This window comes from Malaclemys terrapin, chromosome 8 (assembly GCF_027887155.1).
Source record: "Malaclemys terrapin pileata isolate rMalTer1 chromosome 8, rMalTer1.hap1, whole genome shotgun sequence".
NCBI classification, from domain to species: Eukaryota; Metazoa; Chordata; order Testudines; family Emydidae; genus Malaclemys; species Malaclemys terrapin.
In genome coordinates this window covers 10,912,447-11,034,342 of record NC_071512.1, presented here as the reverse complement: position 1 = coordinate 11,034,342, position 121,896 = coordinate 10,912,447, and the positions used below count along the sequence as shown (strand labels likewise).

The 121,896-nt window shown below is 41.6% G+C and overlaps 6 protein-coding genes and 1 pseudogene across 10 annotated transcripts; 1 reads left to right on the top strand and 6 right to left on the bottom strand.

The window, feature by feature from the left end:
* Nucleotides 1–423: 423 nt before the first annotated feature.
* Nucleotides 424–25,022, top strand: LOC128841667 (F-box/LRR-repeat protein 21-like). 5 transcript variants are annotated; one of them, XM_054036924.1, is made up of 7 exons: nucleotides 424–586; nucleotides 7,555–7,650; nucleotides 8,500–8,679; nucleotides 11,694–12,152; nucleotides 14,484–14,606; nucleotides 18,699–18,870; nucleotides 21,875–25,022. In XM_054036924.1, the coding sequence occupies exons 4-7, from the start codon at nucleotides 11,781–11,783 to the stop codon at nucleotides 22,516–22,518; spliced, it is 1,311 nt and encodes a 436-aa protein (XP_053892899.1). In that variant the 5' UTR covers nucleotides 424–586; nucleotides 7,555–7,650; nucleotides 8,500–8,679; nucleotides 11,694–11,780; the 3' UTR covers nucleotides 22,519–25,022. The 5 variants fall into 5 exon arrangements, with proteins under 5 accessions (XP_053892899.1, XP_053892897.1, XP_053892896.1 ...); XM_054036922.1 differs by having other exon boundaries at nucleotides 7,551–7,650; nucleotides 8,602–8,679; XM_054036921.1 differs by having other exon boundaries at nucleotides 7,551–7,650; nucleotides 8,540–8,679.
* Nucleotides 25,023–31,956: 6,934 nt separating this feature from the next.
* On the bottom strand, nucleotides 31,957–36,866 carry LOC128842227 (myeloid protein 1-like). The gene is made up of 4 exons (XM_054038058.1): nucleotides 36,739–36,866; nucleotides 35,281–35,377; nucleotides 33,732–33,883; nucleotides 31,957–32,168 (listed from the first exon to the last, which is right to left on the bottom strand). The coding sequence occupies exons 1-4, from the start codon at nucleotides 36,782–36,784 to the stop codon at nucleotides 32,002–32,004; spliced, it is 462 nt and encodes a 153-aa protein (XP_053894033.1). The 5' UTR covers nucleotides 36,785–36,866; the 3' UTR covers nucleotides 31,957–32,001.
* Nucleotides 36,867–44,973: 8,107 nt separating this feature from the next.
* LOC128842228 (leukocyte cell-derived chemotaxin-2-like) lies at nucleotides 44,974–48,932 on the bottom strand. Its single transcript, XM_054038060.1, has 4 exons — nucleotides 48,887–48,932; nucleotides 46,469–46,565; nucleotides 45,784–45,929; nucleotides 44,974–45,140 (listed from the first exon to the last, which is right to left on the bottom strand). The coding sequence occupies exons 1-4, from the start codon at nucleotides 48,930–48,932 to the stop codon at nucleotides 44,974–44,976; spliced, it is 456 nt and encodes a 151-aa protein (XP_053894035.1).
* A 2,605-nt stretch (nucleotides 48,933–51,537) lies between these two features.
* Nucleotides 51,538–56,874, bottom strand: LOC128842191 (leukocyte cell-derived chemotaxin-2-like). The gene is made up of 4 exons (XM_054037995.1): nucleotides 56,795–56,874; nucleotides 53,890–53,986; nucleotides 52,500–52,648; nucleotides 51,538–51,855 (listed from the first exon to the last, which is right to left on the bottom strand). The coding sequence occupies exons 1-4, from the start codon at nucleotides 56,838–56,840 to the stop codon at nucleotides 51,689–51,691; spliced, it is 459 nt and encodes a 152-aa protein (XP_053893970.1). The 5' UTR covers nucleotides 56,841–56,874; the 3' UTR covers nucleotides 51,538–51,688.
* Nucleotides 56,875–68,049: 11,175 nt separating this feature from the next.
* Nucleotides 68,050–72,834, bottom strand: LOC128842190 (leukocyte cell-derived chemotaxin-2-like). The gene is made up of 4 exons (XM_054037994.1): nucleotides 72,749–72,834; nucleotides 70,604–70,709; nucleotides 69,101–69,252; nucleotides 68,050–68,468 (listed from the first exon to the last, which is right to left on the bottom strand). The coding sequence occupies exons 1-4, from the start codon at nucleotides 72,792–72,794 to the stop codon at nucleotides 68,302–68,304; spliced, it is 471 nt and encodes a 156-aa protein (XP_053893969.1). The 5' UTR covers nucleotides 72,795–72,834; the 3' UTR covers nucleotides 68,050–68,301.
* A 7,051-nt stretch (nucleotides 72,835–79,885) lies between these two features.
* On the bottom strand, nucleotides 79,886–87,290 carry LOC128841884 (leukocyte cell-derived chemotaxin-2-like; annotated as a pseudogene).
* A 6,656-nt stretch (nucleotides 87,291–93,946) lies between these two features.
* LOC128842338 (leukocyte cell-derived chemotaxin-2-like) lies at nucleotides 93,947–99,427 on the bottom strand. The gene is made up of 4 exons (XM_054038268.1): nucleotides 99,421–99,427; nucleotides 96,122–96,218; nucleotides 94,736–94,887; nucleotides 93,947–94,113 (listed from the first exon to the last, which is right to left on the bottom strand). Exons 1-4 carry the CDS (start codon nucleotides 99,425–99,427, stop codon nucleotides 93,947–93,949), a joined length of 423 nt encoding a protein of 140 aa, XP_053894243.1.
* Nucleotides 99,428–121,896: the final 22,469 nt, after the last annotated feature.

The following is a 121,896-nucleotide window of genomic DNA, read 5'->3' as shown; positions in this document are numbered from 1 at the left end:
TTCGTGCATCAAGGGGGGAAACAGAGACAATTTCTTCTCCCCCTTGTTTATGTGACTACAGCATCCAGTGGTGGGCTGGCCTGGGAGGGCGGGTCCTCAACACTGGGCGTGGGGGGCAGCACCGCGATGCCTGCCTGCCACTGAATGGCTGGGCTGCTGGGGCTGGCGCTGAGGAGAAAGTGGGTCTCAGCCTTAGGCGGAGGGAGGTGGGGGTGGGGGTGGGCCCGGCCCGGGGTTGCTGTGCAGGGCCTGGCAGGGAGAAGAGGGAGCCCCCTCAGCACAACTTGACGTGCTCCGCAAGCGTCCGCCTCGTTGTGGCGCAGGAGCGGCAGGTGACTCTAAAACGGACTTTTCCCGCCACCTAGCGGTGGATGACCAGAAGCGCGCAGACGACGCATGCGCCAGGTCACAGAGGCCCGGGAGCGGCCAGCGCATGCGCTGCAGAGAGTGCGCTTGGCGGGGGAGTCTGTGAAGGAGCTCCGCCCTCCTGAGGCACGGCGGCAGCTCTGCTGGCTCCCTGTTGGTTCTGACCCCCCCCCGGACCCCTCCACCCAGTCAGCAGGTGGGGGGCATCGCGGCCGCAGCGGTGAGTGCGAGGGGAGGAGGGGGGGTTGCCGGCGGGCGGGCGGGCGCGCGCGCCGGGGGGAATTAGCTCCTGCGCAATATGGCGGGGCTGAGGAGAAGGGGGCGGAGCAGCCCTGGGAGCGGGGGACAGGCGCTGTCGCCGTGCTTCGGGCTGGAGCAGGGCGCTGCTTGGGGGCAGCGGACGGGGGGCGCACTGGGGAGAGGCGGGGCGGTGTTGGGGCCGAGGAGGAGCCGTGAATGTGGGTAGGGCGGGGCTGGGAGTGAAGGGGGCGGGGCTGGGAGATAGGGGGCGGGGCTGAGAGGTGGGGGGTGGAGAGAGGGTGATGCAGGCTGTGTATTGGGAAGGGGGGGGGCGGGGTGATAAAGCCCTAACTTGTACAGTCAGGAACTGCAGCAGTAAATGGTCATTGGCCTCTGAGACCTTAATTCACTCTGAGCCCCAAAGCTGCTTCTGCTCCTGACGTCTGTCCTGGCGTGTGCGTGTCCCCGGTGGTTGTTTATAAACCGCGGCCCAGCTGCTGGGGTTATTACAGTCTCCTCCCCCGTTCGGTCTTTCAGACTGGTGCCCTCCCAGTGAGAGGAGAGCAAAATGAAATATCCCTGACCTCTCCAGGGCTATTAAGCAAAATCTTCCATCAGACACTAAACTCCGTGTGTAATAGTTAAACATCTCTTCTCAGGTGAGAGACTTGGCAGATCTAGTGGGCGAGAGGTAATATTGTCATTAGCTGAAAGGAGCAAGTGTTTCAGAGATACTCTGCATCTGATGAAGTGGGTTTTAGCTCACAAAAGCTTATGCTGATATAAGTTTGTTAGTCTCTAAGGTGCCACAAGTACTCCTCATTGTTTTTGCTGATATAGACTAACACGGCTACTTCTCTGAAATCTGTTAGGCTTGGCTGGGTTGATGTCACCTTTCAGTTTGTAGATGAAGCTAAACTGGGGGCTCACTCCGGAGACTTCTCATAGTTGTTGGTCTCTGCAGATTAAAAACAAAAAAAAAACAAAAAAAAAGGAGAGGGTCAGGTTAAAAAGGTAGGATTTTCCTAATTTGGAGTGCACCAGACTACTACTTAAAATTAGGGTGAAATGCTGCAGGAAACACTGTAGGGAGCATCTTGATTTCTATTATTCCATAAAGAATAGGTAGCGTTGATAGGTAAAACTACTGTAGGGGGGCTTTTAAAGTGTTTCATTGGAGCACTGAATAATTTATGTAATAAGGGGATTTTAAAAAAGCAGCTTTATAATAAAACTGGAAAAGGGGATTGCTTTTCAAACAGAAGTTTAACAGGATTTCTGAGTAATTGCAGTTTACTACTTGGAAAAACAAAAATTTTAAAGTCATGGGTAAAAGTAGCCAACATTCTGTAACTTATTTTTTTACGTTACTTGGGCTAACAAATTAGAACCTTTTTGAAAGTCTGGCACCCACCTTCATATTTAAAGTAACCGTTATCACACAAAAAGAACAGAAGTACTTGTGGCACCTTAGAGACTAACAAATTTATTAGAGCATAAGCTTTCGTGGGCTACAACCCACTTCTTCGGATGCATACATTCTGACATACATACATACATACATTAAAGGAGGGAGGAATGGTTGTTATTGTTATGAAGAGAGCTTATCTTTTTACAGTCAAATAGTATTCTGAAGCAAGTGTATTCCAGTTGTCAGTACTTGTAGGACAAAGTTGCACAAAATGAAACATCCGTCTCCTGACCAGGATGGTATTTATCTTACAAAAATGTCAAGCTGTGTCTTTCCTCTGAAATAGCAGTAGTCCCATCTTAACTGGTAATTGAGTATAATCAGTCTCCTATTACTGACTTCACTCTTATTTCTTTAAGCTTTGACTTTCCCTTTATTTAGGACCTGATGCTGCTCTCAGTGAAGCCAATGGGAGCAGACACTAAGCCATTAAACTCCATTAAAAGCCTAGAGCAGGGGTTCGCACAACAACATTTTTGGTGACCTCAATGCGGCCGCCAACTCTTGCTGGTGGCTGCTCTGACAAATTTTCCTAAAATACTTTAGGAAAAATAAATGAATATGCACATTTGTTTCCAAATCATTGGAATTGATTTATGGAGGTTTTTGGTTTTTTGCAGACTCAATAACAAAAAATAATGTACAGTTGTATTTTGGTGCCTCTGACCTCTGCTGCCTCCACTTGCCACCCAACCTTCCCCCTCGCCCCCAACTGTCTCTAGCTCTTCCTGCCTCCCTCAGCCCCCACGGATCCCCCAGGCCTCGTAGTCTCCCATTGGCTCACCCCCTCCCCCCCGGGCCCTGCTGTTCCCTCCCCCCAATGCTTCCACAGCCATGCACCCTATGCTTACCCTACTCCTTGCCTCTTGACCGCAGTGCCTTGGAAGACCGGCCCTAGCGCCCAATCCAGAGCCCCATGGCTTGAACCGGGGTGGGAGTTGGGTGGGGCTGAAGCCCAGAGCCCCGCTACCCAAGAGGGGCTAAAGCCTGGAGCCCCGTGGGTGGGGGTGTGGCTGAACCATGGAGCCTGCTGCCAGAGCCCCAAGATGATGGGGATTGGGGGCGGGGAGTTAAGCCTGCCCCCTGCAGCTGAAGCCATCTCTGCTCAGGAGGGTGTCATGGCCACAGGAAAAACCCCTGGTGGCTGTATTTGATAAATGTTGGCCTAGAGTCTGTTCCCATTGGATTCAGTGTCTGGTGGCAAGAGCACAAGACAAAATAGTAGGAGACCTGTGTTTTGTTCGATGCTGACACAGACATTCTGTTACCTTGGACAAATCACTTAAGTACCTGTGCCTCAGTTTATACCTGGAAAAAAAAAATTATCTTTGCAAAGTGCTTTGAGAGCCGTATGTTGAAGGTGTTATGTTAAGTACAGAGTATCAAAATGACTTAAAATTATAGTTTTATTTGTAATAGTATTCAAAGCAAATACTGCTTTCTTTGGAATGTACGATCTTGGTTAAAGTGGATTCGGGGGGCGTGAGGTATTTTTTCTTACAGGTAACATTTTAGGTTCCTGTAAATTAACACATTTTTAAAATTGAAGTTTCACCTATTATTCTGTCTTTGCATTCTTTCTGTGCTAATTAGACTTGTCAGTCTTGCTTGTTTTAATGTCTAATGACTTCTCTCTGATTTTTGTTCACAAGCACAAAACCGCTCTGTTTGCATTGCACACACCACAGGGTAATGTATTAGTTTAAAAACTAACTTTCTATTGGAATCTTGAGCCTGGGGATTGTGAGAGATTATAAAAACACACATTAAATAGATTTAATCAACTCTCTCTCCCAAGTTTCTCATAGTTCTCTAGACTCTAGCTAAAGTACAGATTGCTGAGTTATTTGAAATTTGTTTCTTTTGCTTTAAATTCTATTTTGCATAATAGGAATTATGGAAAACCAAATAAGAATGATTAGTTAGTATTTACAGTGTTTAAAAGAATGACACCAGCATATGATGTTAACAATATGGGATGTTAAAACTTGTCAGGAGATAAATATACATTAATTCAAGGTCTCTCACAGTCTTATGTAGGCAAACTTTCTTAATTCTTTACTGTTCTAGACAGGTGATTTTGGTTCCAGCTATGCATTTGAACTATGCATTCTTAAATACAGAATTTTGTCAGTGTGTCAGTTAAATTATGGACTGCCTGTGGCAGTTCATCCAAACACTAACATTAGAATTTTAAAAATTTAAACCAATTATTTAATTACTAAGAATGTCCACTCATTTACCTTGCCAACGTGATACTTGCAGCCAGGCTCTTCCAGTTTTTCTCTCCCATCACTCCAAAATCCAAATACAATATGCACATAATGATTTGAAAACTATTCTAATTTCTATGGAATTTCACCACTACTATATATTCTAAATGTCACTTCAATCAAATGTTCAAATAAGGGAAAAAAATCTTTAACTTACAAATCAGGTCAAAGCTTTTTCATCTTTCTCTGGAAAATTGTCAGCTTCTTTTTATCACAAAACTCCTGATTTCTAGATTGATCTCTGAAACATTCAGGGCTTCTCTCAGTTATCTTTTAGTAGGGTTAAGCAGTATCTCATTACACTAACGTGGCCCAGCATTTTTAATTTTTTGCAGCTTCAAAACTCTAAATAGCTTATTAATCTTAGTTGTCTAGAAAACATGCTAAATCAAAGTTGTTGGTGAAACACAAGTGCTCATCATACATATTTAGTTATTTACAGTTATTTTAACTTAAGTATGTACTTTCTAAGAAGCATTTAGCTTAATAGCCAAATTGTCAGTTGAGCAAAATACATGTTTTTTTGTCAGGGTGTTCTGTCTTGCTTTCAACTCCTATTCTGGTTCGATGTTTCAAATCTTTGTCATTTTTTGACCTGCCCACATAACTTCGCCAAGAAGAGGAACCAGCCCTCAACACCGATCAGAAACTGTATAAAACTAGCCTTGTTTTGTTCAGCAATTCTCTCCTTCAGAATAAAAAAATCCTGACAAAGAACATGAATTTTGCCCAAGTGACAACTTGCATTTTTGTTTCTCGACTTTTTACCATTCAGTCCTGGGATCAAGAACTGCAAGAAAAGTTTATGAATCTTTAGGTGCAGGTGTCTTATGCCATCAAGTTTGTGTAAGACCTGTGAGGCTTTACCAGATTTGCAAAACGTCTTGGGACATAATGGATTGCAAGAGACATTTTATCAAGGCAATCATTGAACATCTGCCCGTTATTTTAGTTCCAGTCAACAACATTCTTCCCCAGACCGCTTCCCTGAGGCCTCTCTTGTGGTGTACCCCTTGGCCAACCTTACATGGCTCTTTGTTCTTTCCCAATTTGTGGTTTCTGTCACCACTCCTAGATGCCTAAAGAAATGTCTGTTTTGAAGCTAGAGTATCTTTACGTAAAGTCTCTTCACATTCCTTGTTTTCTGTATTTGTTTAGTAGTTCATCATGCAGCAATATAAAGTTATTTACTTGATCTAACACCAATAGGATATAAGTTTAAACAATAAGGCAAAACACCTGTCTATACTCCATACAAATACTTGGTTATTCCCTACAGTTTAGTGACAAGGTTGGTAGGATCACTTCTTATGTTAAGCTTTGTGTGCAGTTGCCAGTTATAGTCAGTCAGTCAGACCTTACGGTTATTTAGCTCTTAGAACATTTGGTTAAGGTTACCTTAAACTTCACATTGGCTTCTCTGCATAAGTGGATTACCTTTTTAATAAGAAACAAACACCTTTAATTATTAGTCATATTTATTATCACATTTCTTTTTAAACTATCAGAGGGGTAGCCGTGTTAGTCTGAATCTGTAAAAAGCAACAGAGGGTCCTGTGGCACCTTTGAGACTAACAGAAGTATTGGGAGCATAAGCTTTCGTGGGTAAGAACCTCACTTCTTCAGATGCAAGTTGTGCATCTGAAGAAGTGAGGTTCTTACCCACGAAAGCTTATGCTCCCAATACTTCTGTTAGTCTCAAAGGTGCCACGGGGACCCTCTGTTGCTTTTTAAGCTAGATAGCATTGTCTGCACTATATGCAATACTTTTTATTGTTTTAGTTTTCCTTAAGGAAATTTCTTTAGACTGCGGGAGTCTGCTTCTTTTCTGAAAACCTTAGGTAACTTTACATTTTCTGTCCAGCTTCTAAAACTTTAATCAATACTCTTTCTCATATACAAACACAAACCATTATTGGATTAAATGTAATTGCTTTATTTACTGTATAAATCTACATTGTGAACTTCTAATATTTCAATAAAAGGAAAAGCTAAGAGAAATCTACTTCATTATAACTTGCAGTTTGTGGTTAGTTTAAGTCTCTAACTGTTGCATAGTTACCCAATCTAATTCTCTGTGAAACATAGAAGGATCTGTTTGATTTACTGTATAAATCCATATTGGGAACCTCTATGCATATTCAGTATAAGAAAAATAAGAGGAATTTATTTAACCATGAATTGTAAATTATGATGAGCTTAAATAACTAGCTGTTGTAGTTACCCCAACTTAAATCTTAATGAAACACAGAAGCATCTCCTGCTTTTTGGCATGTTGTGATTCATAAATGCGCTACTGGTCAAAGTTGTAATAAGCAAACCACCAAAGATGATATTGGAAAGCTTTCTTAATATGCAAAACTGAGTGGCATTTGAGATAATGAAGTAGAAGGTGACTGCAAATAGCATTCTTGCCTTAGACTATAGTTTCTCAAATTGAACAATGATGGGAGGAATACCAAAGTGCTGAAAATAGGACAGATGGGATGAGTGAGCCTTTTGTTAGTATTTTTCAGAAATACAAAAAAGTACTGAACTAGCATATTTATATCTACTCTATGCTCTCACAAAAATAATCTTACTGATCTGATTATAGGAAAGAGATTCTTAATGCTGTTTTAAAACAGATGAAATTGATCCAGAAAGCTCTTTATATAGTAGCATAACGTGATAAAGGAAATAAATCTTTGACACAGGAAAAACAAGGAAAAGCCTACATGGTTGCTCTTTAATATACTTAGTGTTTTCTGTGACTGTAGATGACATTAATATTTAATTCAGGTAGTGGGTTGGTTTTTTTTTTTTTTTTGTTAAGGTCAGTGCTCATGGCAACAAATGACTGGTAGCATTGGATCAGTAGAGCAAATGTTTAAACAACTCCTTATAATTTGACCGATACAGGTTAAGAGTAAGTGTATAACTCATCTTTCAATTTCATGCTTCTCTTCAGCAGAGACTACCAATTCTATCTGTAGTATTTGCAATATGGAAAAATACCCACGTGCCATTGGGCTAACACAACCAAACTTGTTTTTGCTATGCTGAGGGATGCTAAATTTCTCTGTATGAATGTCAGTAGGGAAGGCAAAGGCTAATGAGGTGACTGTAGTTCCTTATTAACTGACTCATTCTTATACTGGATGGAATCTCAGCATTAGTTCTTAAACTTAACTTAAAGTTTTTTTGGCATTTTTATCTAGACAGGAAGTGAAAGCGGACAGATGCTGGTGAATGCCCCATGGCCGCGACTACAACAGTTCATTCGTCCACTACCCACCATAACTTGGAAGCTTTCTTTAGGTAAGGAAATTGCCTCAGACTGTCCTATACAACTTATAAAATTGGGCTTTTATATCTAATTATGTTGGTTCTATACCTTCATAGTTGTAAAATATCTGTGCATGTTGTATGTCACAGTTGCTTTGTTTTCAATTGTGATCTTATGCATAGTATATTTCTGTAATTACTAATTATAAAGTATTTACTGTCAAAGTTTTCTTGTATACTGTAATAATTAATAACATTCTTGCAGAAAGGTAGTACATGTGTAGAACGACCAAAAGTGATCAAAAGGATACAGTCAACTTAGAAGAAAGATTTTTGTTGTTTGTTTGTTTTGTTTGTTTTTGGGTTTTTTTTTGTTAGGAACAGTAGGATGTACAAGTAATACAAGATTACTGTAACTGAGAGACATTGAAGTTAAAAAACATTCTCTGGATGCTATCCACAGATTCCGTCCTGTGTTTTGGTTGTTTAACATCAGACGAGTACAGCTCCCCAGCTCTTAGATTCTCTTACTTGTGTGAGCAACACCTTCTTTTCCTGCCCACGCATGGAAAACTTATGTATCCCTTTGCAGACTTGCTTGGTTGAGGGTAATGGTACACAATCAATACCATATTATTAAACCAACACCATAAGTGTAACTTCAGTCCCTATAATTGTACAACTAATGATAACTGGGTGCATTCTGAAGGCATAAAGTGGCCCAAGATTAGAGCCATACACCTTGCAGTTCCCTGCTCTGTTACAAAACTCTTTGCTGAGCGAACATGATGAGACTAGCTGCTTCAGTAGTGCTCTTGGTTTAATTAAAATACTTTAAGAATTCTTTAAGAATTCTAATAAAGTCCCGCATGGGTTTCCCAGACTTTGCAGGTCAGTTTGTCTTTGGTCGATGACTTCACAGGTCAATTCATCTTCTGGGACCCCTCCCTGCCTTCTGGTTAAGGAATCCTTTCATACATGCAGGATGACTCAGCAATGGGATGGATGTTCAAATACCTGAAAGGTGCTGATGTTAGACAGGAACTTCCACATTCTTTGGAGGTATGTGTGCATGTGCACCTCTGATTCAAGGCTACCTTGATTATATCACCGGAAAATTAGACTAGTTAACTTCAGTTGTAGAAAATATATTGTAAGCTATTTTTAAGAAATAGCTGTATATGTGACATACATCTTATTTTAGATTTTAGTTAATGCCAGAATGGAACAGAAGGTTCTGTGAATACTTATGTATAAAAGAAAAATTTGAAAAAAAGAGAGATCTACATTTATGGTGATCGTCCATGATCTATAAGCAATAAACTTTTTTTTTTCTTTCCAGTTTGTGGTTCTAAATTTGGTACTGCACAACATTGTGATGCAACTATGCAAGAGTTTTAAAATATTATAGAAGTATATAGAATACCAAAACTATATGAGACTCAAAAATAGCTAAACTAAAATAGTATGATAGTTAATGTAATAATTACCATATTTTGTTGTTGCTGACAACCTGCAGTCTGCTTTCATGTACCATATATATTAGCATTTACAAGGTACTACTTATTCCACTCTTTGGCCCCACCCTAGCATATGGGGTGTGGTCACAATCTTGCATTCTCATGAGTCTCAACTGCCCAAACAATCCTTGGGGACCAATGGCAGCAGCCGCAGTTTCAGCAAGCCTCTGCACACTACCTCCTCATCTATACTGGATGCCAAATGTCTGCTTCTGAGCAACTCACCCTTTATGTTTAGAGAAAGGGCATGCACAGTTTTCATAGTTGTATCATTTAGATGATGTAGAGTCATAGGAGTAGAATTAAAATTTTAACAGTGTGTAGTAGTTTGTGAAATTTTGAAGTTAATAATATGTTGCATGCAAAAAATATAAATATTGCAAAGGCAAGCACTCAAAATTTGGAAATGCTAGGATTAAGGTTGCCAGGGTAGCCTTGATTCGGCCCCCTTATGTGATCATTGTAATGCATATGCACAACATTTTTTTTCCATATGTGCTGATGGCAGAGGAATGGCGAGACTCTCTGGAGAGGAATCTCTTGGGCACAGACTCTTCTTCCCATTTTCCCCCAACCATGACCCCTTCTGTGCTGTCTCTTCCCCACTCTTGGTTGCTAGGCCAATTCTCCTTACCTAGCAAGCCCCAGTTTCCACTCCTGAGGCTTCTTATCCCAGTCTTTGTACAGCTAGGCCTAGTCTCACCCCCCTGAACTTCCAGTCCCAGGTCCTCCTAGCCTCCATTCATCACCCACCACCTATGTTCCCTATCCCCATGGTCTCTTCCCCAAGGCTCCTCATCTAGTATGTGTCATGTCTCCCTTCTCCAGGCTCCTTACCCAGCCAGTCATTGTCTCTCCAATGCTCTTTCAGATTTTGGTCTCCCCGCCCACTGGCGCTCATCCAGTTACAATCTACCACACCAAATTTTGCTGTTGTCCCTCTGCATTCAAATTGAGATCTCCTCTTCCATCCTGCCTGGGCCCAATGATGTCCTTGAGAGTTGGTCTCCTGTGCTATCAGTTCTGGTGTCCAGCCTGACCTGCAGCAATCTTGTGCAACAATTTCAAGGAAAGTCCTGCTCAGCTCCAAGCTGGAGCATGTGATCAAAATCATAAGGGAGTTTAGCTGTGACGCTCTGGCAAGTCTCTGCTGAGCATGTGTAAGTGCAGTTTGTCAAAGGTTTATAACTTGGCCAAACTTGGGCACATTTTCACAGAAATAAGACACATCCTTGAAACAAAAGACTCCCCCTGCCAAATGAAAGTCCCTCATGCAAAGCATGTGGTTGCTTATCAAAGATGATGATGCCGGAAATTAACATGGGGAAGCATGTTTTCCCTATACCTTATTATTAGAAATAGCTGAGCTATTTTGGCTGACGGATTTTTTTTTTTCAAAAAATTCAGCCGGAGGAAGAAATCTGGCATGGAAAACTTCATCCCAGGCAGTTTAAAGTTGTCAAAGTTACAAGGAACCAAAAACGGGATCTTATAATGGGACGCTACCAACTCTGCCTGTAATATCAAAATACTAACTTTAACGTTATACTGCAGATACATTTAGTGATTCTCTGGACAGTTGTTAAATTGATCAGTTAGATGACTGTCTGACAAAATGGTCTGAATAGTGAAGCAACACATTAAGTGTATATTAACAAGAGCTAGTGTGCTGCTCTTCTTTAAATTAGTAAAAATCAAATTCTTGATTAGATTTGAAACACTCTTTTCTGTTAGATCAGAAAAACTTATTATTTAGTCATTTAAAAAGACAAAACTTCAGTTGTTATATCTCCCGATTTATTGTGACTTTAATCACAATTTCTTTTTTTAACATGGTTTTCCTCTCCCTATTGCTGTGTGAAGACTACACAACAGGAAACTTAAGTACAGTGAAACTGACAATACAAAGAGCAGAATACTTTTCTCATCTTTCAGTTATAGTAATCTAGGTGGTCAATTTCAAAAAACAAAAACAAAACTTGGTCAATAATAAACTAGCTTCTTTGTGAAGTTACAGCATGCTGAAGTAGGATCCTTACACTGTAGGGGCAAGTGTCGGATAAATGTCTGTAGCCTAAATAAACATCAATGTGTAAAATAAACAAAAGATCGGTTTGGGAAAAAATAGGCATTGACAGTGTACCTTAAACTATAACACAGACAAATATAGAAATTACTAATGGACTCGCTAGTTTGAGCCTTCTTACTTAAACCTAGTAGCAAATCCCATAGGTTTATTTTCAGTGGAAATTTATGCGTATGATTAATTATTATTATTATTATTATTTTTTTTTTGGAGAAGGCAGTTGGTGGTATACTTGCATGAAATACTGTCAAAGGAAACTGCCCTTGGGTAGCTCATCTGGACGTAGGAAACTTGGTTTCATTAATTGTGTTACAGAGCATAACATATATATATAATATATGGAAATGAGACTCTTACTACTGTATGTACATTGTATGTAGTGCAGAGACATTTTGTATGGTAGTCAGATATACTTAGGCTTTGCTAACATATCTGTTTTTGTTTTTGTGATCTGTACTTTTTTTTTTTAGAGATCTATTGTACTTGAAAACATACAGAAAGCTTTGTACCTTCATTACGTCACACCACTCTAGTAACTGAAATTGTTTGCTCTCAAAATGAAGAGAATCAGGCGGACTGTTAAAACTGAGAATCCAATTCTCCAAGCACCACAAAGATCAAAAAAACAGAAAACTTTTTTCTATGGATCAGCATTTGGCAAGTCTCACCTGCAAACCTTGATGGACTGGGGAACGCTGCCACTCCATGTAGTTTTACATATTTTTCAGTTCCTGCCTTTAGTAGATCGAGCACGGGCATCTTCTGTTTGCCGAAGGTGGAATGAAGTTTTTCATATTCCTGACCTGTGGAGGAAGTTTGAATTTGAGCTTAACCAACCAGCTACTTCTTATTTAAAGTCTACTCACCCTGATCTCATTCAGCAAATTATCAAGAGACATGCTGATGATCTGCAGTATGTCAGCTTCAAGGTAAAGATAGGGGTGGAGGCTTGTTTTGTCACTTTACAGGACAGCTGTGTTTGTATTGCATCTCCATCCAAAAACCTTTCTTTTTTTTTCTTAAGAATAAATTGGTATGACTATTTTATTGAATGCATGGAAAGTTATATTCAAAGATGTTTGCAGCAATTTTTTTTCAGAAGGAAGCAGTTGCTAAAATTATGTACTTCCTATACATGCACAGTATCTACTTCACATGATTTTCATAGCCTGTTGTATTTAATTTAGTGTATTATTTGAAAAAATTAATTTTGCACAACATCGTCATAATTTTGACATTAAATAGTAGCTATTTACCTTTTGTGTTTAAAAATTACAAGACCAGTATTGTTGTTGGAAGTATTCTGTGTGGATAGGATGTCAATCCTAGTCTTAGAGTTTTTGTTATAGTGGTACTAAATCAGAAGTGGGCAAACTTTTTGGCCCAAGGGCCACATCTCGGTATAGAAATTGTATGGTGGGCCATGAATGCTCTCGAAATTGGGGTTGGGGTGTGGGAGGGGGTGAGGGCTCTGGCTGGGGGTGCGGGATCTGGGGTGGGGCTGGGGATGAGGGGTTTGGAGTGTAGGATGGTGCTCTGGGCTGGGACTGAGGGGTTCGGAGGGCAGGAGGTGGCTCAAGGCTGTGGCAGCAGGATGTGGCACCGGGGGGAGGGGCGTGTCTCAGAGGTGCAGGCCAGCACTTACCTCAAGCAGCTCCCAGAAGCAGCGGCATGTCCCCCCTTCGGCTCCTACGCAGAGGCACAGCCAGGCCACTCGCCCGGCCAATGGGAGCTGCGGGGGCAGCATGCGGAGCAGAGCCCCCTGGCTGCCCCTATGCATAGGAGCCGGAGGAGGGACATCCGCTACTTCCGAGTGCCATGCGGAGCATTTCCCAATGCGGCCTGTAATTTGCCCACCCCTGCACTAAGTGCTCTACAGACTAATTCTCAGCTTCTGGGAGGGAAGAAGGGAAGTAGTATTTTCTACCTCTTAAACATGTAGAAATTAAAGCAGAGATGTAAAGGTCCCATCCAATTGCAAAGAAAATGTAATCAAAATAGTATATCTAACTACATATGTGAAAGGATATCACACAACTTTTTATATGCTGCACATGAATATTGAGGTGATTGAGAAATGTTAATGTCCAAGAAACAGCATGGTAATGTACACACACACACACGTACACACACACACACGTACACACACACTTCATGTTCGGAGTACTACCTTAACGTAGTTCTCCCTTTATTCGGGTGTTGGACCATTCAGATGATAACATTAATGTAGCTTGTCTTGGAGATATACTACTCAAAGTATAGCAATTACGTAGATAGAATCTACACTGGAAGACCATCTTAATTACATTTGGGGATTATAATGTTGTAACCAGGTCCCCTTACATGGGTGAATTTATAGTGTAAAATAGCCCTAAGTTTGTGAACACCACAGAGGTGGAGTTAATGTCAGTCAGGATTAAACTCAAGTTCCTTTCTCCTAACACTGTCATTAGTAATTTCCGTTTTTAGTTGCCTTCAGAGTTCTTGTAATGCAGTTCTGTAGCAGTCCATGGTTAATATTTTAATCAGTTACTTTAAGTACATGTAGCTACTTTACATAGTACAACTGATTTGCCTCTTAATATGTCATCTGAATAGTGATCCAGATAGCAATATGTAGCTCATATCTTAAAAGCTCTTGACAAAGGAGTTGGGTATCACCCCCATTTTACAGATGTGGAAACTGAAGTACAGATGTAAAGAGGCTTGCCCCAAGGTCTTCCAGCAGGTCAGTGGCAGAGCCATGAATAGAACCCAGGTCTCACTAGGCTACACGGTGTGTAATGTGGACCACTTTGCTGCATTACTTTTATTTATCCTGTTTTTAGACCAGAATAAACCCCAAAAGTCTGACAGGTGATAATTATGAAGGAAGAGGCATCAGCTATGGAATTATAGTATACATTAACCTGCAATTCAGTACTAGTCATGCATGCAAATTGGGATGTTGATAAAGAAATGCAGAGATAGATGAATAGCCTTAAGATGTCTGGTGTTCTCAGGACTGTCAGAAAATCACAGTGTAATAAGTATTGTAGGCAAGTACTTTTCATGACTTTTTGCTGCCTTCAAATTATTAACCACGTAATAAGCTTCACATTCCTTTCTTGGAGCAAATAAAAGTTGGTATAATGCAATCTACTAGTTTAAAAAAAAAAACTGGTCCTACTCTATTTTGGATATTAAATATATTTTATCATGCTGTTGACTTTCTAGGAAGCAATACAAAATGACTTCAATGTTTTAAAATTGTCTTTTAGGTTGATAGTAGTACTGAGTCTGCAGAAGCTGCCTGTGACATCCTTTCTCAATTGGTGAATTGTTCTATCAAGACATTAGGTTTGATTTCAACAGCAAAACCAAGTTTTATGAATGTCTCCAAGGTAATGTCCTATGGATTCTCAAATTTTACCTTGCTAGATAGTGTAATAAACCATTTAATATCTAAGCATGTTAAACTATGTAGATATTATTGAATTAAAAAGAAAAGTAATTTTTACAAACCCAACACTTTAATTTTAAAGTACACAAATGCACAAAGTTCTGTTTCTTACCATATATTTCTCTAAACGCTCATTTTCATGTTTGTATTTTAAAGTATGACATACATTTGACAACATTCCATTCTTAGAACTTTTTGCCCAGCTGATACTGGCTTCTATAAAACTAGTATCTATATATCCAGGACTCTGGGTCATGTGACCTTGATTATGGCCCTAGTTGGGAATGTATCTAAGCATTTGCTTATGTCCTAATGACTTCAATGAGTCTTAAGCCTGTGCTGAAGCATGGTGCTTAATCCAGATTTGGAACATTTGGGAAGCAAATGCATGGCTCAAGACTAGGGCTGTCGATAAATCGCACTTAACTCATGCAATTAACTTAAAAAAAATTAATGGTGATTTAAAAAAATTAATCGTGATTAATCACAGTTAACAATAGAATACCAATTTAAATTTATTAAATATGTTTGTTTTTCTACATTTTCAAATATCGATTTCAATTACAACACAGAATAAAAAGTGTACAGTGCTCACTTTATACTTTTTATTACAAATATTTGCACTGTAAAAAATGATAAACAATAGTATTTTTCAGTTCACCTCATACAAGTACTGTAGTGCAATCTCTTTATCATGAAAGTGCTCCTTACATATGTTTTAGTTGTTTGTTTTGTTTCTGAGTGAAGTTACATAACAAAACAATGTAACATTTTAGAGCCTACAAGTCCACTAGGTCCTACTTCTTGTTCAGCCAATCATGAAGAGAATCAAGTTTGTTTACATTTACGGGAGATAATGCTGCCTCCTTAAGTACAATGTCACCTGAAAGTGAGAACAGGCGTTCACATGGCACTGTTGTAACTGGCGTCACAAGATATTTACGTGTCAGATGCGCTAAAGATTCCTATGCCTCTTCATACTTCAGCCATTGTTCCAGAGGACATGCTTCCATGCTGATAACACTTGTTAATAAAAAAAAAAAAGTGTTAATTAAATTTGACTTAACTCCTTGGGAGAGAATTGTATGTCTCCTGCTCTGTTTTACCTGCATTCTGCCATATATTTTGTGTTATGACAGTCTCGGATGATGACCCAGCACATGTTGTTCGTTTTAAGAACACTCACTGGAAATCTGACAAAATGCAAAGAAGATACCAATGTGAAATTTCTAAAGATAGCTACAGCACTCGATCCAGGATTTAAGAATCTAAAATGCCTTCCAAAATCTGAGAGGGGTGAGATGTAGAGCATGCTTTCAGAAGTCTTAAAAGAGCAATAATCTGAGGCAGAAACTACAGAACCCAAACCACCAAAAAAGAAAATCAACCTTCTGCTGGTGGCATCTGACTCAGATGATGAAAATGAACATGTCAGTCCACACTGCTTCGGATCGTTATCAGCAGAACCTGTCATCAGCATCGACGCATGTCCTCTGGAATGGTGGTTGAAGCATCAAGGGGCATATGCATAGGCGGTGGGTGGAGCCCCACTCCGGGGAGGCTAGCCCCCAGCTCTGCCCCTTCCACCCACTGCCAGAGCCATGAGACCCCCTGTACCCTTCCCCTTGGCTAGAGGAGCCCCAGGTCAGCTGCAGCCCAGAGCTCCCCCTTATCTCTCCCCCACACACACACCCAGAGGAGCCTGGGCTGGGCTGGCTGAAGCCCCAAGCCAAGCCTCCCCACACCTGGAGGAGCTCGGAGGTGACCGCATTCATACCTCACCTTCCCTCCCTGGACCCAACCCACCCATGGCCCAGGGGAAAAGCATCTATAGAAGACACTTTTTGAAATGCCTCATGCGGATTCCGGGGTGGCTGCTGAGGTGGTATGTGCCTCCTCTGCCACCCTGGAACCTGCATAGGGCATAATAAAGCAAAAACTTCACCGCCAAAGCGTGCAGCCAGGGGTCCAGTGGCTGTGGCTGTACTGGGGGAGGCAGAGCTTCCCATGGCCTATTATACCCGCCGCCCATGGACATATGAATCTTTGTCACATCTGGCATGTAAATACCTTGTGACACCAGCTACAACAGTGCCATGCAAACGCCTGTTCTCACTTTCAGGTGACATTAGAAACAAGAAGCAGCATTATCTTCTGCAAATGTAAATAAACTTGTTTGTCTGAGTGATTGGCTGAACAAGGAATAGGACTAATTGGACTTGTAGGCCCTAAAGTTTTACATTTTATTTTTGAATGCAGGTCTTTTTGTATATAATTATCATGAAAGTTGAATTACAAATGTAGAAAGAGATTGCACTACAGTACTTGTATTAGTATTTTTCAATTCACCTATTTCTTTTTTACAGTGAAAATATTTGTAATAAAGAATAAATAAGTGAACACTGTCGACTTTGTATTCTGTTATAATTGAAATCAAAATATTTAAAAACGTAGAAAACATCAAAAAATATTTTAAAAAATTATGATTAATTAATCATGCTGTTAAATGGTATTCTATTGTTTATGTAATCGCTTGACAGCCCTATTCAGGACTCCAAAATTGAAGTGGTATAAATCAGATCTCCAGAAGTGAGGGGCTACAATACTTAATTTTGCATACATATGTAAGTATATCCTTTCCTTTTTTCCTCTCAATGGGCTCAATTATCGCTCCATCAAAGGTTAGTCCTGAGAGGTCTCAGTTCAGTTTCTTGATGAAATTTTTTTTTCTTAATTTGGTATTTTTACTTACTGGTATTCTGTAGCTACTTCAAGCTCTTCATTATATGCACTTTTTTCTTTGAAAAGAGGGGAAATGGGGAAGAGGGCAGAACTGCTTGTGTTCACTGTAAGCATTAAAATAACCCCTAGTTTGAGAGTAAATACTATATTATTTATTACATAACTTAGGGGATTGATTAAATAAGAATTTATAATTACACTAATTATTTTACCCCTTCGGCCCATGTAAGACAAAACTAATGGTTCTACCTTGAGGCAAAAGTTCAATCAACTATGCCAGGGGTCGGCAACCTATGGCACGCGTGCCAAACACGGCACACGAGCCGATTTTGAGTGGCACGCAGCTCCCCTGATGTGGTCCCAGCCCTCAGCCCCTCCACCCACCGCTCTCCCCTGCGGGCAGGAGGCAGAAGCTTGGTTCTGCAGCAGCCAAGCTTCCCCTCCTCCTCCTCTTCTTCCCCCAGCGTGGTGCCTTCTTTCCCTGCGCCAATCAGCTGATGGCCCTAGCGACAGGGAGGGGGAAGAGCGGCAGCATGCACAGAGCTCACTAGAGGAGGCAGAGAGAGTTAGGGACGGAGCCTGGGGGAAGCGGGTGGAACAGGGCATATCCCTTCCAGCCCCCTGCCTTGAGCCACTCAGGGCAGGGGGCTGGGAGCACTCCCACGAGCCGAGCACCCCAGCCCTCTGACCTGACCCTCCCACACACACTCAGCCTTCTGCCCTGCACCCCCCACAGCCCCAGCCCTCTCCCCTGACCCTCGAACCCCCCCTTACACCCAGCCTTCTGCCCTGCACCCCCCCACACCTCCAGCCCTTTGCCCTGAACACCCCCACACACACACCCTAGCCTTTTGCCCTGAACCTCCTCCCCCAGCCCTCTGCCCTGACCCCTGAAACACCCACACCCAGGTCTGGGGTCCCGGCCGCAGGCTCTACTCAGCCCACTGCCGGCCTAGGTGAACAGAACCCCAGGCTGGCAGCGAGTTGAGCAGGCTTGTGGCATAAGATCAGCATTTTAATTTAATTTTAAATGACGCTTCTTAAACATTTTGAAAACCTTGTGTACTTTACATACAATAGTTTAGTTATATAATATAGACTTATAGAAAGAGACCTTCTAAAAACGTTAAAATGAATTACCGGTACGTGAAACCTTAAATTAGAGTGAATAAATGAAGACTCGGCACACCACTTTTGAAAGGCTGCCTACCCCTGAACTATGCTATGGATATAATAACATTAAATGTCCACTGAAGGATAACTTCCACCCCCCCTCACTTTCTCTGAACAGGCTCATTTTGCATCAGCACTGACAGTAGTTTTTGTAAACTCCAAGTCATTATCATCCATCAAAATTGATGACACACCAGTTGATGATCCATCTTTGAAGGTTCTTGTTGCTAACAATAGCGATACTCTAAAACTGCTAAAAATGAGCAGCTGTCCTCATGTGTCACCTGCTGGTGAGTAGTAAATCTGTTTAAAAAAGGAAGTAGTAATGCAGTAGTTACTGTTGAGGATGCATTTCTGTTAATCTGTTTTCAGGTACTTAACATTTGGAATAAATTATTTTTCCACTTAAAATCTTTCATGCAAATTCTCAGTTCAAAGGTGGTACATAAACCTTCCACTTGACTATTCTCAGTTGTCTAGACCGTGGGAAAATGTCGTCTTTATGTCAAGCATTTTTGGAGTAATCCAAGTGAAAGGAAAGCATAAGAATAGTATTTATATACCTTTCGTATTACTTTAAATTTTTCTGGTGGTGTTCCTGTTTTTGGGATTCGTCCATGCTATTTTAGTCATTCTAATGCTTTGTTTTACTTCTGTAAAGAATTAAATTTTAGATAAAAAAAAAAAAAAAAAATTTAAACCTGTGCACTTAGCCCGACATGAAAGCAAGTACTTGTTTATATATAGCACTATCTCTTTCTGTAATATAAGTATAAAGGGCATGACTCTTGCTGTGTGAAGAAATTTTGCTTGAAATAATGAAGTTGTAAGTATTAAAATTCATGAACTGCTCATAGCGTGCACAGTATTTTCTAAACTAATCAACTTCCGTTCCATAATATACTCAAGATAACACGAGCATTTACGGTACCTGTACCTCTGTTCATTGAAAAAACATAACTTTATGTGGCTTCGTTGTCAAAATCAAGTAATGCAGTGCAAAAGAAGCTTGAATACAAATTTGTGGTGGGAATTTCCTGAATTATGTTAGGTATTTACTCACATACTTTAAGGTCAGAAGGGAGGGACCATTATGATCTTCTAGTCTGACCTCCTGCACAACGCAGGCCACAGAATCTCACCCACCCACTCCTGTAACAAACCCCTGACCTATGTCTGAGCTATTGAAGTCCTCAACTTGTGGTTTAAAGACTTCAATGTGCAGAGAATCCTGCAGCAAGTGACCTGTGCCTCACGCTGCAGAGGAAGGCAAAAAACCCTCAGGGCCTCTGCCAATCTGCCCTGGAGGAAAATTCCTTCCCGATCCCAAATATGGCTATCAGCTAAACCCTGAGCTTACCCAGGAAAGAATTCTCTGCAGTAACTCAGATCCCATCCTATCTAGTGTCCCATCACAGGCCATTGGGCATATTTACCACTAATAGTCAAAGATCAAATGGTCTGAGGTAAACAGGATGAAGTTTAACAAAGACAAATGCAAAGTGCTCCACTTAGGAAGGATAAATCAGTTTCACACATACAGAATGGGAAGAGACTGTCTAGGAAGGAGTACGGCAGAAAGGGATCTAGGGGTTATAGTGGATCACAAGCTAAATATGAATCAACAGTGTGATGCTGTTGCAAAAAAAAAAAGCAAACCTGTTTCTGGGATGCATAAACAGGTGTGTTGTGAGCAAGACACGAGAAGTCATTCTTCTGCTCTCTACTCTGCTCTGGTTAGGCCTCAACTGGAGTATTGTGTCCAGTTCTGGGCACTACATTTCAAGAAAGATGTGGAGAAATTGGAGAGGGTCCAGAAAAGAGCAACAAGAATGATTAAAGGTCTTGAGAACATGACCTATGAAGGAAGGCTGAAAGAATTGGGTTTATTTAGTTTGGAAAAGAGAAGACTGAGAGGGGACATGATAGTGGTTTTCAGGTATCTAAAAGGGTGACAGGAGGAGGGAGAAAACTTGTTCACCTTAGCCTCTAAGGATAGAACAAGAAGCAATGGGCTTAAACTGCTGCAAGGGAGGTTTAGGTTGGACATTAGGAAAAAGTTCCTAACTGTCAGGGTGGTTAAACACTGGAATAAATTGCCTAGGGAGGTTGTGGAATCTCCATCTCTGGAGATATTTAAGAGTAGGTTAGATAAATGTCTATCAGGGATGGTCTAGTCAGTATTTGGTCCTGCCATGAGGGCAGGGGACTGGACTTGATGACCTCTCAAGATCCCTTCCAGTCCTAGAATCTATGAATCAATTAATTGCCAAAATTAGGCTATCTCATCATACCATCCCTTCCATAAACTTATCTGGCTTCAAGACTAAGCTTGATAGGTCTTTTGCCTCCACTGCTCCCCTTGGAAGGCTATTCCAGAACTTCACTCCTCTGGTGGTTAGAAGCCTTCATCTAATTTCAAGTCTAAATGTTATTCATTTATATGTGGTCATTATAACTTTATCAATGACAAACTCTGCATATTCTGAGTCTAAAAACATCTTAAAGTGACTGAAAGAAGTTTGTGAGTCTCTGTTTTTCTCAACATAAATATTAAACTAGTTCAGTTGTGTACTGAGGCTTTTGAATGCCAGCTCAGTTGCAGTTTGCACAACTAAAAATCAAACTGCATTCTTAAATATCCTTACTAGTTAAAGCTTCTGTGGACCAAATTGTTCCCTTAGTAACAGATGTACAACTCGTCTTCATATTATGCCTCAGTAATACTTGTCCCTATTCATTGCATTCAGAGGCTTTTTACAAGTATGACTGAATGAAATTTAGTAAGCAGTTCTTTTGGTATACAAATAGGCTAAAATTCAGTTCACTCTCTTACAGATGTAGGCATATTCTAGGACTAACAGGAGTAAAAAGCAGTAGGGGGAAAATAATCACTAAAATAACCAGATATGAACGAACAAAAGAAGCAGAACTGTGAAGTAGGAAGATTCCATATTTATCTAGCCATTTTTCACAGAGCTTCATTTTATATTTTACACTAACTTTTTAAATAAAGAGATTTGTTTGACAGCATTTAGGGGTGCCATCAAATATGAACTATTGTAAAGCTGACCGCTTTAAACTTCCTCAAAACCTACAAAAACAACCCTTTCTATTATCATTGCTTTTCTGGAGATATTAGACATTGTTCTGGGATATGGGTATGCTAAACAGAATAACACACAGTTTAGTGGTTTGAATAAAATGTTTTAATTTAAACTAAGTATACAAATATATATTGTACTTTATAAAAGAAATATATGCAATTTATGTATTTCAATTTTTTTGTCTTAGGAATTCTTTGTGTTGCTGACCAGTGTCATGGCCTTAGGGAACTGGCTTTGAATTATTACATACTAAGTGATGAACTGCTGCTGGCTCTTTCAAGTGAGAAACATGTTAACCTTGAACATCTTCGCATAGATGTTGTGAGTGAAAATCCTGGACAAATTGAATTTCATACTATTAAAAAGCAAAGTTGGGATGCACTTGTTAAGCACTCCCCCAAAGTCAATATTGTGATGTACTTCTTTTTATATGAAGAGGAATTTGATGCATTTTTCAGAGAAGAAACTCCTGTTACGCACCTTTACTTTGGTCGTGCAGTAAGCAAAGCCATGTTAGGTCGTATTGGAATGAACTGCCCCAGGTTGGTTGAATTGGTGGTGTGTGCTAATGGACTTCAGCCACTGGATGATGAACTCATTTGCATTGCTGAACGCTGTAAGAACCTAACGGCGATGGGCCTTGGTGAATGTGAGGTTACCTGCAGAGGTTTTATTGAGTTTGTAAAGATGTGTGGAGGGAGGCTCACCCAGCTTTCTATTATGGAGGAGGTACTAATTCCAGATAATGATTACAACCTGGATCAAATTCATTCAGAAGTCTCCAAACACCTTGGAAGAATGTGGTTCCCTGATATGATGCCTACCTGGTAAACCTAGCTATAGAAAGTATTACTATATGGTCAAAACTGGTTAGATCAAGATGTTGCTTGCTATGCAAATAAGAAATTATAAAATAAAGCATCGAAACTTAATTTTAAATTTCTCAAGTTTAATAAACTGCATATAGGCTAAAGCGAAGTGCTTGAGTGACGATGTTAGATTAAATTAGAAAGTAGAATCTCATATACTTAACAATAGATACATTGAAAGGATGTCTGGGTTAGAGATGTTTCATCCTCCAATTAAATTAAGCACATTCATTTGGCCTCTGTTAAATTAAATTGTTCCATTAAACACAGTTAGTACAAAGTTTTTAAGGTGTTCTATGATGTTAGTCTTTCTGATGTGGTTAAAGGGAGTCTGAAGCTAGATTGCTTGATAGGGAGTTAAATGGAACTTTCAGGTAAACTATTACTTGCAGTGTTTATCCACTTGTTCACTAATAATTTTTTGTTGAACATGTAGAACAAATACTTGGTATCATAATAGCAATCTGAAATAGTGTAGCTAATTAAATCTGTTTTTAATGTGCTTGTATACATGTGTTTGAATATTGTGGCATACGTCCTTAATTTGCCACAATAAAGAAAAAGCTTTTGATTTTAACTTGCTCTCTGTACTCAATTTTCACTTTATCAGTAAGTTGTACCATAAAGATAATGTATAATTCATTGTTTCTCTTCCTATGTACTGACTTACCTGTACAGGAAAAAAACAAACCTTGTTAAAATTGATGTACCTAATAATTCATGGTGTTTCAGTTGTTGGCTAAGCAGTGAAGCACTTTGGTAACTGTATGTAGGAAATAGTAGCGCTTTCATTTGAGAAGGTGTATGCTTTTATCTTTAAGACCAGTTTTTTTAATCTTAAACACTAAACTGTCAGGATTCTGGCCCATGCTCCCTTCACAAACGATCTATTAAGATGTCCCAAAAGGGTCACAGTTGTATTCCTCTTCCTGGTGTAGGGATGGCTATGATATCTCAGCGACACTAGCACAGAAGTATGCTGGTAGGGCAGAGGGTGTGATTGGGGTGTACCACCTGGATCCAGTTATTTTCCCCACCTGACATAAAATTAAAAGCTTAGAGCAACCCAAGGCTTTCCTAATGCCCCATTAAACCCTGGGAATTGGGGAGCCTCAGCTGTGCCTCACAGAACTCTGCCCTAACCACTAAATCCTCCTATAGTGAGTGTCCGGGGATGATCCTGTTTTCATTAAGTAAGCAAGACTTGCAACCTAAATGAGTGTCCTGCCTGTGTAAGGACTGTAGGATTGACTTATTGCATATCCGCACTAAAGAATCCTGTGCTGAAGGCAATCTTTCTTTTACTTGAAATGGGGTAAAGGTCATTAGTACGAAGTAGAACATGTGTGTTTGTTTTTTGTGATCCACTTTTATACACTAATGTAAATTGTGGTGGATTGTACCATAGTTTGTCTATCTACCTGCTTGTAGCAGCAAATCAGAGATGTGTGCATTTGGTTGATCTGTATTAGGTTTGTCACATCAAAGTAAAATCCAAGTAGAGTCGCTTCTTTCGTTAATCTAATTTCTCTGCTGTACAAATAATTTTGGGTTAGGTGTTGGCTATCTCCACCATTCCCTCAAACAAAATGGTTTGAAAAGTTATACACAACATAAAATAAGAGATAATTTGGGTAAAACACACTGAATGTATTTGAATTGATCAATAGTGAGTTTTTAAAAACTACACAAGACAAATATTGTAGAAGAGACTGTGTAATATCACTTGTTAACCAAGCGGTTCATAAGTGGTAAATTTATATAATCTAAATTAGTTCCAAATATTATTTTGATGAGTATTTTTGTAATTTTAGTTTAAACTGTAAATTTAATAAACTGATCTAACCTGCCCACTGATTTTGAAAAATTTTATATTGGTTTTAATGAAAGTAGTTAAAGGGCAACATTTTAGAATAAGTGACAGGTGAAGGTAAACATACATAGGAGTACAAATGGAAGGGAATCCGATTGTTTGTTTTTTTTAATTGGGGGGCGGGAGGTTAATAGTAGGGGAAGACTGTTTCTTTGTTAGTTGATATAACTGCATTATTATCTCAAATGTCAGCCTGGATACATTCTCATCATTAAAATTAACGACTTTATTTTCCTCATCTGTCATAGCTCGGGGACTGGAAAGAGCTGACTTTCTCTCACTGTGGGGTTTTAGTCACCCTGTGCTTCCTCCTTTACTTACAGTACAGCATGTATATTAAAATGGAACTTGCTCAAAATTGAACCTTTGTTAACAATGTTATTTTATGCAGCATAGAAACACTTATGATAGCAGTAAAAATTAATGCAAGTGTCTTAGTTACTTGTATATTTATAAGTATTTTCATAACCCTCCTCTACTACCCCTCCACTAAAAAAGTAACTAAAATACCTCAAGCCTTTGCTTTTCCCTAAAACTAAACATGAAACCTTGTTTCAACTATAGGCTGCTCTAATAAAGGATTTGTAATTATTGCTGTTTTGAACTCTGATTTCAAGGGTGTGTAACATGACTGCTTTTAACCCCCCTGGCCTCAATCTGTCAGTTGGTTAGTTCACGCATTTTTAATTAAAGATTAACAGAACTGGTTAAACAGATTTGCCTCCCCAAAAGAGCTGGTTTATGTACCTACATCTTTTTTAACAAGGCATTTTTATCTCTTGAATTTCCCAGCAATCCAGTGAAATAATAGCCCTGTATGTTTTTAAAAAAAAAACTGCCCATGCTTGATTACATCATAAGGAAGCAGGCATACTCCTGTGGATATTGGAATAGTATGGTGGACCTGAGTTCTGTCTCTGGTGAACTCACTGATTTGCTGTCACCTTGAACTAATGACTACCATTCCAGGGGGATGTCTGCACAGCAAAGAAAAGCCCCCGGCTGGCTCATTGCAAACCCATTTTAAATGTAAAAGGAGGGGCTGCGGTTCCCGGGTTAACATGCAGCACAAACCCAACTACCCCCCCCCCCAATTTTCTGGGATGATCACTTCACCCCTCCCCCCCACTACGTGGCTAACAGCGGGGAACATTTCTGTTCAGCTGAGCAGGAACGGGCACCTCTGAATGTCTCCTTAATAAAATCACCCCATTTCAACCAGGTGACCCTGAATGATCTCACTCTCCTGAGGATAACAGAGCGATAAGGAATGGATGTTGTCTGCATGCCAGCAAACAGCGGGACCATACGCTGCCATGCTTTGTTATGTAATGATTCCAGACTACGTGCTACTGGCCTGGCGTGGTAAAGCGTCCTACCATGGCGGACGGGATAAGGCAGCCCTCCCCAGAAACCTTTTGCAAAGGCTTTGGGAGTACATGAAGGAGAGCTTTCTGGAGATGTCCCTGGAGGATTTCCGCTCCATCCCCATACACGTTAACAGACTTTTCCAGTAGCTATACTGGCCGCGGTTGCCAGGGCAAATTAATCATTAATAATTAAACACGCTTGCTTTTAAACCATGTGTAATATTTACAAAGGTACACTCACCAGAGGTCCCCTGTATGCCCTCAGGGTCTGGGAGCACACCTTGGGTGAGTTCGGGGGTTACTGGCTCCAGGTCCAGGGTGATAAACATATCCTGGCTGTTGGGGAAACTGGTTTCTCTGCTTCCTTGCTGCTGTGAGCTATCTACATTATCTTCATCCTCCTCTTCCTCGTACCCCGAACCCTCTTCCCTGTGTGTTTCTCCAGTGACGGAGTCATAGCACACGGTTGGGGTAGTGGTGGCTGCACCCCCTAGCGTGGCATGCAGCTCCGCGTAGAAGCAGCATGTTTGCGGCTCTGCCCCGGACCTTCCATTTGCCTCTCTGGCTTTGTGGTAGGCTTGCCTTAGCTCCTTAATTTTCACGCAGCACTGCTGTGCGTCCCTGTTATGGTCTCTGTCCTTCATGGCCTTGGAGACCTTTTCTAATATTTTGCCATTTCGTTTACTGCTATGGAGTTCAACTAGCACTGATTCATCTCCCCATATGGCGAGCAGATCCCGTACCTCCCGTTCGGTCCATGCTGGAGCTCTTTTGCGATCCTGGGACTCCATCACGGTTACCTGTGCTGATGAGCTCTGCGTGGTCACCTGTGCTCTCCACGCTGGGCAAACAGGAAATGAAATTCAAACGTTCGCGGGGCTTTTCCTGTCTACCTGGTCAGTGCATCTGAGTTGAGAGTGCTGTCCAGAGCGGTCACAATGAAGCACTGGGGGATAGCTCCCGGAGGCCAATAACGTCGAATTCCGTCCACACTACCCCAATTCTGACCCGCTAAGGCTGATTTTTATCGCTAATCCCCTTGTCGGAGGTGGAGTAAAGAAACCGGTTTAAAGGGCCCCTTAAGTCGAAAGAAAGGGCTTTGTCATGTGAACATGTCCAGGCTTAATTTGATTTAACGCTGCTAAAGTCGACCTAAACTCGTAGTGTAGACTAGGCCTTAGAGACTGTCCCCACAGCAAAAAGGGAGATACTGATCCTGATTTCTACTATTTGAGTTGCTTTTGGAGTTTAGAGACACACACACACACACACACCTATTTTTTTATGAAGACTATTTTGAACTAAAAAATGCTGATTCTGAAATATGAATTAGTTTCCTATTTTAGGCCAAGATGGTGCTATACTTGCTTTCAACAATTAAAAAAAAATAATAAAATAAAATGTCATACTATATTTTTTTTTAGTTAAAGATGATCATATCTTCCATAAGGAAAGAGTGTGCAGTTCCTGGTGGATTTATAGAAGGAGAGAAAGTTGGGCACCAATAAGATGGGAAGTCCCAGGGAGTCTAGTGGGAGGACAAAGGATATGCCATCTAGAAGTAACACATGATAGGCTACTGCAAAACAACAGGTAGGGTGTTAGGGGTTGCCAGACAGAGCCTGTTCTAAGGAATGTTATAGGAGAGCTAGGGATATGGTAGATGTAGCCGAGTTCAGAGTTTGGACAAGCATTAGAGCTTTTGAATATTTATCTACACTGAACTTCAGATCTTTTATCTTTCCCCTCTTCCGCCAAGAATCAAGTTTTTACAGTGCTAGTATTGGTTTTGAAAGGGCTCCTACATACTTGCATGCTTTGTATTTCTACATTTTGGCTTTAGTAGGTATATTTAATTCTCTGCATAATTAAAAAAAATATTAATTTCACTTAGAATTATAAGTGAACACAAAAAAACTTTGAATACTGCTTTTAAATAAAAGCACACTACCCTCCCTTCATACCTGTATTCTTTTAGACCTGGAAATATCCAAAACTAGCCTGTTTTTCCCATGTATAATTTGAAAGTTGTTCTCTGATCCAAAAGAAACATTGAACTTGTAAAGTTCATTAAATAAAAATGTGGCTGGTAAAATTTTGCTAACTTATTAATGCAAAGTTTTAAATTTTGTAGATCCAAAGTAAATGTTGAAACACAGGTTGGTCAATTTATGGCATCAGCAGTAGTTCTGCTGTTCCTGAAAAAGCAGGGTATTGTTGGATTGATGAATGTTGAGGTGTGATTGTGGACTATGAAAAGCCTCTTGGCAGCTGTGTGAGCCCCATCCTTCCTACAGGTCCTTTGGTGCTGCCTTTTTCTTTTTTTGGGGGGGAGGGGGGGGCGGAGGAAGAGATACAAGGCCTTTGCCTGCTCACAGCCAGCATCTACTTGGTCACAGTATGTAGCTCTGTGGGATCTGTTTTCTTGCAAGGAAATGATTTGTCAGTTTTTCCCCCAGCATAACATTCAGATCCTATGAGGTTTGGGTGAAATAAAGTGTACTTTTTAAGGCACAGGGAAGAACCACTGGAACACACTGGATTTCTGTCCCATCTGACTTAGATTATATGTAAGAGACTTTATGGGCTATTCTGTACACTTCAGTTTAAAAGCAATATTATCATTCCTGATCCATTACTGATGAGCTATTCCCTTAGACTCAACTATTCTCTCTGCCTCTCAGAGGTGGCTCAGTAGAAACATCTGTCATCTACTTCAAGTCTGGCCCCTCCTATAAGCTCAATTCCCTCGAGTATTCAAGACAAAAAATCACCATTTCCCATTTCTTGAGTCACTCTACCTATTAATTTCACTAAAATGCATCATCTTGGTTAGACAGCTGGTTTCCTTAGGGTGTTACCTCAATTTACTTAAACACTGGTTGTTAAATCATGGTCACTGCAAATAGCATCTTGGTTTGACTTTTGTATGTTTCAGCCAATTAATCACCCTGCAATTTCATCTTTTCCCTTAATGTCTTCTAATTGAATAGAGATTCTCCTGTAGCTGTTATTACTGGGACTCGTTTAGCAACGAAAACAGAGAGGTAACACTTTTCCTGTTTAAAAGTTCATATTGAGGTCGTCTATGCACGTAGTGAAGAGAACAGTTCCTATTTTATGTATTAGACTAAGATCAAATAAAAACAAGTATTGATACCAAAAAGGTTGTAACTGGGCAAAGTAGTACTTCTGATATAGCTCATTGCTAAGCCTGAGATTACGATGTCTTAGGCAAATAATCATTGGTATGCTAAACTTATGGGTGACACACGGCTACTGTGCATATTGTGATGCTGGTAAGCAGGTGCCAGCTCACGCCAATGTCCCCGGGTCTCAGTTGAACACTGGCAAATACTTAGCTGGAATCAGGCTGGCTTACTTGTGTGTTAGTATTGTTGACAAAGGCATTAGAATTATAAGAATGTGGTTAGACTTTATTGAATGCTTGTGAGTTGCTGCCTGCATTAATCTCAATCAAATCCTATTGTGACGTTCCCTTCTGGTGTTTTCCGCACTGGTGATCTGCTTGGTCACTCCAATCGTTGACTCTGGGAGTCAGCCTTACCCTGCTCTGCTGTGAGAACCCCCACTGCTGGGCTGTTCACGCACAGCCTCTGGCATGTGAGCTGCTCCTTGGATTGTGCAACCGAATGACACTAGCCAATAGCTCCGGTCCAAGACACAACCCTAAGAACCTCCACCCTGCAGTGTTCAGTTATGCCCGCTGGACGCTGCAAGCTCATATGAGTTTGTCAATATAACAAAGACATTGATATGCACCAGGCTTGTTATCCCAAGGGGAGTCTCTGACACGCTTCAAACCAAAGCACTGCTTCAGGTAGAATAAACACAGATTTATTAACTACAACGATAGATTTTAAGTGATTATAAGTCAAAGCATAATAAGTCTGATTTGGTCAAATGGAATAAAAGCAGAATGCATTCTAAGCTGCTCTTAACACTTTCAATGCCCTTACAGACTTAGATGTTTCTCACTACAGGCTGGCTGGTTGCCCTTCAGCCAGGCTCTTCCCTTTGATCAGCGCTTCAGTCGCTTGGTGGTGATGTCTGTAGATGGAGGTGGAAGAGAGAGGAACAGCATGGCAAACGTCTCTCCCTTTTATCATGTTCTTTCTTCCCTCTTGGCTTTGCGCCCTTCTCTCCCTCTCCCTTTCAGAGTCAGGTGAGCATTACCTCAGCATAGTCCCTGTCTGACCAAGGGAAAGGGGGTGACTCACTCGGGAGTCCAACAGATCCTTTGTTGCTTCCTAGGCCAGTGTCCTTTGTTCCTGTGAGGCTGGGCTGGGTTTGTCTCATACATGCCCTGATGATGTGTGAACTGCCCCTCTGCTCTTGGAGAGTTTTTCCCTGTGCTTATTTTAAGCCATGAAGACACATTTTCAGCCTCATAACTATATACATGAAATTACAACCTATAACATCACTATAACAACAATGCTCAGTGCATCATGAGCCTTCCAAAGAGACCGGACATGACAAACTTTGCATTAGATACCACACAATCATTTTATAAGGATGAACATGGGGGTGTAGGGTGTTCCCACGAGGTGCAGAATGTCACACCTATATTTATTTGAGAGGTTATATTGTGAGCCTCAGAGTATGTAAATCACCAGATAGGAGAGGGACATTAATTAAAGTGAAGTACTGATCTGCAACAGAAGGTGTTATGTCCTGCCCAACAGGAAAGGTTCATTGATACCAGATGTATTTATTGTGGGGCATTAAAGAGGACAAATTATGGGTGTTCTACCCTCCCCCATGAAGACCAGTCACATGAGTGGATTCCTCCTATCGGGAGTTTGCAGCTCAGGGCATGTGGCAGGAGAGAGAAAAAAACCCTAACATGAAGAAACTGATTTTATCTCTATGCTTGGACTCAGAGGAAGCAGGGATGGGGATTTTCTAGGCATAAGCAAGAGATCCCAGTTGCTTAGCCTGAGGCTAGGTCTACACTAGCGGGGGGGTCGCCCTAAGATACGAGACTTCAGCTACGCGAATAGTGTAGCTGAAGTTGGTGTATCTTAGGTCGACTTACCTGGCTGTGAGGACAGCGGCAAGTTGACCGCTGCCGCTCCCCACATCGACTCCACTTCCACCTCTCGACGCGGTGGAGTTCCGGAGTCGACGGCAGAGCGATCGGGGATCAATTTTATCGCGTCTACATTAGACGAGATAAATTGATCCCTGATAGATCGATCACTATCCGGCGGGTAGTGTAGACATACCCTGATTTAGCCCCTAAAGGACATACAGAGCTTGCTGAATATAGAGGCTTCTATTGCATTTTGAAACTTAAATTGTAACTTGTGTACATGTTTACTTGCTTTAACCTTGTAAATAACACTCTAATTTCCTTTTCCTAGTTAATGAATCTTTATATTCATCGTCTTTGATGTGAGATCTAAGGTGCAATTGACCTGGGGTAAGTGACTGGTCCTTTGGAGCTAGGAATAACCTGAATATTGCTGTGATTCTTGGTGTTAGTGGCCATGTATCACAAAAATATGCTCCCCTGAATAGTGAGATAGATTGGCGTACACAAGTGGACTGTCTGTGACTCCATGGTTAGGCTGTTACAGTGCCTGAAGTGTTTCCACTTGATAATTGGTTGGTGAAATCTAAGGTGATGTCTACACTACCACGGTAAGTCGACCTAAGTTATGCAGCTCCAGCTACGTGTATAACATAGCTGGAGTCCACATAACTTAGGTTGACTTACTGTGGTGTCTTCCCCTCGCTAGGTCAATGGGAGACACTTTCCCGTCGACTTACCTTACTCTTCTCATTCCGGGTGGAGTATCGGGGTCGACCAGAGAGTGCTCTGCCATCGATTTAGTGGGTCTTCACTAGACCTTCTAAATAAACCCCCAGTGCATCGATTGTCAGAGCGTTGATCCAGCGGTAGTGTAAACATAGCCTAAGTATAGAATTCGCAATCAATTTGGGGTATGTGCCCTGTTTCTTAAGTCTGCCCTGAGGATGGTACATTCTTTGAGTTGCTACAGCCCGTGTTACACACGCTATGTACACGTTTACTCTGCTGTCTGCGCTAATGTCTTTTTTCCTTCCCATGGTCTAAATTTTTAGGTGGGAGATTGGGAAAAAAAAACCTCACTTTTGGTTGCTCAGATTTTATTTGCGGTTTTGTACACTTCCATTTCATGTAAGTTTCCATTTATAAGTTGCCAGTAGGATTTGAGTAGTCACAGTTCTGGATGCGAACATGAGATATCGTACCAGGATACACGCTCTGCATTGGCATCATTATTCCAATTTTAGATCCCTTCCTGATCCAGCCTCTGCTTCTCAAAGGCCTGATAAAGGCCAGTTTTATGCAAGAACCTTTAGGGGAGGATAAAGGAGAGAGATTAAAGGAAGATATCAAAGTTCTGATAGGCATCAGATCCCCTTGGCTATCTCTACTCTGGCAGTTTTCAAGAAAATGCACTAGCACTGGTGCAGTCCAGACAGCAGCAAACATAAAATTAAGATTTTCAGGGTTGGTATTTTTGAGTGATGGGGAAAAGATTTTTTTTCTCTTTAAACTAACCGTGGCATACTTCAAGCTCCTTGTTCTCATACTTCTTTCCCCTTTCTACAAGGTTGTCCTTACTTTAGGTCCTCATTTTGTTCCACCATCTAAGTGTGTGGAGAGCTATAGGGGGAAAAGGGTGTATTCTGGTCCTGTTGATGGAGACGTTGGACTGTTTTAAGAGTGAATGAGTTGTACTTGGATATGAATACAGGAACAGACAGTTCTTATTCATAGATTCATAGATTCTAGGACTGGAAGGGACCTCGAGAGGTCATCGAGTCCAGTCCCCTGCCCGCATGGCAGGACCAAATACTGCCTAGACCATCCCTAATAGACATTTATCTAACCTACTCTTAAATATCTCCAGAGACGGAGATTCCACAACCTCCCTAGGCAATTTGTTCCAGTGTTTAACCACCCTGACAGTTAGGAACTTTTTCCTAATGTCCAATCTAGACCTCCCTTGCTGCAGTTTAAACCCATTGTTTCTGGTTCTATCCTTAGAGGCTAAGGTGAACAAGTTCTCTCCCTCCTCCTTATGACACCCTTTTATATACCTGAAAACTGCTATCATGTCCCCTCTCAGTCTTCTCTTTTCCAAACTAAACAAACCCAATTCTTTCAGCCTTCCTTCATAGGTCATGTTCTCAAGACCTTTAATCATTCTTGTTGCTCTTCTTTGGACCCTTTCCAGTTTCTCCACATCTTTTTTAAAATGCGGCGCCCAGAACTGGACACAATACTCCAGCTGAGGCCTAACCAGAGCAGAGTAGAGCGGAAGAATGACTTCTCGTGTCTTGCTCACAACACACCTGTTAATACATCCCAGAATCATGTTTGCTTTTTTTGCAACAGCATCACACTGTTGACTCATATTTAGCTTGTGGTCCACTATAACCCCTAGATCCCTTTCTGCCGTACTCCTTCCTAGACAGTCTTTTCCCATTCTGTATGTGTGAAATTGATTTTTCCTTCCTAAGTGGAGCACTTTGCATTTGTCTTTGTTAAACTTCATCCTGTTTAACTCAGACCATTTCTCCAATTTGTCCAGATCATTTTGAATTATGACCCTGTCCTCCAAAGCAGTTGCAATCCCTCCCAGTTTGGTATCATCCGCAAACTTAATAAGCGTACTTTCTATGCCAATATCTAAGTCGTTGATGAAGATATTGAACAGAGCCGGTCCCAAAACAGACCCCTGCGGTACCCCTGAGTGAAACATGGGCCTTGGCCTACTCTATAGTTACGCTTTGCTTAACTTTTAACTTTTGTGTAGATTGTTCTTCTTCCATAGGGCTACAATTGCCTAGGAAGGTAAAATTATTTAATGACCAGTATTTAAAGACTTTTATCTATGGTAGCTCAGTTACCTGATTTTACTTCACGGAGTAAGATTCCATCATCAATGGCATTATTATTTCCAAAGGGTTTAATGCGTCTCACAATCAGGCCACTAAAAGGAGCATACACTCCTGATCCGTCCTGGCATATAACGTCCACTGCTAGGTGCTTTCCGCCATTTCTGAAAATATGGACATATGTAAGTAATGACACTACCTTTTGACATAGACTCATAGACTTTAAGGTCAGAAGGGACCATTATGATCATCTAGTCTGACCTCCCGCATGATGCAGGCCACAAAGCCGTCCCAACCCTTTCCCTTGACTCTGCTGTTGAAGTCCCCAAATCCAGTGGTTTAGAGACTTCAATTAGCAGAGAATCCTCCAGCTAGCGATCCCTGCCCCATGCTTTGCAGACATGTTCTCCAGCCCTAAAGACTGTTACCATGTACCATGTAGATTCTTTAAAGCAAAATGGACTATCCTTAGCTTATTTGCACTTAAAATTTGTATTTCTGCGATGAAAGTAGAAAAGTTTTAGGTTTCAATCTAGATTGAATTACTGCAAAACTCTCAACTGCTAAGCAGAACTGGTCAAAAATGGATTTGATTATGTTTTTTTTTTTTTTTTTTATGTTCACTTAATTTTTGTGCGTGGAATTTTCCCAGGTTGCTAAACAAAAAAACAAACTCCTGAACTGAAATATTTTCCTCTGTCAAAACTGGAAAAAAACGAAACAAAACAAAACAAAAAAAATCACACTTTGGAGATTTTGTTTCTCAGTGAAAATCCAGGGGGGAAAAAAAAGTCTATGAACAAAATGGAAATTTTCTTTTGCTAGTGTTGGGGGTGGGGCAAAGACGTCTTTCATTAAAACAAACAAAAATATTTTATGGAAAGTTGACCATCTCTGCTGTTAGCACCATGAAATTAGAGATATTAGCTGTCTGTCCACTTGCATATGAGGCTAAAAAGAACACTTGAAGTGAGACCTCTCACTGGTGTAAATCCAATGAGGAACTTCATTGAAACTATCCTGATTTACACTGTCTGAGCATCTCACCCATGAGCTGGGAGATTGAGGTGACTCAGCTGGTTGGACGTGAGATTACAGACCATATCATTTTTTACTAATTGGTTCAGTTCTGCCCCAGATCTACAGCAACAGTCAACAGAAAAGTGAAATCATCTGGTCGTTCCAGACCAGATCCTACTGGGCAAGTATCCTGTCTCTATCACAAAAATAAACTAAAGTAGCACTAAAGTACGGTACTTTGGGACAATTGTTTGACAGCCTCATCAATGAAAGCCAATGAATGAATGAGCCTGGAGACAACTTCTACTCCCATTCTATCACATGAGGACTACTGCACATTGGAAGGACGTTCACACTGTTCTTGTTTAGTCAATTGCTTTGCAGTGTTATTCTGACACACTTCGCAAGCCTTAAATGCTTGGAAAAGATGGCTAAGCTCACTAGTCTATTTTCTTCTTTATTAGCATTCTTATTATTTAAGCAACAACAAACAACCCCAAAAAAAGCCATTACCAAAAACCCTGTGTCCAAATTATACTACCTTGGGGCTCCATAATATCCACAGCCATACTTATCACAGCCCCTTATGCTGTTCCAAGTATTCCCATCACAGATTTGTGCCCATCGTCCTGCAGCAACTTAAGAAGAAATAGAAAATACAAAAGTAAGCACATTTTTTATTTTTGTACAGGACAGAATGTTGCATACTAAATGTTTTCTGTGCAAATAATTGATTAAAAATAAGAAATTGAAATTAATTAGTGATCTGTTAGTGTCACTTTCCAATACACATTGTGTGTCTTGCACAAAACAGTGGCTCTTTCTTTAACTTAGTGGAAGCAGAGTGATGTATTTTGTCTTAAGTGAAATACATAGTTCAGAAGACAAGACTTTGATTTTTTAGGTAGAAGAATAACTAATGACACCAACAAGTTTCTTTACAGACTCCTAAAAAGATTACCATGCTTCGCTGTTGCCTCCCTAACTAACTTTTTGTTTTGTACAGCACTGGTACAATGGGATCCTGGTCCATTACTAGGGCTACTAGCTGCTACCTCAATACAAATAATTAACTTAGGCTAAGGGTCAGATGCCTTCAGTGGAAATGTATTGATGTTAATCAAGGATATAAGGACCTGATTTAGCTCTGCAATACAAGAGTATATAATGGGGGACGCTATAGATGTTGGGTTTTCATCATGCTGACCTTCAGAGAAGTGCTTCACAAAACATTTTATGTCTCTGTTTGCTCCCAACCCTAGTTTTTACAATGAGGCTTTATCTGTGCTAGATTTTTCTTAAAATTTCCTACAGTTACTACCACTAGTGGCAACAGCAAAACAGCTAGTGTAGACTGATCACTGGTGTTCTAACCATCCTGTTATCTAACTTTGCCCTGGGCAGATATAGCCAACAAGTAGCACCCCCCTGATTCTACTACTGGAATTTCTCATGGGTTCACCAGTAAAATCAACGGTAAGAAATTTACAGAAAGACCTTGTGTGGACTAGGCTAGAGATTTTGGGGCTGATTCTGATCTCATTCTGGTTATAAATCAATTAAGTTAAACTGCAGTGAGATCAGAACTGGGTCATTTCTCTAAATCTCAAGAGGTTCTCAGTGTGATTATCTGTAACAGAGTAGCTATGATGTTACAAAGATACATTAAAGATAATGGTAAAACCCTCTAGAAACAAAGCAAAGCTAATAACTTGGATGGTTGTATATACCTGTATTCTTATGTCTCAAAAACTAATTTAAATTCTTTAAACCACTTAGTGTGTCAAATCACTAACTCCATATCACTGACACACATTTTTCTCAGAGAATAGATTTTTAAAACATTGTATTTTACATTAACTCTTCATAAAATAAATACTTCAGGATAGATTTTCCTGCAAGAATATTTAGTTAATAGTAAACCTGATGCACTTCTATAAAAAGGCTGTTTTGAAATAAAAGCATCAAGAAAATATATGACATAGTCATCTTAACTTACCAATGGAAACCAAACCAGCAAAAACAATCAGTTTGAGTGTGAGCATTTTGCACCTGTTTCACCAGAGTTCTCTATCAAATCAAAGTTATAATGTATAGTCTCTCTGCGTGTCCTAGAAAGGCTGTTTGCCTTCCCACCCAATCAGACTTGAGTAGAGTATTGAAACAATGTAAGGCAGAGATTAGGCAATTAAGATGTTAACAGAAAATACAACTGTTGAAAGTCAAGTGCAATAATTACCTACTTGCCACATAAAATCAGACAAATGAAACAGCCTGAGAAATTGCACAGCTTTTGATGAGGTGCTGTAATTGTGCCAAGAGAGATGGGAGAAAGGGGAGTGGAACTCAGAAAATAGTGCCTATGCACTGAGGGTCCATGAGAAATAGAACAGATGAGCCAAACCCAATTAATTACTTTGGGTCTTTCATGCATATCCAATATCTTTACTGCTCCTATACCTACTATTGGCTTTGCTTGAAATGTGTGTTCACTATAATCCTTTGAATAGGGTCACAAATAATATAGAAGAAAAAGTTAATGATGGGTGAGTTAGTATCAACTGATACTTAAAAACTCCATAAAAATGTTGCCGCTTCAGAGGGAGACATGCCAGTTGTAGTGGCAGCAGCTTCTTATCCCACTCAGCCAGCTGCTCATGTTTTCTAGCATGTAAACTGTGTGGAGCAGGTAGTGGTGACTGCATGGTGATATGGGATAGTTACCTTTCCCCTCCATGTTCCCAGCCATTGTGCATTCTGTACCATGCAGTATGTGCAACAAGTCCGCAAGTTACAATGAACACAAGCTATCAGTCTTGTAGTGAGAAAGTATATCTGTGCCTGAAGAAGCAATGGACCAGAAGTCATGGGCCTTCCATGGAAAAGGCATTATTAGTTAGGATTGCACTTCAGGAATATTGGTGATTTCCTACCCCGCTGTTCTTGGTGTCTGTAGGGATGTAGGTCAATAGGTATTCCCTCAGCTATACTGGGGCTGAGTTATTTAAGCCTTTCATTGTGCTGCATACTTTTGCTGTTAACATTCATGAAATTAGAGAGATCCAGTGCAGGGCTTGGAGCATAGGGATCACCAACATTTGGTTTTTGGACAGCAGGGCTCAAACTGTTGTCTTACCTTATTTTATGGCAGCTGTAATCTGCTGGTTGCTTTCAGAAGTAGCCCAAAATGGTATTTTACAGTTTGTCACTTTGTAGTTAGCTTCTCTGATAAACTGACATTCTTTGATTCCCTACTGCCAAGGATGATGTGAAAGAGAATTAATACATTGTGCTTTGAACTTGGTATAGTTATGAGAGAAAGAAATGTACTGCATTTACTTGCAGCATTGTATCCATTTAGCAGTCATCTTTTGAGACCAACTGTAATTAGTAGCTGATGGAAAATTAAAAAGTCTTGTATTTATATAATATACAGGAGCTCAAAAAATTCTCCACCAGTCTGAAACAAAACTTATACAATGGCAGTCTAGTCACACTGAATGGACTAGCTTGACTTCATTGGCAATGAAGTCCACAATATGATCTTCAATATTTAATCTTAGAGACAACCAAAGAGAAATGGGGTAGTGAGCTGGGTGCAGATCCTTAAAGTATTTAGGCCCTTAGCTGCCGTAGATTTCAGTGGGAATTAGGTGCCTAAATACATACCCATAGTGCAATGAAGGCAAATACAGTTGCTCAGCTTGCATAACAGAAGCATGTGGAAAGCGTATGGATACAGACCCTGAATGCTGTGCTCAGTTGCCTTACTGATTTAGGATGCTGAATCTCATTTTCAAAAGTGATTTAGGCAGTTAGGAGCCAAAATCCCATCGACAGTCTACTGGGATGCTCATGAAAATGGATAGTGTGAAGGCAGCTACTATCTTTAGTATTTACTTAGTAGGAACCAAGTTGTTTAGTGAGTCATTGTATAGAAGGGTATGCATCCCCTTTGCACAGAGAGCATAATGTAGTTGTCAGTTCTGTGACTGTACCTGAAAAGTGTGTTGGCTAACCATAGAACAAGTAACTAGAGCTCAGTGTGCAATTGTGTATGACCACTAGAATAAGTCCGCGGTTTCTGTTTTATGTATTAGGATGTACTAGAATGAAAATACAGAAAGAGAAATAATAACGAATTAAGAATAAAGTAGATGTATTTAACTAAAATACAGAACTTAATAAGCTTTGTCTGAAAAACGTGTATCGCTTTCCTAACAATTTCTTGTATTCTCACTACAAACCAGCAGGCTGTGCTAGCTGATAGATTTGGTGGCAAGTCACCTTTGGCAGTTCTGTAGCATGTATCTTCAAACTATTTGGTTTTATAGTAACCTCACTGTTATCACTCATGGATAAGCAGAAGACAAGGTCCTGTTCCGTTTCCCAATACTGATTTAAAATGGCTTCATTTGGAACTTCGTTAACCTCTTTAGATTATACTTTCAGGGACTGAGCCCAAATATCCCTCCCAGTACACAGACGCCCCCCTCCCCCCCCCGAGTTATCCTCTAGATGCAAAGCTAATGACTTGGTTGGCTATATATACTCTAGTTTTCAGACCTATTAAGAGTAATTTAAAACAACCTTAACTTTGCAATTCTCATGGCATTTCTTTAAACCACATGAGTTATATTAGTCATGCCAAATAGTTGATCAAATATATGCACATGGATGCTTTATATTTTGTCAGTTAATAGGTCTTTTAAAATATTGTATTTTCCATTAACTCTTCATAAACTAAATACATCAGGATGGATTTTGCTGCAAGAATATTTAGCTGATATTTAAGCTTCTGCTAAAAAGTCTGTTAAACCCTCATGAAAATACATTAAATAGTCAACTTACCAATGGGAACCTAGCCAAAACACAGTCAGTATGTGTGTGAACATTTTGCAGCTGTTTTAGCAGAATTCTCTCATAAAATCAGCATTATAATGTACTGTGTGTCTTTTGCTATTTGTGTTCTAGAAAGGTTAAATCTGTCTGCCTACCCATTCACACATGAGTAGAGCTTTGAAACTATGTAAAGCAATTCTCAAATTAAGAAACTGGGATGTTAAGAGAAAATACAACTGTTGATATGTCCAGTTGTGAAAGGAACATGCAATAAGCCCCTTGCAACATAAAATCAGATAGAACTGGAACAACGGCCTGAAAGATTGCACAGCTCTTGAGCACCTGCAATTGTGACATGTCCTCCCAGCTACAATGGATTAGGATCAAGAGAGGTGCAGAAAAGGGAAGGGTACCAAGAATATAGTGCCTAAGGCCTGAGGATCTGCAAGAAGTAGATCAGATGAGTCAAACCCAATAACATATCCTGGGTCTTTTATGCACAACCAATATGTCTTTCTTGCTTTGCTGCTTCTATACCCACTATTGCCTTCCCTTGATGTGTGTGCTCATTATAACCCTTCCAATGGGATCACCATGCATATAGCAGGCAAAGTTAAATGCTGGGTGGATTAGTATAAACTTGCACTTTAAAAGTCCACAGATATTCTGCTGCTTTCAGAGGGAAAATGCCATTATCCCGGCCTGCCAGGTATTCTTCCTTTTTCAGTGTTGCAGTGGCACTGACAAGTATACTGTGTGGAGCAGCGGGTGGTGGCTGCATGGTGGTATCAGGTAATTAATTATATTTCCTCTTTCCAATGCAGTGCTTGGAGCCTAGGGATCACCTATATGTGTTTGTTGGAAGAGCCACTGTGACGGGTTAGATCACAGAAACCCCCTTGGGAGCTGCCACCCAATGTGCAAAGACTACCCCTGCTTCTGTTTTCCCTGCCAGCTCAGGACTCCAGCACCCTGTCTTGCTGAGCCAGACACTCCCGTCTGGCTCCAGACACAGACCCAGGGTCTGAATCACTTGTCCCAAAGCTGCAAGTTTACCTGAAAACAGCTCGCAGTAGCGTGCTTGTCTTTAGCACTCAGATGCCCAACTCCCAATGGGATCTAAACCCAGATAAATCAGTTTTGCCCTGCATAAAGCTTATGCAGGGCAAATTCATAAATTGTTCGCCCTCTATAACACTGATAGAGAGATATGCACAGTTGTTTGCTCCCCCAGGTATTAATACATACTCTGAGTAAATTACTAAATAAAAAGTGATTTTATTAAATACAGACAGTAGGATTTAAGTGGTTCAAAGTAGTAACAGACAGAACAAAGTAAGTCACCAAGCAAAATAAAATAAAATGCGCAAATCTATGCCTAATCAAACTAAATACAGATAATCTCACCCTCAGAGAGGCTTCAGTAAGTTTTTCTCAGACTGGACACCTTCCAGGCCTGGGCACAATCCTTTCCCCTGGTACAGCTCTTGTTGCAGCTCAGGTGGTAGCTAGGGGATTCTTCATGATGGCTCCTCTCCCTCCCTGTTCTCTTCCCCCCTTTATATATCTTTTGCATAAGGCGGGAACTCTTTGTCTCTCTGGGTTTCCACCCCACCTCACTGGAAAAGCACCAGCTTAAAGATGGATTCCAGTTCAGGTGACATGATCACATGTCACTGCAAGACTTCATTACTCACTTGCCAGCACACACATATACAGGAAGACTCACAGGTAAATACAGCCATCTGCAGACAATGGGAGTCATCAAGATTCCAAACCATCATTAATGGTCCACACTTTACCCAATTACAATAGGCCCTCAGAGTTACATTTTATATTTCTAGTTTTAGATACAAGAGTGGTACATTTATACAAATCAGATGATCACACTCAGTAGATTATAAGCTTTGTAATGATACCTTACAAGAGACCTTTTGCATGAGGCATATCCCAGTTACTTACATTCACTTATTACCGTATTTTCTCTAAAACTATCTCAGTTACATTATATTGACTTATTATCAAGTTTTTATAAAACCATATAGACTGCACAACGTCACACCGGGCTCAAGCTATTGTTCTACGTTGTTCCATGGCAGCAACCATCTGCTAGTGGTTTTCAAAAAGTAGCCCCAACTGATTTTTTTTCAGCCTGTCACTTTGTTAGCTTCTCTTTTTCATTTTCATTCTTGTTACTAGGGCAATAAAATAGATGGTTACTGGGCTTTTGTAGTTGTGGTATTCAGAAAGAAATGTGCTGTATTCATTTGCGGTGTTGTCTCTTTGTTTTCTTTTCAGAGACCAATTGTAATTAATAGCTGAGGGAAAATTACATATACTTGAAGCCACAACATTTTTAAAGAAAGACCTAATAAAAAATATCCTGCCTGTGTAACACTGACAGACCCAGTCGTCCGAGGGCAGGATTGAAGCTGGGACCTCTGGTGCTTAGTGCATGAGCTTCTGCTACATGCACTAAAAGTCATATGCCTCTTAGCTAGGGTGACCAGACAGCAAGTGTGAAAAATCGGGACAGGGGGTGGGGGGGTAATAGGAGCCTATTTAAGAAAAAGACCCATAAATCGGGACTGTCCCTATAAAATCGGGACATCTGGTCACCCTACTCTTAGCTAAGGCTGTAGCGCAGACTCATTAATCTCTCTCTAAGTGGTCTCGATGCCACTAGATGGGAGAGACCACCACACCCAGGAGGTGTGGGGGTTATCTGCATGAAACAAAACTGGCAGGATAGCAATGTAGTTTCACTAAATAGTCTAGCTTGACTTCATTGGCAATGAAGTGCAAAATATGGTCTGTGCTATTTTATCTTAGAGACCATCAAAGAGGGCAGTGAGATGGTGTAATGACATTTGCTAATCATAAATAAAAGGAGTAGATGAGGTGCGTGTAAGGGGTGCACACTGACTGGCACAGTTTTATTAGTTATAGGCTAGACATTCAGCTGGTCTATATTAGCATAGCTCATCAGAGTCACACCAGCCAATCTACACTACATAATGTGACTAGAATGCCATCCTGCTGGTTTGATTTCAGCCCAGAGGGGAATTTTTTTGAGATCCTTCTTTACATATGTGGATAGTCAGTAGATCAACTCCAATTTACAGCACCTGAGGATCTGGCCAATGAGGTTCTTCTTCACAGCCATTCATAAGAGTTTACCTAATTCTCTACTAGATGCAACATAACTTCCCAAGACCTACCATCCACTTCACTGAAGGTATTTGATTTGATTTCCTAATAACAAGCCTCTAGTGTTTGTGACGTTATTTAACAAATTACATCTTCTGTGGAGATTTAAACATTTTGAAGTGTGTATTGATTTTTACCTCATGATAGTAAGTCAAATGTGTTTAGTGTGGCACAGAAACTGATTCTGAGCACTACTTTTCTTCTGAGCTGTATTCAATGCTTTCCTAACCTGGTTTAAGAATTTAAAAAGCTGATTCCCATAAAAAGGGATATTGTGAAGGCTTCTGTCTTTAGTAATTACTCAGTAGGATCCTTATTATCTTTAGCAATAGATTTTATAGAAGGATTAAGTGCACCCCCGCACAGATAGCACAGTGTAAATTTTCAGTTCTGTACCTTAAATGTGAATTGGTTTCATTTAAAAAAAAAAAAAAAAATTAGGGCTCAATTTCTAACCATGTTTATAACTACTAGAACAAGAGTTAGTGAATTCTGTTTCATATATTAGGATTTATTAGAATGATAAAATACAGAAGGAGAAACAATAAGAAAAAATAAAACTCAAAACCCAACAAAAATAAAACGAAACTAAATGAAATTTGCAACAAAGAGTCCTGTGGCACCTTAAAGACCAACAGATGTATTGGAGCATAAGCTTTCGTGGGTGAATGCCCACTGGTCTGACGAAGCGGGCATTCACCCACAAAAGCTTATGCTCTAATACGTCTGTTGGTCTTTAAGGTGCCACAGGACTCTTAGTCTGGATCTGTAAAAAGCAACAAACACGGCTACCCTTCTGATAAATGAAATTTAATTCCAATATAGGACTAAATAAGCTGTATCCAAAAAGCTTGGATAGTTACACCAATTGCTTGTATTGTGGTTTTCACTAAGAACCAGTAGGCTTCCCTAGTTGATCAATTTTCCAGCCTCTAGATTTGGTCACAAGTCACTTTGAAGCTATAATTCGTTTTGGAATTGTAAGTATTTGGCTTTATCATTGTTCTCAGGGAAGTATAATCAGAAGGCAAAGGCCTATTCCGATGCAAATATTGATTGTAAACTGCTCCAACTGTTAGCTTGGGAAAATCACTTCCCCATTCTAGGCTGCATGTTCCCTGTCTGTGAAATGGAGATAATGAAAGCACGAAGAAGGGTCAGGTGCTTTGAGATTGATGAATGACAAGTAGAAAAGCACATGTGAGAGCACGTTCTCTAACCTTCCCTGAGCTAGTCAATGCAAGAGGTGGTTGTTGCTTCTCTAGAGCAGAAGAAATGAAAGAAACACATGGCAGTTTGACAGAAGCTGCTTGTAGCCTGGGAAAGAAGTCAGAGAACCTGTTGTTGATGTGGTATTGGTGTGTGTTGGCGGGAGGTTACTTAGGAAGGGGTCAGCTAAAGGGAAAGGGAGGGGGCTGAGTGGGACAGGGCAGGAGAGGAGAGGTGGGATGACCAGGTGTGGAGTGAAGCTAAGGTGAGGAGAGTGTGAGTGTAATTGCAGCACGTGTAGACATACCTAATCTAGTCTTGATCTAATTAGGTGAAGGAAAATGCATCCTTTTAAAGCACAGGGGAGAACCACTAGAACACACAGGATATAAATCCTGTCTGCCTGGCTTGGGGTGTAAGTGATTTTTATGGGCTACTCTATAAACTTCAGTTACAATGAAAAGATAATAGAAATATTACCCCTCTGTTCCCATTATGGATAAGCAGTCCCCTTAGACTCTACAAATCTCTCTGCCTTTCAGCTGAATAAAGAGGTTGTCCTGCTTCTCTTATTACCTGGACTCATTTAGAAATGCAAAAAGAGAAAGCACTTCTCTTCTTAAAGAGTTCACACCAAGAGTCCCTGCATGTAATGAAGAAATCGTAGTTTAGGTATTAGACAAAGATACAACATTAAAACGAGTATTCGTATCAAAAAAGGTTGCAATGGACAAGTTGGTATTTCTGGCATAGTTTATTGCAGAGCATGAGATTATAGTATCATAAGCACCAGCACGCCAAGTTGATAGACACATGGCTACTGTGACTGACATATACATTTCTCTTTTGCTGTATGTCTAAAACATCTTTTTGTTTCCCATGCACTATACTTTTGTAATGTAGCCTGTCTGGGGAAGTGGGACAGTAATTTTACTTGGGACTTTGTACATTTCCATTTAATGTACATTTCCGATTATAAATTGCGAGTGGGATTTGAGCGGTCACAGTTCTGGACGTGAACATGAGATGTTATACCAGGATATATGCTTTGCATTTGCAGCATTACTCCAATTTTTTGCCCCTTCTTGATCTGACCTCTGTATGTAACCGGCCTGATGTAGAACATATGTATGCAGAAACCTTGAGGAGAGGAGAGGAAAAACGAAAAGATTTAGGGAGGGCAAAGAAAACATCAAAGTTGATCATCATCTGATCTCCTTGACTGGTTGTACTATGGCAATTTTTGGATTATATTCCAATCTCGTACTGCCATTGGTGCTAGCAGTGCTGGCAGAACTTGTGCAGTCCAGCCAGCAGCATTCATGAAATTGGGATTACCAGGGCTTTTTGGGCATGGTGGGGGAGAAGAAGTGAAGATTTTTTTTTTCTAGTCCCAAGCTATGGTATATTTCAAGCTCCCTCTTTTAATACTCCCTCCTCCAATTTTTCCTCTTTCTTTTCCTCACTCCAGATCCTCATTTTTCTCCCATTATCTAAGTGGGTGGAGAGGTATAGGGCAAAGGAGTGTGCTGCTGGTCTGTTGATGGAGAATTTGGCCTGTTAGTTTTCAAAGAGTGAATGAATTGTACTTGGATTCAAATACAGGAACAGACCGTTCTGAGAGAAACACTGGCCTTGGCCTACTCTATACAGTTATGTTTTGCTTAACTTTGTTTAGGTTGTGCATCTTCCATAGCTCTCCAGTTGGTTAAGAATGGAAGGTGAACTTATTCAATGACTAAAATATTTGAAGTTTATCAGAGATTTATCGATGTTCAGTTACCTGATCCACGAAGTTGGATGCCATTATTAATGGCATTATTCCTTCTATAGGGGTTTACTCGTCTCTCAATAGTGCCACTAAAAGGAGCATACACTGTTGATCCGTCTTTGCATATTACGTCCACCCCTCGGTGCTTTCTGCCAATTCTAAAAATGTGCAAGTAATAAGACAATGCTGATTTACATATTCATCAGCATTAAAGCTTGATACTAGATACACCATGTAGATTGTTAGAACAACAAAGGAGCTATGGCTACCATTGTTAGCTTTGTTGTGTTTCCGATTTGTATTTCTGCAATGGCGGTAGAAATCATTGAGGTTTCATTCCAGTTGTAGTAATTGTAAATCTCTCAATTCTTAAACCGAGCTGGTTAAAAATTCATTTCATTTGTCAAGAAAATTACTGAAAAAAAATTCAAATCTTCTATACTTTTTAAGTTTTCTTGGAATATACCAGCATTTCAAATATACAAAAAGAAAATATTCGCCCTGCCCCTCCACCTCCCATGTAGAGCAACAGCAACCTGAGAAACGGAAATGTTTTCCTGCGTTGGAAATGGATACTATAAATGATGTCTGAACTCAGAATTTTTGTTTTTAGTGAACATTTCATTATTTTAGCAACAGCAATGAAAAAACCCAAAACACCCGTTCCACACACACAAAATTGTTCTCAGCATATTACAATGAACTTCCGTAATGTCCACAGCCAAATCTGTCACAGCCCCTTATTTTGTTTGAAGGATTTCCAGCACATATCATTCCCCATGGTCCTGCAGCACCTGAAAAAGAAATGGCATATACAGAAGTGAAGGAATTTTTTTTTAGCCTTAAACAGGACAGAAGCATTATTTATAAAATGTTTGCTGTGCAACTAATGGGGATAATATAGGCGGACATTAAATTTAATTGGTAATCTGTGTTAAATGTGTCACTTTTCAATACATAGTGCTTGTGAGTCCCAAAAAACTAATGGTTCTGCATGTAATTGTTTTAATGTAAGCAGATTGGTGGGTTTTTTGACCAATTCAGATGTCAGCTTAGTTCAATGCGGGAGTCAGAAAACAAAAGTATAGTTTTCTGTTGCTGCAAGTTGAGAAGCTGTCTGACGGCAGCAGGAGAACCCACATAAATAACTTTTCTGCTTTGCCAGCTTTCCTAGCCCTGACTTTCAACACAGTTGACCCGCGGAGCTGGGGATTTGCAGGTTGCAAGAGTTCCCTTAATGATAGGTCAGAAGTGAGCAGCTCCAAGTCCCTACTTCTATACAGCCTTCATCTAAACTTCCCTGGAGCCCATTCATGGACTTCAATAGACTCTTGATCAGGTACTATGCCAGGCTAAAAAGAAAAGTAAATTACTTGGGTGTATTGAGGAAAAGGGAACCTGTTGCCTCCTTTACTTGTTTTTGTGTGTTGATAAACGAAAATTACCAAAGAGTGGTGAAAAGAAGAACAGGAGTACTTGTGGCACCTTAGAGACTAACAAATTTATTAGAGCATAAGCTTTCGTGGACTACAGCCCACTTCTTCGGATGCGGAAATTTGACAGACATGTAGGAACAAAGGGCCCTGCTCCTAAAATCTCTTAATCTAGGAAAGATCTATATTCATCAGTAGATACTTACATCAATTGTATTGTTTGCATTGCTATTATATAGGCCTTACTCAGCTCTTCATTTAGAGACTGAAAACCCGGAACCCATAATTCAGAAGATTAGGGAGTGTCACTTGGAAACTGTAACACTGTCGCAGATGCATTCCCCAGAGTACTTTGCACTCCCTTTCTGTGTGTGAAAGAATTATATACATACAAGACAGTGCTTGAAGAGCCTGTGTGCTAGGTGGTGTCAGGTTCAGTCATCATGATGTTCCAAAGTGGGAAATTCTGAAAACTGGTGCAGCTCTAAAAGGTAACAGCAGCTTCAGAATTTCAACTTCAGTGGGACATAGGATGACCAGTTGAAAGACTGAAATCAATTCATGCTAAACTTGTAAGAGCGAGTCCAGCAAAGGTTTCTTTTCCATGTGTATTATGTTATTTTTTAGGAAGAAAGGGCTACTCTACCTGTTTTACTTTCAATTTAGCATATAAATCTAAGTGGAAACACGGTGGTTTTAAGACTTTCATGGCACCTGAATGTCAAACCATTGTAGAATTTGAAATATGTTCATTTCTAGCTAGAGGCAGAATTTTCTTTCACGGGAAATAAAATCCTTAAAACAAACCCTTGAGTGCTTCACAAAACCTCCTTTGACTCTGGTTTCTCCCAGCTCTATTTTTCACAACGAGGTATCATCTGTGCTAGATTTCTCTTTATATTTCCCATGGTTCTTTCCACTAGTGGCAGGAACAGTAAACCAGATAGTGTAGACCAGTTGCTGGTGCTTCTTCTAGCCTGTTATCTAACTCGTTCCTGGTGCATCCAGATGACAGGATGGTTAAAATTCCAATAGCAGCTGTTGTCTGGTTCGAACTCTCCTTCCTCTGAGCCCACCACTGATAGAGCTGCCCCAATAGAATCAACCCTAGGAAGTCTTAAGAAAAAGCCTACTACAGACAAGGCCAGAGACTCTGATCCTGATTCTGATCTCATTCTGGTTGTTATACACAAAGTTACACTGGTGTAAGAGAGGACAGAATTAGGTCATATCTCTCCAAATCTTGAAGGTTAAATGCTCAATGTGACTTTTTCCAGTACAATAGCAACGGTATTACAAAGGCACAGCAAATGGTAAGTTCCTCTAAATACCAAGCAAAGCTAATAACTTGGTTGGCTGTATATACTCTAGTTCTCAAATCTATTAAGAGTAATTTAAAACCACCTTAACTTTGCAATTCTCATGGCATTTCTTTAAACCACATAATGAGTTATATTAGTCATGCCCAATGGTTGATAAAATAGACGCGCATGGATGTTTTTTATATATTGTCAGTTAATAGTTCTTTTAAAATATTGTATGGTACATTAACTCTTCAGAAACTAAATACATCAGGATGGATTTTGATGCAAGAATATGTAGTTGATATTGAATCTTTTGCTAAAAAGTCTGTTTGAAAAAAGCCTCTCAAGACAAGGCATGAAACAGTAATCTTAACTTACCAATGGAAACCAAGGCAGCAAAAACAATCCGTTTGAGTGGGAACATGTTGCAGCTGTCGCACCAGAGTTCTCTGCTCAAGTCGAAGTTATAATGTACAGAGTCTGTGTGTTATTTATGTGTTCTGGAATAGCTTAGTCTGTGTGCCTGGCAAATCAGAGTTTAGAACTACGGAGGGCAGTATTCCCAGATTAGGCAACTGTGATGTTAAGAAAAAATATAACCGTTGATATGTCCAGTTGTGAAAGGCAAATGTAATAACTAGCCCCTTGCCACAAGGAACAACAGCCTGAAAACTTGCACAACTCTTGAGCAGCTAGAGTTATGACATGTCCTCCCGGCTACATGGGATGAGACCAAGAGAGGTGCAGAAAAGGGAAAGGTACCAAGAACACATGCCCTAGACCCAGTGGATCCACAGGAAGTAGAGCAGATGAGCCTAACTCAATAAAATATTCTGGGTCTTTTATGCACAGCCAGAATGTGTCTCCTACTTTGCTGCTCCTATACCCACTATTACCTTCCCTTGATGTGTGTGCTCTTTATGACCCTACCACTGGGATCACAGAGAATATAACAGGCAAAGTTAAATGCTGGGTGGATTAGTATAAACTAGCACTTAAGAAGTCCCTAGATATTCTGCCGCTTTCAGAGGGAAAATGCCATAATCCCAGCCCGTCAGCCGTTCATCCTTTCCAGTGATGCACTGGCATGTGAATTGTGTGGAGCCGCTCGTAGTAGTTGCATGGTGATATCAGGTAATTAATTAGCTTTCTCTTTTCCCAGTGTACTGCTTGAAGTATTGGGATCGCCATTTGTGATAGTTTGAAGAGCAGGCTGAAGCTATTTTCTATCGTGGTTCCTGGCAGCAGTTATCAGCTAATGGTTTTCAAAAAGTAGCTGTAAATAAATTTTATTTCACCGAGTCTGTGACTTTACTTTTAACTTTTGTCAAAGTCTAATTCATTTTTTTTTCCCATTTACATTCTTGTTACTAGGAACTAGGGCAATCAAATATAGATTGTTCTTGTGCTTTGTGTAGTTATGGGATTAAGAAAGAAATGTGCTGTATTGATTTGCAGTGTTCACTCTTTCTTTCTCTGTTTTCTTGTCCGAGACCAATTGTAATTAGCAGCTGAGGGACAATTACATATACTTGAAGCCAGAACACTTTTTTTTTTTTAAAGAAAGGCTATTAAAAAATCCTGCCTGCTTGAAACAAAACTGGCAGGATGATAATGGAGTTCCACTAAATGGTCTAGCTTGGCTTCACTGGCAATGAAGTGCAAAATATGGTCTGCTCGGTTTTATTTTAGAGACCACCAAAGAGGGCATTTGGGTAGTGAGATGGTGTAATGAAAGGAAAGACATTTGCACATCATGAATAAAAAGTAGAAGAGGAGCATATAAAGGGTGCACACTGACTGGCACAGTTTTATTAGTCATAGGCTAGACACTCAGCTGGTATAGATTAGCATAGCTCATCAACGTCAAAGATTTAACTTCTGTATAGGCTCTTAAATATTTTCATGCTTGCTTTTGTTCAATGTTTTAAATATTTTGGTTTTAGTAGGTGTTCTTTGAAAAAGGTGTTTTCTAATTAAAAATATAAATACCCCTTCTCACACCCATGCTCCGTTACACACTGAAATCTCCAAAACTACTTTGTTTTCTTCGTGTATAATTTGCCAGGTGATCTCTGGCCCAAAAGAAACATTTGAACCTGCAAAGTTTAATAAAAATGGGGCTAGTAAAATTTCACTAAATTTGGAGTTTTAAATGTGAGAAAGCAAAGGTAAACCTTGAAACACAAGTTAGTGCACTTCTGGCACTACCAATAGTACCAATAGTACTACCAATAGTTCGGCTGTTCCTTTAAAAGCAGGCCATTGTTGGACTGATGAATGTTGAGGTTTGACATAGTCTGAGAAACACCTTGGCAGCTCCCTGCTCCCCACTACCAACCCGTTCTTCAGTACTCGCTTCTTTGGAGAGATATCAGCCCTGTGCCTGCTTACAACCACTGCATACTTGGGCATGGTGTGGGCCATTATAGGATCTGCTTTCTTGTGAGACAACGTTCTCAAACGCCTGTAAGTTTCCCCCCCCACACACCCAGTGTAACGTTCAGATCCAATTAGGCGCAGATGAAGTAAAATGCATCCTTTTAAAGCACTGGGGAGATATGCTAGAACACACAGGTTATGAATTCTCTCTGCCACAGATGGAGTGTTAGAGATTTTTATGGGCTATTCTATAAACTTCAGTTACAATGAAAACATAATAGAAATATTACCCCTCTCTTCCCATAAGCAATTCTCTTAGACTCTACTACTCTCTCTGCCTTTGAACTGAATAAAGAGGTTGTCCTGCTTCTCTTATTACTTGGACTCATTTAGAAATGCAAAAAGAGAGAGCACTTCTCTTCTTCAAGAGTTCACATCAAGAGTCCCTGCATGTAATGAAGAGACCCTAGTTTACGTATTCGACAAAGATACAATATTAAAACAAATATCGATATAAAAAAGGTTGCGGATGGACAGGTTGGTTTGGCATAGTTTATTGCTGAGCACGAGATTACAATGTCATTGGCAAATAAGCACCGGCATGCTAAACTGCTTGTGAGACACGTGGCTAGCTACTGTGGCTGACATATGCATTTTTATTTTGCTGCATGTGTAAAATGTCTTTTCCTTTCCCATGGACTACATACAGTCTGTGGAGGAGGAGAAGAAATTTGCTTTTGTTTGCTCAGATGATTTTATTTGGGATTTTGTACATTTCCATTGAATGTACATTTCCGTTTATAAATTGCGAGTGGGATCTAAGCGGTTACAGTTCTGGACGTGAACATGGGATGTCATACCACGATATACTCTTTGCATTGGCAGCATTACTCCAATTTTTTGTCCCTTATTGATCCAACCACGGTATCGAACTGGCCTGATGTAGAACATATGTATGCAGAAACCTTGAGGGTAGAGGAGAAAAAAATATTAGAGGGGAGAAAAGAAACATCAAAGTTGATCATCATCTGATCTCCTTGGCTGGTTGAACTATGGAAATTTGAAGATTGTCTTCCAATCTCATACTGCCATTGGTGCTAGCAGTGCCGGCAGCACTAGTGCAGTCCGGCCAACAGCATTTATGAAATTGGGATTATCGGGGCAATTTGTGGAGGGAGGAAAAAGGTGAAGAATTTTTTTCTTCTGGACCCAAACTACAGTATATTTCAAGCTTTGTGTTTTCATGCTCCTCCTTCCCCTGCGCCCTTTTTCCTCTTTGTTTTCCTCACTTTAGATCCTCGTTGTTCTCCCATTTTCTAAGTGGGTGCAGAGCTATAGGGGGAAAAGGAGTAGTTTGCTGGTCCTGTTGATGGAGAACTTGGCCCATTATGTTTTTAAGAGTGAATGAATTGTACTTGGATTTAAATACAGGACCAGACTCTTCTAAGTGAAACACAAGCCTTGGCTACTCAATACAGTTGTTTTGCTTAAATTTGTTTAGGTTATGCTTCTTCCATAGCTCTCCAGTTGGTTAAGAATGGAAGGTGAATGTATTTAATGACTAATATTTAAAGTTGATCAAAGATTTATATGTGATAGCTTCAGTTACCTGATCCACGGAGGAGGAGGCCATTATTAATGGCATTATTCTTCCTATACGGGTTAACTCGTCCCCCAATTGTGCCACTAAAAGGTGCATACACTGTTGATCCATCTCTGCATATTACGTCCACTCCCCGGTGCTTTCCTCCTACAATCCTGGAAATGTGTAAATGTGCAAGTAATGAGACAATGCTGATTTACATATTCATTAGCCTTAAAGCCTGATACTAGATGCACCATGTAGATCAGCGGTTCTCAATTTTTTTTTTTCCCCGCGGACCACGTGAAAATTGCTGAGGGTCTCGGTGGACCCCTTAATGATCTTTCCAAATGTTGTTTGTACCGTGAGCTAACTATTGTAAAGCGCTTTGGATAAAAGCGCTATATTTTTTAAAAACTCTTTATAATAATTAACGTTTTTTTTGTTCTACAAATAAAAGCACACAACTCATATTTTAATATCAGTAATCTTACCTTTCTAATGCGATGGATGTGCCCTCTCTCCCCTGCCGCGGCAGCCCCTGAGCTGGGGCTGGGAGGGAGGAAGGGGGTGTCTCGTCCTCTCTCCCCCACTGCAGCAGCCACAGAGCTGGGGCTGGGAAGGAGGGTCATCTCTCCCTGGCAGCCACAGCCCTGGAGCTGGAGAAAGTCGCCTCTTTCTCTGGCCGCCACAGTCCTGCACGTCCCAAATTCCCCCCACCAACTCTTCTCACCCCATTGCTCCCTCCCACCTACCCCCTATTCCCCCGCAAGGCCACCACCTCACCTTTATATATGCATCTTCTCCAGGGTCCAGGCACCTAATTAGTGGAACCACGCCTGCGCGGCGCCACTAATTAGGAGGGTGGCCCTTCATTCTCTTGTGTGCAGCGCACCTTAGCAGGAACCCAGGGGTGCACCTTAGCCGGAACTATCCATGGACCACCTGAATGCAGCTCGCGGACACCTGGTGGTCCACGGACCACAGTTTGAGAACCTCTGATGTAGATTTTTAAAGCAACACAGGGGCTACGGCTACCATTGTTAGCTTAGTTGTGTATTTTCTGCAATGGCGATAGAAGAGTTTGAGGTTCCCAGTCCAGTTGTAATAATTGCAAATCTCTCTCCGTTCTTAATCAGAGCTCTCCCATTCTCAGTACCCCACCTTCCCCCCATTCTCAGTGTAATTCTATCATATGAGAGATTAATGCACATTGGAAGGACATTGCCACGGTTCATGTTCAGCGAATTGTCGAGCAGCGGTGTCCTTCTGACAGACTTCAGAAGCCATGAGTGCTATAAATGATGTCTAAATTCAGAAGTTTTTGTTCTTAGTGGACATTTCATTATTTTAGCAACAATAATGAACAAACAAAACACCCGTTCCACACACAGAAAAAGTGCTCTCAATATACTACCTTGGAGCTCCATAATGTCCACAGCCAAATTTGTCACAGCCCCTTACTTTGTTCCTAGGATTCCCAGCACATATCTGTCCCCATGGTCCTGCAGCAACTTGAAAAGAAATGGAATATACAAAAGTGAAGCAAATTTTCTAGCCTTAAACAGGACAGAAATGTTTATATAAAAAGTTTGCTGTGCAACTAATGGAGTTAATAAAGGTGGATGCTAGAATTTCATTAGAAATCTGTGTTATAATGTGTCACTTTCCAATACACATTGCTTGTGTGACTCACAAACTAATGACTATGCATTTCTTTGCTTTAATGTAAGCAAAATGGTTGTTTTTTTCTTTTAAGTCGAATACACTGTTCAGAAGAAAATGATATTTTTTTTTTTGTGATAGGAATAACTGATCCTACCAACAAGTTTTCCTGACAGAACTCTAAAAGGGTTTATGGTGTTTGTACAGCACCTGGCACAGTGGGGTTCCTGGCCCATAACTAGGGCACCTAAGTGCTACTGCAATACAAATAGTGTACCGTAAGTGAGGCTAAGGATCAGACACTACCCTCCACCTTCAGTGCAAATTTATTGATGACAGTCAAGAATTTGAGGGCATTATTTCACTCTGAAGTAGAAGAGTGTACGCATATGGGGTTGTAGGATGCCATGGATGTTGGCTTTCTATTATGCCAATCTATTCAGATGTCAGCTTAGATCACTGACGGATTCAGAAAACAAAAGAATGGTCCTCCGTAGCTGCAAGTTGAGAATCTGCCAAGTGCAGCATGAGAGTTCACGTAAATAACTTTTCTGCTTTTCCTGCTGTCCTAGCCCTGACTCTCAACACAGTTGACCCGTGGAGCTGGGGATTTGCAGCTTGCAAGAGTTCCATTAATGCTAGGTGAGAAGTGAGCAGCTGCAAGTCCCTGCTTCTATATAGCCTTCATCTAAACTCCCCTGGAGCCCATTCATGGACTTCAATGGACTCTAGATCAGGTTCTGTGCCAGGCCAAAAAGAAAAGAAAAAGTTACTTGAGTTTATTGAGGAAAAGTGAACCTATTGTCTCCTTCACTTGTTTGTGTGTTGACAGAGGTAAAATTATCAAAGAGTGGTGTGAATTTGACAGACATATAGGAGCAGAACCCTCTGTTCCTACCAAATCTCTTTATGCAGAAAAGATCTATATTCATTGGTAGATACTTATATCAGTAGTAGTGTTTCCGTTGCTATTACACAGGCCTTGCTATTACACAGGCTGTCTATTTAGAGATGGAAAACCCAGAACTCAGAAGATTATGGAGAGTAACAGATGCATTCCTCAGAGTACTTTGCTCTCCCTTTCCCTGGTTGGTTTCTTCAATAGGATTATCTTTACAGGAGACATAGTCTCATGCTCCTGTAAGTGCTAGCTGGTGTCAGCCACAGCCAGCACCATGTTCCAAAGCTGGGCATTCAGAGAACAGTAGCAGTAACCTCAGAAGTTCAACTTCAGTGGGAGGTAGGATGCCTGGTTGACAGACTGGAATCAATACATGCTAAACTTGTAAAAGTGAGTCCCGGTATTATTTTGAACTCCAGCAAAGGTTTCTTTTCCATGAGTATTATGTTAATTTTTGGGAAGGAAGGGCTACTCAACATGCTGCAGGCTGAATTTAGCATATAAATCTACATGCAATATAAACAGAGGAGTTTTTAGACTTTCATAGCATCTGGATATCAAAATATTATAGAACTTGAAATATGTTTTTTTTTTTTTCCTAGCTAGAATAAGAATTTTCTTACATTGGAAATACAGTCCTTAGAACAAACCTTTGACTGCTTCACCAAACCTTTTTTGGCTCTGGTTTCTCCCAGCCCCAGTTTTCAAAAGAAGAGGTTTCATCTGTGCTAGATTTCTCTTTATATTTCCCATGGTTATTTCCACTAGTGGTAGGAACAGCAGACCAGATAGTGTAGACCAGTCACTGGGCTTTTTCCATTCTATTATCTAATTCACCCAGGTTGGATCCAGATGACAGGATGGTACAAAGGCTATAGCAACAGTTGTCTGGCTTAAGCTCTCATTCCCCACCACTGAGTCTACAGAACAAGGAGTAATGGTCTCAAGTTGCAGTGGGGGAGGTCTAAGTTGGATATTAGGAAAAACTTTCTCACTAGGAGGGTGGTGAAGCACTGGAATGGGTTACCTAGGGAGGTGGTGGAATCTCCTTCCTTAGAGGTTTTTAAGGTCAGGCTTGACAAAGCTCTGGCTGGGAAGATTTAGTTGTGGACTGGTCATGCTTTGGACTGGACAACCTCCTGAGGTCCCTTCCAACCCTGATATTCTATGATTCTATACCACTGATGCAACTGCCACAATAGAATCAACTCTATGAAGTCTTAAGAAAAAGCCTACTGCAAACAAGGCCAGAGACTCTGAGTCTGATTCTGATCTCATTCTGGTTGTTATACGTGAAACTACACTGGTGTAAGGGAGGTCAGAATTAGGTTATATATCTCCAAACCTTGAAGATTAAATGATCAATGTGATTTGTTGCTGTACAGTAGCAATTGCATAACAAAGGCACCTAGAAACCAAGCAAAGTTAGTAATTTGGTTGTTTGTATGTATTCTCATTTTCAGACCTATTAAGAGTAATTTAAAACCACCTTAACTTTGCAATTTTCATGGCATTTCTTTAAATCACAGTGAGTTATAGTAATCACACCAAATTGTTGATAAAATAGATGCACGTGGGTGCTTTTTTATATTATTAATAGATAGTTCATTAAAATATGATATGTTACATTAACTCTTCAAAAACTAATTAAATCAGGATGGATTTTGATGCAAGAATATTTAGCTGATATTCAAGCTTCTGCTAAAAAGGCTGTTAAACCCTCACGAAAATACATGAAATAGTAATCTTAACTTACCAATGGAAACCAAGGCAACAAAAACAATCACTTTGAGTGGGAACATGTTACAGCTGTTTCGCCAGAGTTCTCTGTTCGAGTTGAAGTTACGATGTACAGTGTCTGTGTGTTATTTATGTGTTCTGGAATGGCTTGGTCTGTGTGCCTGGCAAATCGGAGTTTAGAACTATGGAGGGCAGTATTCCCAGATTAGGCAACCTGGATGTTAAGAAAAAACATAACCACTGATATGTCCAGTTGTGAAATGTAATAATTAGCCCCTTGCCACATAAAAACTGACGGAAATGGAACAACAGCCTGAGAAGTTGCTTAGCTTTTGGGCAGCCACAGTTGTGACATGTCTTCCCTGCAACATTTGATGAGACGAAGAGAATTGCAGAAAAGGGAAGGGTACCAAGAATACATTGCCTAGGCCCTGTGGATCCAAAGTAGAGCAGATGAACCAAACATTGGGTCTTTTAGGCATAACCAATATGTGTCTCTTACTTTGCAGCTCCTATACCCACTACTTCCTTCCCTTGATGTGCTCATTATAACCCTTCCAATGGGATCACAGAAAATGTAACAGGCAAAGTTAAATGCTGGGTGGATTAGTATAAACTTGCACTTAAAAATTCCATAGATATTCTGAGGCTTTCCGAGGGAAAATGCCGTTATCCCAGCCTGCCAGGTGTTCTTCCTTTCCAGTGGTGCAGTGGCACTGACAAGTATACTGTGTGGAGCAGCTGGTGGTGGCTGCATGGTGATCTGAAGTAATTAATTACCTTTCTCCTTTCCCAATGCAGTTGGGATCTAGACAAGCCTTATTAATTGCATTATCTCTTTACTAGATGCTGTAAATGTAGGTAACAGGACAAGGTCCCTGACCCTGAGAGATTGTAGTTTAACAGACAACATAATTAGTGGTGGGAAAGGGAGCACTGAAAAACTGTGCAGATGAATGAAAATGTTAAACACACGTGTCTTGTAGCTGAATGTTAAGGTGGCTATGGTAAATGTGACTGTTCTTTGACCATGGGTAAGTGTCTGACTCTAACAGTAACAAACTCTGTATGTCCTGAATCTAAAAACACATGATCAAAGTCACTTCAAAACAAAAGTTGGTGGGGCTCAAATACTAAATTTGTTCAACTGTGAAAGCTGTTTCTTAACCCCAGATCACAGGTGAAATTTGCAAACATGAAATTTAAACTGCAGTCTTGTATATCATCACCAGTTAAAAATCTGTAGGCCAGATTCTGCCCTGAGTTGGAAAGATACAACTCATGGTCACCAGATTATGCCTCAGTAATACTTGTCCTGTCCTTATTCAGTTGTGTTAGTAGCTTTTTATAAGTATGAGTGAATGAAACTTAGTAAACAGTTCTGTTGGTACACAAGTAGGCTAGAATTCAGTTCAGTCTCTTATAGGTAGCTGTCAGTCTAGGGCTAACAGGAGTAAAAAGCCCTGGTGGGAAATAATCACTGAAATAAGCAGTTCTGAAGAAGCCAAGGGAGCAGAATTGTGAAGTAAGAAGGTTGCATATTTACTTAGCTACTTTCCAAAGTAGAATTTCATTTGATATTTTGCACTACATTTTGTCATGAAGAGATTTGTTTGACAGCAATTAGGGGTGTCATCAACTATTACCTGTTGTAAAGCTGAGAACTATTGGCCTCATTGCAACCTCCAGAAACAACCCTTCATAGTTTTGAGGCATTTATTAATTTCATTTTGGGGGATTTATATTGAGCTGGTTTTGAGTTTTCAGTAGCTGCCCCAATATCAGGGTTTTTCAGAACTGAATAGTGTGTGTGTACATTGCATTCTGTAGTGAGTGTTCCCTAATGCATCTTAATTTAGTACTGTTTCAAAGAGTACTAAGTTAAAGCACAGAAGGGAACCTTTAGTGTGCACCAGCAGGGTCTACATGGACCAATTAATGTACAACATGTTAATGTGATTTAGAAATCACACCCCATAATCCACGTTACATTGCTTTATGGAGACAAGCTCTTAGATCAAGTCACCTTTTCTGGTGTTTGCAGCCTGCATGTCCCTGCTGACGAAAGCCATGCTGGAGACCACCTGGTATGAGAGGTGTATGTTGGTGGAATCCCTCAGGAAGCAGGCAAGAAAGCTCTAGGAGGAGTTGGCTCATCTGCAGAGTTTGGGAGCATGAGGACTCCATTCACAGGACACACCTGGAAATATCTGGGGCACAGGATGCTAGCCAACTATCAATGGCTACAGCGGCACCAAAGGAGGAAGGAGAACTTGTTGCTCTATGGGGAGGAGGTGGCTCTTGGTCACTTCAGGCAGTAGACAGTGCTCCACCCCTCACCCAGGTCCCCATCCATCACAGTATGCTGCACCGGCAACAGGAGGTGAGGAGCAGATCCCAAAGTCTGAGGTCTGAAGGAAGTGTCATTTGCCCCCAAGGCTGTGGGAGGCTCACTGCCACCACACCCAAGAGGAGGAGGCTTAAAGTTCTGTTGGTTGGGGACTTCCTTGTGAGTGGGACACAGTCATTAGTTTGTCGACCTGACATGATGTCTCAGGGAGGTATGTCGCCTTCCTGGAGCCCACAAGGGAGATGTTATGGGAAGGTTGCTGAGGCTTAACTGTCCCTCTGACCACTGCCCTGTTCTTGTCATCCATGTAAGTGCTAATGATACTGTCAGGTATGACCCATATCAGATCATCAGTGACTACGGGGCTCTGGGAGTGAGGGTGAAGAAGTCAGGCACAGGTGGAACTCCCACCCATGCTTTCTGTTGAGGATAAAGGCCCAGGCAGGGATACTTGCATCCTGGAGATGAACGCACGGCTTCGCAGATGGTGTTGACAGAAGGGTTTTGGCTTCCTCAACCGTTGGACGCTGTTCTGGGAAGCAGCACTGCTGAGAAAAGATGGGGTCTACCTGAACAAGAAGGGGAAGAGCATCTTTGCGCCCTGACTCTCCAATCTAGTGAGGACAGCTTTAAACTAGGTTCAAAGGGGGCAGGTGACAAAAGCCCACAAGTGAGCATTAAAAAGGCAACCTTAACAGAGGGCTAGGTGTTGGGGGGAGGGGGGGAGGGCATGGAAAATTACAATAGGGACATAAGAGTAACAAGAGGGAAATCAGTGAGGGAATCTGCTCAGTATCTTAGATATCTATAGACTAATGCAGGGGTCGGCAACGTTTGTCACGCGGCTCGCCAGGGTAAGCACCTTAGTGGGCCTGGCCAGTTTATTTACCTGCTGACGCAGCAGGTTTGGCCAATCGCGGCTCCCACTGGCTGCAGTTTGCTGTCCTGGGCCAATAGGGGCAGCGGGAAGACGTGGCCAGCACATCCTTCGCCCGCGCCCCCATTGGCCCGGGATGGCGAACCGCGGCCAGTGGGGGCTGCGATCGTCCGAACCTGCCACGTCAGCAGGTAAATAAACTGGCCCGGCCCACTAAGGTGCTTACCGTGGCGAGCCGCGTGACAAACGTTGCCGACCCCTGGACTAATGTAAGGAGTATGGGTAATAAACAGGAACAACTAGAAGTATTATTACCGAAGCTAAATTATGACTTAATTAGCTTCACAGAGACTTGGTGGGATAAATCTTGTGACTGGAATATTGGAATAAAGCAAGATAGCTTTTTTTAGGAAAGGCAGGCAGGGAATAAAGGGAGGAGGTGTTGTGTTATACATCAAGAATATGTACACTTGTTTTGAGGTCCAGAAGGAGGTGAGAGGCAGACCAGTTGAAAGTCTCTGGGTAAAGATGAAAGGGGGATGTTAGGGATGATGTTATGGTAAGGGTCTACAGCAAATCAGAAAGAGGAGGTGGAGGAGGCATTTCTAAAGCAGATAATTAAAATATTGAAAACAAAAGACCTGGTAATAATGGGGAATTTTAATTACTGAGGTATCTGTTGGAAAAATAATACAGCAAAACAAAATTTCCAATAATTTCTTGGAATGTATTGAAGATAACTTTCTGTTTTAGAAAGTGGAGGAAGTAACCAAGGAGACAGCCATTTTAGCCTTGATTCTTGACCAACCGGGAGGAATTAGTTGCGAATCTGAAGGTGGAAGGCAGTTTGGATGAAAGTGATAATGAAATGATAGATGTCATGATCCTAAGGAAGAGAAGGAGTGAAAACAGCAGAATAAGGACAGTCGCCTTTTAAAAAATAATAATAATAAAAAAGGTAGGCCTTAGCAAACTCGGAAATCTGGACAGTAAGGTCCCACGGGAAGACAATCTGAAGGGACAAATGAGTTGAAGAAAGCAGGCAGTTTCTCCAGGAGATAATGTTAAAGGAATAATTGCAAAGTACCCTGAAGGAAAGGAAAGATAGAAGGAATAGGAAGAGGCCAATATGGCTTCATCAGGAGCTCTTTAATGACCTGAAAATCAAAAAGGAATCCTAGAAAAAAGTGGAATCAATGCTAGCAAGGGATATAAAAGCAGTAAGGAAAGGTTCTTTAAATACATTAGGAGTAAGAGAAACATGAAAGAAACTATAGGCCTCTACTTAGCGAGGAATGAGCGCTAATAACTGACATCAAGAAGATTGAGGGGTTCAATACCTATAGTGCTTTAGTCTTCACTAAAAAGTTAATGGTGACCAGATACTCAACAAAGTAACATTAACAACAAGGTGCAAGGAACACAAGCTAACCTAGGGAAAGAACAGGTTAAAGAATATTTTGATAAGCAGGGTCTGATTAAATCCATCCTAGGCTACTTAAGGAACCAACTGAAGCAATCTTGGAACCATTAGCAATTATCTTTGAGAAGTCACAGAGGATGGTGAGGTCCCAGAGGACTGAAAAAAGGAGAACTCTCTTTAAAAGGGGAACAGATCCAAGGAACTAGACAGTGTAACTTTGCTAATACGAAAGGTACTGGAACAAATTATTAAACAATAAATTTGTAAGCACCTACAGGATAATAGGGTTTTAAGGAATAGGCAGCACAGATTTATCAAGAGCAAATCATGCAAAACCAACTTCATGTCCTTCTTCCAAAGGTTACCTAGTGGATGGGGGAGAAACAGTCAATATAATGACAGATTTCAGAGTAGCAGCCGTGTTAGTCTGTATCCACAAAAAGAACAGGAGTACTTGTGGCACCTTAGAGACTAACAAATTTATTAGAGCATAAGTCAATATAATGTATCTTGCTTTTAGTAAGGATTTTGACACAGTCCCATGGACATTCTCATACTCAAACTAGGGAAATGTGGCCTGCATGAAATTACTATGAGGTGGATCAAAACTGGTTGAAAGGCTGTACTCAAAGAATAGTTATCAGTGGCTCACTGTCAAACTGAGTCTATAGTGGGAACTTGCCAGAGTCAGTCCTGGATCTGGTACAATTCAATATTTCATTAATAACGTGGATAAGGGAATGTGCTTATAAAATGTGTGGATGACATCAAGCTGGGAGGGGTTGCAAACATTTTGGAGGACAGGATTTAGAAATGAAAACAACCTTGACAAATTAGAGAATAGGTCTCAAATTAACAAGATGAAGTGCAGTCAAGACGAGCAAAGTGCTACACTTACAAAGGAAAAATCAAATGCCCAACTACAAAAGGGGGAATAAGTGGCTACTTGTAGTACTGTTGAAAAGGATCAGGGGATTATACTGAACTCCCATCATTGCAAGTTTTTAAGAACAAGTTGGACAAACACGTGTCAGTGATGGTCGAGGTTTGTGTGGTCCTGTGTCAGTGCAGGGGGCTCAACTTGATGATCTCTCAAGGTCCCTTCCAGCCCTACGTTGCTAAATTCCAATTTCCCTTTTTAAATCTCTGTATGTTGATTAAAACCAAAAATCAGAAGCCCTGTTTATACTCTGAGGCCTGAAGCCCTAGAGGGAGGGAGCTGGCTGTCGACACCTGTGTGGGACTAGAGCAAAGAACAGCCCAGAGGTGCTTTAGAACTCCAGCTAGATAGAGGCTCCAGAGGGGTGGAAGCTCTCTGCTGCCATCTGTGGGTGAGCAAGGGGAAAGGGTTGATCGATCTCTGAAGAAACAGCACAGAGCTAATGCTGTGGGGTGAGCTGAGGTGGCTTTGAGGCAGTGGGCCATGCTGAGCTGAGGTAGTGGACAGGGCTGGGCTGACTGAGGCAGCTTTGACTGGGCATATGGAGCTGGGCTGCAGCAGTTTCGAGGTAGCAGGTGTCACAGAGGCATCACTGAGGTGGCTTGGACAGCAGCAGCAGGCTCGCTGAGGGACTCTTTGCAGGCTTCTTCCCTAGCAATCAATAATGCAATGGTTCCAGCTGGGAGAGGTGGTAGAGCCCCCAGAGCTGTCCCCGCAGCTCTTCCCTCAGAGGCTGGAGATGGACCTGCCCAACTTTCTTGGACAACAAACTGTGAGTAGGGAGCAGGGCAGTGGATGATGGTCACATGCATTGCCCCATTAACCGTGCACAGCCAGGAGAGGACTGTTGCCAAGACACCTGGAGTGATGGCAGTCTTACGTAATTGATATTCTTGCTTAATTAATTGCTGGCTTTCCCACATTTATTGTCAGTCTCCCTTCCTTTCCTCCCCCACCCCAGTACGTACATGCACAAACCAAAGGGAAGGAATTCAGTTTGTTGTTGGGCCTGCAGTGAAATTATCGGGGAAGGCTGAGTTCCTTAGACTTCTGAGGTAATGGCAACTGGATGGATGGTTGGAAAATTAACCTGGATACAATCCAATCCTTAAACTTCACACCTTCTATTTTATCTCAAATGTTCAAATTGTTTGTGGGGGGAGACTGGAAAGAGCGGACTCTCTCATACTGTAGGATTTTAGTCACACTCTGCTTCCACCCTTCTTTGCCCACAATGCAGCAGCTGGGAGTGCCTCAAACCCTGAAACTGAAAAAATGTGTTAAAATGGAACTTGCTCAAACTTTTACCTCTAAAATTCCTCCTACTCACAACATGTTGCTAACAAAGGAGTATTTCATGCTGCATATGGTAACTCATGATAAATACAGCCATTAATATTTACTTCTGATTTAGACTTTTTTTTGAATATTTTTAAGTATTTTCATAAAGAGCCCCCAAAGGGGGCAAATTATATCTCAAGACTTTGCTGTTCCCTAAAACTAAACAGGAGACCCTGTTTCAGCTCTAGGCTGTTCTAAAAAGGGTTTGGAATTATTGCTCTTATGAGCTCTGATTTCAAGGGATTGTGACATGGAAACATTTGTAATCACTCTGGCCTCAGCCTGTCAGAGTTGGTCAGCTCATACCACATTTTTAACTGAATGTTAACAAAACTGGATGAGCAGTTTTCTCCTTTGCCTCCACAGGGGAGCTATTTTATGTACCTACAATATATATTCCACCTTCTGCTAAAAAGTCTGTTTGAAAAAGACTCAAGAAAATGAATGAAATAGTAATCTTAACTTACTTCTGTACCTACAATGTATTTTTATTTCAACTTTGCCAGCAGTTCTATGAAATGATAGTCCTGTGTTTTTTGTTGTTTTGTTTTGTAGTCCATGCTGTACTGCAACATCAGGAAGCAGCATGCTTCTGTGGTGACAGGACTAGCCTGAGGGCATGGCTACACTTGCAGATGTAGAGCGCTTTGAGTTAAACCAGCCTTCGGAGAGCGCAGTAGGGAAAGCGCTGCAGTCTGTCCACACTGACCACTTCAAGCACACTGGCGTGGCCACATTTGTGGCACTTGCAGCAGCATTGGGAGCGGTGTATTATGGGCAGCTATCCCAGCATGCAAGTGACTGCAACGTGCTTTTCAAATGGGGGGTGGGGTGGAGTGTGAGAGGGAGTGTGTTGTGTGTATGAGAGGGGAGAGAGAGTGGGTTTTGGGGGGACTGAGAGCATGTCAGCATGCTGTCTTGTAAGTTCACCTCTCTCTCTCACACACAGCATTCCACAGTAATGGTTGCTTTGTCTGTGCTGATAAGAATGCTGGCTGTCAGAAACGGAGCTTTGAAAGGGCATAGCCGCATTCCTGCAGCAATTCAAAAACAATGACAAGACTGGCCACTTGACTTAAGGGGATTATGGGATGTTTCTGGAGGCCAATCAGAGCACAGTAATGCAACACCTCGTTCACACTGATGCCCGGGCGTTGTAGCCAAGGCGCAGCAAACATTATTCCACTCACCGAGGTGGAGTACCAGGAGTGCTCTGGCCATGGAGTCAGAGCGCTCTACGTGCCTTGCCAGTGTGGACGGGTAGTGAGCTAGGGCGCCCGGGGCTGCTTTAATGTGCTCTAACTCGCAAGTGTAGCCAAGCCCTGAGATGGACTCCACCTGATTGGGAGGGAAATAGACTTCTGGAATGGAGGTCGGCACAGCTAATTAAAAAAGCTCTAAACTAGGAATTCAGGAGAGATGGTTGGGAGTTGCTCAAAAATCTCCATGACTGATTCTAACATTGTGTGTGTGTGTGGGGGGAGGGTATCAAGTAAGAAAGGATACAGCAATGGAGAAAGGAACAACAGAGGGGAGGAGAATGGATGTCCAAAGGAAAGATAATGCTAATGCCAGTGACAGTCAGGTAGGCGATACTGGCAATGGAATGACTGTACCTAATCGGGTGAAGTCAAGCAGAAACAACTGAGGTGTTGTCTGTATACCAATGCAAGTATTCTGGGTAACAGCATGGAGGAACTAAAACTACTGGTGCAGGAAGTGAAACCAGATATTATAGGGATTAGAGAAACATGGTGGAATAGTAGTCATGAGTGGTGTACAGTTATTGAATGGTCAACACTACTACTAGCTGTTCAGGAAAGACCGAAGTAAAGGTGATAGAGTAGCATTGTATATTAATGATGAGGTAGACTGTAAAGAAATTAGAAATGATGGAATGGATAAAACAGAATCTGTTTGGTTCAAAATCATTTTGGGGAAGAAAACTAACAGAGGTTCCACTGGGATAGTGCGTAGGGTTTGCTGCAGATCCCCAGAATCTGATTTGAATATGGAAAGAAACTGCTTTAATATTTTTAATTAAATAAATACTACTGGAAATTGTGTGATTACGGGAAACTTTAATTTCCCAGATATAGGTTGGAGGACAAGTGCTACTAATAATGGTAGGGTCCACCTACTCCTGGATGTGATAGCTGACAGATTTCTTCACTGAATAGTTACCAATACTAAATCTAAAAGAGCATCACCTCTTGCTGGTTTGGTAAGTAGCAAGGACCTCATAGAAAACTGGTTGTAAAGGAAAGCCCTTGGTTCAAATGATCATGAGCTAATCCATTTTAAACTAAATAAGTCTGCAACTAGGGTCCTTTATTTAAAAGGACAAACTTTAAAAAAATAAGAGAATTAGTTAGGGAAGTGGACTAGACTGAAGAACTCAAGGATCTGAATGTGGAGGAGGCTTGGAATTATTTTAAGTCAAAGTTGCAGAAGCCTATCTGAAGCCTGCATCCCAAGCCAGGGGGAAAAAATCATAGGGAAGGGTTGCTGGCCAAACTGGATGAGCAAGCATCTGAAACAGGTTATTAGGAGAAAGCAGAAAGCTTCGAAGGCCAGGCAGTGATGGATCTTGTAAAGGAAATTGAAATCAATAGTAAAAGATTCTATATCAGTGGTCCCCAAACTGTGAGGCATGCCCCTCTATGGGTGCGCAGAGGGACATTTGAGGGGGTGCAGTAGGGCCTTGGGCAGCCCCCATGGAGGGCGGGGAGGGAGCACCACCCAGCTCTGCTGCAGCCCTGCCCCCAGCGGTGGCACCACCTCCCAGGTGCTGTCATGGTCCCAGCTCCCGGCCCTGCCCTGGCCATGGCTCTGCTCCCAGCCCTGACCATGTCCCAAGCCCTGCCCCTGGCCTCGGTCTCAGCCCCAGCCCCACCCCCAGCTGTGGCCCTGGCCTCGGTTCCTGGCCTGGCCGCGGCTCCAGCCCCAGCCCCGGCCTGCTTACCCCTGTCTGTGCCCCGGGGGAGGGGAGGGTTTGGACAGGGGCTGGGGGGCGACAAGTGAAGTTGGGGACCACTGTTCTATAACCATATAAACAAAAAGAAAACAAGGAAAGAAGAAGTGGGACTATTAAGCATTGAGGATGGGCTGGAGATTAAAGATTATCTAGGCATGGTCCAACAGCTAAATGAATACTTTGCCTCAGCTTTTAATAAGCATAATGAGGAGCTATGGGGTAATGGGCGGGACAAATGAGGATATGGTAGTAAAATTACCACATCCCTGGTGGAAGTGAAACTCAGACAGCTTAATGAGACCAAAATAAGGGGGGCCTAGATAATCTCCACCTAAGAATATTAAAGAAACTGGCACGTGAAATTGTGAGCCCCGTAGCAGGGATTTTTAATGAATCCGTAAACTCGGGGGTTGTACCCTGTGACTGGATAGTTGCCAATATAGTACCTATTTTTAAGAAATGGAAAAAAGTGATCAGGAAAACTACAGGCCTGTTAGTTTGACCTCAATTGTATGCAAGGTTTTAGAACAATTTTTGAAAAAGAGCGTAGCTAAATTCATTGAAGTAAAAAGTAATGGGATAAAATACAACATGGTTTTACAAAAGCTAGATCATGCCAGAACAACCTGATCTTTGTTTGAAAAGGTAACTGATTTTTTTAGAGGAAAGAAATGCAGTAGATCTAATCTACCTGGGTTTTAGTAAAGCATTTTATACAGTTCCACATGGGAAATTTAGTGAAATTGGAGAAGATGGAGATTAATATGAGAATTGAAAGGTGGATAAGGTACTAGTTGAAGGGGAGACTATAATGGGTCATACTGAAAGGTGAACTGTCAGGCTGGAAGGAGGTAACTCGTGAAGTTCCTAAGGGATTGGTCTTGGGACCAATTCATGACTTTGGCACAAAAAGTGGGAGTGTGCTAATAAAATTTGCAGGTGACACAAAATTGGGAGGTATTGCCAATATGGAGGACGACCAGAATATCATACAAGAAGATCTGGAGGACCTTGAAAACTGGAGTAATAGAAAAGGGCCATTATGGGATCTGCCTTCTTGAAAGAGAGTGTTCTCAAAAGTCTGTCAGTGTTTTTCCCCCGGGCTACAATTCAGATCCACTTAGGTGAAGATGGAGTAAAACACATCCACTACTCTCTCTGCCTGTCAACTGAATAAAGAGGTTGTGCTGCCTGTTTTATTACCTGGACTCATTTAGAAATAGAGAGAGAGAACTTTTCTTCTCTAATATTTCACATCAAGAGTTCATGCATCTAATGAAGAGTTCCCAGTTTACATATTAGACAAAGATACGATATTAAAACAAGTATTGATACCAAAAAAGGTTGCAATTGGACGGGCCGGTAATTTTGGTATAGTTTATTGCTGAGCTTGAGATTACAATGTCATCATGTTCAGATAAGCACTAGCATGTTAAACTGGTAGCGAGACACATGGCTACTGTGGCTGACATACTCATTTTTATTTTGCTGTATGCGTAATACATCTTTTCCTTTCCCATGGATTACATTTTTTTAGGCAGCGTCTCTAGGAAGGAGGAAAGAAACTTGATTTTTTTTGAAATTTTGTACGTTTTCATTTCATATATCTTTGCATTTATAAATTACCAGTAGGATCTGATTTGTTACAGTTCTCAATATGAACATGAGATGTTATACCAGGATATACTTTTTGCATTGGCAGCATTACTCCAATTTTGTTGCCCTTTGTGATCTGGCCTCGGTGTTTAACAGGCTTGATATAGAGCATTTTTACGCAGAAACCTTGATGGGAGGAACAAAAAAAAAAAAAAGAGAAAGATTAAGGAAGGGTAAAAGAAACATCAATATTTGGTCATCTGATCTCCTTGGCTGTTTCTACTCTGGCCAGAGTCAAAATATCTTCCACTCTTGTACTGTTCATTAGTGCTAAAAGTGCTTTCAGCACAAGTGCAGTCCAGTCTACAGTATTCATGAAATTGAGGTTTTCAGGGCTGTTGTCCTTTGAGGGAAAGTGGTGGAGAATTTTCTCTTAAAGAATTGAACTATAATATATTTCAAGATCCAGGTTCTAATACTTTGTTTTTCCTCTTTGTTTCCTTCACTTTAGGTCATCATTTTGTCCCATTGTCTAAGTGGGTGGAGAGGATTGTGTTGCTGGTCCTGTTTATGGAGAATTTGGCCAGTCATGTTTTGAAGAGTGAATAAGTTGTGCTTGGATTCAAATACAGGAACAGACAGTTCTGACTGAAATACAGGCTTTGACCTATTCTGTACAGTTATGCTTTGTTTACCACCCAAATGTGCTTAGGTTGTGCTTCTTCCACAACTCTCCAATTGGTCAAGAATTAGGTAAAATTATTTCATGAGACATATTTAACGTTTATTAAAGATCAATACTATGGCAGCTGACTTACCTGATCCACGGAGTTGGAGTCCATTATTAATGGCATTATTGAATTTATAGGGGATAACTTGTCTCTCAATAGTACCACTAAAAGGAGCATACACCGTTGATCCATCATTGCATACAACATCCACCCCTAGATGTTGTCTTATGGTGCCATCTCTGAAAAGGCATACATGTGTAAGTAATGAGACATTGCTGATTTACATATTGTATAGCCATAATGTCTAATATCGTATACCATGTAGATTATTTAAAGCAACACAGGGGCTATGGCTACTTATTATTAACTTAGTTGTATTTTAATTTTGTAGCTTTGTAATGCTAGTAGAAATATTTGAGGCTTCAATGCAGCTTCAATAACTGAAAAACTCTCAAAAGTTAATCAGATCTGGTGGAAAAAAAAAAGCATAGGTTTCAATTTCCATGCAAAATATTAAAAGGTGGAATACAACCCATGCCTGGGGGATTTTGTTTTTAAATGAAAACCCAGAAAAAATGTATAAACAATGTGCAAATTTTCTCATAGGGACATGGGAGGAAAAATCTTTTGTCATTTTAAAAAAAAAAAAAAATTGATGGAAATAGTTTGACCAGCTCTACTGTTAATATCCCTAGTTAACCTCGTGTTGCTAGCGGACTGATCACTTATGAGGCTCAAAAGAACACTTCACCTTACACTGGTATAAATCAGTGGAACTCCAGTTGACTTCCTAGGAGCTTTGTTGACTTATACCTACTGAGCATATGACCAGGGGCGGCTCCAAGCACCAGCGCAGCAAGCGCGTGCCTGGGGCAGCAAACCACAGGGGGCAGCCTGCCGGTCACTGTGAGGGCGGCAGTCAGGCTGCCTTCGGGAGGTCCGCCAGTCCCGTGGCTTCGGCGGCAATTCGGCAGCGGGTACGCTGAATCCGCGTTACCAGCGGACCTCCCGCAGGCATGCCGCCGAAGCCTGCCTCACTGCCGTGCTTGGGGTGGCAAAATACCCAGAGCCGCCCCCGCATAGGACCTATGAGCTGGAGACTCAGATCACTCAAGCGCTTGGAAATGAGACCATTTCAATGTTATTTCTTAACTAGTTCTGTCTTGCCCAGGTCTAGAGCTGCGTGTAAATCATCTGGTGGTCTGAGTCCAATTCCTAGTGGGCAAATGTCCTGTTCTCATCACAAAAATACTTAGAAGTAGCAGTAATGTATGTAAGGACCCTTCTTGAAAGCCCCAACAATATGAAGGTCAAGGACTGAATGGGTCATGGAGTCTGCTATCTCCTATGCTCAGTGTGAATGTATCACTTAAGGGTTACTGCACAGTAGAAGGACATTGCCACATTCTTTTTTCATCAGTTGGTCTGCAGTGGTGTCATTCTGACACACTTCACAAGCCTTAAGTGCTTTAAATGATGGCTGTTAAACTCAGATTTTTTTTGTTCTACGTGAACGTGTCATTATTTTAGCAACAACAACGAACAAAGAAAAAATGCATTGCCAAAAAAAAGTGTTAATAAATATACTACTTTGATTTCCTTCGAGCGCCGTAGTTTCCACATCCTTTGTTATCACAGCCCCTTATTTTGTTTGAAGGATTCCCAGCACATATTTGTCCCCATGGTCCTGCAGCAACTTAAAAAAAAATATAGCAAATGTAAGCATATTTTCTATTTTTCTACGATAGAAAGTTGCATACTAAGTATTTGCTATGCAACTAATGGAATAAAATTGGAGGACACTGGAATTCATTAGTAATCTGCTTTGTACAGTGACACTTTCCAATACAGATTGCTTGTGTGAGTCCCAGAAACTAGTGGCTCTATCATTCTTTACTTGAATGTAAGCAGAGTGGTGTTTTTTTACTTTTAAGTCGAATACATACTTTAGAAGAGAAGATTTTGAGATTTGATATAGGAATAACTGATCTAACCAACAAATATATATATATTTTTTACAGAAACCGAAAAGAATTCTCAGCCTTGACTTAGATTGTAAAATCTTTGGAGCGGGGAATCTCTGTTGTTTGTACAGCCCACAGCACAATGGGGTCCTGACCCATGACTGGGACTCCTAGGTGCTACTGTCATATAAATAATGAATAACAACTGAGGCTAAGGGTCAGATTCTATCCTCCTTGATTGGGGAAATTGAATGATGGTAATAAAGCATTTGAGGGCATTATTTAACTCTGAAGTAGAAGAGTACACATGTGGGGTCATAGGAGGCTATGGATGTTGGCTCTCCATCAGGCTGACCTATTCACAGGAAAGCTTAGCACACGGAGTCAAAAATTGAAAGAATTCTCCTTTATAGCTGCAAGTTGAGGAGCTGCCTCCAGGCAGCAGGAAACCACATATAAATAATCTTTTGGTCTTTCCAGCTTGCCTAACCCTGCCTCTCATAATAGTTAATCTGCAGAGCTGGGGATTTGCAGTTTGCAAGTGTTCCATTATTGCTAGGAAAGAAGCAAGTAGCTCCAAGCCCCAACTTCTATATAGCCCTCAGCTAAAGCCTCCTGAAGCCTGTTCTTGGACTTCAGTGCACTCCAGATCAGGTTCTTGGCAAGGCTGAAAAGAGAAGTAAATTACTTGGGTGTACTGAGTTAAAATGAACCTATTTCCTCCTTCACTTGCTTGTGTATGTTGATAAGTTACCGAAGACTATTGGGAATTTGGCAGACATCTAAAAAGAAAAGATCTTCTTTTTTATCTAGAAAAGATACATATTCATAAGCAGATATTAACATAAATAACATTGTTTCCATCATCTTGGCTGTTGGTCAGCCCTTACTCAGCTCTCTATTTCGAGATGGAAAATCCAGAATCTGTAATTCAGAAGATGGTAGAGTGTCACTTGGCATTTTAACCACCCTGTCATCTAAATTCACACCAGGCTAGATTATCACTTTGCCACTCATTTAGCTGCCCCAATGGAATAAACTCTAGGAAGTCTTAAGAAGAAAAAGCCTAGTGCAGACAAGACCAGAGACTCTGGGACTATTCTGATCTATTCTGATCTCATTCTGTTTAAAAAATCAATGAAATTACACCGGTGTAAGTGAGATCAGAATTGGGTCACATCTCTTCAGACTTTGAAGGTTAGTTGCTCAATATGACTTTCTCTAATATTGTGTTACAAAGACAAAGTAAAAGATAAATTCCTCTAGAAATAATGTAGAGCTAATAATTTGAGTGCTTGCATATACTCTAGTTTTCAGACCTATTAAGACTAATTTAAAACCCCCACCTTAATTTTAAAATTCTTGTGTTGTTACTTTAAGCCAGGGATAATCATTTATTTTTTTGTCAAGGTCCAAATTTCTTGGTCAAGCTATAATCAAAGTCTAGACTCCAGAGAAAATAAAACAAAAATAACAACGATGATAGTAAATAAGACTTTGCGGTCTGTTCAAAAGCGTCTGGTGGTCCAGATTTGGCTGGCGGTCCGCCTATTGATTACCCCTGCTTTAAACCATGTAGTGTGTCATAGTAGTCACTACAAATTGCTGCTAAAATAGATGCACATGAATAATTTTAGATTTTGTCAATTAGCTAATCTATAAAGGATGGATTTTTCTGCAAGAATATTAAGCTGATATTCCACCATCTGCTAAAAAGTCTGTTTGGAAAAAAAGACTCAAGGAAATGAATAAAATAGTAATCTTAACTTACCAATGGAAACCAAGGCAACAAAAAGAATCAATTTGAGTGGGATCATTTTGCAGACGTGTCACCGGAGTTCTCTGCCTAAGTTAAAGCTATAACATACGTCTCTTTGCTATTTATATGTTGTAGAAAGGCTGAGTCTGTTTGCCTAGCAAATCAGAGCTTAGAACTATAGAAGGCAGAATTTTCAAATTACGCAACTCTGATGTTAAGAAAAAAAATATCAGCGTGGATGTGTCCAGTTGTGAAATGGAATAATTAGCCCCTTGCAACATAAAAGCAAACGGAAATGGAACAACAGCCTCAAAATTAGCACAGCTCTTGAGGAGGTACAGTTAAACCACATCTTCCTCCAGCTGCAAAAGCTGGGACCAAGAGAGCTGCAGAGAAGGTTGGGGGCTAGGGGATGGGGAAGGGTACTAAAAATATGTTGCCTAGGCCTTGAGGATCCACGAGAGTGGAAGAGATGAGCCAAATGCAGTGAAATGTCCTAGGTCTTTTATGCACAGCCAATATGTCTCTTTTACTTGTTGCTCCTATAACCATTGCTGCCTTCCCTTGATGTGTGTGTTCATTATAACCCTTTCAAGGGGGTCACAGAAATTATAGCAGGCAAAGTTAATGCTGGTTGGGTTTGTATAAACCTGCACTTAAAAATTCTGTAGATGTTCTGCAACTTTTAGATGGAAAATGCCATTATTCTGGCCAGCCCCTCATCCTTTCCAAGGGTGCAGGGGCATGGCATGTAAATGATGTGGAGAAATTGGTGGTGGCTGCATGGTTATATCAAGTAATTAATTACGTTTCCCCTTTCCCAATGCAGTGCTTGGAGCATAGGGATCACCTATATGTGGCAGTTTGAAGAGCAGGGCTCAAGCTATTCTACGTTGTTCCATGGTGGCAGCCATCTGCTAGTGGTTTGGAGAAGGAGCCCATGTGACCCTGCTGGAGCAGGTGCCAGCTCATGACAAGGCCCTGAGGCCTCACTTAGCACTGACAAATGCACAACTGGAAAGCAGTCTGGCTCGCCGGCATGTTAGCTCTGATAAAATAAAAGTTCGGTTTATGAGGATATGTTTAGACTCGATAAAATGCATGTAGGATGCTGCATGTATTGGTCTCGCTTATAACATCTGTATTTTATGGGATACTGTTAAAAAGTTTTAACAGTATCCCTGATGACAGATTCAGACTAACACGGCTACCCCTCTGATACTTGTATTTTATGGTATCTCATGAATGTTTGCACTGTAAAACTTCTGTAACTGTGTAACCCATCAAACAGGAAAGAAGCCTTAATTAATGGATCATGCTGGTCCTGCACACCAGACCCATTGAAACCAAAGGAACCATTGTGAAATATCGAAGGACAAAGACTTCGTTGATTGTCTCCTTCTCCACCTCCCCCCACCCATGAAGAGAAGACAAGTGCCAATATAGGACTGAATAAGCTGTGTCCAAAAAAGCTTGTATATTTTCACCGGCCGTTTGTATTATAGTTTTCACTAAGAACCAGCAGGCTACCCTAGCTGATCAGTTTTCCAGTCACTAGATTTGGTCACAAGCCGCTTTGAAGCTATAATGTGCTGTGGAACTGCTGAGATTTGGCTTTATTGTAACCTCCCTGTTCTCAGGGAAGTATAATCAGAAGGCCAGGCCCTAGTCTGATGACATCTCTGAACTCTGGGTCTTCACTAACCAAGGCCAGCCAACTATGAAGGGGGTGCCGTAGAGGGACAGGGGAGTGATGTGTTAAAGGGAGATTAGTTCATCAGACTTTCCCACTTCAAAGTGGGGAACTGAGGCAAAGGACACTGCCCAATGCACTGTGGGATTGGGTTTGCTTATGGTCAAATGCTTTTGAATGTGGTTGTGATGTTTTCCCAAATTAAGGCTTGGTTCCCTTTCCCTTTTAATAAAGTTCTCTTCTTTTATACACTGACTCAGTGCTTACAAGTGGGGAAGTATTCTCTCTTAGAGGAACCCATGGGGTCTTGTTAGGTTTTCCCTGATTACTGAATGGGGGCTCGAGCCGGTTCTATTCTGTATTTTTAAGAGGAACATCTAAATAATGAACCTGGCCATTGTTGCTACCAACTCGATCTGGCAGAAGAGTTATAACTTTAACAGCAACAAATTCTGCACGTCCTGAGTCTAAATAAAACTTACTAAAGTCACTTAAAAATAAAGTTAGTGGGGCTCCAGTACTAAATTTGTTCAGATATGAAAGATGTTTCTTAACCCCAGATCACAGGTGGAATTTGCAAATGTGAAAATCAATCTGCATTCTTACATATTGCCGCAAATCTGTACAAATCTACAGGCCAAATTCTGCCTTTAGTTACAAAAGTACAACTTCTGCTCACCAGATTATGCCTGAGTAATACTTGTCCAAATTCATCACCCTTTGTGGCTTTTTACAAGGATGAGTGATTGAACCTTAGTAACTTTGCACACAAGTAGGCTAGAATTCAGTTCACTCTCTTATAGATGGCTGGCAATCTAGGGCTAACAGGAATAAAAAGCCCGGGGGGTGGAGGGGAGAGAGGAGGGAATAATCACTGAAATAAGCAGTACTGAAGAAGCTAAGGGAGCAGAACTGTGAAGTAAGAAGGTTGCGTGTTTACTTAGCCACTTTTCTAAGTAGAATTTTATTTTATATTTTGCACTAAATTTTGTCATGAAGCTATTTGTTTGACAGCAGTTAGGGGTATCATCAACTATTACCTGTTGTAAAGTTGAGAACTATTGACCTCATTGCAACCTCCAGAAACAACCCTTCATAGTTTTGAGGCATTTATTAATTTCATTTTGGGGGATTTATATTTAGCTGGTTTTGAGTTTTCTGTAGCCACAGACATTCATTTTTAGTCCTGGTTTAGACTTTTTTGTATATTTAAATATTTTCATAAACAGCCCAACCAAGTGACAAAATATCTCGAGACCTTGTTGTGCCCTAAAACTAAACATGAGACCCTGTTTCAGATCTAGGCTGTGCTAAAAATAGGTTTGGAATTATTACTCTTATGAACGCTGATTTTCAAGCTTTTATAACATGGCAACGCCTTTAACCCCATTGGCCTCATCCTGTCAGAGTTGGTCAGCTCACACCCCTTTTTTAATGGAATGTTAACAAAGCTGGTTGATCAGTTTTCTCCTTTGCCTCCACAGAAGAGCTGTTTTATGTACCTGCATCTTCTTAAAAAAGTATTTTTATATTTTAACTTTGCCAGCAGATCAGTGAAATGATAGTCCTGGGTGTTTAAAATAAAAAGTCCATGCTTTATTTCAACATCAGGAGCAGCATGATCCTATGGAGACAGGACTAACCTGGTGGCCTTGGGTTCCATCCCTGACACTCTCACTCACTAGTTGTTACCTGGGTAAATCATTTCACTATTCTAGGCTTCATTTTCCCCATCTGTGGAATGGGAATATTGAAACCACAAAGAAGGCTCAAGTGCTTTGAAATCCATGAATGACAAATATAAAGGCAAGCGTGAGGGGACATTCCCTAACTTTTCCCCTAGGCTAGTCAATGCAAGGGGTGCTTGCTGCTTCTCTGCAGCAGAACAAATGAAAGAAAAGCATGACAGTTTAACTGAAGCAGCTCGTCGTTTGGGAAGGAAATAAGAGAACCCGTTGTTGATGTGGTATTGATGAGGTGCCAGGATGAAACATGCATAAATGTTTATCGGGTGGTCACGTACTGTGTTGTATGGATATCCTTGTCATTATTATTAATTACTTCTATTCCTGTAGTGTGTAGGAGCCCCAGTTGTGGAGCAGAACCCCATGGTGCTGGGAGCTGTACAATGACAGAAGAAACAGATGGTCCCTGTGACAGGTTGGATCACAGAAACCCCGCTGGGAGCTGCCAACTGATGCGCCAACATTACCCCTGCTCCTATTTTCCCTGCCAGCTCAGGACTCTAACACCCTGTCTTGCTGAGCCAGACACTCCCGTCTGCTCCAACACAGATCCAGGGTCTGAATTACTTGCCCCAAGGCTGCAGGTTTACCTGAAAACAGCTCACAAAAGTGTGCTTGTCTTTAGCACTCAGATGCCCAACTCCCAATGGGGTCTAAACCCAAATAAATCTGTTTTACCCTTTATAAAGCTCATAAATTGTTCGCCCTCTATAACATTGATAGAGAGATATGCACAGTTGTTTGCTCCCTCAGGTATTAATACATACTCTGAGTTAATTAATAAGGAAAAAAGTGATTTTATTAAATACAGAAAATAGGATTTAAGTGGTTCCAAGTAGTAACAGACAGAACAAAGTAAGTTACCAAGCAAAATAAAATAAAATGCGCAAATCTATGTCTAATCAAACACTGAATACAGATAAGATCCTCACCAGTTCCAGAATGCTCCCTTTTACAGGCTAATCTCCTTTTAGCCTGGGTCCAGCAATCCCTCACACCCCCTTTAGTTACTGTCCTTTGTTCCAGTTTCCTTCCAGTATTCTGGGGGGTGGAGAGGCTCCTTCTTTAGCCAGCTGAAGACAAAATGGAGGGGTCTCCCATGGGTTTAAATAGACTTTCTCTTGTGGGTGGAGACTCCCCTCCTCACTCCTATGCAAAGTCCAGCTCCAAGATGGAGTTCTGGAGTCACCTGGGCAAGTCACATGTCCCTGCATGACTCAGTCTTTACAGGCCGAAGCCATTGCCCACATGGTATCTTGTATGTCTCCAGGAAGACTTCTTATGTGAATTGGAGCATTCCAAGATGCATTGTTCCCCAAGTGCTTCCTCATTAGGTACTTACCCTTGCAAATTCCTTCCTAAAGAAACTGACCAAATGCCTCACAAAGCTTACTTAGAAACCAAGCAAGTATACAGCCCATATTCTTAACCTCAAGTAGAAAATGATATATATGTACAAATAGGATGAATAGATATAGTAGACCATAACCCTTACGGAGATATGTTACATGGCACAGGCAGCACAAAACATATACCAGTTATGTCATACGTACATTTATAAGCACCCCCCATAAAGCCTTATGGGGTACACTGTCACAGTCCCTACCCCAAAGAGCCTCCAATCCAAGTATAAGATGAGACAACAGACTGACAAAGAGACCATGAGAGAATATTGTCTAAGTAGAGAAGAGACAGACAGGCCAGGGCAAAGGGAATACCACACAGCGTGAGCAATGGGATGATGGCAAATGTCACCTTAGTTCCATGATTTGTGATGTGTGTTTGGGGAGGTTACATAAGAAAGGCTCAGCTAAAGGGAAAGGAACGGGGCTGGGTGGGAGAGGGCAGGAGAGGAGAGGTGGGATGACCAGATGTGGAGTGCAGGTAAGGTGAGGAGACTGTGGATGTGTGTGTACTGCAACTGGGAGGTGTAATTGCAGCATGTGTAGACATACCTGACTTAGCCTTGCTCTTATTAGAACAAAGGTAGCCTGAGTAACAACAGCACTGAAGGGAAAGCAGCGTGTTCAGCAGCCAGTGGAATTTTTACCCAATGTCCAGGGAGGGCAGCAGGGTCTAGCCCAGGCAGCTACCATGCTAGCTCAGAGCTTGGGCATGTCTCCACGTGCTATAATCACACTTCCTGACTACTGTGTCGACATACCCTGTGGGTCAGTGGACGGCTGGAGCTAACAGTCACAGGGCAGAGAAAGGTAGAGAAATTGCAGCAGTTTTGCCTGAAATGTCCAAAGGTCCCTGCTTTGGCTGTTCTTGTTGGTAACCGCTGGAGTCTCTGGCTGGCTGCTCTTTGCAGTTCTCCAAGAAGACCAGGTGGTGGTGGGGAGGGGAGGCACCGCTTAGGTCCTAATGTCTCCTATGTGTGTGTGTGTGTGGGGGGGGGGGGTGGAGGGTGGGCGGGTAGGTGTCTTTCCTGCACAGTTCGTTCTGGGTTCAAGGGATCCTTGGGGGAGGGATGGTTCTAGCTGGAGCCCATTTTACTCCCCCTGCAGCTGCTTTGGCTCTTGTTCCTGTTTTATTGAGCATAGGTACAAACTGCTCCCAAAACATCACGCTGTCACTGGTGAGAGAAACTCCCATGTGCTAGTTGGCCCCGTCCTGAAGATTGTACTGTGCAGGGTATTGAAACTACCAGGCGGAGCCTGTTCTAAAGGCTGTTGTAGGAGGGCATGGGCCTAGGAACATTTCACTAAACTGTTAATGTGAAGTTTTAAATGTTAGACAGCAAAAGCAAACTTTGAAACACAAGTTGGTGTGTTATGGCATCAGCAATCGTTCTGCTGTTCCTTTAGCAGCAGGCCATTAGGGGACGGATGAATATGGAGGTGTGACATCATATGAGAAACACCTTGACAGCTGCTTCCTCCCCTCCCCTACCTCACCAGTCCATCAGTACTCACTTCTTTGGAGGGAGAGATACCAGTCCTTTGCCTGCGTACAACCACTGCATACTTGGTCATAGTGGGGGTTGCTTTAGCATCTGCCTGCTTACAAGAGAACGTTCTCAAAAGTCTGTCAGTGTTTTCCCCCCTGGGTACCATTCAGATCAAATTCGATATAGTTGAAGGAAAATGCATCCTTTTAAAGCAAAAGGGAGAACCACTAGAACACACAGCATATAAATCCTGTCTGTCTGGTATGGGATGTAATTGATTTTATGGGCGATTCTATAAACTTCAGTTACAGAAAGAAGATAAAAGAAATATATTACCTTTCTGTTCTCATTATGGATAAACTTTTCTCTACTACTCTCTCTGCCTTTCAACTGAATGAAGGTTTATCCTGCCTCTGTTATTACCTGAACTCATTTGGAAATGCAAAAAGAGAGAGCACTTTCTTCTTTAAAAGTACACACCAAAAATCCATAAATGTAATGAAAAGTTCCTAGCTTATGTATTAGCAAAGATACAATATTAAAACAGGTATTGATTCCCAAAAAGGTTGCAGTGGGACAGGTTGTACTTCTGGCATAGTTTATCGATGAGCTTGAGATGACAGTATCTCAAGTTGGCATGCTAAGTTGATAGTGCGACAACTGTGGCTGACATGTACGTTTCTATGTTGCTGTATGTGTAAAATGTCTTTTCCTTTCCCATAGATTATATTTTCTAATCTAGCCTGTCTGTGGTGCCGGGGAAGAAACTTGCTCTTATTTGCTCAGATGATTTTATTTGGGATTTTGTACATTTTCATTTAATATTCATTTCCACTTATAAATTGAGTGGGATCTGAGCGGTCACAGTTCTGGACCTGAACATGAGATATTATACTGGGAAATACGCTTTGCATTGGCAACATTACTCCAATTTTTTGTCCCATTCCGACCTGACCTCTGTATGTAACCGGCTCAATGTAGAATATTTTTACGCAGAAACCTTGAGGAGAGGGGAGGGAAAAAAAAGATTTAGGGGGTGTGACACATGGTTAGAAAGGGTTAAACATCCTGCAAAATAAATAACCCTCAAAAGACCTGTGGAGAGGGAATGTTTGTGTTTTTGTGTATTTACATATGTCTGAGTAGGGTCGACAATGTAATCAACAGTCCCTGCATATGCTGTACTCTGATAATTCAGAGGTCAAAAGAACATCCAGCATTTAAATGAATTGTAAACACAGGATATCTCAGTATTCATCTCTCTTTGAAATGTACTGTGAATGGTGGAGGAACAAGCAAATGGCCTTATATTAATTTATATAGCCAAGTACCCGTGATGGATCAAAGTCATGCTAATTACCTTTTGAACTCCCAACTTGTCAAAGAGGATATGAAATTGTATAAAAGATCCTTGGGTCCTAATTCTGTCTTCTCAGATCTGCTTAGGCTTCATTAGGGGAAGTTTGAGTCACAAGACTGAGGGCCCAGTTATGCTGGTACGCCCTGAATATGAGATTTGGACATTGGACTATAACCTATGAACTATTTCTGAAAGAACTCTTTGCAACTATAAAGCTCACCATCTCTGCTATGAATCTGCATCTCAATGAATTGAACCCATGTCTGTATGTATATTAATCTTTTAACCATACTCTCTCTTTTTTATAAATGTTAGTTTAGTTAATAAGAATTGGCTGTAGCGTGTATTTGGGTAAGATCTGGAATATTCAATAACTTGGTGTCCAATGTGTCCGATCCTTTGGGATTGGTAGAACCTTTTCTTTTATATGATGAAATAGGATTTACAGAAATTTTCATCATATTTGTCGTAGGTACCTGGATGGAGGCCTGAGGCTGGATCACTTTAAGGGAACTGTGTTGTTTGGACTTCTGAGTAACCAGTAAGGTAATAAAGAAGCTGTTTTATGCTGGCTTGGTAAATCTAAGTATTGGAATAGCCACCAGCTTTTTGGGGTTTGTCTGCCCCATTATTTGCAGTTCACCCTAATTGAGTGACCACAGCTGGCTCCCCACTAGGACCCCAGTCACAGGAGGGATAAAGGAAACATCAAATTTTGATCATCATCTGATCTCCTTGGCTGGTTGTACTATGGCAATTTTCAGATTGTCTTCCAGTCGTGTACTACCATTGGTGCGAGCAGTGCTGCCAGCACTAGTGCAGTCCAGCCAACAGGACTCGTTCATGAAATTGGCATTTCTGAGGTTTTTAATGGGGGACGGAGAGGGGGAAGAAGAGGTGAAGAAAGGTTTCCTAAAGACCTGAACTACAGTATATTTCAAGCTCCCTCTTGAAATACTCCCCCCCACTTTGCTCTTTTTTTCTTCACTTTAGACCCTTATTTTTCTCCCATTCTCTATGTGGGTGCAGAGCTGTAGGGGACATGGAGTGGTTTGCTGGTCCTGTTGATGGAGAATTTGGCCTGTTATGTATTTAAGAGTGAATGAGTTGCACTTGGATTCAAATACAGGACCAGACCGTTCTGAGAGAAACACTGGCCTTGGCCTACTCTATACAGTTATGTTTTGCTTAACTTTGTTTAGGTTGTGCATCTTCCATAGCTCTCCAGTTGGTTAAGAATGGAAGGTGAACTTATTCAATGACTAATATTTGAAGTTGATCAAAGATTTATATATTGGTGCTCAGTTACCTGATCCACGAAGTTGGATGCCATTATTAATAGCCTTATTCTTCACATGGGGTTAGCTTGTCCATCAATCATGCCACTAAAAGGTGCATACACTGTTGATCTGTCTCTGCATATTACGTCCACCCCCAGGTGGTTTCTTCTTTTAGGTCTGAAAATGTGTAAACGTGCAAGTAATGAGACAATGCTGATTTACATATTCATTAGTCTTAAAGCCTGATATTAGATACACCATGCAGATTATTTAAAGCAACACAGAGGCCATGGCTACTATTGTTAGCTTAGTTGGGTTTCAGATTTGTATTTCTACAGTGGAGGTAGAAGGGTTTGAGGTTTCATTCTAGTTGTAATAATGGCATATCCCCTCTCAATTCTTAATCAGAGCTGGTCAAAAATTCCATTTAATTTGTCAAGAAAATTATTTGGGAAAAAAAAATCTTTACTTTTAAACTTTTTAAATTTTCTTGGCATATATCAGGCTTTCAAACAAAGAAAAAGAAAATATTGCCCACGCACAACCACCACCTCAGAAGGGGAAATGTTTTCCTTTGTCAGAAATGAAAAATAAAAAAGAATTTGAGATTTTCAATTTTTTTCAGTGAAAACCCAAAGAAATTCCTTGAACAAAAGAGAAATTTCCACAAGACGACCTGGGAGGAAAAAGCCTTTTTTTTATTGCAAATGAATAAATAAAATTGATAGAAATGTTTTGACCAGCTCTACTCTTAAAATCTCTCACTAGTTTCCTGGTGCTGCAAGCTGTCAATTCACTTAAAGGCTCAAAAGTACACTGGACTGTCCATTGGTGTAAAGCAACATAACTCCAGTGACTTCATTGCAGCTAGGCTGACGTACACCAGCTGAGCATATGACCTATGAGCTGGGGACTGGGGTCACTCAAGTGTGTGGAAGTGAGACTATTTAAATGTTATTTCTTAACTAGTTCTGTCCTGTCCATGTCTAGAGCAACAAAGAACTGCATATACAATCATTTGGTGGTCTGAGTCCAGTTCCTAGTCAGCAAATGTCCTGCCCCCTTCACAAAAATCCTTGGAAGTGCCACTAAGATACTTAAGGCCCCTCCTTGGCAGCCTCAACAATAAGGAGCCAAGGTCTGAATGGGTCAAGGAGAGGACTCTCCCATTCTCAGTGTGATTCTATTATATGAGAGATTAATGCACATTGGAAGGACATTGCCACGGTTCTTTGTTTAGCGAATTGCTTAGCAGTGGTGTCCTTCTAACACATTTCAGAAGCCCTGAGTGCTATAAAAGATGGCTAAACTCAGATTTTTTTCTTCTTAGTGAACATTTCATTATTTTAACAATAACAATGAACAAACAAAACACCCGTTACACACACAAATAGTGCCCTTAGAGTATACTGCCTTAGAGCTCCATAATATCCATGGCCATATATGTCACAGCCCCATATTTTGTTCCTAGGATTCCCTGCACATATCGGTCCCCATGGTCCTGCAGCAACTTAAAAACAAATGGAATATAGGAAACTGAAACAAATTTTCTAGTCTTAAACAGGACAGAAATGTTATATAAAATGTTTGCTGTGCAACTAATGGAGTTTAGAGGAGGATGCTAGAATTTCATTAGTAATCTGTGTTATAATGTGTCACTTTCCAATTCATGTTGCTTGTGTGCGTCCCACAAACTAATAGCTCTGCACCTCTTTGCTTTAATGTAAACAGAATGGTGGGTTTTTTTCCCCTTTCAGTAGAATACACTGTTCAGAAGACAAGATTTCGATATTTTTTGTCATAAGAGTAAATGATCCTACAAAAAAGTTTCCCTTACAGATCTCTAAAAGGATTCCTGTGCTTCAATTAGATCATAAACTGTTTGGAGCAGGGACTCTCTCTAGCTTATGTTTGTACAGCACCTGGCACAGTGGGGTCCTGCTCAATGACTAGGGAACCCAACTGCTACTGTAATACAAATAGTGTCTAGCAACTGAGGCTAAGGATCAGAGACTACCCTACACCTTCAATTCAAATTAATTGATGACAGTCAAGGATTTGAAGGCATTATTTCACTCTGAAGTAGAAGAGCCACATATGAGGTCATAGGAGGTTATGGATGTTGGTTTCCATCAGGCGATCTATTCAGATATCAGCTTAGCTCACGGAGAGAGTCAGAAAACAAAAGTATATTCCTCTGTAGCTGCAAGTTGAGAAGCTGCCTGACGGCTGCATTAGATCACATGTAAATATTTTTTCTGCTTTACCAGCTTTCCTAGCCCTGACTCTCAAGGCAGCGGACCCACAGAGCTGGGGATTTGCAGCTTGCAAGACTTCCAATAATGCTAGGACAGAGGTGAGCAGAGATGAACTGTAATACTAACAGAGGACTAAATAAACGGTGTCCAAAAAACATGCATAATTGCACCACTAATTACTTCTATTGTAGTTTTCATTAGGAACCAGCAGGCTGCGTTAGTTGTTCAGTTTACCAGCCAATACATTTGGTGATAAGTCATAGGAAGCTATAATATATTCTGGAACTGCAAAGTATTTGACTTTATTATAACCAGGGGTGAAAGTGAGCCGGTATGGGCCAGTACTCCATACCGGTAAGAACCCGCACCGGCCCACACCCAGCCCACATTAAAGCACTTTAATGTCTCTGCCCCTTTTGCCTCCCCTGTTGGCAGCCCTGTTTGTAGGGTCCGTACCAGCAGGACCGCCGACAGGTGGGAGGAAGGGGTAGCAACGTTAAAGCGCTGCCGTGGCAAAGGACCCTGCAGTGCTTTAACCCCTGCCCCTTCCTCCCCCCACCCCGGCCGCCGATGGGCAGGGGGGGAGGGGGGGCAAAGGGAGCAGCTGCCCTGGGGCCAGCGATTTAAAAGGGCCCAGGTGTCCGGACGCCGCTGCAGAGCCCCGGACCTTTTAAATCAACACGGGAGCCCCGGGACAGGCGGCCTGGAAGGGCTGGCTGGGGGATGCTGACCCCCCGGCCCCACCCTTTCCGCCCGAGGCCCCACCCCATACCGGTAAGTGTCCTCAGTTACTTTCACCCCTGATTGTAACCTCCATTTCTCCGGGGAGTATAATCAGAAGGCCCGGCCCTATTCTCTTATTTCCTTCTCAAACAACAAGCTGCTTCAGATAAACTGACATGTGTTTCTTTCATTTGTTCTGCTGCAGAGAAGCAACAACCACCTCTTGCATTGACTAGCCTAGGGGAAAGTTAGAGAAAGTTCCCTAATGCTTGCTTTTATACTTGTCATTCATTGATCACAAATCACTCAAGCCTTCTTTGCAGTTTCACTATCCCCATTCAGTACCCAGAAAGATAATGGAGCAAACAATTAAGCAATCCATTTGTAGCCACCTAGAAGATAATATGGTGATAAGTAACAAATAAGTAACAAATCCTTTTAAAACAGCCTAATAACTTTCTTTGACAGGGTAACAAGCCTTATGGACAGGAGGAAAAGAGTAGATGTGTTATATCTTGACTTTAGTAAGGCTTTTGATACTGTCTCACATGACCTTCTCATAAATAAACTAAGGAAATACAACCTAGATGGAGCTACTATAAGGTGGGTGCATAACTGGCTGGAAAACTGTTCCCAGAGAGTAGTTGTCAGTGGTTCACAGTCATGCTGGAAGGTCATATCAAGTGGAGTCCCACAGGAATCAGTTCTGGGTCCAGTTTTGTTCGGCATCTTCATCAGTGATTTAGATAATGGCACAAAGAGTACACTTATAAAGTTTGTGGATGATACCAAACTGGGGGGTGTGGTGAGTGCTTTGGAGGATAGGCAGTAGCCTAGCTGGGGGGGGGAGCAGGGCAGCGGCCGCTCCCCCACTGAGCATCTTAGTGCCTTTTTAATTATTACTACCTGTCGGCGCTCTGGGTCTTCGGCAGCACTTCGACGGCAGGCCCTCACTCGCTCCGGGTGTCTTCAGCGGCACTGAAGGAAATGCCACCGAAGACCCGTGGAGTGAGTGAAGGTCCCGCCACCAAGTTGCCGCCGAAGACCCAGAGTGCCACCGGGTGAGTAAAAGCACTGCCCCGTCAGTAAAAGCGCTGCAGCAGGTGGCGCCTTTTTTTTTTATGCTCCCCCTGTTCCCTCCACCTGGCTACACCACTGAGGATAGGATTAAAATTCAATATGATCTGGACAAACCTGAAAAATGGTCTGAATCAAGCATGGGAATTCTTTTAGAGTTCTGGAAGACAAACTTGTTGGTTGGATCAATTATTCCTATAGCAGATGATATCAAAATATTCTCTTCTAAAGTATGTATTCTACTTAAAAGTAAAAGAAGAGGGGGCATGAAAGGAAGAGGGCTGAGAGCACATCCACCATGTCTGAAAGTCCCATAAAATTATATGTAACCTAATTTTTCATTTTTTTACAGCTAAGCAGCCTGGGAAATAATGACTCCCTAAAGGCATGCACCTGGCAGAGGAAGAGACAAGAATATAAACTTAGCTCTCAGTCCCCGGCTATCACCAATAGGTCACATTCCCTCCCTTCCCAAAATAACTACAGTTTGCCTTATTCATGCTTCAGCAGTCTCCATTTCTTGAATTTCCTGTAATGTGGTTTAACCACATTATTATAAGATTTCTTATTTTTACATTCAGCCATGCTCCAGACGGTACCCTGTGGCTTTTCCTGATGTTAACTCTGATGGTGTATCATAGGTGGATGTATCATAAGATAGACTTATGTAACTGACCAGGAGGTGTCCCATTTTCTGGTGAGACAAGGAAGAACATTTCCTGAAACTCTCAAATAAGGTTCTATTTTCCCACAACTTTTCCAAAATAAGGTCAATTACTCAGTGGTCACCTTGTGAAGTACAAAATTGGCTAACTAGCTGAATTTCTCCCCAAAAGTGTGGTGTCTGTTTGTGTGCAGGCCTGCCCAAGTAGCTTTACAAATTATTTTAAATTCTCTTCCCACCTTCCATCCAATTAAATTCCTGATTTCAGAAAGATAACTACAGACTGCTGAGTACAGAGAAAGATATCTGCCATTTGTCCTTGAAATCTCCCCTTTTTATTTTTAAGCCCCTTGTTCAGTTGTTAAAAACACCCCAAACAAATTAATTGCATTGCATTCTCCTAAACCACATAAGTACTTTTGCCAAAGGGTTTGGCATTTCCACACTTTTTATTATCTGCCCTGTTGGGACACCTCTGCAGAGAAGGCTCTGTTCTCAATCAAGATAACTGACTCTCCTTAAATTTCCCTGATAATGTCTGATTGGCTGGGAAATGAGACACAACCTATTTTGTAAAAAGCAACAAAGTGTCCTGTGGCACCTTTATTTAACCCCTTATATACCTATATAATACTATAGTACCTATACCTACAGTATCTCTCTATATAATCACTTTAGCAGGAAATAATAAATGTTCTTGGGAGTTCAGTTGGATTCTTTGAATAATTGTAGAGGATTTAAAGATACAATTAAAGTGTGAAACCAGAGAACTATACTCTCCTGGGGGTAGATAAAGGCATGTTATTCTTTTCCATACATCATTTATATGATTTCTAGGTGTACTCATCATGGACATGACATATATGATTAATTTGTTGTGAGTATCAAATATTGTAACTTTTTTCCTCTTCTGCAAATAGTAATAACATGGCTGAAGAAGCATCATTCCATTCAGCACAAGAATATTTCTATAGGTTTGTTTCTATATTAAATTGCGAAGGGACAGATTCTGCTACCTATACTCACATTGAAAAATTATATTATTCCACAAAGAGTCCATAAAAATAAATGGAGTATATTTGAATAAAGTATTGTTATGAGCTGGATGGAACCTTGTTAAACATAAAACTGCCACCTAGGACAAAAGGACTGTGGGAAACAGCTAGGGAGCTTTTGCCTGAGTACTGTTTTGGACTGGTGTGCAGTATGGGGCAAAACTGGGAATATGAAAGAGAGAGCATGTGCCTAAAGAACTAGGGGTCACCAAATGAAATTAATAGGCAGCAGGTTTAAAACAAACAATGGAACTCCTTGCCAGCGGATGTTGTGAAGGCCAAGACTATAACAGGGTTCAAAAAAGAACTAGGTACATTCATGGAGGATAGATCTGTCAATGGCTATTAGCAAGGATGGGCAGGGATGGTGTCCCTAGCCTCTGTTTGCCAGCGGCTGGGACTGAGTGACAGGGGATGGGTCACTTGATGATTGCCTGTTTTGTTCATTCCCTCTGGGGCACCTGGCATTGGCCACTGTTGGAAGACAGGATACTGGGCTAGATGGACCTTTGGTCTGACCCAGTATGACTATTCTAATGTTCTTATGTAAAGGAGTATCTGAAAGTGCAGTGCCCAACTCTTGTAAAAAAATGGAGAAAGGTTTCTTGGGTCAGGTAGCTGGCTGAAAAGGGTGCTCCTGCTCTTTCCTTCTATTCAATTCCTTCTGTGTTCAGAGACACAGTACTTTATACATTATTTGTAAAGAAACAAAACCGCATCAGAGAAAATACCAGATCCTATCAATTTCTACTTCCAACTGGAACATCCCCCAAGCCCCAAAATTTGGACTAGTCACTTGGGTCAAAAGGGATAACACTGATGCTAGGAGCAGGATCTAGCTTCTAAGGAGAGAGAGTGTGAACTGGTATTCTTATTGAACCAAGATGGAACGAATAACGGAGGCACCAGCAGAATTGTATTGACCTTCTTTGGTGTGGTCAGTAGGTGCCTTTCCCAACCTGCACAAACACTAAATATAGATTCCAAACTCAGCTCCTTGCTGGAGTCTGCCTTTCTCAAAAAAAGAGAACAATAAGGAGCAGCTCAAACCGTCTTTCTCCGATTTCTCCCTCAGGATTGCTTTCCCTAGACAGAGCTACGCCCACATCTCTTCTCTCTTGGTGGGATAACAAGTCATTGCCCTAAGGGAGTCAGCAGACCCACTTAACCCTTTCCCAGCAGGGTAATGGGATGATATGTTTCAGGCCATTGACAGCCTTTTACAAGGATCTCCAAGGACTAAGCCATGTTGCAAGTACTGTGATGACATAGTTACTTACTGACCAAACTCCAGCCTTGGATATGCCCAGAAGTTACTTCAGTGGGTGCCGCACATGTATCTAAAGGCAGAATTTATTCCTTATACAGGAAAGAGACTCCATAATGATATTTATTTCTTCATATTATTAGTTCTTATTCTACACATTCCCTCACCTCTTCATTTCACCCATTTTGTTCTTTTATCTGAACTACAAATGAGTACTAGACCTGGGAAAAAACAAACTTTGTGGACACAACTTCTCCCTCCCCCCTCCTCCCCCCCCCCAAAAAAATGCAGACTTGGGTTGACTGAAACATTTCAGGAACATATGAATTCACAGAGTTGTTTTTTTTGTTTTGTTTTACCAAAACAAGTTCCACTTTGACATTTTCAGAACTAAATTTGTGAGTCAAAATTACTTTCTTTGGAAATTTACTTCAATTTTATTTGAAAATAAAAAAATTAAAAAGTTCAAAAAAAAATTCAATGCCCAGGAAACCAAAAAAAAAAAAAAAAAAAAGGTCTCCTCACAGCTTTAATCAGCACATTCCCATACATGCAAGACTTCCAATAATGCTAGGACAGAGGTGAGCAGAGATGAACTGTAATACTATTAGAGGACTAAATAAGCAGTGTCCAAAAACCTTGCATAATTGCCTCACCAAATACTTCTATTGTAATTTTCATTAGGAACCAGCAGGGTGCGTTAGTTGTTCAGTTTACCAGCCAATACGTTTGGTCACAAGTCATAGGAAGCTATAATAGTGAAAACATTATCTACTCTGGAACTGCAAAGTATTTGACTTAATTGCAACCTCCATTTCTCTGGGGAGTATAATCAGAAGGCCCGGCCCTATTCTGTGTCTCCCAACGCCCTTCACTGCTCTCTGCAAGTTTTTTCCCCCTCTGATGGGTTTTGGTTTAAGCAGAGGCTGGGGTGTGTGTGTGTGTGTCTTTCATGAGTCAGGTTAGATACTGCACCCTGGTTCCCCAAGAACACAGAGGTGTCTGGTATCAGCTCCCTCCCTCTAGGGCTTGAGGCCTCAGAGTATAAATAGGGCTTCTGATTTTCGGTTTTAACCAACACACACAAATTTAAAAGGGAAATTTTAATTTATAGAATCATAGCAATATCGGGTTGGAAAGGACCTCGAGGGATCATCAAGTCCATCCCCTGGTTCTGACGCAGGGCTAAGCAAACCTTGACCATCATTGACAGGTGTTTGTCCAACCTGTTCTGACGCAGGGCTAAGCAAACCTTGACCATCATTGACAGGTGTTTGTCCAACCTGTTCTTAAAAACCTCCAATGGTGGGAGTTCAATCTGTGATTCACTATAATCCCCAGATCCTTTTTGGCAGTACTACAAGCTAGACACTTATTCCCCATTTTGTAGATGGGCATTTGATGTTTCCTTTGTAAGTGTAGCATTTTCTTTGTCTTGATTGCACGTCATCTTGTTGATTTGAGACCTATTCTCTAATTTGTCAAGGTTGTTTTGAATTCTAAATCCTGCCTTTCAAAATGCTTGGAACCCCTCCCAGCTTGATGTCATCCACACAATTTATAAGCACACTCCCTTATCCAAGTCATTAATGAAATATTGAATTGTACCGGATCCGGGACTGGCTCTTGCAAGTCCCCACTATATACTCAGTTTGACAGTGAGCCACTAACTATTCTTTGAGTACAGCCTTTCAACCAGTTTTGATCCTTATAGTAATTTCATCTAGACCACATTTCCCTAGTTTGAGTATGAGAATGTCCTATGGGATTGTGTCCAAAGCCTCACTAAAGCAAGACGTATCACATCTACGGCTTCTCTCCTATCCACTAGGCCAACAACCCATCAAAGAAGGACATTACATTGGTTAGGCACAGTCGTGAGGCGGAGTGGTCTCCCTCCAAACTGGAATGTGAGGGACCACTACATTATAGGGCTTCTGATTTTCGGTTTTAACCAACACACACAAATTTAAAAGGGAAATTTTAATTTATAGAATCATAGCAATATCGGGTTGGAAAGGACCTCGAGGGATCATCAAGTCCATCCCCTGGTTCTGACGCAGGGCTAAGCAAACCTATAGTAGGCAGAGTGGCCTCCCTCCCTACTTGAGTGTGAGTAGGGTTACCATTCGTCCGGATTTACCCGGACATGTCCTCCTTTTTGTGCTAAAAATAGCGTCCGGGGGGAATTTGTAAATCACTCAAAATGTCCGGGATTTCCCCCCTCCCCGGCAGAGCAGAGCGAGCGGCTGGGAGGGATGCAGGAAAGTCACGGGCTGGACTCTGGAGCAGCTGTAGAGGAGCTCCTCCCCCCCTCCCTCCCTCCCTGCATTCTGAGCCGGCAGCTCCTCCTCCCCGGCAGCCCCGCGCCCCGCTCAGGCAGCACTGTGCAGGGCCAGGCACTGGGTTGTGTGTTGTGCGGGGGAGCGCAGCCACGTGTCCGGCTCGCACAGAGCCCAACACCCTGTTCTGAGCAGCAGGGTAAGGGGGCCAGGGGGCAGGAGAAGGGGCAGGGAGGTTCTGGAGGTGGCAGTCAAGAAACGGGGGGGGGGGTCGGGAATTCAGGGTGGGGCTTTTTGGAGGGAGTGGAGAAAGTTTTGGGCAGTCAGGGTACAGGTAGGGGGTAGGGTCCTGGGGGGCAGTTGGAGGGGTCTTAGGAGGGGGCAGTTAGGGGACACGGAACAGGGAGGCTTAGGTAGGGGGTGGGGTTCTGGAGGGCAGTTAGGAGCAGGGGTCCCAGGAGGGGGCAGTCAGGGGACAAGGAGCGGGGGGGTGGGAGGCTGGGAGTTCTGGGGGGGAGCTGTCAGGGGGCAGGAGTGGGGAGAGGGATCGGAGCAGTCAGGGGACAGGGAGCAGAGGGGTTTAGATGGGTTGGGAGTTCTGGGGGGGGGCTGTCAGGGGGTGGGGAGTGGTTGGATGGGGCGTGGGAGTCCCAGGGGTCTGCCTGGGGGTGGGGGTGTGGATAAGGGTTGGGGCAGTCAGGGGACAAGAGGAGGGAGGCTTAGATAGGGGGTGGAGTCCTGGGGGGCAGTTAGGGGCAGGGGTCCCAGGAGGGGGCAGTCAGGGGACAAGGAACGGGGGGAGGGTTGGGGGTTCTGGGGGGGCGGGAAGTGGGAGGGGCAGGGGCGGGGCTAGGGCGGGGCTCCTCCCGTCCTCTTTTTTGCTTGCTGAAATATGGTAACCCTAGTGTGAGGGACCACTGCAGGCACAATTTGCTCTTGGTGAATCCATGCTGGCTATTCCTTATAACCCTGTTCTCCTGTAGGTGCTTACAAATTGATTGTTTAATAATTTGTTCCAGTATCTTTTCTATTATCAACGTTACACTGTCTACTCTGTCCTTCCCTGGATCCTCTCTGTTTCCCTTTTTAAAGAGAGTTACCCATCTCCAGTCCTCTGGGACCTCACCTTGGAGTTCTCAAAGATAATTGCTAGCAGTTCCAAGATTGCTTTAGATAGTTCGTTAAGTACCCTCAGATGGATTTCATCAGGCCCTGCTAACTTGAATAAATCTAACTTATCAAACTATTATTTAACCTGTTCTTTCCCTAGCTTGGCTTGTGTTCCTTCCCCTTGTTATTAATGTTACTTGTGTTGAGTATCTGGTCACCATTAACTTTTTTAGTGACTACGGAAGCACAATAGATATTAAATCCCTCAGTCTTCTTGGTATCAGTTATTAGTTCTCATTCCTCACTAAGTAGAGGTCTACACTTTCCTTCATTTTTCTCTTGCTCCTAATGTATTTAAAGAACCTTTTCTTATAGCCTTTTATGTCCCTTGCTAGGTGTAACTTATTTTGTGCCCTGGCTTTTTGGATTTTGTTCCTATATGCATGTGTTATTCTTTTGTACTCCTCCTTAGCATTGTTTCCACTTTCTGTAGGATTCCTTTTTGATTTTCAGATAATTAATGAGCTCCTCTTCCTATTCCTCCTATCTTTCCTTTACATCAGGATAGTTTGCAGTTATGCCTTTAATATTGTCTCCTTGAGAAACTGCCAGCATTTCTCAACCCCTTTATCCCTTAGATTGTCTTCCCGTGGGACCTTACATTCTAGTTTTCTGAGTTTTTTAATGTCTGCTTTTTTTTTAAGGTGACTGTCCTTATTCTGCTGCTTTCACTGCTTCTCTTCCTTCGAACCATGACATCCGTCATTTCATCATCACTTTCACACAAATTGCCTTTCACCTTCAGATTCACAACCAATTCCTCCCTGTTGGTCGGAGTCAAGTCTAAAATGGCTGACTCCCTGGTTTCTTCCTCCACTTTCTGAAACGGAAAGTGTTCCCCAATGTATTCCAAGAAATTATTCGAAAATTTGTGTTTTGCCATATTACTTTCCAAAAAGATGCCTCAGTAATTAAAGTTCCCTATTACTACCAGGTCATTTGTTTTTGATATTTCTGTTATTTGTTTTAGAAATGCCTCATCCACCTCCTCTTCCTGATTTGGTGTAGACCATTACCATAACGTCACCCCTAACATCCCCCTTTTATCTTTACTCAGAGACTTTTTCAACTAGTCTGCCTCTCACCTCCTTCTGGACCTCAAAACAAGTGTACATATTCTTGATGTATAATGCAACACCTCCTCCCTTTATTCCCTGCCTGTCTTTCTTAAAAAAGCTATCCTACTCTATTCCAATATTTGAGTCACAAAATTTATCCCTCTAAGTCTCTGTGAAGCTAATTAAGTATATTTTAGCTTAGGCCCGGCCCCCCGCCCTTGGCCCCTGCCCCGGCTGTTTCATGCAGGGAAAGAGGAAATCCCATCATCCTCCCTCCCCCTGCAGCCCAGCCAAATCTAGCAGCTGAGCCCAGCGCAGGGTAGGAGCCACTGGCCCCGGGGCATCCCCACCCCCACAATGGTTTATCTATCCACCGGGTTCCCTGGGGAGAGGCGTGTGACTGCTCTTGCGGCTTCCCTTTGCTTTCCTGTCAGAAAGTCATTTTTCTGTGGGGAAGCAAAGAAATCTGTGGGGGACATGAATTCTGTGGGCATGCAGTGGCGCAGAATTTCCCCAGGAGTAATATACATTTTTATTTTGCTTTATGTGTAAAATGTCTTTTTCTTTCCCATGGACTACCTTTTTAATTTACCCTGTCTGAGTAGGAGGGGAAGAAACTTGCTTTTGTTTGTTCAGATGATTTTATTTGGGATTTTGTACATTTCCATTTAATATACATTTCCGTTTATAAGTAGCGAGTGACATTAAAGCGGTTACAGTTCTGGACATGAACATGAGATGTTATACCAGGATATACTCTTTGCATTGGCAGCATTTCTCCAATTTTTTGTCCCTTGTCGATCCAACCTCTGTATGTAACAGGCCTGATATAGAACATATGGACGCAGAAACCTTGAGACAAGGAGGGGGGGTGAGATTTAGGGAGGATAAAGGAAACATCAAACTTTGATCATTCTCTGATCTCCTTGGCTGATTTTACTCTGACAAATTTCTGATTATCTTTCAATCTTGTACTGTCATTGGTGTTAGCACTGCTGGGAGCTCTAGTGCAGTCCAGCTAACCAGTAAAGCTGGTGTCTTTGGGAGGTCGGGGGAGGAATTTTTTTCTTATGGAACCAAACTACCGTGTATTTCAAGCTCCCTCTTTTTATTTTCCTTCTCTCATTTTTGTCTTTGTTTTCTTCACTTTAGGTCCTCATTTTTGTTCATTTGTCTAAGTGGGTGGAGAGCTAGAGGGGAAAAGGAGTGTGTTGCTGTTCCTTTTGATGGAGAATTTGGCCTGCTTTGTGTTTGAGTGAATGAGTTGTACTTGTATTCAAATATAGGACCAGATAGATTTGAGTGATACACCGGCATTGGCCTACTTTACACAGTTATGATTTGCTTAACTTCCAAGTTTGTTTAGATCGTGCTTCTACCCTAGCTCTCCAATTGGTTCAGAATAGAAGGTAAACTTGTTTAATGACAAATCTTTAATAAATATTTAAATATTAGAGTATGGTAGCTCAGTTACCTGATCCACGAAGTTTGACACCGTTATTAATGACACTTCTCCCTCCATGGGGGTTCATTCGTCTCTCAATCATGCCACTGAAAGGAGCATACACTGTTGAGCCATCTCCGCATATAACATCCACCCCTAGGTGCTTTCTTTTACCGTCCTCTCTGTAAGTGTGTAAACGTGCAAGTAATAAACAATGCTGACTTACATGGTCATTAGCCCTAAAGTATCACACTAGATACACCATGTAGATTATTTAAAGCAACACAGGGGGGTATGGCTACCATTGTTAGCTTAGTTGTATTTCAAATTTTGTATTTCTGCAATGGCGGTAGAAGGAATTGAAGGTTCAGTCCAGTTATAATAATTGCAAATCTCTCTCAACTGTTAATCCGAGCGAGTCAAAAATATATTTTATTTTCTTTAAAAATTATTGAAAGAAATAAAATCTTCACTTTTACACTTTTTGAGTGTTTGGGGGATATACCAGGGTTTCAAAAAACAAAACAAAGTAACACAACCTCCCCCTCACCCCGCCAACATATACATATTTCCTTAGTTAACATGAAAAACAAAAAAACTTCACATTTTGAGGTTTTTGATATTTGTGAAAACACATAAAAGCTCCTTGAACAAAAGGAAAATTGCTCAAGAAGGCCTGGGAGGAAAATAAACCTTTAATCATTGAGTTTAAAAAAAAAAGTAAATTAGTAAGTTTGATAGAACTGGTCAAAACATTTCCATCTTCTCCTCTAATTAGTTTGATGGTGCTGCAGCCTGTTCACTCACTTACAAGGCTCAAAAGAACATTGGAGCTTCCACGAGTGTAAATCAGCAGAACTCCAATGACTTCATCGCTGCTACGCCCCCTTTACACAAGCTGAGCACCTGACCTATGAGTTGGGAACTGGGGTCACTCAAGTGTGTGGAAGTGAGACCATTTCAATGTTATTCCTTAACTAGTTCTGTCCCACCCGCGTCTAGAACAACAAACTGAACAGCCTCTAGAGAGCTGCATGTGAAATCATCTGGTGGTCTGAGTCCAGTTCCTAGAGAGCAAATGTCCTGTCCCCATCACAAAAATCCTTAGAAATAGCACTAAAGTAACTAAGGACCCATCCATGAGGGCCAAGGACTGAATGGGTCCTGGTGACGACTCTCTCCCTATTCTCAGTGTGAGTCTGTCAATGACGCTGGAAGGATTGTTGCCCTGGTTCTTGTTTTGCAAACTGCTCTTCAGTGGTGTCATTCCGTCAGACTTCAGAAGCCCTGAGTGCTTTAAATGACAGTTGAACTCAGAAGTTTTGGTTCTTAGTGAACAGTTCGTTATTTTAGCAACAACAATGAACAAATAAAACACCCGTTCCACACACAGAAAAAGCGCTCTCAGTATCCTACCTTGGAGCTGAATAATATCCGCAGCCATATCCATCGCAACCCCTTGCTTTGTTCCTAGGATTCCCAGCACATATCTGTCCCCATGGTCCTGCAGCAACTTAAGAAGAAATGGAATATACAAAATTGAAGCTTTTTGGCTTGTTCAAGACATAATGCTACATATTAAATGTTTGGTATGCAACTAATAGATTTAAAATAGGAGGACGCTGAACTTTCTCTAATAATATGCGTTATAATGTGTCACTTCCAAATATACATTGGTTGTGTGAGTGCCACGGATGAATGGCTCTTTATTTCTTTAAGTTAGTGTGAACAGAGTGGTGTTCTTTTTCCTTTTAAATAGAATACACAGTATAGAAGAGAAGATCTTGATATTTTTGACATAGGAATAATTTTGATCCAAGTTTTTCTTGTAGAACTCTGGAAGGGTTCCAATGCTTTACTTAGATTGTAAGCTCTTTGGAGCAGGGGCTCACTTTTTTGTGTGTATTTGCACAGCACCTGACACACTGAGATTCTGGCCCATGACTGTGGCATGTAGATGATACTGCAATAGAAATAATGAATAATAACTTAGGCTAAGGATCAGATACTATCCTCCCTCTTCAGTGGAAATTTCTGGATGGTAATAAGGATTTGAGTTGTTTATTTAGCTCTGAAGTAGAAGAATATGCGTGAGGGGTCAGAGGAGGCTATGAATGTTGGCTGTCCATCAGTCTGAACTATTTAGAGGAAAACGTAGCTTACTGAGAGAGTCAGAAAACAAAACAACACTCCATTGTAACTGCAAATTGAGATTATGCTTGAGGGCAGCGGAAGAACACACCTTTCCAGCTTGCCTCGGCCTGAGTCTCAGAAAAGTGAACCTGCAGAGCTGGGGATTTGCATTCTGTAAGAGTCATATAATTGATAGGACATAATTGACCCAGCAAGCTTCTGTTTCGACACAGCCCTCAATAAAAGCCCCCTGACATCCCTTCATGGACTTCAGCGCACTCTAGATCAGGTTCTATGCCAGGTGAAAATGAAGCGTAAATTACTTGGATGTCTTTTGAGAACTGCTAAGTGGAAGGCCAGGCCTCTCTGTTTCACAATATTGATTTAAAACTGTTCCTTTTTGAGTTTTTTACCTCCTTCTGATAACACTTTTTGGGCCTGAGCTCTGCTTGGTGTAGCTGAGGAGGGGAGAGTGAAACTGACTTTCTGCCGCCTTTCTTCCAGCATGAGGAACACGAGCTTCAACTCCCCCGGAAGACTTTTTAATTCTTGGAGGAGTGGTAGGCAGGAAGGGGTGGCATGGAGGTGGCTGTGTCCCCCAGGTATTCCTATCCAAGGGCTTTTTCTAACTGGCTGATTAAACCAAGTTTCTGTGTCATTTTGTGCCTCCAGAGCAGTGCAAAGGGCGAAGCATTTAGCCTACTATTTGTCTTGCAGCAGCATGCTATGTATTTTACAGTTAGAAAAGAAGACAAGGTCCCTATCCCGGTGAACTTGCAATTTAACAGACAACATACAAACAAACCAAGTGGTGGGAAAGGGAGCACTGAAAAGCTGTGCAATGGAGCCCACACTTTGTACTTCCATGTTGTTTGTACAGAATGTGTGGGAAGGAGTTTTTTAAACACCCATATTCACAAGATTAACCTAGTTATAGGGAGCATGGGTCTCGGTCAAGAAAGTGTTTGGGTTGGAACACTTAGATTTTTTCAGATTTTTTTGACCAAAACAATTCAGTTAATTCAACATATGTTCATGAAATGTTTCAGTCAACCCAAATCTGCATTGTTCTGCAAAAAAAAGAGTTGTGGCCAAAGTGTTTTTCCAGCTCTAGTGCTCATTCATAGTTCAGACAAAAGAACAAAATGGGAGAAATGAAGAGGTGAGGGAATGTGTAGAATAAGAACTAATAAGGTGAAGAAATAAATATCATTATGGAGTCTCTTTCCTGTATGAGGAATAAATTCTGCCTTTAAATCAGTGATTCTCAACCTGCGACCCATGAGCTGATTGTCACCCAATCAACACACAGCTGTGGCCCATGTGACATCCTCAGGGCCTTACAGGTAGTATTGGATGTGCCCCACAATGGTAAATAGGTTGATAATCACTGCTTTGAATACATGTGCGGTTCCCACTGAAGTAAGTGCTGGGCATATCCAAGGCTGGAGATTGGTCGCTAAGAAACTATGTGACCATGGTACTGGCAATATGGCTTAGTCCTTGAAGATTCCTGTAAAAGGCGCTCATTGGAATGAAACATACCATCCTATTACCCTGCTGGGGAAGAGATAAGTGGGTTCTGCTGACTCCCTTAGGGCAATGACTTTTTATCCCACCAAGAGAGAAGAGATGTGGGTGTAGCTCTGTCTAGGGGAAACAGTCCTGAGGGAGGAATCAGAGGAAGAAGGTTTGAGCTAATCCTTACTGTTCTTTCTCTTTTTTATTTATTTATTTGTTTATTTTTAAAGAAAGGCAGACCCCAGCAAGGAGCTGAGTTTGGAATCTATATATAGTGTTTGTGCAGGTTGGGAAAGGTACCTACTGACCACACCAAAGAAGGTCAATACAATTCTGCTGGTGCCTCCATTATTCGTTCCATCTTGGTTCAATAAGGATACCAGTTCACAATCTCTCTCCTTGGAAACTAGATCCTGCTCCTAGCATCAGTGTTACCCCTTTTGACCCAAGTGGCTAGTCCAAGTTTCAGGGCCCTGAGGGCTGTTCCAGTTGGAAGTAGAAATTGATAGGATTGGTATTTTCTCTGATGCAGTTTTGTTTCTTTACAAATAATGTCTAAAGTACTGTGTCTCTGAACACAGAAGGAATCGAATAACAGAAAATAGCAAGAGCACCTTTTCAGCCAGCTCCCCTGATCCAAAAAACCTTTCTCCAATTTTTTTTTAAGGGTCAGCCACTGCACTTTCTGATACTCCTCTAGGCGCACTCTCTGTCTTTCATATTCCCCGTTTTGCTCCATACCCCACACCACCCCAAAACAATACTCAGCCAAAAGCTCCCTGGCAGTTTCCCACCCTTCTTTTGTCCTAGGTAGCAGTTTTATGTCTAACAGGGTTCCACCCAGCTCATAACAATACTTTATTCTAGATATGCTCCATTTATTTTTATGGACCCTTTGTAGAATAATATATTTTTCAATGTGAGTATAGGTAGCAGAATCCATCCCTTGGCAATTTAATATAGAAACAAACCTATAGAAATATTCTAGGATGATGCCTCTTCAGCCATGCTATTACTATTTACAGCAGAGGGAAAAGGTTATAATATCTGATACTCACCACAAGACATTAATCATGTCTGCCATGTCCATAACGAATTCACCTAGTAATTACATAGCTGATGCATGGAAAAGAATAACATGCCTTTATCTACACCCAGGAGAGTATAGTTTTCTGATTTCATGCTTTAATAGTATTTTTAAATCCTCTACAATTATTCAAAGAATCCAAGAGCATTTTTTATTTCTTGATACAGTGATTGTATAGAGAGATACTGTACCGGGCCGGCTCTAGGGTTTTTGCCGCCCCAGGCAGCAAAAAAAAAAAAAAAAAAAAAAAAAAAGCACGTTCTGCGGCACTACCGCTGCTGCTTCATCCAAGAGGGAGTGAGGGACCCGCCGCCAAATTGCCACCGAAGAGCCGGACGTGCCGCCCCTCTCCGTTGGCCGCCCCAAGCACCTGCTTGCTAAGCTGGTGCCTGGAGCCGGCCCTGACTATAGATATAGCTGTTGTTGGATAATATAGGTATATAAGGGGGTCAGTTAGCTTGGTTAAAGAAAATATATGCCTTGCACTTAGCAGTTGTGGGAAGGCTTTGAAAAATGGTCTGCTTGATTGGAAATACTGGGCTTGAAATGTGGCTTACTTGGAAAAAAATGGACCTAAAAAGTAACTGATAACATAGGACCTTGGAAAAGGCCTCAATTATCCCAGATGGTTCTAACAATAAAGGAGGATTGTGCCTAATGAACCAGGAATGACTCCAATCAGACCAAAACCTGGTTATTAGCTAGGATATTGAGAGTCAATATGACATCACTTGTTTGATGCACAGTATAAAAGAACCAGGCTTGCTAAGGGTGTTTATCAGATCCTATCCAATCACACTGAAGCAAGCCAGGATGCAAGGGGTTATCCCGAGACTGATCCTCTCATGAGTATTCTGATCAAATGCTTATGAATGTGTATTTATTGTATGGATGACTGCTTAGTGCTTAAGCTTTTAGACATGTTTGAAGCAATTGCACAAATACAATTTGGCCTTTAGATTTAACAAAGGGATTTATGGTTAAATGGGTGTTGTGGTGGTATCCTCATAAACAATTATATCCAATGGTTATACAGAAGCGGATACACATACCAAATCACGAGTGAAGAAAGGATGTGAGAAATATGTTTGAGCTATTAGTGGTTCCATAAAGGCCTTCACAAGTAATATAGAGTAAATGGGGTAAAAAGTGTGTATTTCTCTCAAACCTGTTTCCTCGAATAGGACTTGGTCACTTGGAGGAAAGACCTTTTATACAGTAGTAACCGAAAAATACCTAAATCTAATCACATCCAAGAAACTTACATTGCATGACAGCAATTTATTTAAAAACAGAGAACGTTTCCTCCTCTGTTGTTCTGGTCCTTTTATTACAGGATCACAGATAGAGAAACAGTCTGAAATGGTCTGTACCTTTTGATCTTTGTCATTATTTAAAACCATTTACAGGTTTTTGGGAGAAACCCCAAATTGCTGATGGAGTTAATATACTGTTACCTGTCTATAATCTCTCTTATGCAATGGACATAGATTAATACTATTAATATTTTACTGTAATCTTTATCAGTAACTTGTATGGATTTTGCTGTTAAAGTATTTATACAAAATTAAGATGTGATTTTTCAAAAGCACAAGTTGCAGTTAAGCCCAGATCTGCCCTTCCTTAAGAGTGTTTTTCCAGCAAAAAATGCTAGTTTAAAATCAGCAACATTACAATATTATTTTGACTTACCAGAGGAAATCAAGGTAGCAACAATGATTGCTCTGACTCTGAGCATCTTCGTCTGTGTCACCAGAGTTGTGGTTTCAAGTGAAGGGTCTAAAATACTTTGCTTTCTATTTATGCATTCCAAAAGAGGTTGTGTCTTAGTTCCCAGCCAATCAGACATTAGCAGGGAAATTTAATAGGAACCCGTTATCTTGGTTGAGAACTTAATCTGTAAAGCAAATATCAACCGGAACAGAGCCTTTTTGTGGGGGCGTCCTGGCAGGGCAGATAATAAATATTGTGGAAACGCCAAACCCTTCGGCAAAAGTAATTATTTTGTTTAGGAGAATGCAATGCAATTAACTTGTCTGGGGTATTTTTAACAACTGAACAGTGGGTTTTTTTAAAAAAAAGGGAGAATTCAAGGACAAATTGCGATATCTATTTCTGCATTCCTCAGAGGTCTGTAGCTAAATTCCTGATTTCAGAAAGATAGTTGGATGGAAGCTAGGAAGAGAATTCCAGCTAATCTGTAAAGGTACTTGGGCAGGGCTGCAGACACACACACACACCTCACTTTTGGGAAGGAAATCAGCTAGTTGGACAATTCTGTACTTCAGAATGTGATCACTGAGTAATCAACCTTATTTTGGAAAAGTTGTGGGCAAATAGAACCTTATTAGAGTGTTCCAGGAAATGTTCTTCCTTGTCTCACCAGAAAATGGGACACTTCGTGCTCAGTTACATAAGTCTATTTCATTATACATCCTAGATTTGATACACCTTCAGAGTTAACACCAGGAAAAGCCACAGGGTTACAGTCTGGAGCATGGCTTAATGTAAAAACAGGAAACCTTCTAGTAATGTGATTAAACCAAATTACAGGAAATTCAAGAAATGGAGAATGCTGAAGCATGAATAAGGCAAACTGTAGTTATTTTGGAGAAGGGAGGGAATGTGACCTATTGGTGGTATCCAGAGGCTGAGAGTTAAGTTTATATTCTTGTCTCTTCCTTTGCCAGGTGTAAGTCTTTAGGGCGTCATTATTTCCCAGATGGCCAACCTGTAAAAGAAAAATGAAAAAATAGGTTACATATAATTTGATTATGGGATGTTCAGACCTGGTGGATGTACTCTCACCCCTTTTCCTTTCATTCCCCCTCTCTTTCCTTTCATAGTATCAAACTTGCTTCTGAAAAGCAATTGCCTTTCCAATCTTGGTGACAAAACCAGAAGGAGGAGGTTTAGATACAGGGGACTCAAACAAAAAATCCTTGTCCTCATAAAGTTGGAGGGGGTTAGAATGAAATTAAATACAACAATAGAAAGAAAGAGTGTTGATATGTATTCTTCTGTACTTAGTGGCAACACGGAAAAAAAGGAAGGAAATGGGGAAAAGTCAAGAAACCTGGAATGTTGATATATTCTTTTCATTTTGATGAAAAACTGGACACTTTAAGAAAAGGGGCTGGAGGTTATGAAATCATCGAGTGCTTAATAAAAGGCAATTTTTTCCCCAAAAAAGTTTTGAAGGAAAAATTTTGGCCATTTCTACTCTCAAGGTATGATTTAGTGCTAGGAATTCATATGTTGCAAAGGGTAAAGGCTGCTCATTTTCAAAGTCCAAATACACAGACCACAAAATACACCTCTACCTTGATATAACGTGACCTGATATAACACGAATTCAGATATAACGCGGTAAAGCAGTGCTCCGGGGGGACGGGGCTGCGCACTCCGGCGGATCAAAGCAAGTTCGATATAACGCGGTTTCACCTATAACACGGTAAGATTTTTTGGTCCCGAGGACAGCATTATATCAGGGTAGAGGTGTATTTCAAACCATTAATAAATAAGATTGGATGAATTATTTTTCCTAATAAAACAGAGTGAATATTTTGTTCTTTTTTGTGAAGTTACTAAAAATCCTTTCCAAATCTTATTTGATTAACCTTAGTCATTGCACTTACGTAGCAAACAGCAGTGGCGCGTTTCAGGTCCCCCGCATCTATAGTTAGCGTATGAACCAGAACAATAATTGCTCCTATACTGACATATCCCTCTGTGGTCTAAACAAGCTCGATCGCGGAACAGAATCCACACGTGCTCGTTCAGTTTACCTAGGAAATAACAGAGTTCTTTAAAATCTCATTAGAAATTGATACTATCCATCATTTATTTGAGTAACCACGATCACAGTGACACCGGCATTAATCACTGGCACAGACTCTGTCCATGAAAGATTTTCTCCAGGACTGTGTCCAGACCAATGGTAAAGGACTCACCCCATTACTTGTCCTTATATCCTCTTGCATAGCCCTAAGCAATTCCTCCTCTTTCTCAGGGATTTCAAATGTCAAACACTTGTAAATGGTTATCCTGACTCCCTTAGTTATTATCTAGCCAAGCTATGTATAGTCTTTAATCCTTCCTCAAAAGCCAATCTTTTGATCCTCTTCATCATTTTATTACCACTTCCGTTTGCTGGCACCTTATGGGTATTGGTTGCTCACAGCTGTATATGGAGATCTAGGCACGATCTCAGTACCATACAGTAGTGGGCCAGATGAAACAGAGGTCCCATCCATATGCCTCCAGAGGAAGGCACATCATTCCCCACCCTCACCACCATTACGTGGCTAAATCTGCAATATTTTTAGGAGGGGAAGATTTCAGCTTGACCCCAGCTGGTGACCAGGTGACATGCTGGGCTAAAGAACACCTACGAGGCATGGTTCAAATCCACTTATGCTGGTTTCCCATAGCCTGGATGGGGTTTCCCCTGAGCTTAATTTTCTCTGAGGAGTCTCAGCTCCAGAAAACGTAAAGAGCCATTGCAGAAGAAGCAGGAAGAGGTGTTTCTCTGGTCCTCCTACTAATTTAGGGATGGAAATCCACCTAGCCAGATGATCCTTCCCATGGAGGGAAGGAGTCTCCTCAACACTTCCATGAAAGCACAAAATGGTGGAAGGAGGCAGCCAGGCCATCCCCCGCTCTCTCCTATGGAATCTGAGGGAAGAGAAGGGGATGTACCTCAGAAGAAAAATTCAGATAAGGGATGGCGGAACCAAGGGTTTGTCACAAGTCAGTTGAGGGCCACTTCACCTTGAATGATTCCTTAGAATATGTGCTAACCACTTATGGTAAACTCTCTCTTCAATCTTGTAGTTAGCCTTGACACTAAGTACCTTTCTCAGAACTGAAGAAGAGCTCTGTGTAACTTGAAATCTTGTCTCTCTCACCAACAGAAGTTGGTCTAATGAAATATTACTTCACCCACCTTGTCTTTCTAAGACTATTCTTATGAAGTCTTGATGTATTATAAATGTATACTTTTGAAAACTGATATCAATAGACTATAAAATAGCTTGTACTTACATGAAGTAGGGCAAGGCATGCAGCATTTTCTATTTTTATCACTTCCGCACAACCCAGAAACCATCTCAGACCAGCATCTTTTTTGCCGGTAGTCATAGCACTTCCCAAGTTTTTTCTCACATTGAACATCAGCAGCAACTAACAAGTAGAAAAGACTTGGTTCAGAAATGTCACGGACATGTTATGCTGGGCTATTACAGTGAAGTGCAAAGGGGTAACTGAATAGTAAATAAGTGCTAATAAAATTCCTGAGGAGTTCCTCACTAACTATTACTCTGGACTTGGCTGTACCTCTATGAAAGCTGAGCTGTGAGGGTTTTCTCACTAGTTCTCTAAAATAAGTCATCCGCATTGAAAATGCACATTCAGTGTGGAATCCGAACAGAAGTAAGTGCCCTACTCTTTTTAAAAAAGAGAGAGAAAAAAGGCTTAATTTAGAATGTCACTCACCCTCTGTGAAGACGAATGACTTAGTTTTTTTTTTTGGGGGGGGGGGGGGGTCTGATTTCTAAAATGAGAAACTTTTAACCAATTGAAAACTTATTTCTTAGCATGATCAGTGGCCACTTATTAAGATTTTAGGTATAGCCTAGTTGTTCCCCTCCCCACCTGAATGATATCAGTAAGGAGCAGAGTGAACTACATTCTGCGGTGACCAGAAGGCCAAATTGAGAGTCATGAGGGAACTGCTTGTTCCAGGCTGCTGCTGGGACAATTTGCCTGAGATTCCAAATGTTTCATTGAGAAGCACATAGCAAAATCCCCCAACTGCTTATTTGGATCCCAGGCTCTGCAATGTGATCTGCCAGTTCAGAATCCCATGCCCATCCAGAGTCTAGTCCTACAAGGGACCCTGCAGGGATGCAGGGGCCCAGACTAGACATTGCAAGATAGGTAAGTTAGCTGATATGTCTTTGTGAACACACAACCTTTGCTTTGTAATCACACATACAGCTGCCCTGGTAACCCAGCCTTCCAGAAATCTTTCCAGCCAAACAGCAGCAACAGCAAAGGGGTGGTGTCATTCTCCCCCATTTCATTCATCTAAGATGTGAATTTCAGAACCTTGTTTATAGCATGCTCAATAATGTTAACATTTGCACAGGCAATTTCTTCCTCCTTCCAACCACGAACAGTAGGCAAAGAGAGGATTGTTAGGAAAGGAAATTGTTAACAGACAGTTTTTCCCCTAGCAAATGAAAAAGTTAGATACAGCAATACCATTCATGAAGGTGTATACTATTCAGGCCAAGCGAAAGATACTTGTTTGTCAAGAAAGTGCAAAAATGTTTCCCCCAAACTTCCCCTAAAATTTTCATATACATTTGTTTGTTTGTTTTTTAATTTTCAAACTTTATCCCATCCCTAATTAACCCACACAGGACCAAGCCAGGTTTGTTCATCACTAGCCTCACCAAACATTACAGATGTTCTCCAAAATCTTTTATTTCAAAATATTCCATTATAATTTAAACTGATCAATACTGAATAGCAGCAAAATTCCCTATCAGCAAATCTGTTAGGTTCTCTTTAGTTCTATTTTGATTAAATTAGAGTTGCTAAATGAGAAAGTAAAGACTAGAATGACACCATCCTTTACAGTCCTCACATTTCTAATTAAAATCCTCTTGGAGACTATACCTCTAGAACTAACTCTGTATTGCTGAAAATATTGATAAACTTTTAACTGATTTTTACTGGTGTAATACTCCTCCACTATTATATATAGATAATATTTTAAAATCTATTTTACTGTAGCAATTTAAAACAATAAACTTCTATAGAATTTGCAGTTCAGTATAATCTCAATGATAATAATTACTAATAACTAGCTTTTATATAGCATCTTATATCCATAGATATCAATTAAGCTGGGTCACTTTAAGTTCATCTAGACAAGTTGACTTTGTTATAGACTTACCGACTGAAATCAAGGCAAAGACAAAAATCAGTGAAATCATTCTGTACGCTTCACCACGATTCTATGCTCATGCAACAGTATTGGACTTTCTTCTCATCCTGCTACTTATGAATACCAGTGAAGGCCACCCTGGCTTTCAAGCCAATCCAAATTCATATACTTTCAATTCAGTGTAAAGGAGGCAGTCTTATTACATGAGCTAATCTGGAGACAAAAATGCCGTCTCAGTGTGTATTGCTCCAATACAAAACATATGAGCACATGGGGATTTCTGCCTGAGAGATATCCAAAACCAGGATTTTCTCTCAATTCTCCACCAAGTCATGCACAATAAACATGCTAGCTATGTTTGACTCTAAAATATTGCTGTGCCCCAGATGACTTTAGGTGAATGGGCCTTTAAAAGCTTGTTTCTGTTGTTTCCTAGATATTGAAAAACTGTCACTCGAAACCTGGATTAACAGGTATGACACTATCCCTGTCACAGACCCTTGACTAATCCTGCTTTCTTTACTGAGGGGGAAATGGAGTTCAGTGGGAATAATTGCTGAGTATGGACTGCAAGATTTGCCCCCTTTGTATCCTCTCTCTTTATTTTTCAGCTTGTTTTGTTCCGACTTCTCATGAAATTAGTTGAATGGGTTAAACTTGCTAAGCCTAAATTATTTGCTGAATGTTTTATGCTATCTTCTTGGACAAAGATAAGAGATGAATGCTCATTGGCTGCTTTTTTTTGAGCAGGAGCGGCAAGGATACAATCTCTTCCTTGTTCACGTTCTGTATCTTCGGTTATAATTTATTTCACATGAATGTACAAAGGAACACTGAGTACAAATGTGAGTATCTGCTCCATTGTCCGAAACCTAGAAAAGTATTCTGATGACCTAAGGGAATTTCTTATTAATGGTTAACATTCATATTTGCCATCAGTCCGAAGCATAGCTGGTTTTCCTTTGCTGAGTAGCTCGTAGCAGAAAGAATTGGAGCAAGTGAGAGAAAGTCAGAGCCAGAAATGGGCAGACTGAATCAAAAGCAAATTTACACCTTGTTATCTTCCATAATTGAAGAGCCAGTAAGTAAGAGTGTGTGGAAGACCAGAGATATTGAAGCCAGAAACCTGAATGTTTTCTCTCAGAATAACACAGCTAACATTCAGAATTGGTAAGATCAATACAGGAGGAAGAGTAAGGGTCGGGGAAACTGTTCCAGAATCCTATGGAGGAAATCCTAACCCCACTGAAGTCAATATCAGTTTTGCTAGTGATCTCATTAGAGCCAGTATTTCACCCTAAAAGAACTTTTAAAGAAACCCCCGAGAGAAGTAAAAGATTGTTCACCCACATCTTAGAAGACAGTTTGGGCCTTACTGTGGCACACCATAGAAAACCCTATAATATCTCAGCACTCCACACCCAATGCATGTGCCCTCTGTAAGATAGGGGTATCATTATTCTCATCATGAAACTGAGACACAGAAAGCCACATTTACAAAGGTATTTAGGCACCTAAAGATGCAGCGAGGTGGAGAGCGGCCTTAATAAGTGTGCATAAGAGAGTTTGGTGCATACCTCCCATTGACTTTCAACAAGGCACCTAATCTGCTTAGGAGTTTTGTGAAACCCACTAGGGCTAGATCCACAGAGGGGATGTAGATAGAACATTGCAATGCCTAACTTTAGCACCCTGCTCCTGTGATTCTACAGCTGTGGGTTAGGATTTCAGGCTCCCTAACCACTGGGCTATAGGATATCCACGGGTAGGTTTCTTGATGATATTCCACTTTGTATACAATTCTTACATCTTCAGTGGGCCAGACAGTGCGTGAGAGAGACTCTATAGCCTGGTAGTTAGGGCACTTACCTGTGAAGGTGGGAGACCCAAGTTAAGGTCCCTACTCTGATGAATATTTAAGTATTTTATACAACAAAGTGGGACAGCTTCAACAGGAGAGATTGAGAAAAAGCCTCCCCATGATGTACTGTAGCCCAGTGGTCAGGACATACGTCATGATGGTCAAGTCCCTGTTCCAACTCAGGCAGAGTGGGGATTTGACCATAGACCTCCTGCATCCTGGGTAAATGTTCTCACCACTGAGCTATCAGATATAATGGGGGCAGCACCACCTTCTTCTCCTCCAACTGTGTTTTGTTGTGCCCGAAACAGTTAAATGTGCCCTAAGGCAGCTTCTCAGCATGCCCGTTGAATTGGGTGCCACAGATGAATTAGGCAGATGAACACCAAGTTTGTGATTCCTGCCAGAGCTTGGGCATTGAGCAGCTAAGCGGAAATGTAGGTGCTAGGGACTTTAGGTGCTTCCAGGGGAGGTGGCAGCTGGGCAGGGATTTCAAGAATGTCGATTTTGGATTTGGATAGCTAAAGTGGCTGTTAGGCACTTAAATCCATTTGTGGATCTAGCTCTATATGTGTATTTAGGCACCAAAATACCTTTATAAATCTGCCCCAGAGAGATTAAGGGATTTGCCCAAAGTCTCCAAGAAAAATCTGCAGCAGAGCTAGGAACAAGACTCAAATTGCCTGAGTCCCAGTCCATAAGACCTTTCCTTCTTCCTACCTCACAGAAGTTATCACCATTATCTGAAGCTGAGGAGGACGCATACTGAGGTGATCCCTGACCAGCTAGGCTCATTTCACCATCTCCCATTGTATCCTATCTGGTAAGAACAAAGAATTTAATCAGGAACTAGAAATGCTGAGTATCTGTAAAGTGTATTCCATCATATTCATCTTTTACTAGGAATAAAGATTTATCTTGGTCATCTTTCTTTAGGAACCAGAATTGACTTAGTAATGTATTAAACAATGGAGGCAAATAGGGTGACCAGATGTCCCGATTTTATAGGGATAGTCCCGATATTTGGGGCTTTTTCTTATATAGGCTCCTATTACCCCCACCCTCTGTCCCGATTTTTCACACTTGCTGTCTGGTCACCCTAGAGGCAAATTACATCTGAAGGGGAGTTAGTGACCTAGATAAAGGTACACCCAGAGCCGATTTATAGCAGTGAGTGAAATTACAATGTGTCTGATTCCAAACAGAGTAGGCAGTGAACACTCGCTGTTCTAAAGGTAACAGATTCAGAATGTAACCGGGGCTCTATATCCATCTCTTTTTATTTCTTCATCATGACAGGTTCAAAGAGATGCATGGTTACTGATGTGTCCTCTTTGACAAGTGTTTTCGGGATCTTTTGCTGTTAGCACTATATAACAAATGACTACGTCCACTTGTGATGTGGGATGGGTGGAAGAAAACCAAATGAATGGAAAAACAGAAAAACAGGCCATTATAACATGTTCCAAGGGTATAATTTTTCATGATCTTTCTGTATCTGAATGTGTGCATCAATTTTAAGATTTTCTTCAGGGACAGGTGGGATGGGAGGCGTGTGGGGAGAGAGAATCAGCTACATGCAGTAAGAAGTCAGCAGAGAAAGGGAAATTTTTAAGGAGGTGTCTGCCTATTTTCATACATTTTTGTTCCAGATTTTCAAAAGCACAGAACCTGGCTTACATATTTGATAGCTGGTGGGTGTCCCATTGACTTTAATGGAGTCACACTGGCTTTACACTAGTGTAAGTGAAATAAGAATCTGGCACTAAATTGTCTCTTGATCCTTCCAGGTGGTCAGAACTCTGGCAGTTAAATTCCGCAGTGAATAGAAATGGTGGTGCAAGCTGCACATTGGGTGTTCGAGACTCAGAAAATGAGTAGAAGATCTTAAATAGATTCAGTTTCATTTCAGAGTCAAGCCAGTGTAGATTGCGTAAATGTAAAGGCCGCCTCTGTCAGAAAAGTACAAATGAAACTTAATTAAAACAAAATTAGATAACAGATTCATTAAATCCTACCCCAGAACTCCTCAAACCCAGCAAAAGCAATCTCCAAGAACTCTACCTATGCTGTGATCTCAAAAAGATTTCCTTAAAGGAAATGTGGCTGACTCAAAATCTATCGTGAAGCAATAGATCACACAGACAGGGTGGGTCACATAAGTAGCTTTAATAGAATAGTTGCCTTGGTATAACATGCTTCATGGGCAAAACGCCCACCGGGATGACTTCCCAGCCTAAATAACACATGCAGACAAATGTATCCATCCTTTGTTTAATTTTTTGAGCTTCTTAGGAATCCAGGTACAGGAATATGAATGTTGCTCTGTGCTTTTAGTTCTATCAGTCACTCCATGTATATAAAACAAATAGCCCATCTAGTAAGTGTCTTGTTATTTCTTTTTAGTAGCAGATACAAATGAAAACACCCTTAAACCAGTTTAAAACATCTAAACTGCTACAGATTAAAAGAGAATCAAATCTAGCCTATTTTGTGACGGATACTTGTGAATTCCAATAATGAAGGCAGAGAGGATTGTTTTGCAGTCTAAGAATTAGATTGAAAAATATTCAGATTTCCGGAAACCACAGGTTTGTATTTCCCTCAATCATGGAATTTCAGAATGGTCCATTATAAAAGTCTTGGATCTTCCCCTGGTGTATTTGCTACTTGCCACTGTCAGACAAAGCTACCAAAGTAGATGGACCACTTGTCGATCATTTATGTCAATTCCCATGTTCTTTCTTTGCACATTGGCTCTCTGTTTCTTTCATTAGCTTTCTACAGGTTGGAGGGAGCAGACAAAAAGAGGGGAGTGACTCAGTCATAAAAGCTGCCTGTTACAGAATGTGTCAACAGTATTTCATTATTTCTGTCTCTTCTCTTTAACGAAAAAAGGTAAAAGCTGATTACAAAGCATAGAGCAAGCAGAGCATTTCAGCTGATGCTAATTAGTAAAACACTGAAGTAATCATCCTGAGAGATGATTTCCATCGTACTCCAGTGGTCAAAAGGCCTGACAGAATACCAACTTTTTTTTCCCGCTAAATGTCTCACGCATTTACAGAAAGGTGAATTAGCTTTTCAAACTTGTGTTCACAAGGAAACCATTTTTTTAACATTTAAAATGTCTTCCTGAAACATAGCAAGTATTCTGTGTAATCAGCACCAAAGGCGAACGATGTGAATCGAACCAAATTAGTCCAAGTCGAATTTTAAAGAGAGCCCTTGTTGCAAAGATCTGTGGAAAACTGTTTGGAAACACTCAGCCCCTGCACATAAGGGGTTTGTAGGTTTCTCTATGCCTTGTTGCAGTTCAGTGAATCTAAATAACTATTTGCAGTACAGGCCAGCAGAGGGAGTATTAGTTTTTGTTTGTAAGCAATCCCTCATTGATACAAGAACTCAATTGTTTTCATTCTTTTAAATTTTCTTTAGAGCGCAAAAGAGATTACAGTTGTCTCCTGCTATTAAAAACTTGATAGGAATATAATGTACGTGTGGGAACAAACTTTCCTGTTTAGTTTGAGATACACTATTATGTACAATAATATTCTTATAGTTTTCCTCCAACACAACCATAAATCTGTGTGTGGGAGTGGGTCTGGAACAACAGGAGGCAGGGGAAGAGTGTGGGGGGAGGTCCAGAACAGAGAGAGGCAGAAGAGATGTGTGTGTGTGGGAGGGGGGCGGGGGGGGGGTTGGAGCAGTGGGAGGCAGAGGAGGTGTGGGAAAGTTTAGAACAGTGGGAGGCAGAGGAGACATGGAGTGGGGGTCTGGAGTGGTGGGAGACAGAGGAGGCATGGAGGGGGTCTGGAGTGGTAGAGGCAGGGGACGATGGGAGGGTCTAGAGCAGTTGGAGGCAGGGGAGGAATGTGGGGGAGGTCTGGTGTGGTGGGAGGCAGGGATGTATGTGTGTCTATGTTTGAAAATGCACACTCATCTCTTTGTATGTGAAAATTGTAACAGCAGTATGTGCTGTATGTGCTGTTTTGAAAAAAAAAGTCTTAATACGATGTGTAACTGATCTTGGGTGAGGGAGAGCCACTTTTTTTTCTTTTTTCTTTTTGGGCTGGTGCCATTCAACAATGAGAAACTGTTAACCACTTGAAAAATTACTTCTCAGCATGCTAAGTGGCCCTGTGCTATTTTTTACAAATATATAGTTTAGGTGTTCCCCACCTCTGCTAAATAATATCAATAAGGAGCAGAGTGAATGGCACTGGGCAGTGAGTAAGAGGTCAAGTTGAGAGTCATGGGGGAACTGCTTGATCCAGGCTGCTTCTGGGATAATTTGCCTGAGCTCTATTTCAAATGTTTCATTGAGAAGCAAATAGCAAAATCCTCCAACTGCATATTTGGATCCCAGTCGCTGCCAGGTCAGAGCCCTGTGCCCATGCAGAGACCAGTCCCAAAGGACCCGCAGAGGTGCCGGAGGCCAATCTAGACATTGCTAGATTGGTGAGTTAGCTGCTATCTCTTCGTGAACTCCCAGCCTTTGATTTGTAATCACAAATACAGCTGTCCTGGTAACCCAGCCTTCCAGAAACCTTTCCCACCAACAGCGGCAACAGCAAAGGGGTGGTGTCATTCTCCCCCATCTCATTTACTCATGTGAATTTCACAACTTTGCTTACACCAGGCTCAATAATGTTAACATTTACACAGGCAATTTTCTTCCTCCTTCCAACCATGAACAGTTGGCAAAGAAAAGATAATTAGGAGAGAAAAGCCCAAAAGACTTTGGGGTTAGCTGTGCTGCTAACGAATGAAATGAATGAAAACACCTAAACAGCATTATCATTTGTAAGGTTTTGTTCTATTTAGAGCAGGTAGGATAAAATTACTGCCCACTGGAAACTTGTCAAAAAACTGCTAAAATTTTTCCCCCAAACTTCCCCTAAAATGTGCATATACATTTCAGAGTTGTTTTAAAAAAAGTAATTTTCTAATTTATCCAATGGAGGACAGGGCTATGTTTGTTCAACACGAGTCTCCCAAGATATTTCAGATATTTCCCAAAATATTTTCTTTAAAAACTTTTCCATTATAGAGCTATTAATAAGTTAAACTGATCAATAATGAACAGCAACACATTTACCTAACACCAAAACTGTCTGGTTCCCTTTAGTTCCATTTTATTAATGTATAGCTGCTAAATGGGAAACAAAGACTAGAATAATCCAAAACTTTCCAGACTTCACATTCCTAGTGAAAACCCTCTTGGAGACTATCCCTCTGGAAATAACTCCGGTTTGCTGAGAATGTTGATTAACTCTTAATTTTTGTTTTCTGATTTCACATTCCACAGCCATTATATACAGATTAAATAAAAAGTCAATTTTACTATAGCATTTTACAAAAAAGGATGAGTGCAGATTTTGCAGTTAAAATATAATGTTAATAAAAACAATAATAACAAATCATAGTAACTAGCTGTTATACAGTGCTTTTCATTCATAGATCTCAATGAAGTTAAAGCAAGATTATTGGGATCAGTGTAAGTTCATCCAGACAGCCTCTGACTTTATTATAGACTTACCAGTTGAAATAAAGGCAGCAAAAAAATTGTGTGAAATCATTCTGTATATTTTACCCCAATTCTGTGCTCAAAGAAAGCACTGGACTTTTTTCTGATCCTGCTACTTACGAATACCACTGAAGGCCACACTGGCTTTCCAAGCAGTCCAGATTCATATACTCTTTTGATCCACTACAAAGGGGACAATCTTATGTTGAGTTAAATCAGGAGAGGAAAATGTCAAGCCAGCGTGTACTCTTCAAATACAAAACATATTGGCACGTTGGGATTTCTAAAGACAAAATTTTCATAACACTCAACAAACTCATGCACAGTAAATAATTCAGCTCGTCGTGAATATAAAACATTGCTGCACCATAGATGAATTTAGGTGAATGGGCCTTTGAAAGCTTGGTTCTTTTGTTTCCTCGATACTGATAAAATGGCTGCGAAGAGGTCACTGGAAACCTAAATTAACACATATGACGCTATCCCTGTCACAGACCCTTGACTAAATCCTGCTTTCTTTACTGAGGGGGAAATGGAGTTCAGTGGGGGAAATTGCTGAGTACGGACTGCAAGATTTGCCCCCTTTGTACCCCCTGGGCTTGCTTTTCAGCTAATTTTATTCAGACTCCTTATGAAAATAGTTTAACGGGTTAAACTTGCTAAATTTGTGGTAAATTTTTTACACTATCCTCTTGGACAAAGCTAAGAGATTAATGTTCATTAGCTGGTTCCTTGAGTGGGAGAGGCAAGGAGACAATCTCTTTCTTGTTCATGTTCTGTACCTTCTCTTGTCATTTGTCTCGCATGAATTAACAAAGTAACAATGAGTACAAATTTACCTATTGTGAACACCCAAGTGAATTTCTTATTAATGCTTGACGTTCCCATTTGCTATGAGCCCTAACCACGGCTGGTTTTCCATTGCTGAGCGGCTAGTAGCAGAAAGGGTTGGAGCAATAGCTTTTGGGATGTTGCATTTATGGTGAGTGTGAGAGCCAGAGATGGACAGACTGATACAAAAGCAAGTTTAGATCTTGTTAACTTCCATAGTTTAAGAGCCAGTAAGTAAGAGTGTGTGGAAGGCTGGAGATACCGAAGCCAGAAACCTGAATGTTTTCTTTCCGAATAACACAGCTAACATTCAGAATTGTTGAGAACAATACAGGAGAGAGGGAGTGTGTGTGTCAGGGGAACTGTTCCAGAACCCTATGGAGGAAATCCTAACCCCACTGGACTCAAGTGCAGTTTTGCTATTGATTTCCGTAGGGCCAGGATTTCACCCCAAAAGAGCTCATAAAGAACCCCCGAGAGGAGTAAAAGAGATTGTTCACCAACACCTGAGGACACAACTAGGCTTATTTACCGGGTTTTCTGTGGTATCTCAGCACTCCACACAATATATATTTATCCTCCCAACCACCCGTCAGAGAGGGGAATATTATTATCCCCATTTCACAGATGTGGGACTGAGGCATAGGTGAGGGGGGGCACCTAAAGATACAGATAGTGGCCGAGTGTGATTTACAAAAGACTATTAGGTACCTAACTCCCACTGACTTTCCACCTTCTTGACTTAGCACAATATAACAAAATACTAAGCCCATCTGTAATGTGGGGTGGGTGGGAGGAAACCAAATGAAAGGAGAGAAAGAAAAACAGGCCCTATAGCTCGTTCCAAAGGTCTGAGTGCAAATTTTCATAGATCTTCTGTATTTTGAAAGCATCTACCAAATTTAGGAATCTCTTAAGTGACAGGTGAGTTTTGGGCGGGGCAGATCAGCTACACCCAGTAAGCAGTCAGCCCTGGAAGGGAAATTTTTAAGGTGGTGTCTGGTTACTTTTAGACATTGTTGGACCAGATTTCCAAAAGTGCAGGCACCTGACATACATTTTTTGACAGCGGGCAGGTGTGCCATTGACCTTAGTGGTGTAACATTTGGCTTTATGCTGGGGTACGCAAAATAATACTCTGGCACCAAATTGTCTCTTGATCTTTCCGAAAAGTCAGAACTCCCGATGTTAAATTCCACGGTGTATAGAAGTGTTGGTGCAAGCTGCAAGTTAATAGAGCATGTAAATTAACCCAAGTTAATTGGAAATCCCTTAATGCAGGTTATGACATGAGCAAAAAGTGTAACCTAGGCAAACCCTCAAGCAACTCAACAGGGGTGCAAGCAGCCCAAAGGCAATATATATAAAGCAGGCTCCTCCCACATCCCACCTGACCCTCCCCTCCCCCGATACAGAGCCTCAGAACTTCCAGCAGTAAACACAGGGCTCTGTAGAGACCCTAGGGTTGTGGCAGGAACCGTGTTACAGTGCTGTAAAGAGATGTCTGATCCTCTTCTGCCATTGACCATTTACAGCAATTTAAAATTTACATAATATGAAAAACATTAAATAGTGTCAAGGCTTTGCCCCGCCCAAAACGGTTTAGGATTTTTTTCCCCCCCAGGATGCAATTCCACTCGCCTTTGCTGGCCTTCATGCTCACAGCTGCTTCTCTCAGAGTAGGATTATCTCAGCTGACGTGCCACAGGAATATATTGTGTTGGGATGTGTTTAACAAAAGCTAAGATTCGTTTAAAGGTGGAGGCTGAGATTTTCAAAGCCGGTCAGGGCAATTAGTCACTCAACTCCCATTAACTTCAATGGGAGCTGTGTAGCCTAATCGCATAATCGTCTTTGAAAATCTCAGCCTTGCTAAGTAGGAGGAGAAGAGCACATTGCTGAGACTTGCCTTGGTCCTGAAGAAGAAAAAAAAAAACAGCGAAGACTTAGGCCGCAATCCACAAAGGTACTTAGGCACCTAAATCCCAGTTTTAGCAACACTGTGAACTACACAATCCTTTCTCAGCAGCCACCTAACTATTTTGGTGACTATACTCACAGGGCACCTGTACTTCTGTTGGAAAAGTTCCCTAGTCACTGAAGTTTCAGCCTCTGAATATCTGCACTGCTGCTTCACTCATGCCTAAGCCCTAGTGTGATCCCCAAATCAAGGGAAGATAAGCCTTCCCCCGCCTATTGCCTGCAGAACCCGATCCAGTAAGCAGGCTCAGAGGTTTCTGACTCCGAGGCCGTTAGAATTTTAGGATTAGCTAACATAGAGGTTGAATGATCGTATGGAACAGCGTGGAGAAAATGTGGGAATCTTTCCTGTGGGTTAAAACCGGTTCAGATGGAAAAAGGAAACCAAACTGGAGCCTGTGAGTATAAAATCAAAGAAGTTAGTGATGGAAGATGGCTATCAGGTCCTCCACCCCATTTCCATTCCAGTGCAAGATTATATCTTGCAGTGCATTTCATCCTGTCTTCTTATAAAGTCCCAAGGGATGGGGCTTCTGGCACTTGCCTTGAGAGACTATTCCATAATATATCTCACAATTTTGAATACTGTTCCTGATACTCAGTTTTATCCCATACTCCTAGCTATACCGCATGTGCAACACTAAATAATCAGTCTCCCTTAAAATATGAGTAAACTGCTTTCATATTCTATCACCGTCCCTTGTCATCATGTAGTCGCACTGCCCCAGGTGCAGAGCAGAGCAGACTGAATTCTGGCTGAGTCCTTGCTTCCCCATCTCTTCCTATAGGAAATAAACTGTGCAAGCTACATTACTGGCACCACTTAGTTCCCCCTCAGCTCAACTTGCTGAGCAGAGCAACCACTGGGGGGAGAAGTGGATATGTGGAGCCAAGATTCTACCCACTTCTGCAGGGAGGAAGCCCCTGGGGGCAGCTTCTCTTCTCCCTGCACTCGGACTGGCAATGGGGGTAAGCCAGTGCAGAGAACTAGGGATGTATCTTATACCACCTTCCTCTCCTGTGACTTAAGGTAGATGTAGGCAGCTCACAGCTGAGCCCTCATGAATGACATTCTACCATAGTTCTGCAAAACAAAGCAACCAAATATCAAAATTGTACATGTAACAAACAATTAAGCAACTGACACTTTACATGAATATCCTGGAGAGGCTTCTGGAGAAGCCCATGTGCGTCCGGAATAGGCAAACCCGGCGGTGGCGTTCAAACCTCTTGTCAGTTTATGAAGCTATGGTTTAGCCATAGCTTGGAGGGGATGAGAGATGATGTCACTGAAACCGTGGCTGGGGTCAGTCATATCCTTTCATCAGACTCTTGAGAAACACACCAGGATCCGGAAAGGGCAGTATTATGCCTGTGGCAAAGTCAGTGGGATGTTTTGTGTGTTTTTGGTCTATGATTCTATGTGGTGCTAAATCACACAATTTATTAGACCAGGAGTGGGCAAACTTTTTGGGCCGAGGGCCACATCTGGGTGGGGAAATTGTATGCAGGGCCGGGGCAGGGGGTTGGGGTGCGGGAGGGAGTGTGGGGTGTGGGAGGGGATGCGGTGTGCAGGAAGGGGCTCAGGGCAAGGGATTGGGGCAGAGGAGGGGTGTATGAGGGGGCTCAGGGAAGGGGGTTGGGGTGTAGGAGGGGTGCAGAGTGCAGGAGGGGGCTCAGGGCAGGGGTGTAGGAGGGGTGCAGACTGCGGGTGGGGGCTCAGATCAGGGGTTGGGGTACACAGGGGTGCAGGGTGCAGCAGGGAGCTCAGGGCAGGGGATTGGGATGCATGGATGCAGGATGTATGAGGGGGCTCAGGGCAGGGGGTTGGGGTGCAGGAGGGGTGCGAGGTGCAGGCAGGGGACTTAAGGCAGGAAGTTGGGGGGCAGGGGGCAGGAGGGGTTCAGCCTCCGGCCCGGCACTGCTTACCTAAAGCGACTCCGAGGTGGCAGTGGCACGCACTGGGGCCAGGGCAGGCTCCCTGCGTGCCTGCCCTGACCCCATGCCACGCCACTCCAGGAAGTGCTGCGGCCCCTGGGGGGGAGCGGGCAGGGAGGGCTCCACGTGCGCTGCCCTTGCCGTGCCTCCAGGTACCTCCCCCGAAGCTCCCATTGGTCGTGGTTCCCCGTTCCCGGCCAATGGGAACTGCGGGGGGCGGTGCCTGGAGGCAAGGGCAACGCACGGAGCAGGACCGGCTCTAGGCACCGGCAAAGCAAGCAGGTGCTTGGGGCGGCACATTTCCAGGGGCGGCATTCCAGCCTCCCTTTCTTTGGGGGGCAGTTGTGCTCTCGGAGCTGTGCCACTTAGATGGGGCGAGGGCGCTGCACCCCGGGCCGCAGTGGGAAGCCCCAGCCCAGGGATGCTGAGCTGCCAGGGTCCAGCTGCTACCTGGGGAGGAGAGGGCGAGTCCTGCCGGGGAGCCGGGGCTGCGTTGCCTTGTGCTACCCCTTATATCGGGGCGTCTCTGTGCGGATGGCCTCTGTATATGGATGGCTGACCGCAATACATGCACGTACTTAGTTCCTGATTCCTCAGATTCCATCTTCGCTACCCTACTTGATCTCTGGTTAAATGAATCATAATGCAAAACCTGTAGATCTCAGGATATAAAAATACCTACCTCTTGTGTACAGTTTTCATCAGTAAATCTCATAGCATGTTAAAAGAAGGTCAGCCTTATTATTCCTATTTTACAGATGGGGAAACTGAGGCACAGGGCCAGTGACTTCCCCAATATCACTCAGGGGGCCAGTGGCAGAGCTGCAAATAAACCCGGGTCTTCTGAGCTCCAGGCCAGTGTGCTATCTACTAGGCTCAGGATAGCCTCACCCACATCTGGCCACTTGTACCATCAGGGACCAGCACTGGATACTGGCTGCTCCTATGCCACATGGCTATTGTTTCTCCTATTCCTGGCTCCTCATATGCAAGTTGTCTGAATGGTGCAGACGGGCAGCTATTAGCTGCATGTTACAGAATAAGTCACTCCTTTTTTTCTGCAGGCTATGCTCATTATCGGACATGAGGAGCTGACCGTCTGTTGCTACAGTAGGAGATCTGCTGCAGGTAGTGGTGGAAGTAATGTGGTGCCTACTTGCCTTTCTTCTCTTACCGGCCCATCCAGCCCACATTCTGTACTTCTCTCTCTGCCATGCAGCATGTGGCTCATTGGTGAGATCCTGTGAATTCTGCTATTCCAAGGCCAGGAATTCCTGCAGAATTGTGCTCCAGACTCTTAGCTTTCATTTAGAAAAAGAAGTTTCTACCCCTTAGAGGTTGCAAAGAAACCCCTGGAAAACGGGAGCTGAACCTAAGCGATGCAGTGTTGTCTGCTGGAGTCCGCAGACAGCCTGAAACCATAGCTCTGAGATGCATGAACTGGCCCATTCGTCTCCCTGTGCTGATCATTTTAATTGTCAACCTTGTGAATTATTTCACTTCTGATCATTTTAGCTCAAAATCCCTAACTTGTCTCCCAGGCCCCCTGGTGCCCAAAGCTTCAGACCTTATTTAGCCAGCTGCCCCAACCTCTATTCCTGCCCCACCACAAACAACATCTAAAATGCATTGTCAATGCAGACATCTGCAGTATACCGGGAACTAAACATGTGAGAACAGTGTCCAACCAAATATAAAAATACATCATACAGCTACTCGACTAATGATTATTCATATTTAATAAGACCCGTATTTTTAATTTTAGAAGACGCAATCACATTATTTTCAGAGTGCTGCAGAATCAATTTGCTGAAGAGTAAGTACATGGGGCATTGCTCATAGGTATGCAGATAAAATCTAGAAGTGCTACCTTCATGCTGGCAGGTTTTTCTATGGCAGAATACTGCTTCCTGCTAGTATTTATTTTTGTGTATAGGAATGACCTCTTGGCTGGTTTCTGAAAGGAAGCTACATCATTATAAACCACTGTCTAAGCTACTGCTAAGTGTTTAAGCTACTGTATATCCAGTATTTTTGGTGTTTATGAAAATGCTACCAAGTGACGATCAATGCTGCACTCTGAGGCCCTGATTCAGGAAAGTTAAGCAAGGGGTTAAGGGCATCTTCCTGAATACAGATGCTTTCCTGCATCAGAGCCCCAATGCAGAAAGAATTCTGATTGAAAAGGATTGGGACTGAAGTCTGAATAAAGACAGAGAGGAGAAGAATTGACATTAAGGATAAAAGCTGTCATCAAGGAGATGCTGCTGCTGGGAAGGATACATATATAGCGGCTTCAGAGTAGCATGGATGTCAGTTCAGTACAAAGCAACAGAGGGTCCTGTGGCACCTTTGAGACTAACAGAAGTACTGGGAGCATAAGCTTTCGTGGGTAAGAACCTCACTTCTTCAGATGCAAGAAGTGAGGTTCTTACCCACGAAAGCTTATGCTCCCAGTACTTCTGTTAGTTTCAAAGGTGCCACAGGACCCTCTGTTGCTTTTTACAGATTCAGACTAACACGGCTACCCCTCTGATACAGTTCAGTACAAGACACCATAGTAAAAGGCATCCTCTGATCATGAATCCAGTAGCATCAGAGAATGGGCACAATAGCCTTGCTTCTCTTCACCGTGGAAGGTTTGATTAAGAAGCCAGGCATGGCGTCATTAATTAATTGTTCAACTGGCAGAGAAGAAATAGACACTAGTGTCCGCAATGTTCTTCCTCGTGGTGGTGGTGATGATTTATTCTTACTTTGTATTGTGGTGGTACCTAGGAATCCGAGCCCTGCATGAGGACCTCTTTGTGCTGGGTGCCGTACAGACACAGAATAAAAAGATGGTCCCTGCTGTTGTAGTAAAGGGGCCTGCACATTTACCTGGATTGTGAGCTCAGCTGTGAAAAGTGAGTGAAAGTTCATAAAGTGTCATAAAAAGTGTTGGTGGGAAAAGGTGCAAAAAGGAAACAGAAGGAATTAGTCTAAACAAAAAACCTTACTGCTATAACTCAAGGACTGTGTAATCATGCCTGGTAAACAAGAGAAGTGTGGGATCAGGAATCAGTGAACCACAATTGGTGTTGGATATTAGGCCTATCTGGTGGACAAAATCATGAGTGGATGGGCCATTCCTCCCATAACTCCCTTTTGGGGTCCTCAGAAAGAGGCTTTTGGGGGAGGGGAACTAATGGACTGCGATGCTGGCTGACTGAAAGACGAGAGACGGGGAAGGACAGCACAGGGTTAAAGAGCAGCTCTGAGCTCAGGAGGCCCTGTTCCTCTGCCCTTGCTGAGCATGCTCCAATTGAAGGCAGAGTTTAAAAGGGAGCTGGCTGGCGCAGTGGGATGTGGA

What these genes read in the sequence shown, in the direction of transcription:
- LOC128842228 (XM_054038060.1), bottom strand. Translation starts at nt 48,932, where the DNA reads ATGTTCCCACTCAAACGGATTGTTTTTGCTGCCTTGGTTTCCATTG. An exon ending in TGCTGCCTTGGTTTCCATTG is followed by an intron (nt 46,566 to 48,886) that starts GTAAGTTAAGAT and finishes TTTCTTTTTCAG; the next exon opens with GTGCTGCAGGACCATGGGGA. An exon ending in CATCCAACTTCGTGGATCAG is followed by an intron (nt 45,141 to 45,783) that starts GTAACTGAACAT and finishes CCTCTCCTCAAG; the next exon opens with GTTTCTGCATACATATGTTC.
- LOC128842338 (XM_054038268.1), bottom strand. An exon ending in GGATATTATTCAGCTCCAAG is followed by an intron (nt 94,888 to 96,121) that starts GTAGGATACTGA and finishes ACACACTTACAG; the next exon opens with AGAGGACGGTAAAAGAAAGC. An exon ending in TGTCAAACTTCGTGGATCAG is followed by an intron (nt 94,114 to 94,735) that starts GTAACTGAGCTA and finishes CCTTGTCTCAAG; the next exon opens with GTTTCTGCGTCCATATGTTC.
- LOC128842190 (XM_054037994.1), bottom strand. Translation starts at nt 72,794, where the DNA reads ATGATCCCACTCAAATTGATTCTTTTTGTTGCCTTGGTTTCCATTG. An exon ending in GGCGCTCGAAGGAAATCAAA is followed by an intron (nt 69,253 to 70,603) that starts GTAGTATATTTA and finishes ATGCCTTTTCAG; the next exon opens with AGATGGCACCATAAGACAAC. An exon ending in ACTCCAACTCCGTGGATCAG is followed by an intron (nt 68,469 to 69,100) that starts GTAAGTCAGCTG and finishes CCTCCCATCAAG; the next exon opens with GTTTCTGCGTAAAAATGCTC.
- LOC128841667 (XM_054036924.1), top strand. Translation starts at nt 11,781, where the DNA reads ATGAAGAGAATCAGGCGGACTGTTAAAACTGAGAATCCAATTCTCCAA. An exon ending in GTTTTATGAATGTCTCCAAG is followed by an intron (nt 14,607 to 18,698) that starts GTAATGTCCTAT and finishes TTCTCTGAACAG; the next exon opens with GCTCATTTTGCATCAGCACT. An exon ending in TCCTCATGTGTCACCTGCTG is followed by an intron (nt 18,871 to 21,874) that starts GTGAGTAGTAAA and finishes TTTTTGTCTTAG; the next exon opens with GAATTCTTTGTGTTGCTGAC.
- LOC128842227 (XM_054038058.1), bottom strand. Translation starts at nt 36,784, where the DNA reads ATGCTCACACTCAAACTGATTGTTTTTGCTGGTTTGGTTTCCATTG. An exon ending in TGCTGGTTTGGTTTCCATTG is followed by an intron (nt 35,378 to 36,738) that starts GTAAGTTAAGAT and finishes TTTCTTCTTAAG; the next exon opens with TTGCTGCAGGACGATGGGCA. An exon ending in GGATATTATGGAGCCCCAAG is followed by an intron (nt 33,884 to 35,280) that starts GTAGTATAATTT and finishes CCATATTTTCAG; the next exon opens with AAATGGCGGAAAGCACCTAG.
- LOC128842191 (XM_054037995.1), bottom strand. Translation starts at nt 56,840, where the DNA reads ATGTTCCCACTCAAAGTGATTGTTTTTGTTGCCTTGGTTTCCATTG. An exon ending in GGACATTATGGAGCTCCAAG is followed by an intron (nt 52,649 to 53,889) that starts GTAGTATATTGA and finishes ACACATTTCCAG; the next exon opens with GATTGTAGGAGGAAAGCACC. An exon ending in CCTCCTCCTCCGTGGATCAG is followed by an intron (nt 51,856 to 52,499) that starts GTAACTGAAGCT and finishes TCTACCCTCAAG; the next exon opens with GTTTCTGCATACATATGTTC.